This window comes from Scyliorhinus canicula, chromosome 11, assembly GCF_902713615.1.
Source record: "Scyliorhinus canicula chromosome 11, sScyCan1.1, whole genome shotgun sequence".
In the NCBI taxonomy this organism is placed as follows: Eukaryota; Metazoa; Chordata; class Chondrichthyes; order Carcharhiniformes; family Scyliorhinidae; genus Scyliorhinus; species Scyliorhinus canicula.
In genome coordinates, this window is record NC_052156.1 from 116,043,399 (window position 1) to 116,187,577 (window position 144,179).

A 144,179-nucleotide genomic window follows, 5' to 3' on the forward strand; every position below is an offset into this window, starting at 1 on the left:
GAATGAGGACTGCTTGTGCATGTACAGAGATAAGTCATTTAAAACTTTTTGATTAAAGATAGTTAGCATGGCTTTGTGAGGGGCAGGTCATGCCTCACAAGCCTCATTGAATTCTTTGAGGATGTGACGAGACACATCGATGAAGGTCGGGCAGTCGATGTGGAGTATATGGATTTCAGTACGGCTTTTGATAAGGTTCCCCATGGTAGGCTCATTCAGAAAGTTAGGGGGCATGGGATACAGAGAAATTTGGCTGTCTGGATACAGAATTGGCTGGCTGAAAGAAGACAGTGAGTGGTAGTGGATGGAAAGTATTCCGCCTGGAGGTCAGTGACCAGTGGTGTCCCTCAAGGATCTGTTCTGGGACCTCTGCTCTTTGTGGTTTTTATAAATGACTTGGATGAGGAAGTGGAAGGTTGGGTTAGTAGGTTTTCCGATGACACAAAGGTTGGGGTAGTTGTAGATAGTGTTGAGGGTTGTTGCAGGTTACAGCAGGACATTGACAGGATGCAGAGCTGGGCTAAGAAGTGGCAGATGGAGTTCAACCTTGATAAAGGTGAAGTGATTCATTTTGGAAGGTTGAATTTGAATGCTGAATACAGAATTAAAGGCAGGATTCTTAGAAGGAACAGAGGGATCTTGTGGTCCATGTACATAGATCCCTTAAAGTTGCCACCCAGGTTGATAGGGTTGTTAAGAAGGCGTTTGGTGTGTTGGCTTTCATTAACAGGGGGATTGAGTAAAAGAGCCGCGAGGTTTTGCTGCAGCTTTATAAAACTCTATTTAGACCACACTTGGAATATTGTGTCCAGTTCTGGTCGCCTCATTATAGGAAGGATGTGAATGCTCTGGAGAGGGTACAGAGGAGATTTACCAGGATGCTGACTGGACTGGAGGGCATGTCTTATGAAGAAAGGTTGAGGGAGCTTGGGCTTTTCTCACTAGAGCGAAGAAGGCAGAGAGGTGACTTATTAGAGATGTACAAGGTGATGAGAGGCATGGATAGAGTGGATAGCCAGAGACTTTTCCCCAGGGTGGAAATGGCTGTCACGAGGGGACATCATTTTAAGGTGATTGGGGGAAGGTATTGGGGGGTGGGATGTCAGAGGTAGGTTCTTTACACAGAGTGGTGGGTGTGTGGAATGCACTGCCAGCAGAGGTGGTGGAGGCAGAGTCATTACGGACATTTAAGCGACTCTTAGACAGGCACATGGACAGCAGTAAATTGAAGGGGTGTAGGTTAAGGTTAGTTTGATTTTAGATTAGGATGAATGGTTGCCACAACATTGTGGGCTGAAGGGCCTGTATTGTGCTGTACTGTTCTATGTTCTAAAATATGAGTCTTCAGACAGAACAGATTGCCATCAAGAACGTGGCGAGATTCTTGTGATCCCTCTTTTTTTAGCATTCACTTTTAAGATCTAGGCATTGATGAGACCATCAATTCACAAGACACGTGATTGGAAGTGAACAGTGGTTTTAATAGCCTTACAACTGAGCCTGCCTGCGACGGGATGAACTGGCAGCAGGCTCACAACTGCAGATCTTTATACTTCCGGTTAGTGGGAGGAGCCATGGGCAGAACCATGGGCGGAGCCAAGGGTGGAGCCCAGTACAAACTCCTCATCTCCCCCTCTGGGCAAAGCCGCGCAACTGCTCGTTTACCGAGCTTACAAAGACACAACACATATAATATAACAGTGTGAATTACTAGGATTATGATTCACCACAGGCATCATTAGCCAGGCCAGCATTTATTGTCCATCCTTAATTGACCTTGAGAAGGTGGTGCTAAACCACCTTCTTGAACGCTGCCATCTATGTATTTGGAGGTCGTCCCACAGTGCTGTTAGGTGGGGAGTTTCAGGATTTTGACATAGCGAGTATGAATGAACAGCGATAAATATGCCTGTGACTTGGATTGAAGCCTGCACTGAATTGTTGTCCTATGTAGTGGTGGTTGTGGATTTGGAAAGCGACCATCTCTAAACATAATGGCTGAAATGATTGTCAAAGCAGAAGGAATCAGAAAGCATACACCACTGTGAGGAGCTATTGTAGAATCAATTAGAATCCATGCTTGATTAAAATTAGTTCCGTTAAAATTTTTCATCCATTCCTCCTGACAGAAGACCCCCCTACCAATCAATTAAAACATGAAGCTATATATCCCTTCAAAGTTTGAAATAATCCATGAGATGTAAAAAAATTAGCTACTGAGGAATTTTCTACTCAAAGGGACAATGGACTTTAAATTTCCCTGGTGTATGGTGCACGCAACTGGATACAAAATTCCATCTGACTGTCAGCCATATGCATGGAGATATGCTACTTACTGGACATAGCACAGCGGCAAATCAAATGTACAGTGTCAGAGTAAAAGGCACATGATGTGTAAGCCACCACATAACTGAACCATTTTACAGCCATTTTCAGGGAAGAATTTATCCTTGTATACAATGAAACGACTTGCTGTTTCCAGTGAACTTGTATATGGGGGTCAGTTTAGCTAAGTTGGCTGGACCTCTGGTTTGTGCTGAGGTTATTCATGAAGGTTCCCCGCCTTCTCAATCTTTCTCCTTGCCTGAGGTGTGGTGATCCTCAGGTTAAATCACCACCAGTCAGCTCTCCCCCTCAAAGGGGAAAGCAGCCTATGGTCATCTGGGACTATAGCGACTTTACCTTATCTTTATATGACAATTAGAATCATAATTAACAGTCCTTGTCAATGAACTTTTCTCATGGCTCTCTCTTCGATTAATGTGTGCATGTGCTAAAGTATGTTAACTCCAACACATCAAACCAACTGATTGTGCAAAGGAGCAGTATAGCACAACATGATGCCTTTGGTCACATTGTGCTAAACAATAAAAGTTTTATTTATGTTTACCAGAATTTTGATAGGTTGCCAATAGCTCAGTCAGAGAACGTTGGTGAATAGCTCGCTATTCCTCAACTAGGAGGTTGTAAATTAGCCAGAGTGAATAGTTCACACAAGGCATTGTCTGAAATTTTAAATAGAAGACTAGGTTGAAAACTAGTTCAAATTTGCAAACGTAGGTTTTATTGACCTAAGTTAGAGGTGGAATGAAATATCACTAATTCAGACTAACCGAAGGGTTACTCAGAGTGGCAACAGGTTGACTCAACTGACATCAGGAGCAAGAAAGAAATACATGAATAGTGTGGACTGATTTTTCTCCAAATGGGAAATGGCTTTGTGACGGTGTTAGACTACTACGGACCAATTTTTTTGACACAGCTTAAAGTCAATTTAATATAGAAAATTGCGAACCTTTCGCAAGGAGGATTTGATTTCCTGTAAAGTGTCAAACGGATTTACAGCACAGGTTTATTCTGTGATTTTAAAGCCTTTGCCCTGGAAAGGGATCAATGGCTTAAATCTGCCCAACCTGTGTGTGGATCAAAAATGTAATCAATGACCAAAGTGTAATTGTTTCAAGTTATACTCAAATTGAATTAAATTGCTCATCTGCCTTATATAAAATCAATGTTTTGGTTGGATATGTTATAGTTGGTGCGGAGTTGCAGGGAGACAGCCCTCTGTGTGTGAGTCAACATCTTACCGTAAGAGCTTGTGATGGTTTAATATTCATCATGTTGGAAGCTGTGTCTCTGATGTAGACTTGTACTACAGGAAGTTTGGGAATTTATTGTCCTATTGAGGTTTGTGTTTGTGAATAAATTTCTGCTGCTTCTGGAGGAAGATATTGCCTTTGGGAGAGCTTTCCCAACACTAGTTGTTTGGTTATTATTGAACATGCTGATACATTTGCTGTTGGATTTCACAGCCTGGGAAGGATGGATTAATTACATGACCTTCATTTGGATGAAATTAAATGTGAGGTACACAGGAGTTAAGGGACATTTGTTTTGTGTAGACATACAGTAAAACAAAATATATACTGAGTAAAACTGGAGAATGTTGGATGGATGCAGTAAGGTATCTGAACGAGGGGATACTTCAGTTGAAAATTAAACAACATGGAAGTGTGAAAATGTTTAGCACAAATAGACAGAAATAGAAAACGAAGCCAACGCCGTATCCTAGTCTCTAGCTCATCCCTAGTTCTTAAAGCATTGTTACAAAGCAGATTTAATGCTTTTCTTTCATTTTTGAGGGTGTTTGTGGAGAACAGTAAAATTCATTTTCTAGGCCTTTTCGGTTCAGAACCACACTATGTATATTGACAAACATGTTTTTGGATCGATTATTAGAATTTTATTAGATATTGATTCTCTTCCAAACAAATCATTAGAATCTTTGTTAACAAAAGATAGTTCATGAAGTGCAATACTTGGCCAGAATGTAAAGCATAAAGATTTCAGATAATTGTATGTCAACTTATGAAGTTATTTTTAAATCATATATATTGAAATAATAATGTAATTATTTTATTATATATTGAAATAATAATGTAATTATTTTCATGTGCATAAACCTTTTGTATTACAATTGTTGTGTAATTACATGATCCTATATTAATTACACAGTTAAATTATATTATGCACTACACACAAGGTAACATTATAATAAGTAAATCTTAATGTGGGCCTTGGTTTGTGGCTGGTCCTGAGAACTGGTACCCTAACGTTTTGTTTGCACGTATGTGGGTTATGTGAGTTATTTATGGATTCATAGAATTCCTATAATGTAGAAGGAGGCCATTCAGCTCATCAAGTCTGCACTGACCCTCTGCAAGAGCAGAACACCCTGCCGAGGCCCACTCCCACATCCTATCCCTGTAATCCCATCTAACCTTCACATCTTTGGACACTAAGGGCGCGATTCTCCGCAAATGCGGAGAGTCGTAAAGGCTGCCGTGAAACTGGCCGTGTTTCACGGCAACCTCCGCGCCCCCTCCCGGGACCCGATTCTTCCCCCCGGGCGGGGCTAGCAGCACGGCCCCGCGAAGCACAGCATCGCGGGCTTAGCGACTGTCGCTAAGCCCGCGCGCCAAGCGTAACGGCGGCTGACGCGATTGGACGGCTCCAACCCGCACTTGCGCGGATGATGTCATCACGCATATGCGTCAAACCCGCGCATGCGTGGGCCGTCATGCCCCTCAGCCGCCCCGCGGACTGATCCTGCGGGGCGACGGAGGAACAAAGTGTGCGCGGGTATTGGACCCGCTGCCCACGATCGGTGCCCACCAATCACGGGCCCATGCCACCCTTGGCACGGCCGTGGTGCGGCCGTGCCAATCGGTGCCATGGTTGTCCGGAACGGCACTTTGCGGCCGTTTTCACGAACGGTGAGAGCAGGTGTGTTTGCATTCGTGAAAACGGCCGTAAAGGCCTGGGAACTCGGCCCATCGGCCAGGGGAGAATCGCTGTTCGACGTAAAAAACGGCGAGCAGCGATTCGAGTCGTGGGGCGGCCATGGAGGGGGGGGGGGGGGGGAGAGAATAGCGGGAGGTCGGGAAAAATGTCGGGAAGGCCCTCCCGCTATTCTCCGACCCGTCGTGGGCAGCGGAGAATCGCGCCCCAAGGGTCAATTTTTAGCATGACCAATCCACATAACCTGCATATCTTTGGACTGTGGGAGCACCTGGACGAAACCCCATGCAGACACAGAGGGGTGCAAACTTCACGCAGGCAGTCACCCAAGGCCGGAATGGAACCTGGGTCCCTGGCACTGTATGGCAGCAGTGCTAACCACTGTGACACTGTGAGAGCAGAAGACAAGCAGTGGGGTACAGAGTAAATTTCAATGGGTTGGACAGTTAAGTTTCAACAGACCTCTCCTGGTCCAACTCCAGTGGCCAAGCAACGTTGTGGAACTGAGCTATCTTCCATAGTTTCTCAGTCCACATTTATCAGATGGTAAGATATGCATGTCCCATTTGGGGAGGAGAAATGCTTGCTTTATTATCTAATGGCTTCAGTTCGTATGTTTTGTTTTCCTCAGAACAAATTCAAAAGGGAATAATTAAGGCGATAGAGCAGAAAATAACATATTCAGAATTCACATGATTACTCAAATAAGGGAGGCAGATCTTTCACTTTGGAAGGACAAGTATTATCAATTGCATTTTCAGATTGAAAACATTTGTCATTCAATCCTGCTTCTCCTCATATCCTTTCCGTATGCTGCAAAATCCATTTTGAAACGTGAAATTGTTTCCAAGGTGAAGACAGTAGCATGTCTGCTGAAGACTTTCAGAGACAGTAAATCTATGACAGGGATTAGTTTGGGTGATGGCTATAAATTATTTCATTTATATAGGCTGTGCAGTCAGTTACATTTCATTCCCCACTTCTGGAACGATTTAACTATTTTCCTACTCCCGACAGTGGCTGTTTGATGTTGCGACAAATTTACAGAATCATCTTGTTGCTCAATGGTTAAACAGCAGCTCCCAAAAGCAGACCTTGCCTCCTGTGATGAAGAAACTCTAGCTTTTCTGTAATTTGCCAATGCAGAACTGCATATCCCAAGGATTAACAAGATACTCTACTTATTATAATCCGCTTTCTAGCCTGTAGTCTTTTACTACTTGACCAATCTTGCTCTGATGCTGGATAGTAAACGCTAACCAGTTTTTAAAGACTGCAGGGATTATTTTTTAATATAAAATTAGAAATACAAAGCCCAAAGATTCAACGTAATAAACTGAATAATATTGTGGGTTGCTGACAATAAAATTACTAAAGCACTTTCAATTTTGGGTCATGTATTTGATTCTACATAGCAACTGTCTATGTGGATTTTGCACATTCTCCCCATGTCTGCGTGGGTTTCCTCCAGGTACTCCGGTTTCCTCCCGCAGTCCAAAGATGTGCAGGTTTGGTGGATTGGCCACGCTAAATTGCCCCTTGGTATCCAGGGATGTGCAGGTTGTGTTACGGGGATAGGGCGCGTTGGACGGGTGAGTAGGGATGAGTAGAGTGCTTATTTGAAGGGTCGGTGCAGACTCAATGGGCCAAATGGCCTCCTTCTGCGTTGTAGGGATTTGATGATTCTAACTGGCACTGGTTTGAAGGGGCTTTGCCTCAATTTCTGATTACTCTGTCCACTGGAGAACTACTTTGTGTGTTTTCCCTTGGACCTGATGAAATCAACATCTGCCAGTTCTGAATGTATATGACCACTGATGAAGCTCTCTTCCACTAATCCCCCATGTATTAATTACATTGAAATTCATCAAATAAGATTGAAGGTTGTTCCATCTTTTGTGAGGGGCCAACTGTAAGGCAGAGAATTTGTGCAGTCTGATTAGTAATATGGCCATTTACAGATTTTGATTTGAATGATAATTTATAATACACATTAGAGCTTTGGAGGTGGATTTCACTCTACTCTGCCATCAGCACACGGCTAAATCGCTGGCTTTGAAAGCAAACCATGGCAGGCCAGCAGCACGGTTCAATTCCCGTACCAGCCTCCCCGAACAGGCGCCAGAATGTGGCGACTAGGGGCTTTTCACAGTAACTTCATTTGAAGTCTACTTGTGACAATAAGCAGTTTTCATTTCATTCATCTAAAAATGCATGGGATAGCAGTGGAAATGTAAGCTATATTATGCACTCACGTCCACCACACCCATCTCATAGCCTCAGCCTCAATTTGCCCTTCTGGGACACTATTGATTTCTCCTCCCCCGAACCAAAAAATAAAAATGCAGTGGTCGGAGAGGGCTTGTGTTCTCATCTGCCCTGTTACTGGTGCTCCCAAGGTGCATGATCACATTAAGCCAGAGATGATGGCAGGCTTGGCTTCAAATGAAACAAGCTGGGGAAAAGACTCAGGGTAATATGTATTGTCCAGTGGAATTTGCTGGGGTTAATGTTTATTCTCCACTGGTATTTGGTAGTGCCGTATCTCTGGGCAGCTGCCTCTCACTAATAATGCTGCACCAGACACTCTGCCAAAGCGTTTATTTGCTCTATCATTGAATTAACTATGACTGAGTGGGTGAGCTAATTGCCACATAGTAGTCTTAATATCCGCCAGTGTGGAAAACTGCTGCATCTTTCCCTAAAAGCTCATCAATCAGGTATTACCAGGTCCTAGCTGACAACAGCAGATTTTTATTTTGAAAAACAAAATGTGAAGATTTCTCTCTCCTCATTTTTGTGGAAGTGATCAGAAAAAAGTGTAGAAAATGGAAAAATTGAACAGCTCCGTTTTTTTCTCACTTTACTGCCAGTTCATGGCTGCTGCATTAAACAGGAGAAGACAACATGCTTCAGAAGGCAGATTGAAATAAAATACTAAATTGTCTCATTGCTTGCCAGGCAGTAATGAGTGAGTATGTTAAAAAATGTTATGAGCTCAGATCAGACCAAAATGGCCCATGTAATAATACTCTTTTTTTAATGTTAAGTTTTCAGGCTTCAAGCAGTCTTTTATTTTTAAGGCATGGTAGCACAAGTGGATAGCACTGTGGCTTCACAGCGCCAGGGTCGCAAGTTCGATTCCCCGCTGGGTCACTGTCTGTGCGGAGTCTGCACATTCTCCCTGTGTCTGCGTGGGTTTTCTCCGGGTGCTCCGGTTTCCTCCCACAGTCCAAAGATGTGCTGGTTAGGTGGATTGGCTATGATAAATTGCCCTGAGTGACCAAAAAGGTTAGGAGGGGTTATTGGGTTACGGGGATAGGGTGGAAGTGAGGGCGGAAGTGGGTTGGTGCAGACTCGATGGGCCAAATGGCCTCCTTCTGCATTGCATCTTCTATGTTCTATATTCTACCCATCATATAAACTATAACTGTGTGTGCTTCCGGCAAAATAAGCAATCTATGGTAACCTCTAGTAATATATTAAAGAATGGTAAGATAGAAAGTGAACTTGCATTTGTACGGAGCCTTTTCCATTCTCAGGATGTTCCAAAGTACTGCTTGGTTAATGAAATAGTTTTCAAGTGCTATTGCTGTTATTCAGAGAAGCACAGCAGTTGGTTTGTGAATAGCAAGATTCTACCGACAGCATTGAAGAAAGCAAGAAATAATTCTGTTTTTGGAGGTACTGATTGAGGGGCACAACTCCCTTGATCTTCCAATAGTGCATTCAGGGCCTTGCTTTGACAATTCACCTGTACCGCCAACAATGTAGATAGAATCCATAGAATCACTGCACTGCAGAAGGAGACCGTTTGGCCCATCGAGTCTGCCCGACACTCCGAAAGAGAACCCTAACCTAGGCTCACACCCCCTCCCTTATCCTCGTAACCCCACCCAAACTGCACATCCCTGGACACCAAGGGGAAATTTAGTCATAGCCAATCCACCTAACCTGCACAACCTTTGGACTGTGGGAGGAAACCGGAGCACCCAGAGGAAACCCACATAGACACATGGAAAACGTGCAAACTCTACAAAGACAGTCACCCAAGGTTGGAATTGAACCCGGGTCCCTGGCACTGTGAGACAGCATTGCTAACCACTGTGCAACTGCATTGCCCTCACTAATACACTTAAGTGTCAGTCTATGTCTCACAATTGCCTAGAGTGTGACTTGGACTCCCAATCCTCTGGATTAGTGGCAAAAGTGCTATTTCTGAGCCAAGCACTAAAATGGTAAGTCTTATATAAAGGCTAACTCAATATTTCCAGTGGGGAACTCCACTTGTGTATGTAGGAGATAGCCTACATGCTGACATGCACTCCCTGTGAATGCGGCTTCTTGCTGAGGGCACAGGTCTCACTGAAATATTCCAAGAGTGGTTGAGCGGTGGCACAGAGTCCTGGCAGAACAATGCAGTAATACCAATAAGCATTCTGCTTTCATCATGAATTTGCTTTCTCTTTTAAGTTGGACATGCGTTCTGCAAGATTTCCTTTATCAAACAGCAAAAATTTCACTTTTTGAAATAAGGCTTGATTTTTATCATTGATAAGTTTAGGTTGGTCCTGAGCAACCAATTGGTGCACAGCAAGCTCTCTCTCACAAATAGCACTGACCAGATAAGCTGCCTTTTAAAGTAATAATGTCAGTTCAGATAAGCATACAGGTCAAGACGTCGGGAAGAACGCATCTGTTTTTAATCAAAATAAAGCCATGGGATCTTCTCCATTGACCCGAGGTGTAGTTTTCAGTCACTCCTGAAAGTTGGCACTTCCAACAGCACAGCATTCCCTGCAGTGCTGCACTGAAGTGTCATTATACAGCATGTGGTCAAGTGACGCTTCAACACGCACTTTCTAATGCAGAGGCAGGAGTGCAAAGGCGGCAACGCAAAACAGCTGTTTCTGTCAGAAATTCACAAAGAAAGCAAACAGGAATAGTTTGACACCTTCAAGTCACGCTTCAAATGCGCAATTGAATCCAGTTCTAAACACAGGACAAAGTAGTTTTTTAAAACGGGGTGGGGGGGGGGGGGGGCACACAAAGTCTTCGGCTTTGCTTCCTTCACTGCTCTTATGATTTGACAGGATGTTCTCCCCAACCCTCAAACTTTATTTGGTTGTCACTGATCTTGCACAAGTCAATCAATCCCGTGCACGTTTTCCTGAACTCCAGTCCGCATGTTGCGGCCGATCTCCTGTGGGAGGCGCCGCCCTCTGTCAATGGCACAGCCAAAGCTCAGCCGGCAGACGCTCCTCTCCCGACTGGCGGAGTGGCTGGCAGCAAAACCCCCCCTCCGGTTTTTTTCTGCAACCCAAGAAGACAACCCAGTTTTTTTTTTAGATATATCTTGCAGCCTCAGTCTTGTCCCGACCTGGAGTGTTGCAGACCTGCAAGAGGCAAAGGAGTTTCAGCAGATGGGAGCAGCAGCCGGTGTGTGTCTCTGCTTTTTTTTTTGGTTTACCTCCTGCAGTTTTAGGAAGGAAGAGCATTTAAAGGTAGAAATGGGAAAGTTAAAGACGGCGGAAACGGAGTTGGGAGCTGCGTTACACGCAGGATTGGATGTAGCAAATAGGGACTCCTCATTGAGAGTGCCCCTGACAAACAAACCAAACAGACAGGCAGCATTTTCTCCTCGTTTCCTGCAGAGTTGGTGGCATGCAGAGTGGAGCAGATCTCCCTAGCATTCCTCAATATCCCCCTACCCCCCCCCCCTCCCCCAGTTGAACAGGTTTGTGAATATTGACCTGAGCCAGGTGAAGATGGAAAACCCTCTGCGTCCTTCTACCTGCCAGTAATACCGTTAGTTACCATGTCTGCACCAGTCAGCATAGATTGCAATGCATTCCCCCATTGCTTCAAGTACCAACATTGCTCACAGGTACAGCCGCCCTCAGAAGCGTGCAACTTAATAATAAGTGCAGTCTTGGAAGCCTCTCCCCCCGGTCATTCAAAGCAATTGTCAAGATTTTCCTGTTGGATGCTGTGGAATGAAAGTAACTTTCAACCTGTTTTTTTCCCCCCCTCTCTCTTTCCCTTTCTCGCCCTTCTCATCCACTCCCCAATCTCTCTTTTTCCACCCCATCCCTCTCTCTCGCCAGAGGGTCGCTCATCAGCCAGAATGAAACGGTGAATTTGCCTTGGCAAAAGGTTTACTACTTCCTGCTCGTGTTTATTTTTTCCCCCTTTCCTCCACTCGCTGGTAGAATATTGAGCCCGGTCTCCTCTCCTCGACCCTAGCACCATGGCGAAGAGTGCAGAAGTGAAACTGGCCGTCTTCGGGAGAGCTGCTGTTGGCAAGTCAGGTAAGACGAGAGAAAAGAAAAGGGGCTAAAACGACCTGTCACCAAGTGTGATTTTAAAAATATACCCCCCCCCCTCTCTCCCCTCACCATGGTCTCAGCTCGTTTAATATGAGCTTGTGCTGTAAATTGCAAACATACCAGGGGCTGTCAGTGAGTACAAAGCAAAAAATGTGATCCATCCCATTCAAAAGGCTGGGGACGGGTGACTGGTTCGAATTGAAACGTGGAATTGGCAATATTTATCCTAATTCACTGAATGCATGAAAGGTCCATTCAAAGCCAAGTACCGCAAACAGTTCATTATTGGTAGTGGGGGCGGCAGTTGTTTTGATGTTTTGTTGCTGCAGCCTCTCCATTTGCCGGATATTTCCTTTCACAAACAATTCCATGTCTGAAACCGTGTGCTGCTATTATTTCCCCTTGCTGTACAGACTGTGCTCCACATTGCAATGATCAAAGTGCCCAGCTCTGAATGCAGGCCGCCAGCTCAGTCTGTGCCATCTGTGGGCGAATGCCTCCCCCCTTCCCTACTCTCGCGAGTTGGCACCAGTGTTTTAGTTAGTGCTCGCTCCCAAAATGCATTTTCTGAACATGCATAGTCACTGCTGGGATGGGGATCTGTATGTGTGTGTGTGTGTGGAGGGAGGATTGTTGGGGGGGATTCGGTGGAATATGGTTGATGCCATACAGGGTTCATCAACTTGGAAAAAATGAAGACGGCATTATATCCAAGTCAGAGCAAATAATAAACCACAGGGCATTTGATAGTAAAGAGATTAATGTGGAAACTGAAGTTGTGTGGAGAGACCCAGTTAGTTCTTGAAACTGATGTATGGTTCACCAAATAGCCACCTTTTCAGCAGTCTGCACTCTCATTCAGTGAGATCAAGTTTGATTTAAATTAATTGTTTCCATTTGATGAAAGGAGGAACATTCGCTCCCACCTAATTTACCTGATGTCAAGCTGCTGTCATTCAGGATCTCATTGACTCATACCTTTCCGTCAGTGCTTTCGATATTTTAGGCCAGATGACTTGAGGTCAAATTCTTCGAACAATCCACATGCCCTGATGATTGTCTTAATACATGGCGGAAAGATGGGAGCTGCACTTTCAACTTGATTTTTCAATGTATTATTTCCATCCTTTCTGATTTCACCAGCCACGTTCGGGGCTGGTTTAGCACAGCACTGGAATGTGGCGACTAGGGGCTTTTTACAGTAACTTCATTGAAGCCTACTTGTGACAATAAGCGATTATTATTATGTTATCATAGACCCCTTCACAACTGGCCTCACAGTCGGTCTGCAATCTTCCCCCAAGTTACGAGAAAGTGAAACTCATTCTGTGATCTGGTTGACCTGCAAATTACAGATTTGTTACAGTGCAGAAGGAAGCCATTCGGCCCATCACACGTGCACTGGCTCTCCGACTGAACATTATGATTTGTGTCATTCGCCCGTTACCCTGCTCGTTGTTTCTGTTCAAGCAACCATCTAATACCCCCTTGAATGTCTCGATTGAACTTGCCCCCACCACACTTCCAGTGCATTCCAGACCCCAACTCCTCGTGGTGTGAAAAAGTTTTTCATTTTCATCAGCTTGTTCCACTGTCGAGCCCTGGGAAATCCAGCAATACCTGCTGTTAGACTTCAGGGGTAACCCTAGGTTAATAAAAAATAATTATTGTGAATTAAACCACCATTTAAACGACCTGCAGCATCAAATCTTCTGAAACTTTATAAGCATTCATGGCATCATTATTGTCAATGTTAAAAGTGAGGAGATGATTGCAACGGTTAAATGGTATGATTAACGATTGGGACTCTTTCATCAGGTTGGGCATTTCACGCTGATTATTTTCACTATAGTTTCAGCAATCTTAAGCAGAGCCCCAAAATAATTTTGAGGAGGCTTTGGGCTGATACCAGAATAACATCTGCCGCAGATCCTGGTGGCCACCAGCACAGTGTAGAATTGGAGATACTGGCTCAGAAGTCCCTGTAGAGTGTCAGCAGAGTGAGCCAAATGCTCCAGAGAAAATGACAGATGGCGGACAAGCACAATGTTGTCATGTTTTACATGACCGCCTGGGAGCAGCTCTCAAAAGTTAGTTAGCAGGAGTAAGTCTTAGGATTGGAATTTATTTTTCAAGCTGAATATATTGAATTGTTGCCTTTCCTCATTTAAAAAAAAAAGTTCTTTGCCTTCTTCAGAATCGCTCGCCATTCCCTGATAGAAAGGATGGATTGGGGGATTAAGGCCCAGGCATTGATTGTATCTGACTGCGGTGATGTAGTCATGCAACTTCCAATTTTCTTTCCTTTAGACCTATCATATGTCCCACACTGCACAACAGGCGACCATTTCACCTCCCAACTCCTGCAATACCATATAGCCAGAACAATTGTATGGGGGGTTTGCCTATATTTCCCACCTTACACTACCCACTCATGTGTGTCTATTCTTTGGTTTCCTGATAACTTTGCTGCTAATATCACATGCTTGTGCAATTCCATGCTGCTCTCCTTTCTCTGCCCTTTACCAGCAAGGGAAAGCAAAGGATGCATTCGTAAAGAGTGCCAGGGTCCCAGGTTGAATTCTTGGCTTGGGTCACTGTCTGTGCGGCGTCTGCGAGTTCTCCCTGTGTCTGTGTGGGTTTCCTCTGGGTGCTCCGGTTTCCTCCCACAAGTCCCAAAAGACGTGCTGTTAGGTAATTTGACATTCTGAGTTCTCCCTCCGTGTACCCGAACAGGCGCCAGAATATTGCGACTCGGGGCTTTTCACTTCATTGCAATGTTAATGTAAGTCTACTTGTCTCTTATCACTGGTTATTTCCATTTTCTCAGCAGCGTTTCTTTACTTCCTTTTATTGATCTCACATTAGGAGTTGGACCTGTTGAAGAACAGTTCCATAGAATCCCTAGAGTGCAGAAGGAAGGCATTCGGCCCATCGAGTCTGCACCAACCCTCCAAAACAATACTACACCTAGGTCCACTCCCTGTAATCCCATAACCCCACCTAATCTGGATATCTTTGGACACGAAGAGGCAATTTAGCATGGCCAGCCCACCTAACCAGCACATCTTTGGACTTTGTTCATGTGGAAAATGATACAGGAGACTACCTAGAGAATGGAACCAGGTGCATGGATGGATGGAGAGGTGAAGATAATCTGGGACTTAAAAAAGATGAGGATAACACATTTCGGGACGTTGATCTCAGTACCATTGATCAGAATGGAAATAGACAAAAGATTAAAATAGAGAGAGGAATTGTGAAGTTACTTAATAAGTTACTTTGGGCAGAAACTTAACAGAAAAGTAAGAGTCATTGAGGGGGAAAATAAGTATTTTTGCCAGAAAGGAATAAAGGTTTTTGGAGGTAGCTTTAGTTGTGGCGTTCCACTTGAAATCACTGGAGATTGGCCAAGAATCTCAATAAATGAAGCAAGACCAATGATCGAGCCATCAAAGGTAAAAGCTTTTGGTTAACTCGATGGGGAAGGAAGAAACCACACCTTTAAAGGACTGAAAGATGCTAGATTGTTACTGCTCCATGAATGAGTAAGGACAAAATAAAGATGAGTTGATTTAATCATTGGATTCAGAGCGGAGTGTGGGCTTTGAGAACTTTGAAGAAAGCTTATGAACAGTGAAATTATCAGCAAAAGACATTAGTGCGGGATGATGGAGTAAATCATTGACGCAAGGGACAGATTAGGTGTGAGTAGAAAGCACTTGGTTAATGTGTAAAAAGTGTCAGAGGATGAACCATCAACTGCAGCAGCGATTTTTGAGAGGAAGCTAGTCAGGCATGAACGTTTTGGATGGAAGCTACATGCCAGTTGCTTATTCAGATCTTGTGAAAGATTTACCGCAGATTTAGCATCGGCAGGATCCTCCGCTTTGCTGGCAGCGGATTTCCCGACGGCATGCGATGGCCACAACGCAGTAAATCCCATTGGCTGGCGCGCCTTTAGTTTCCTTTAGTGCATTTTTATTTTGTGGGCACATCACTAAAGGAACAAAGGGTAAGGCGATAGTCATTGGCCACTTAGTCAAGACTTTTGGTCCGAAATATATGGTAGATACAACTTTATTTCCCATCTTCCCTATTTTAGGAGCTTGTTATAAGGAGTATTGGAAGTGATCTTGCATCATGTTCCCACTCTTTTTCCTTAAATTTGTCCTGATTACATTATTTTAAAGCACTGAGATTGAACACGCTGACACTATTGCAGGCCAATAATATCACAATTTTGGAATGTAACTCAGTAAACTGTTAAAAGTGAACTTCTTTATGAAAACTTTTAAAATTAAAACAAAACCATCAGTTGAAACAAACAAAGTGAAATTCTAAAAGGAGACCAATAAATTGTGAAAGCTCCCGGCTTTATTTTGATGGTGTCCCTCGTAACGTTGACTTCATAGTCTAATATCAGAGCACTTCTAACAATGGATACCAAGCTATATTGGCAGGATTTACTTCAGTGTTTTACTTTCAGGATGACGAATGATACACAAAGGCAAATTTGACATACCCGCGATCCTGGTGTGGTAGGGAAATTACAGTTGCTCTCCATGATTTTCCATGCATTAATTTTCTGAGGAAATCCAACATCTAATTTGCTGATCCGATCCCCAATGGGAAAAACTGCATGCCAAACATAATTCCTGCCTATTTGTCCCTGCCCTTTCTTTACATCTCCCAATCACTCAAATAAATACCTGTATGACAGAGGGCTTCTACTTCCACACATAGATCTGTGGCCCTAAGAGGAAAAGGGCAAAAAGAAAAGTGCCAATTGAGAGGGCTGAAGCCATGATGGGGAAATATGGCATTGGAGGCAGTTTGGAGAAGGTTCACTGGATTGTTTCCTGGGATGAAGAAGTTGTTTCAGGAGGATATCTTGACTCGTTGCAGTTTCCAAGAATGAAAGGTGGAAAATAAATGATTCTGTGGGGGTTAACAGGGTAGACACTGAGAGGATGCTTCGCCTCACTGGGAATCTAGATCTGAGGGCACTGTATCAAAATAAGATGTCTCTTATTTTAAGTTGACAGCGAGGAGCAATTTCTTTTCTCAAAGGGTCATAAAACGTATGTTCAAGGCTGAATTAGACAGCTTCTTGAACTAGAGGGGCAGCAATGGTATGGACGACAGGTAGGAAAGTGGAACTGAAGCCAAGGCTAGAGCATCCATTATTTTATTGAATGATGTGGCAAGCTCAAGGGGCTGTGTGCCTTACTCCTGCTCCTATTTCTTATGGTCATATGTTAAGTATTGAGTAACCATGGCTGCTGGGTTAAAACGCTTCTGGCAGTTGTACAGCATTGACCTCTGGGATTCTTGCGGGATCCTGACCTTCTCCCTCACTCCATCCCAGCTTTGGAGCATTCAGAACTTAAAACCCAGCCCTACGCTTAAAAAAAAAAAGAATTGTGTTTGCTAAGGAAAATACACCGCTACCACAAAGATTGTCAGAAGAAGCAATTGGAAATTAGAATATAAGGCATTATATGAAGACAGTTAGAACTTATTAAACTAATCACTATAATTGGTGTGATAATCCCCACGGGACGACCTGATTGATTTCCCCACGGGTATCATGGAATATAAGCTTCCCTGTTAAATTGGCCGGCTGGCGAAACGGAGGATCCCGCTGCTGGCGGGGGCGGGGGCGCGCCACCATCAGCAAACGGATGGGGTGGGATAGAAAATCTCGCCCCAAGATTTTCCAGTTTGTACATTTGTACATTAATTCTCCTTCGTAGAAATTCTGCACGATCTATAGATTTTTCTATCAACCACTCACATTTTGTGACTCTTACAAATTAAAACTTGCTAAATTTAGGTAATTGTGATAATTGCAGACAACTGAAATGTCACCGTTGCTTTTAGTTTAACTGTTGAAAGAACGTTTTCTTAAAGCTTTTCCTCTTCCCCCCTCCTATGTTGGCTATTCTCACCTGTATATTTTTATTTGCAAACCAAAGAACTAGAAAGATTCATATCACTTGGCTGTGATACTCTTTGCCTGAGCAATTCAAAGCTAACCCTTCTGCCCTGTTCTCTCCCCATTGCCTCATATCTTTATCACTTTCTAATACATAGTTTTCCTATAAAATGTGCAAAATCTTTTATGTCAGAGCCATCCCTTGAGGTGATATATTCCATATCCCAACAGCGCTCTGTGTAAAGAAAACGCCCTTAACCTTTCCCCTCACTCTCAGCCAGAATTATAAATTGATTACCTTCATCAGAAGAAATAGCCTTTCCCTATTCACTTACATAGAAATGCTTTATAAATTATAAAGAAAACCTCTGTTGTTTTGTCAGCCGTGGCACAATGGTGGCACACTTACCTCTCAGTCAGAAGAAGGTCACGCATTTAAGGCCCACACTAGAGACCTGAGCAAATAATTTACGTTGACACATCAGTACATTGTTCAAGGTTTCATCCATCAGATGATCTGTTAAATGTTGCCCCCTTCAGCCCTCTCCGATGGCCAGAAAATAAATTCTATGACACTCCTTGAGTGAGAGCTTTCACAATGCCCTGACCGACACTTGCTATTCATTCAGCATCACTAAAACAGATTGCCTGATCCTTTATCTTATTGCTGCTTGTGTGACCTATTTCTTTGCAAGTTCGCTGCCATTTCCTTGCCACCTCTATAATCTGAACTGGACTAGCCATATTAATACTGTGGCTACCAGGGCAGGTTAAAGGCTAGGAATCCTATGGCGAGTAACACGCCTCCTGACCCCCCACAAAGCCTGTCCACAATCTACAAGGCACAAGTCAGGAGTGTAATGGAATACTTACCTGGATGAGTGCAGTTCGAACAACACTCGAGAAGCTCAACACCATCCAGGACAAAGCAGCCCGCTTGATTGATTCTCCTTCTACAAACATTCAAACCCTCAATCACCGATGAACAGTGGCAGCCTTGTGTACCATGTACAAGATGCACTGCAGTAACTCACCAAGGTTCCTTAGTCAGCACCTTCCAAACCCACAAACACTACCATCTAGAAGGACAAGAGCCGCAGGTACCTGGGAACCCCGTCCCCTAGAGGTTACCATCCAAGTCACTTACCACCCTGACTTGGAAATATATCACCATTCCTTCGCTGTAGCTGGGACAAAATCCTGGAACTCCCTCCCTAACAGCATAGTGAGTATATCTACACCTCAATGACTACAGTGGTTCAAGAAGGTAACTCATTGCCACCTTCTTAAGGGCAAATAGGTATGGGCAATAAATACTGGCCTAACCAGCGATGCTCACATCCCATAAATGAATTAAAAAAATAAAAATAAAACCCCCTTCCATCCTCTGAGATATGTGCTTCTTCAATTTTCTTGAACATATGCCGTGATACCATTCAGCTGCCAAGATCCTAAGGCCTGGATACTTCCAAGTATCTCAATCCTCTTCTCATAACTATAGTTTCTCATTCCTGGAATCAATAACTTGTGTCTATGCTGTAAACTGTATGGTTTTACTGTCCTTTACTTTCTTATTGACATATGCTTATTGATATACATTTCAATATTATTTGACCTTTTTATATTGCTTTTATGTACCTTTCTAAGAATTATGTGACAAATCTTCTTGTGCTCTCTTCAATGCCTTTCTGTTAAAGCTGTATGGAGTAATACAATTGTATCTGACTTTTGTCTACCCACTCTGTTAACTTGTATGCCTCTTCGGAAGTTGGTTAAAATCCTCTTCAGAGTTTGCCAAACCTACTAATGTCATACTAACATCATTGCATTCAAATTATCAAGCTTCTTGCTGTGAAAAAGGGGAAGTGAAAGCACTTGGCTCCCTTTGATGTGGTGAGGAGTTGTCAATCATAACAAGGTGTTTATGACAGTATGGTTGGCTTCAATTAGTAATTGAGACGCATTCAAGTACTTTTTCCCAGGGTAGAGGTGTCAATTACTAGGGGGGCATAGGTTTACACAGAGGATAGTGGGTGCCTGGAACTCACTGCCGGAGGAGGTGGTGGATGCAGGGACGATAGTGACGTTTAAGGGGCATCTTGACAAATACATGAATGGAGGGATACGGACCCTGGAACTGTAGAATATTTTAGTTTAGACAGGCAGCATGGTGGGGTCCGGGGTGGGTGGGGAGGAGGTGCATCAAACAGATCCTGGTGGCTTGGAGGGCCAAAGGCCTGTTCCTGTGCTGTACTTTTCTTTGTTCTTTGTTCAAGCATGAAGGGAAAGAGCCACCAGGTAGCTGTGTTTGGACCAATAAAATTGTCAATCACTGGTTAATGCAATGTATTGCTGTGTGAAATTGAATGGAAGATTTGAATTTCAATGGCTGTCAGGTGATTTGAAGCCCTTTGAAGTGTACTTGGCTTTCGTGGAAGCCTCAGATACTTGTAACAGCTGCTGCTTTGAACACTTTTGTCTGAAGCAGCAGATGTTAGGGAAGGGTAAGTGAAAATGCAATGGCTTTTCACTCTACTGTCTGGACAGCTCTCAGCTCTCAGGCAGAGGTGACTACTGGGGATCTCTGGGGAGATGTTGCTTTTGGTGGGGGGTCTCTGTTGGGGGTGTCGGTGGGGGATCAGATAGGTGGGGCTGGGTTATCCTCATGCATGCATGCTCTGGGGGGATGACCCATTATTCTCGTGGAGGGGGGAGGATGCCCCTACTTGTCGTAGGGGGCAGGATTTGTGTTTGTCGGGGCTTTCTGATGGACTTTGGTAGAGCACTTCAGTTATGCACTGACCCCCTTGACCCACCTCGGATTCCATCCTGTGATAGTGATGCTTGAGCAAGCCTTCGGGGAAGATTTCCCACTCTGGGGTATGGGGTGGCTGGTGAGGGGGTGCATTTGCTTCAGGCCGATCAATCAAACAGATCCTGGCAGCGTGGGTTAGGTAGTATGCTAAGGCCGCTGGTGGGAGATCGAAGAATGGCAACGGGCACCAAACCCGCTTTCTCTCGATGTTCCATTCTCTACCTGATCGAATATCCCAATTGGAGCGGCGTTGAATGGGGAATCCCGGCCTCTAACGTTTGGGAGGGATTTTCCGGCCTCTCAGCCGCATGTTTCTCAGTAGTTGGAAGCGCCGCACCATTTGCTGGTGGCAGGATTTTGTGCTCCCGCAGCTGTTAATGGGAATTCACTTCATACCGCCAGGAAATCCACGGATGGGAGTGCGTCACCGATGGGACCAGAAAATCCCACCGTCGGAGAACAGCCGTAGATTTCCCTCTTTGGTTTCCAGCCTGTCAACCAATCTTTCTTCGTGCTGTCAATGTTTCCTTTGGCCATATGCATGAATTGAAAAAAAAATCGAATGGTCGCTAATTGTATCTCAAATTATGGGTTGGATTTTATGGGCGCAACAGTCCCTTCCCCTGTGGCTAAAATGTTAGTGGGTGGCCGCCCGGTTGTCAATTAGGTGAGATGGGATTTTCACAACTTCAGGGACAGGAAGTCTTGACCCGCAGAGCTGCTGGCCAATCTGAGGCTGGCACCTCTTCAGTACAGTTACGTTACTGCCAGTGATGCATTCGGGGTTTGAGGAGTTGAGTTTTACTAGGTCCGGGATTGCAGGTAAGTGTGGTGTTCTGCTGAGGCCATGCTGACAGGCCCCAGTGGGGGGATTGTTAGGGCTGAGAGTGGGGGGGTTGGTTTGGCGGGGGCGGGGGGGGGGGGGGGGGGGTGTTGAAAATTGAGGCCAGTGTGAGAGGGGAACCTGGGTAGGGGTAACTCCTTAGTTGCTGGCGGGATGAAGATCCTCTGATGGGCGTGTTCATGACCATGCAATACAGAGAATCCTGTGGGGCTGGGTGCTTGATGTGGGCCTCGTCGCCAGTTAAATCCTGATCAATGGGATGAGGCCTTTTTAGGTGGGTATTAATTGCTGACTTAAGGACCTCAATTGACTCACTGGTGGGCCAGCTGCCAAGCGCCACCCCAGGTGTTGGTAAAATTGCTTTGGGGTCAGGATGAGTGGATCGGTGGCAGGCAGGTTATACGCTGGGTATAACGGATATGAAGCCTACTGCCTTCAAACCCACTAGTGGTGGAATGTTAAATTCAGCCCATTGATTCTGAATGTTTATTCACACTGGTGTTAAACCAACTGGTCAGCAATTAGCCAGTTTATCCAATCACATTGAGCAATGTTCATAGTGGTGCCCCCTCTATCCCAAAGCTTAATTTGTGTATTTCAAAAGAATTGAAAAATGGTGCCCAGATTCTCTAGTCTACTCAAACCAGGGTGCGTACCATCAGGTTGTGGTAACCTTGAGCTCTGCTCGGTTTTTCAGAATCAATTACTTTTTACAGATGGATCTAAACAATTGTTTGACACCCTTCCCCAATGTACTTACATTCTGATCTCCATTTTCATTTGTAAAAAATAGATGCAAAATCCTTCCTCGCCAGTGGGACATTTCAATCCCATCAATGGTGACCCATACGGAGAGTTCCCTGGTGGCAGAGCAGGTGTGGCATGCAAGACCCCATAGCTGGCCAATCACGGCCCGTCTCTGTCACTGGAAAATACACCAGGAGGAGGGGGACGAGGGCATCACTCACATTACTTTTTCACCTCCACTTAGACCTACAACTGCCACAATTTGACTCCCTCCTTCACTTCCTACTGTCCCCTCCCTTTCTTCAGCTATTTCTTTACTTTTTACATGCTTCAAAATACCCTTACGCATTCCTTTAATTCTATCTGCTGCAATTCTTTTTCACCCATTCTCATCTCTGTCTTCATCCCTCTGTTTGAATTTCTATATTCTATATGATTACCTCCCGCATTACTGACCCAACTTTATCATATGCTCCACTTTAAAATGTTACTTTGGTTCAAACTTCTCTATTCATCCATGGCACTCCATTCTTTGATGCATCCCCTTTGTGTCCTACGCGAACATCTTTATTTCTGGGAACATCTTTACTTCCCTGCCCTGCCACCTCATATTTAATGATATACTAATTATTTTTACCAGTTTGTTCAGCCAAATCCTTCGTTATCTCTCTGAATGTTGCCTTTTTTTCTACTCCAGTGCCTTTATCTTTTTCTCTTCATTGTTTTTTCATTTGTTGGAACTAACTAAGCAGAGGTCGCTTTGAACTTTGAATATGTCTTTTTTTATCAGCCACTTTTGTTCATGAAATGAGTAATTGCAGTAAGTATTTATTCAATAAAGATGATGCAAAAATGCCAGGGTGGTAACAAAATAATTAACCTCTGATCAGTCTCTTTGAGAATTATATTGATACAGGTGAGGAACTTATAACCTTGCGTTGGCCTCAGACGTATTTGTTTTATTCTGTGTAGAGAATCATAGTATGGTAGAGTGCTAGGTGGAATCATACAATGTTCCCTGAACATTGAGTTCTGAATTCTTCAAGGAGGGTGCAGAATAAGCTGTGTAGTTTTTATATAAGGAAGGAGGAAAGTCTTCAGAGGCAAAGGGTATACATATCTCTAAAGAGCTGTATTGCGAGCAACAATCTTGTGTGTTTGTGCATGTGTGGAAAAGGGAGGAAACTAATTCTTTAAATATGTGAAAAACTTGCCAAGTGGAGACAGGCAAGGGGTTGGAAATTTAACAAAATAGTATATCAAAATGTACGGAACAAATCCCCAAACTGTGTTACTTGTTTATGATCTTGCTGTGTGTTTCAGAACGGCAGGCCTCTGATTGGATTATGCATTCAGTGCACGGGGTGCAACATTTGTGCTAGATTTTGTCAGCGAGAAGCGCCTTGTTTATTTTAAGTGGTATTTTTGAAAAAGTGATTTTAGCGTGGGCTGCATGAAGGGACTTCCTGGAGTTTGAGTACAGAAGCTTTGCTGGTTCCGAGTGTTGCCCTGAAGGATGCGGTGTGGAAATCAGGAACTGGAGTAGAGGGGAAGCAAAACTTTTTCCAGTCCGGAGTAGGAACCCAGTAAGTGCACATCCGAGGCAGCCTAATTATACCCAACACAAGCTGATAACATGACAAGCCAAGCTTGGTTTGAGTTATGTATTTTACCAATAAATATCTAGATTAGTTATTATTTGTTTATTTACCCAATAAATATCTAGATGTTAAAATGATCCCTAAATTAGTTTTTATCGATTTTTTTTCACTTCTACCTTGACACCGATGTCAACTGGTGAGGTATATGAATCCTACTATTTTGGCAATACTCAAGGCATTTGGATATGTCGGTGAAATTGTTAGGATTCTGAACTTTACCCCTCAGGAGTGTACATTGGGGAATCTCAAGTGTCCTTGCCCCTAATGCGTTTTCATCTACAAATTGTAGAGGAAAGATGTGTGATGAAAGTGTGCACTTTATGAAAATGTATCTTGGTGTATCTATTTCAGAGCAAAACTGGTGTTCGGTATGGTTCATAATATTTGTACTCTCCATTACCCCATCAAGAGCTTTGTTACCTGTAATATTACCCCCACCTTGCTTGCTGTAGCTCCTTATCAGTCCACTTCCCACCTTATTTTCTTGGACTCCCCTCACTTTGCTAGATTTTCCTTTGGTTTCTCTGCTCGCTATTTCCTGACTGAGAAGACCTCTGTCCAATTAAAGGTGTTTATTTTGAATAAGATAAATTTAGAAAACAAATTTATTTGCATAGCCTGCTAAAATGTAAATTTAGAGTCTTGCACACTCCGATTTTTTTTTCACGTACAAAATGGAAAATGTGCCACCATTTTGTTTTGATAAAGCTGTGATTTTCTCCAGTCTGGATTTTGAGCAAACTGGCATTCATTTGAGTATTAATGGTGCAAATGGTCCAAAAGCGTGGTATTGACATCGCTGAAACAGGATAGCAAGAGGCTTAAAAACGGTTTTGAGGATTTGCAAGCTCACAATTTACCAATATTAAAAATGAACAGTTGGAAAAAGGTGCCCTTGGTGAATTATCAGGCCAGCACAGAGCCCAGAATGGATCATGTTTCCTTGTTTTAATGAAGTTCGGCACGATACTGTTGTCAGGAACAAATGCTGTGAAGTCAGTGACCGCGCTGGAATATATATTTCTCTGTTTCTCATGCTAAGTAATTACTTTAGGGAGCTTTTTAACAAAAAAGGAAGTTTTGGCCTTCTCTCAAGTGTGGAGAAAAACAAGAGCTTGTCAAGATTTACCTTTTATGAGACTTGGCTTAGGTTGAGTGCATTCCACTATGAGTCAAATGTTTTGAGTTCATGTCCTATCCAAGAGAATCTAGGCTATAGGCAAACATATGGTGCAGTACCAAGAGAATGCTGCACTGTCTGATGTGCATTCTTCTGTTTGCCAGTAAAGCAGATTATCTGGTAATTGTAACATGTGTACCTTGCTGTGTACAAGTTGGCAGCCGGATTTCATTACAACAGAGTCCTAGAGATGGTTGGAGCACAATAGCAGAGCCTTTGACCAAATAGAAACCAAGCCTGAACTAGCTGATCACCATAATGGAGGGCTCTCTGTCGTCACTAAACCTGTCAAGCAAGGCAGACTTGGAATTGGGGCCACTCACCTGGCCATGTTTATTCCTCCAAAATAAACAGTTACAATGGAAGTCTTGCTCAAAGACATCTCAATCCAGTACAAAAACATAATATGCTCCCAATTATTCTACGTCGGAAGCTGCACGCTGCTAATTGAGTGCTGGATGCCTGTGGCGATTAAACAGTTTCTGCAAGAACCCACAGGACTACAAATGGTTACACCTAGAATGATGTGGTTTTTCTGTATCCTGAATCTGGAACTTGCAATGTCAGTTATAAATTGAGTCACCACTGAGGGAGCACTGCATTGTTGGAAGCTTCACCTTTCGGATGAGATATTAAACCAAGGCTCTGTTGGCCCTCTCGGGTGGGCATTGGGTTTGAGAGCACAGTTATGAAGAAGAATATACTCCATAGAATCCCTACAGTGCATTAGGAGACCATTCAGCCCATCAAGTCTGCACCGACCCTCTGAAAGAGCGCCCTACTTAGGCCCACTCCCATGCTCTATCCCCTTGACCCCACCTAACCTACACATCTTTGGACACTAAGGAACAATTTGGCATGGCCAATCCACCTAACCTGCACATTTTTGGACACTACGGGACAATTTAGCATGGCCAATCCACCTAATCTGCACATCTTTGGACACTATGGGACAATTTGGCATGGCCAATCCACCTAACCTGCACATCTGTGGACGGTGGATAAGAGTAGATGAGCTCTCTCTGGTATCCACGCAGATATCTATCCCAGGACCAACATCACGAAAACAAGTTATCTGTACATTACCACATTGCTGTTTGTGGAAACCTGCTCTGTGCAAATTGGCTGCTGCATTTCCAACATTATAACAATGATTGAGTTTCAAAAGTACTCTATTAGCTGTAAAGCGATAATGTCATGAGGCTGAGAGGCATGCTAATAAATGCAAAGTTTCCTTTTTTCCCCATTCTTTATATCATATTGCTCTACTGTTTGACAACGCTTTTATATGTTCTACATTGATGAAAAGACAGTGTGCTCTCATAGTAAAGGTTTAGGTCCATCACGTGCTCCATCATGCTGGACTTCCTGCCATGCAGCTCTTTCTCCTTGCCCTTGCTCATGTCTTAAGCACTGTATCTCTCTCAAAATAAACAAAGAGGCCGTGATCTACTGGCCTTGTTGTGCCCGACTTGCGTCCGAACGAGGCCGTGCCTCTTGCGGGATTTAACAGCCTCGTTACGTCTTGCGAGATCTAACAAGATCTCGTGAAATGTCGCAATCTGGATCTTGCCCATAATGGGTGAGATCCAGATTTGCATATTCACGTGTGCAGTCAGGCGTATGGAGTTGCCTAAGGCTGGGATCTAACGCCCACGCCTCAGAGACCCCAAGCGAGTGGCGTTTAATACTGGTCTCCACAAACGTGGACTAGGCATGCCGGCACTTGCAGTAGAGGGAGGGTCCATGGCAATTGGGTGCCCCTGGGCAGGGTGGTACCCTGGCATCCCTAGTGCCACCCAGGCATTGTGCACTGTCAGGTTGGCAGAGGCATTGCCAGGGTGCCAGGCTGGCAGTGCCAAAGTGCTCAGGTGGCATCTTGCCCCTGCCAGGGATCAAGCCCGGGACGCCCTGTCCTTATGAGGTGGGGTGCAGGGGCCTCGAGGACACTTTCATTGGTAAATTTGTTGTTGGTGGGTTCAAAGGCCATGGTGGCGGGTTCAGAGATCAGACGACCAGAAATTAAGCAGAGTCCATTTTAACAGTGGAGTCGTTCTCGGCATTGCCAGAGCCGGGAAACACCTGGCTAAATGCTTTCGGCATGGGATTCTGTTTCATTTCCGTTAAATCATGCTGAGAGACCTGGAACGTTCGAGGAGCAGCAATCATGGTTCGATTGCTAATCTTGAACTCTCTCCTGACTCGATTCTGCCAGGCATTTCATGCCGTGTCTTCTGAGTCCAGCTTTTCCAGAGATCGGGAATGTAATAATAATAATCGTATATTGTCACAAATAGGCTTCAATGAAGTTACTTTGAAAAGCCCCTAGTCGCCACATTCCAGCGCCTGTTCGGGGAGGCCAGGAAGGGAATTGAACCCGCGCTGCTGCCTTGTTCTGCATTACAAGTCAGCTGTTTAACCCACTGTGCTAAACCAGACCCTAGTGTACCTTGGAAAACTCCATCGGCTCACAGTAGAAGTAATAAAATTCATAGAATCCCTCCCTGAAGGAGGCCATTCAGCCCATCGAGTCTGCGCCGATCTCTGAAGGAGCACCCTTCTTAGGCCCACATCCCCATCCTATGCCTCTGTAGTGGGCAAGACGGGATGTGCTCCCTTTTCATGGCACCAGCTGCTGTATTGTAAGTTCAAAGGTTCAGTATGAATGTTTGTGAATGGCTGACTGGATGAACGAGTGAATGGAGAAGGTGACAGGATGGGGTAAGTGAGTTGGTTGGATGAGGTAGTTGGTAAGGTGGCAGGTGGATGAGGTAGATGGGTAAGATGGAAGTTGGATGAGTTGGGAAGTTAGGGTGGCAGGTGAGTATGGTGGCACGTGGGTGAATGGGTAGGTGTTTTGGGGGAGGGGTAGCTGGGGTAAGGTGAGGAGGGTAGCTGAACTTGTCAAGTCTGGTTGGGAAGGTAGTCAGATCGGTAAGGCCGGGGTGGTCAGGGGGTTAGTCGTAGGGTTAAGAGGTAGCCTGAGGGGGTCAGGTGGTTCGTTGGATGGTCAGGGGGTAGGTAGTCAGGAAGGGTGGTCATGGATAGTTGGTAGGGGGAGTCAAGGGTTAGTCAGGTGGTAGTGAGGTGTGGTCAGGGAATAGTCCTGAGGTCAGGGGTGGTTGCGGAGGATCAGTGTAAATGAATGGGACTCCGTTCTGTAGTCATCCAGATGTTGGACTAGGTTTTTTATGTCTAAAGTTTCCTGGGTAATTATCCAGGTAACTGAGTAGGAAGTGTCTGAAGTCTCCGACTCTAACTCTGAGTTGGTGACGTCTGCGGAGAATCTCGGGGAGTGAAGAAATGACCTGTCGGAACTTCAAATTTCCTGTTCAACGCCCCATGATGGTCATTGCATCAGGACTCTGCGAGGCCCTCTGGCACATTTTGGCTCATACATCTGGCCTCCGATGATCCAAAAACCAGGAGATCAGGGCCCGAAATCCCCTGTGGCCATGAGCATTCAGATACCTGACAGGACTGTGCGCAAGATCTGAAGTAGAATTGTTATTTGGGAAATTGCCAAGAACAGTGTTAAAGCTCAATAATCAAAACATCTGTCAAGAATTTATTTTATTGGTGTTGAGGATGAGTTTAAGAGTGGATTTCACTGACCTGTTTAAAGTGGCATATTTGATAAATAGTGTTGGTTGCAGGAGACTCACTAATATTATGAATAAATCACATCAGTATCCTGGCAAATCAAATACATTAAAACAATGTCCATGCATGTGTCTTCGGAAATTAAAATTTGCTATAGCTTGTGCCTGACATAGACTTTGCCTAATATTAATCGGGATTAATTTAATATTGAATCTAAGGCAGAGTTGTGCATGTTAGCCAGTCAGATTATAACATCAATCAGCTACTGTGGCATCTTATTGAAATGTGCCTGTTTGATCTGTTTTTGGATTCTCTTATTCAGCGAAACCTGGAAACTTGTGAAATTGTGCAATACGTATTGATATAGAATATGCCTAGGGTACCGAAGTTTCCAATAATTAACTATTGATTATCAATGATAGTGATGGTCATTTCATTTAGCACAGCACTGTGTATTAACCAGGCTGCTAATCCAGTGCTCCTGGGCATGGTCAGTGCTGAAGGAACCCTGAAATGAAAGAGCCCGCTGTTCCCCAGGGGTATGTTTTTGAATATTGCACTTCTGGTGCAGATGGTCAAACAGATTGGATGGTTAGGCACGGAAATTAGCAATCAGAAACATGACTGTCCACATGTCAAGCCCAGAGTCGGTTCCTAACCCTCCATATACTCCAGCTAAAGCTGATCTGGCTCCTGTGGTGCCATTTCCAGGCGATCGGAGGCCATCGTGTGGTACCCTGGTACCCTTGATGCCATCTGGGAACATTGGCATGGCCAGCCTGGCACCCTGGCAGTGCCACCCAGGACCCTTCCATTCGAGAAGGGGTGAGGGGGTGGCTCGAGGATCCCCCGATCGGGGCGTTGGGGGTGGTCCGGAGGCTGTGGTGGGCGGTCGAGAGATCGGGGCGGCATTTAAAAATGTGACTTTGCAGAGGCACGATTTAATGAGAATAAAAACAATGTCAGTACCTGAGCTGGTGGCTGGGAGTATGAGAGCGAGTGACAGCGTTTTCCCCTCTTCCTGTTCTTCCACCGCTGCCCGGCCAGATTGCAATTCGTGTGTATCTGGAAGGAGAGAAGCCCAAAATGAAGATTGTGGTGAGGGGAGGGATAGAAGGGAAGAGGGGCAAACTTGCACCATTTGCACCTTGCAAATTACAGGAAAATGTGGGATTAAAGGGAAGTGGGATGTAGTATTAGCCATGAGGAAACCATCAACCTCGTTAGTTTCTGCGACACCACTGGCCGCTACCTCAATCATTGCTGCTTCCAATGACGGTGGACACTGCCTCCACTTTGGGATTGAGAATGTGCAACCGCACCTGATCCCAACGGTTTGGAACGGCCGTCACTGACGGTGCGCCACTTTGTCCTGCAAATGATATGCAAGTGAGTCAGTGAATATGATGGGTGGGAATTTCCACCCTCTTTGGAGGGGGGGGGGGGGGGGGGGAGGGTGGGGGAGGGAACCAGAAGAGCCTGCCTGCCGGTGGGAATGGCCGCAAACTCCCACACTGTTTTTGTGATGTGCCGGTCATGGTTGAATTACCGGCAGTGCGTGCAGACTGAGGTATGGATGCGAGGCTTGCAGTCCATGCACTGAGAGGTGTATGAATGTTTGGTCAGATGGAGGTTATTGCGAGGTGAGTGTCGGGATGTGGTGCACAGAGGAATGATGTGGAGATGCCGGCGTTGGACTGGGGTTAGCACAGTAAGAAGTCTTACAGCACCAGGTTAAAGTCCAACAGGTTTGTTTCAAACACTAGCTTTCGGAGCACTGCTCCTTCCTCAGGTAAATTCACCTGAGGAAGGAGCAGTGCTCCGAAAGCTAGTGTTTGAAACAAACACAGAGGAATGTGTGAGGCTAGATGGAGGTGGGGCTGTGGTACCTGCTCCGGCCAGAATGCACCTTTAAGAGGTGCAGGCAGGCTTTAAGTAGTCCAGGTTAGCTTTAAGTGGTTTCCCGTCCTGCTGAGGCGTGCAGCCGGTCTGCAGCACGCTTCAAGGTGGCTGCATGCTGAAATCATTGGAATGAACAGGCAGCAGCATGTTTGTATGCTGTCTGCATCGGAAATTAGGGGCACAGTTAATCATGCGTTGCAATCCCCACGACTATTTTCGAACTTTTATCAAGCTTCATGGTCTGTGTATCTGCAGCGCTAACCCACAAAACCTATACAATCGTAATTAAAACCTGACATAGAATTGCCATTGATCAACTACTAATCCTTCCCTCATTGTCACTGAGAACTTAAAATCCGCCACAAAGCCAAATGGAGAGTAAATCTACCTCCATGCAGTTGTATATCTACAAGGCAATGTGTTAAAGTTTATTTGTCCTTGCAACACACAAAAAATAATGAATTCAGTTCTGTAGAAATACATCACAACAGCTCCACAGCTTGTTGGCAACAGATGTGGTGAATATTTCTGCATGATTAATTCCATGTTCACATAAGGCCAGTTCATGAGAGCATAGAGACCTGTAAATTCAATCTGAGAGCATTAGCTAGAGCAAAAAACAGTGACCTCTGTACATTTCCTCGTGTTCAAAACCATGCATGCTTCTCTACCTCGGTAACCTCCTCGAACCCTACAAACCACTCAAAACTCTGGCCCTGTGTGTAAGCCCCATTTCCTTCACCCCCATCATTGGCAGTGGTGTTTTTAGCCATCTAATCCCAAAGCTGTAGAATTCCCTCTCTATAAACCTGTTGGTGTCTCTCTCTCTCTCTCTCTTTAAAACTGCTTGAAAACCCTTGGACTGATAATAGTTTGATTTTAGCTTTCGGCATTAAGTTAAAGGCAAACATCAAACTCTACCAGGCCGATGTCCTTCCCACCCTGCAAAGAAGCCTGGATCTGCGTCCGACGCCACATCAAAGCTCTGGAATGTTTCCAGCAAGGACACCTGAGGTCCATCAAGAGAATTTGATGGCAGAAATAAAATCACTAACATGGAGGTCCTCCATCATGCTGGGCTCATAGCTTGGGGAGGAACCTCCAAAATATTCAACATAGATGTACAGGTTATGGGATGGATTCTCCGGTCGCTGACGCCGAACTCCCGTTCAGCTAACGGCTGGAGAATCTAAATTCCTGACGAAATCGGGGGCGGCGCTGCTTTCACGATGCTCCGCCCCCTCCAAAGAGGACACGTGGTCTCATCTGTCGGGAACTCGGCTTGGGGGCTGCGGACTCAGCCCAGCGCCGCCACAGTCTGGGGAGGGCCGATCTGGGGGCAGGGTGGGACGTATTCGGGGCTGCGGACTTGCGGTGGGGCAGTCCGGGGCGCGCAAGCCGTCCGAAGGGGAGGCCAATTTCATGGGCCGGGACCACGAGTGACCTCCCCCATGAAGCACAGCACTGCTTCTGCAGGCGTGACCACAGACCCGGCAATTCTCCAGGCTGTATCGGCAGTGAGAGCCGGGTGCTCTACGCTGCCTCCCTGCTAGCCCCCAGCAAAATGGAGAATCGGTGGCTGTTTTGCGCCAGTTTTCCTGCCCATTCCCACGCCGGCCCAGTGTGGACATAGCCCTAGAATTGGAGAATCCAGCCCCATGTCTCCCACAAGAATGACCACAAAATCTCCAAGCAGATCTTCGGTGGGGAACAGTTTCATGGCAAACCATATCAAGATGGCCAGTACAAATTATACATGGACATCCTAACAACACGAGCCATACAAACTTCCACTACCATCCGGAAGGACAAGGATGCAGCGGAACACCACCATCTGGAGACTCCCCTCCAATTCACTCACCATCCTGATTTGGAAATATATTGGCTGTTCCTTAACCGTCGCTGGGTCAAAATCCTGGAACTCCCTCCCCAACAGCACTGTGGGTGTAGTTACACCTTAGAGACTGCAGCGGTTCTGGAAGCCAGCACATCACCACCTTCTCGAGGCCAACAAGTGATGGCTGATAAATACCGGCCTAGCCCAAGGTGCCCACATCCCATAAATAAATTTTAAAAATTGTCTTGGGGAAAAGGCTGTAGTTGACCGGTCCATGTAGAAGCGAGTACTGTAGTTTGTTTCAGTATGCCGCGAGGGCTCTCTACGCCAAATTTCCAAAATCTAACTTGGCCAGAGGTGGCACAGGTGCAGAAGCTCCCCCAAGCACCAACTATAGCAACATGAGCTGTGCATTCTGTGGACATTCATATTTGAATAATAAGGATTGTGCGACCCTTCAAGTATCCAATTCTCAGACTAAGCATTTGGGCCCCTGCTGTAATACCTCCTCCTTTGGCATGGCATCAGCATATGTCTAATTGTACAACAGTAAAGTGCCTTGGAATGCTTTAGTACATTATAGGTATCACATAAATTTAAGTTGTTGCTGAGTTCTACCTCCCACATGTTTAAAATCTGCACTGGCTAGTTTAAGAGTTTGAGAAATGTGGGTGCTCCCTTTTATACTGGTGACTATGCGCTAAACCCTTACCATTCAGCACGTGAAGTGTTAAAGCGTATCAATGCCCACGGAGTGGGAGGCCATAGTGGCATCTCACCGTCCGCACTTGGACCTGGCACCAGTGTGTTCAAATGTTTTTCCTCTGGCTGGCACTTTGCCAGGCGTCAAGCTGATTTTACTGAAGTAGAGCGCTTGTGTATTTTCTCTTGACACTGGTTGTCACATGAAGGAATGAAAAGTAATCCAGAAGTAGTCCAAAGTTCAGCTGTTTTCATTGTGCATGCTCCAGACTGATACAGTAAAGTATTAAAAGAAACAGTAGTAATCAAATAAAATTCTGATGATAATTGTTTATGGACGGGGAATAAATCACATCTTCTGCATTCCTGATTATCGGCACTGCGACCCTGGCAGCCATGCCTCCGGTAACCTAGGATCCAAGTTTGGGAATTCACTCCACATAGTTCTCCACATCTGCACCTCATTCCACCTTTAAGTGACTCCAAACCTACCTCTTTGACCAAGCATTTTCTCCCCTGTCCTAGAATCTCCCTTTGTGGTTCAGTGTCAATTTTGTTTGATAAGACTGCTATGAAGCACCTTGTTTTATTGCATGGTAGCTGTTATATAAACCATAGAGCTTTACAGCACAGAGTCCTATAGCTCATCTCCTCTGTGCCGGCCATCAAGCACCTATGTATTTGAATCCCATTTCCAGTATTTGGTCCATAATCTTTTTTAAAAATTAAATTTGAAGTACCCAATTCTTTTTTTTTCAATTAAGGGGCAATTTAGGGTGGCCAATTCACCTGCTCTGCACATCTTTGGGTTGTGGAGGTGAGACCCACGCAGAAACTGGGAGAATGTGCAAACTCCACATGGACAGTGACCCGGGGCCAGGATCAAACCCGGATTCTCAGCGCCATTAGACTTGGTCCATAACCTTGTATGCTGTGGCCTTTCAAGTGCTCATCTAAATGCTTCTTAAATGTTGTGAGGGTTTCCGTATCTCCCACCCTTGCAGGCAGCGAGTTCCAGATTCCCACCACCCTCTGGGTAAAAAAGGTTTTCCTCAAATTCACTCGAAATCTCCCGCCGTTTACTTCATATCTATGCCGCCTGGTTATTGACCCCTCGACTAAGAGGAAATGTTTCTTCCTCTCTACCTGATCTATGTCTCTTATAATTTTGTGCACCTCAGGCCTTCTGTGCTCGAAGGAAAACAACCCCAGCCTAATCAGCCTCTCTTCATAGCTGAAACTCTCCAGCCCAGGCAACATCCTGATGAATCTCCTCTGCACTCTCTCTAGTAGAATCACATCCATGTACATTATTATTGTTCTAGGGTTTTGTCTTCACTGCAACGCCTGATCACTGTCTGCTCTGTCTCTTAGTCTGCTCGCAGCATTGTCCCTTCACCAGTCGGGAGGATAAATTCCAAATCTAACCCTGGTCAGTCTGATTATTGACTCTTTTCTTCCCCTTACCCTGCATGATTGGGATTAGGAATTCCCTCGATGGGAATTGCAGTTGGGAATCTGCGGCTCTCCGCCACGGAGCAGTCTGCTACCCTGTAATCTAAAAAGAAAATGACATTTTGGGCAATTGGACTGAGAACTCTGAGCCTGTTTCTCAAACGCTGACGCAATGTTTAAATGACAAATTTCTAAAGACAGGAGAGAGAGCACGAGGAACCCAAGCAGTAATCATAACAGTTCTCTGCAGGAAAATAACATTTAATTAAAGCAAACCACCAATCTCTCAATCCCAGGTTTTCCTGCTCTTCCCCGCTGTTTAAAAATAAAAATAGAAAATCTCTGTGGCTCATTTAAATATTACTGTGAGGATTTACATGTTTGGTCAATGGGTGTGGGATATTTATAAAATCATGGCAACATGATAACGTTCGCAGTTATTTTAACAGAGGATGCGATTGTTAGTTTTTAAGGAGAGATGCAAACAATTATTGAAACTGAACATTTATTTTCGCTGGGGACAGCATTTCTACTCGGATACTAACTGCCAAATCATTGATGCAGCATAAGGATGAAAGTGGGATGGATTTGTATTCATTTAAGCTTCTTTACTGTGCTGATTGCTGTGTTTTACGAGGTGTGACTTAAAGAATCAAGCATTTTCAGAATTTAATAACATCATCCTACTTACTTTAAGCTGATTTGAACAATAATTGATGGATTTTCATAAACTTGTTCTGTCTGCCATCCAGCACCTGCTGTTGGAATGGTGAGGTTGAGCTGCAGTGGGGATTACAAACCAGGGATGGGGTGCCCTGTTACTGAGGTCAAGTGAGGAATTGGAGTGAATTGCTGCAGTTAAAACTGCAGCTTTACATCGCAATCTCACAGACTAACAAAGTGCAAGAGGGGTCCTACTGCCCATTGAGGCTAAACCGACTGTGAAAAACACCTGACCTATTGACCTAATCCCAATTATCAGCACTTGGCCCAAAGCCTTGAATGTTCTGACGTGCCAAGAGGTCATCCAGGTACCTTTCAAAGGATGTGAGGCAACCCACCTCTACCACTCTCGCAGGTAGTGCATTCCAAGCCATCAGCACCATCTGGGTTAAAAACGTTTATCCTCACATCCCCCCCCCAAACTTCCTGTCCTTCACCTTGAACTTGTGTCCCCTTGTGCCTGATCCTTCAGCTAAGGGAAACAGCTGCTCCCTATCCACCTTGCCCACGCCCCTCATAATCTTGTCTTGTACATCTCGATCAGATTACCACTCGGTCTTTTCTGCTTCAATGAAAACAACCCAAGCCCATCGAACTTCTCTTCTTAACTTAAATTTTCCATGCCAGGCAACATCCTGGTGAATCTCCTCTGTGCCTTCTCCAGTGCAATCACATCCTTCCTATAATGTGGCAATGAGAATTGCACACAGTACTCCAGCTGTGGCCTCACCAAAGGTCTACACAACTCCAACATGACCTCCCTGCTTTTGTAATCTGTGCCTTGATTGATAAAACCAAATGCCCCATATTCCTTTTTCACCATCCTTATAATCTGCCCTCCTACCTTCAAAGAACTATGGACAAGCATGCCAAGATTCCTTTGTTCCTCAGAAGGTCCTAATGTCATGCCATATCTCCAATTCTAAGCCCACCTCCTCCTCCAGCTAGCAGATGCATGTGGAACACCACAACCTCCAAGGTCCCCTCTAAGTCACATACTGTCCCGATTTGGAAATATATTGCTCCAGGACAGTGGGTGTACCTACACCACATGGACTGAAGTGGTTTCTCAAGGGCAATTAGGGATGGGCAATAAATGCTGGCCGAGCCAGCATCGCCCACATCCCATAAAAGAATAAATAAAAAGTATGAGTTGACTTGCATTTTGAAATCTAAATCAAATTCACCAATTCCATACTCTCATTAAGGACCATACTGACTAGGAACTTGGATCCGAGAAATAGCTGCAACACTAATATCAATTCTCCAACCAGTTCAGCAACACACTCCTTTGACAATGAGGGATTGCTGAAAAAAACAGAATGTGTTGAGACTGCGACTGTGCTCTACTTATAGATACTAATAGCATGTTGGTCCTCTGTAGGAATGTAATGCTTCTGATTTTGGTAAGATTACTCCCTGCTAGCCACATGTTATTTTCAATCATGTGCTTAGTAAACAGATCCCACTGCCAAAGAAGAGAAAGTACAATTTTTGGGTCATGGCTTCACCTTGTCCTATCTGCTGAATTTGTATCGTCTCCAGTGAACGATCTGCTTGTCGAACTTAGAACTAAAGTTCACACTTGTTTCCTTGGTTGATTTTCAATTTAACACTGACCGTCCTGCCCAGCCTGACCTGAACCTGTCACTTGATATCTTCTGAACTGACCAAACTCTTTATGCTCCATGCTCGCACCGCTCTCTTCTGCAAACGTGAAACTTAGTTTAACCAAGCTCACTCAACTTATGATCCATGCCTATCTCACTGGAGACCTACAACTGTATTTAGTTTTTGCTTGCCCAGGCTGAGGCCTAGTAGTCTCACATCGCTTTTGTTTGATCTGCCATGGTGCTGAATTCCAGTTAAATCTAGTTTAGGAGGGATTCAGGAGTATACTGGACCTCTGGGGCACTTTTAAACTCTACTCTAGTTCAATTTAAATGTTTCAAGGAGAAATTCTCAGTGTCATGCTCTAAATATTTGCATTTCTCACAGTTGGAACAGAGCTCTGCTTCATCCTGGCTCCTTTGACGTCTCTCAGACATTGGCCATTGTAGGCAGGCTGCAGCCAAGATATGTAAACATGGCTGTGATTGCTTGGAACCCAACCTCCAACTCGCAGCTTCAGTTGAAATGTACTCTTCAAGCAGGGTTAAAGAAAATATTTGTGACCATTTAGTCCATCAAACCTCCTCCTGCGCATAGACAATGTAATTTATTATAATTCTACCCCAGTGATACCCAAGTGAATGAAACTAAACAATCTCCACCAGTCAATCTCTGACTGCTGTCCTCCCCAGATGATCGATCCCACCTCCTCTACTTCTAGCTGTTTTGGGCAACCTTGGAGTATTAGATGGCTGGAATTGTGACAATTCCTTTGTTGCTAATTTATGTTTGTGACTTGGATTCTGAAACTCAATGGAAACTGGGTAAATTCGCAAACGACATGGGCAGGAAATTTATCTGGGCAGGTAGTTTAAACCGAAAATAAAGTTTGTTTTTGTTTTGAATAGTGTCATGGGAAAGTCACTTTAAGAAATGGTGGTCTGCTCAAGTTACTGAAGTGATGTCAGAGTGTAGGTGGAGCTGAGCTCTGACTCTGCTTTTTAGTTTCACTTTGAGAAAAGCTTGGGTGTGTCTTTGTTTTTTTTTGGTTTTGTTTCAGTGTTGGAGCTGCAGTCAGCCACAGGTGTAAGGTTGTTCTCTCTGACATGTAAAGACTATCTCTTGATCATTTGGTGAATTCAGAGTGATAACTGTTCTCAGTAGTGAATTTAAATCTGATGTGCTTCTGTTAAAAGGTTTTTTTTTAAAGCCTTATGGATGTTAAAAGGAAAGCTTAAGGATTGCTTAGTGTTGTATTCTTTGGGGGTTGTATTTGAATTGATGGTTGATAGGATGTTCCCTGTATGTTTTAAAAAGGTTAACTTTAGTTCATAGAATAAACATTGTTTTGCTTTAAAAAATACTTTTCCATTTCTGCTGTACCACACCTGTAGAGTGGGCCGCGTGCTTCCCATACTACAATCTATTAAAAGTTGTGGGTCAGGTGAACTCCATGCTACAGTTTTGGGGTTCTCTAAACCCTGGCCCATAACAAATTGGGGGCTCGAGGGGGATAAAAGTCTTATCTATTGGATTGGCTTAGTGAACTTAAAGACAGTGAGGGGTGCAAATATTGTGGTTGCTTTTCAGATGTGGTATTCCAGGTTAAGTAGGGAGTGTGTTGTGGACAATGGCTCTTTCAGAGGCTCTGAAGTTTTTGGGGGTGGGGACGGTCACACGCAGTACCTTACAGACAGAGACTAAAAGCAGACTGTTAGATTTGGCAAAAACATTGCAGTTAACGTAAAATGCGAAAAGTTGAGGTAAATATGGCAGTGGCTAAGCAGTTACAAATTAAACAAATGGAACATGAGAAAGAAATAAAGCAGCTTGAATATGAAAGAGATAGAGACTAAAAACAAAGAGATTGAGAGTATGCTTAAAAAGGCATAATTGAAGCGGGTTGCAGCCAATGGAGCTCCCCCATAGTGATGGTATCTAAACCAGATGGCACCCAACGGTTGTGTGTGAACTATAGAAAGGTTAATGCAGTTACAAGACGGGACTCTTATCCTATCCCATGTTTGAAGGATTGCATTGAGAAAGTGGGACAATCAGCTTTTATTTCCAAACTGGATTTACTTAAAGGTTACTGGCAGGTACCCTTATCCGAAACAGCGAAGGAGATTTCAGCTTTTGTGACTCCAGATGGTATATACCAATTCAAAGTTATGCCATGAAAAACGCCCCAGCCACATTTCAACGGATAACTAACAAAGTAGATTCAGGATTAGCCAATTGTGTGGTATACATCGACGATCTGGTAATTTTCAGCCAGAAATCCCGGGGGACATCACGGGTAGACACATTCCTACAATATACAGAGACTTAACACCTTTTTTTTGCTGGTTTTTTGGCCAACAGTGTTGGGTTTTTGTGGGAACAATTTGCCCCTGAATTGTACCCAACTCCAATGCAGAAACAATTGATTTGTAAGCAACCTACAATGTTTCACCTTCATGCCAAACCTGAAAAGCACAGAGGAAATTCAGCGGAAGCTCTATTTAGATACACAGCAGGAGAAACAGATTTATTTTTCGTCCATGCACAGTATGGACTTTTTCTGAGTCACCCCTGCTGAACTCGGGGAAAATCAGCTGCATTTTAAAATTGTGTTGCAAAAAACACATCTGCAAAATATGTGAAGGTTGGGGTTTAAGCAAGGCCTTAAAGTTGGAGGAGCCTAGAGATCTGTACCAGGCTCAGACCTGCTACAAATATGCTTTTTGGTCACTCTAATACTTCCTGTTTTACATATCATTAAGAGACAATCTATTCAAACAATTTATTTCAGTCTTAGTACATAGAACATAGAACAGTACAGCACAGAACAGGCCCTTCGGCCCTCGATGTTGTGCCGAGCAATGATCACCCTACTCAAACCCACGTATCCACCCTATACCCGTAACCCAACAACCCCACCCCCCTTAACCTTACTTTTTAGGACACTACGGGCAATTTAGCATGGCCAATCTACCTAACCCGCACATCTTTGGACTGTGGGAGGAAACCGGAGCACCCGGAGGAAACCCACGCACACACGGGGAGGACGTGCAGACTCCACACAGACAGTGACCCAGCCGGGAACTGAACCTGTTACAACTTGTTTTTTTCTGATCGTTCATGGGATGTGGATGTCGCTGGCTAGGCCAGCATTTATTGTCCATCCCTAATTGCCGTTTAAACTGAGTGGCTTGCGAGGCCATTTCAGTGGGCATTTAAGGGTCAGCCACATTGCTATGGATCTGGAGTCACATGTGGGCCAGACCGGGTATGATGCCAGATTTCCTTCACCAAAGGACATTAGTGAACCAGATGGGTTTTTACAACAATCGACAATGGATGATGACCATTTTATTTCCAGAATACTACTGAATTCAAAATTTCACCATGTGCCGCTGTGGTATTTGAACCCGAGTCCCCAGAGCATTACCCTGGGTTTCTTGGTCACTAGTCCAGTGGCAATACCACTATGCCACCGCCTCCCCAGAGTTTACATACCCAAGGCAGTTGGGTGAAAAATCCTGAAGATCCAAGATTTAAGAAAAGCTCAAATTCCAGTGATGTCCCATATTTTCTCTGCAATGTTTTTAAAATCTAATTTGAGTATACATTTGTATTTGGATACTAAGTGGCCGTGAAATTCAGAGACATCACTGTCATAATATACACACAAGTATATGATGGTGCATAGACAGACACTGACTGACATACTGAATGACCAATCAACACACAGAACACGGCAGCCAATCACCAGACAGGACACAGCCATTATAAAGCCAGAGGGCACTAGTTTTCCCGCTCTCTTGGGATACAGCCTCTGAGACAGCCAGAGCCCGTGATCAGCAACACGAACATCTACAATGTACCAGCAGTATAATCTGGTCAGGTTAGCTTCAGGTCTCCAGTCAACTCAACATAGTGTCAACCCACAGTGCAAGTATATTTAACAGCTCATAGTTAAATAAAATAGAGTTGTACTTCTACAAGTGTTGGTAGCCTGTCTATCTCATTGCTCTGGTAAACGCAGTCCTTGCAGACCCAGCATACCCAACACATCAATCACTAGGGTAGAATTCTAGAATATAATCAAAACTGCTGGTTGTGCCGGGAGAAATGGTAGCATCGTGGTAATATTGCTGGACTAGTAATCCAGAGGCCCAGGCTAATGCTCTGGGGACATAAGTTCAATGAGATAGGCAGCTGGTGGAACTTAAATTCCGTTAATATAGCTGTAATATAAAGTTAGTCTCAGTAATGGTGACCAGGAAGCAATTTTCGCAAGAACCCATATTGAACTCACTAATGCCCCTTAAGGAAGGAAATCTGCAGTCCTTACATGGCCTAGCCTACATTTGTCTCCTATGACTTAGAAAGCCAGTCAATTCAAAGGCATTTGGGGATGGACAATAAATGAAGGAGTAAAGTAAAATTTGCGCAGCACACTTAACTTCTTTGATCGAAAATCTGTTTCAGGAGATATGTTTTCATAGCGAAGAACAGCCGTTCCAGTTTCCTGGATATGCAAATAAGAATGTCTCAAAATTCATCAAGTCCCTGCCGTGGATGATAGCATTCCATTTGCCTTTTATTTCAGCTTTCTACCATCTGCACTGTTTCAATTTTCTCATGGAACAGTAAGATGCTGTCCTGAACTTGAGCTGAGGGGGTTAAAGTTGGGCGACTGTGCCTCATGGCAGTTCATGTTGGCGATGTGTCCACAATGGCCCAAAATAATTTGGTGATGCGTGCATTCGGAAAATTAGCCTCGAACGCTCATCGCTCCTGGCAAAGCTGAAGGGCCTTAACTGTTCTGTGGTGACTCACCAAGCTGTCCTTATTTTTTTTAAATATAAATTTAGTGTACCCAATTATTTTTTTTCCGATTAAGGGGCAATTTTAGTGTGGCCAATCCACCTAACATGCACATCTTTGGGTTGTGGGGATTAAACCCACGCAGACATGGGGAGAATGTGGAAACTCCACACGGACAGTGACCCAGGGCCGGGATTCGAACCAGGGTCCTCAGCGCCGCAGTCCCAGTGCTATCCAATGTGCCGCGTGCCGCCCTAGCTGTCCTTATTTTAAACACTGGGAGTCAATTGGCGAAAGAACGTCTTCCACTTGAACAGCAAAAAAAAAGTTCACTGAACAAAAAATGAGGAGAAAAATTCACAGATAATCCAAATCTTGAACCAAAAGCTGCATACTGTGTACCTGGCAACTCGAATAAGATCCAACTGCATTTTACATGAATAAAGCAGTGACTCATCTTCCCTTTGCTGAACCAGGTTAACAATGAGCAATCTGTCTGAGAAGAAACTCCACGACGTGGAATATGTTTATATTTAAAGGTTAACAAGCTTTTGCCTCCTACAAGTGGACACGCTGCTGCTTTGTTGCATTGTGGCTGAGTGAAGAATGCTAAACTGACTGAAGACATCAATCTTTTGAGAGGTTCCTGTTTTGGCTGCCACAAGCTATCTTCTCTTTTTGAAGAAAAAACCGTCTTTATATAGATTTTGTGACTCGGGGGTATTGATGGTTGCAGTGCTCCGCACCGTGACGTGCGAGATGAGCACGTTTTTGTGCCTGAGAGCAGCGGTCTCTGTTCCAATGATGCAAAATAAGGTATCAAAATGTCACTTCTCCTGTGACGTATTAGGAATGCTGTGCTTATCTCCAGCTTCATTAAGCTCCTGCTGAGAATGCTACAGTTCCAATTGTCTTTAATTAAGCAGCTCCTTTGTGAGTTAAAGTAAACAGCGATCAATATGATGAGCCAAATGGATGAATGAGTGGCCGAAAGTCAATAATTTGATGGTTTCAACATCCTGGCTATCATTTGGTTGCTGTTGGTTGTTACAAATCTACATGCTTCCCCAGTAATTGCATGTGGCTGTACATGAGCGTTAATGAATGTAATCAGGATCCACAATTATTGTAATGAAACTAATTACAAAGGAAGACAGTCATTGCAGAAAATGGGTGATTAATTATATTTTAACAAGAGACAAAGAGTCCAACTAAACCGCTGTCTTGGCGTTTCTGACTCACATCAATATCATTGTTGTCACTTATATTGTGTCCTTTGTTCCCTCCACGGTATATAGCAGTAGCAGATAGAGGTTGCAAACAGTTCTTAGTTGAAGCTTGTATCCTTTTAAAAGTGTGCCACTCTACTTCATAACCTTGCGCTTTTGTAAATTGCTGTGCTTTAGTTCTGTTGTAGGAATCTTTTTGGCAGTCTTCCTTTGGGTAACATACAATCAACAATTTAATGGCTAATCTTTCCTGTGCTGTGCTGCAGTAGAGTAGCTTTTGCATGTTCCTTGTTTGCTACATTAATGATAATCTCTTGCGGTCGTCCTTTGATAAATTAAAGGTAACCCTAATAAATGTTAACTATCTTCTTCTATTGAAGGTTCGTTCCAAGTAACAAATGAGGCTGTACCTTTTGGCTCTATTGAAAGATAACAGCCGTATATTTCACCAGCTCTTGCTGATTTGTAGTCCAGTCCCAGATTAGGTTCTTCATCCCTGAGCATATGTGACTCGGGTTTGGAACTCATCCTTCAGTAAAGAACCATCATCCCAGTGATGCTGAAATGATCTATGCCAGTTGAACTTTATACAGTCACAGCGACCCCTATTTTATACTGATGCTAATGGATATTCCAGTGTGAGCCTTTTCTTGATAACACCCCTAATTGTATTCTTTTTCCCTTTTTCTCACCATTTTTTACCTTACCTTCTCTTTTTTTAAATTCATTTACGGGATATAGGCATCACTGGCTAGATCAGCATTTATTGCCCATCCCTAGTTGTCCTTCAGATGGTGGTGGTGGTGAGTTGCCTTCTTGAACCACTGCAGTCCCTGAGGTGTTAGGTACACCCAAGGTGCTGTTAAGGAGGGAGTTCCAGGATGTTGACCCAGCAACAATGAAGGAACGACAATATCTTTCCAAGTCAGGATGGTGAGTCAATTGGAGGGCAACCTCCAGGTGGTGGGGTTTCCAGGTATCTGCTGCTCTTGTCCTTCTAGATGATAGTGGTGGTGGGTTTGGAAGCTGCTGTCAAAGGAATCTTGGTGAATTACTGCAGTGCATCTTGTAGATGGTACACACGGCTGCCACTGTTTGATGTTGGCGGAGGATTTTAATGTTTGTGGAAGGAGGAATAATCAAGTGGGCTGTTTTGTCCTGGATGGTGTTGAGTTTCTTGTGTTATTGGAGCTGCACTCATCCAGGCAAGTGGAGAGTATTCTATTACACTCCTGACTTGTGCCGTTGGGGGCAGGCTTTGGGGGGTCAGGAGGTGAGCTGTTCACCATAGGATGTCTAGCCTTTGATCTGCCCTGGTAGCCACAGTATTAATGTGGCTAGTTCAGATCAGTTCCTGATCAATCGTAACCTCCAGGATGTTGATTGTGGGGGATTCAACGACGGCAATGCCATTGAATGTCAAGGGGCGGTGGTTAGATTCTCTCTTGTAGGAGATGGTCATTGCCATGTACTTGTATGTCATGAATGTAACTTGCATTTGTCATCTCAAGCCTGGATATTGTCCAGGTCTTGCTGCATTTGGACATGGACTGCTTCGTTACCTGAGACGTCATTTGTGCAGTCATCCACAAACATCCACAATTCATAAAGCACTGACTGTTTGTTGGGGAACAGTTCTGTGGGAATGAAACTTTTGTGGTACCTTGCCGAAGTGTTAATATTCATGATTAAGTCTTCAGATTGAATAAGACCTAAAGATGTAGGAACAGAAATAGCAGCTCATCGAGTCTGCTCCACCATTCAATGAGATCATGACAATCTGATATGATAATCCTCAACTCTACTTTCCCACCTTATCCCCATAACCCTCGATTCCCTTACTGATTCAAAATCTATCTATCTCAGCCTTGAACACACTTAATGACCCAGCCTCTACAACTCTCTGGTAAAGAATTCCACAAATTCACTACTTTCTGAAAGAAGAAATTCCTCCTCGTCTCTGTCTGAACTATTTGACAGTAGTGGAGCCTAAACCTCACCTGGCTGCACCATTGTATTCTCACATCCAGGAAATGCTGCTGGTTAGAGGATTGGAAGAAACCGGGACATTTTTAAGCTCCGCATTTGAGGTTGATTGAAACGCTCCTGCTGCTTTCTTTGTAAAAATCAATGCAACTTGGCGACTGAACCTGGGACAGAACTGACCTCTAATGGCTGTGCTATTCACAGGTTGGAAAATTGGAAGAGCCCTTAGTCTAGGCCGTTGACTTTCAGCTCTGTTATCTAAAACTCTTCAGAGTGGCAGGTTGGTGACTTGCTACAAGGAGTTAATCATGAGACTCAAAATAGGGGCAGGAAACCATCTGGCACCTTGCATGGCATTTGTCATCGGACGATCTGAGTCTTGTCCTGTCGAGGGTGATTGGCTGATCTATTCCTCCGGGTGAAGAGTAGCCACCCATCTTGAGATCCTGTGGGATTACAGCCTGTGGTTTTCCGACCAGTTAAAATTTAATGGGGGAAAAGCTATGCATCGAGCACCTGTGACTTCTGAGGTGCACTCAGTGTGAATGCTGCTCCTTGTTTACAGGGCCAGATTGTGGAATTATCCTTTCCAGATAGTGAGAATGTTGCATCTCTTCAGAATTGCGGTCAGCCTTTTGAGCGAGGTGAGGATTTTTCGTACTGTGATGAGCCAGCCACATTGTCAAAAACACCTGTAGAATAAATTTTGGAATTCCTGATACATTAGTTGGTATTTCAGATGTATATCTGCAGCCTGTTTCAGTTTGTCTGGCCAAATGTACAGCATGGCTTCCTCCTAAATGAACATTTTGATGACTTGAATCTTTTATCTGGCAAAACAGTTTCACGAAGCATTTGAAAAGTGCAGCATGTGTTGGATTACATAGCCAGTGTGCAAAGAAGCTACAGTGAAGCTTTATAACACCATGCCGCTGGCCCATGGTTGCTTATCACAGTTCAAAAGGAGTATCTATGAGTTAGAGGGGATGTGGGTAAAGCAACAAGAATTACCCCATTTGTAAAAGGGATAAGATCTAAGGAAAGATTGTTGAAGCTTCAGCTCTTCAGTCTTGAAAGAATGCTAAGGTGTGTGTGTGTGGAGGGGAGGAGAATCATTGCTGTGAGGTAAGTGCTAAATGGGATAGGCAAGTGAGCCCAAAATGTTACTTAAAAATAAATCAGGTCAGTGGCAGTTGAGGATCTAAAGATTAGTGAGCGAAAAGTAAGTTGCTCGAAAGGTGATCTGCCTTTATGGTAATAGTTTTAAAGGCAATAGGCACAATAATAATGCTGTTAGATGCAAGGATTGCTTGAGCTAGAACAGACTTTGATAAGCTGAATTACCTTTTTAAGCCTTAAATTTAGACAATTAGAATAGTCAGAAGATGAAGAGCACCGTTTGAGCAATTAACATGGTCATATTCCATTTATTCATATAATTATTCATGTTCGATTACATTTTCTTTCTTCCTGCCGATTGTCTCGGATCTATGCTTTCTTTTCCATATTTGCATTGCAAGGATTTTCGCAGTCACGTTGGCAGAGACAGCTTGATTTTTCTTGTGGGACAGTCATTTTGCATTGAAGTCAGATCACTTGCTGTCCATGTTGCTAACCCATGCACCAGTAAGTGAAGGGACATCTCGAGTTACTTGAGGCCAAAAACGCTGGAGTCAGTCTGGTTTTGAACAATGATCTTGATGACTGCAACCATAAATCTTTTATCATGGTCCTTTATTTTTAAGAAGTTATGCTTCCAGTAAGAATCCCCCGCAGACCAAGAAAATATTCAGAATATCGGTCCGCATTTATATGGCAAGAGCCTCACTTTAATGGCAGATCTGTGTTTATGTGGACATACAGGAGATATAAGCCAAATATTTCCTTATGTTGGCAGTTGGTCAGACAGCTATGTAACAAAACAAAAACGTCTATCAAAATCTCTGGTTATGTCGCATTTGGAACTGACAGTAGTTACTGAAAGATGATAAATATGATGAAACTATCATATTTTCCTTAGTATTTTCCAAATATTATGTTCTGGAAATCTGTCCAACTTGATGCCAAAAACTCCAGAGTATATTCTTAGAATCTTGCAGCTTCAGAATCAGAAGTTCTTTGTTTATTTTGACTTATTCTTGAAAGCGTTGACCGTCCCTCGCTCGCGATGATGATGATCTTCTATGATTCGGGATATGCAGAGTTTATGGCATGTAGCATATTTTTTGTCATGTGGTATGTCTGGCCATATGTTATTAGTTCAGGACATATTGTGTTCTGTTTTGCCCCATTTGCTTTTTCTCTTCATTTGTCGTTTTTGGGTCTCAAAATGCCTCCGACAGACCCTGCCACCAGCTGGTTCAACCCAAGGTGGTAGTCTCCCAGGAGCTGATGTCTTACATAGAATTTATAGTTTTACATAGAATTTACAGTGCAGAAGGAGTCCATTCGGCCCATCGAGTCTGCACCAGCTCTTGGAAAGAGCACCCTACCCCCTACCCAAGGTCAACACCTCCATCCTATCCCCATAACTCAGTAACCCACCCAACACTAAGGGTAAATTTTTTTGGACACTAAGGGCAATTTATCATGGCCAATCCACCTAACCCGCACATCTTTGGACTGTTGGAGGAAACCGGAGCACCCGGAGGAAACCCATTCAGACACGGGGAGGATGTGCAGACTCCGCACAGACAGTGACCCAAGCCGGAATCGAATCTGGGACCATGGAGCTGTGAAGCGATTGTGCTATCCACAATGCTACCGTGCATGTCAGTGTTGCATTTCTTCATGTTGGCTTTCAGCACACCCTTGAGGCATTTTTCTTATGTTCTCCTTTGGAGTCCTGACTGAGGTGGGAGGAGACAACCTACTTTAGGACCCTGGCATCTGACATCTGAACTATATGACCGACCCACCAAAGCTGATGGTCGTCGATCATAGCCTCCCGGCTTATGGGTCCTGTTTGTGAGAGGACACTGATGTTGGTGCCTCTCCCTCCCACTTAATATGTAAAATATTTCACAGGCCGTTTCTAGATAGAAACTGCCTGTGAAGTTTCTTGTAGTTGGAGAGCTGTCTCTCGACTCTATGCGACACGAATAACAAGCATATTAAAATATTGATATGCATTTCCTTTTCTGATATTGTATGAAGGTATTGTAAATGGTTAGTGCCATCATGAGATGGAAAGGTTTCATATGAATATGTTGACAATCCGTGCTGATCTTAAACAGAGGAGATAAGAAAGGAAAAGGAAATATATTTTTTAATTTGCCAGCGTATATCATAAGAAATGAGCCTGCTCCGCCATTTAATAAGATCATGGCCGATATTCCACCTCCGCTCCAGTTTCCAGCTGCTCCCCATATCCCTTGTTTCCCTTAGCTCTAAAAATAAATAGATCTCAGCCTTGAATCTACTCTAGGAATGAGCATCCACAGCCTTCTGGGGCAGAAAATTCCAAAGGTTCACACATTCTTCGAATGAATAAATTCCCCCTTATCCCAGTCTAATATAGCCACTCCTTCTCACAAGATTATGCCACCTAGCTCCAAAATGTCCAGCCAGGGGAAACAGCCTCCCAGCAGCTCACGGGGGCACTGCTTTAGGTGAATTGGAGGGCACATTGAAGCTTTAATGACAGGGATGTTGAATTTGTGTGATAGAAAATGTATTATACTGGCCACACAGATTTACTTTCACCCAATCAACAAGGCACATTGAGCACAGCGGTAAATAAGCGAATTGTGTGCTTTTACACAGGACATTGCAGTGTAAGATACCATGGGGAGAGAGACCCCCAGATATGATCAATTATATGAGACAGAGGATACTCCAACCTGTGTCACTCGGGGATCTTAATCATTTCTAACCTACGAGGTACAAACTGAAGTTCTTTAATCAAATCAGAGAGTTTATTAAGTATCACCAAGAAACACAAGGTTAATATTAGGGAGGAGCTGCGCTCCGAAAGCTCGTGTTTGAAACAAACCTGTTGGACTTTAACCTGGTGTTGTAAGACTTCTTACAATATTAACGATGGCAATAGATATACAGCAAGACTCTGCTCCAACGATTCCTGCTTCTGAGGTCTCTGGGACATAGTCTTCTCTTCTTCTTTCCTTCCTGTGCTATGTTGACCATAGTCTGTCTTCTCCTAATTATGTGCCAACGATATTCTGTAGCCTTATTTCATCCCTATTGAGAGACCCTTACCATGCCTTCTTTGGCAATAGTTTGTTCTGACCAATATGATTGGATCAAGTTGATGGCATTGACACTCCCTGTGCCCCAACATTTGGGCACTTACAGGTACTTCCTATTTTCCCAAAGGTTCTAAGATTCACATTTCTGTTAATAGCTCAAATTCTGCATTCCTGCAGTTTCACATTCATCGCAACTTGCCTTTCTGATGAGCTCTCCATCTTATCTCTCCCCTTGTTATTACTTGAATGTTTTAAAACCCAACCCAACATTAATTCTACTGCCTTGCCTTTTTCTAATAGCCTTGTATCTTACTTTGTTTCAAGTCAAATATCGATCGGGGGTGGGCTTTGCCCCGGCACCGACAGGGCGGCGCCTAAACATGTCGGCAAGCCCGGCTTGACAGAGATCAGGGCACCCTGAACTCTAAGTGACAGTCAAGGCCCTCCTCCCCCCCCCCCCCCCCCCCCCCCCAATAGCGCAGACATTGGGTCTTCAGGGTCCCTCCACCATTCTCACCGGCATCAACCCCCTCTTCTTCACCCCCCTCCACTCGCTGGCATCAGGACCCCTCCAATCGGTCTCCCTTCAGTCCTCCCCCCTTCTCACCAGGATCACCCTTTTCCCCCCACAATCGCTCGAGAGGCTGTTTAGCACAGGGCTAAATCGCTGGCTTTGAAAGCAGACCAAGGCAGGCCAGCAGCACGGTTCAATTCCCGTAACAGCCTCCCTGAACAGGCGCCGGAATGTGGCGACTAGGGGCTTTTCACAGTAACTTCATTTGAAGCCTACTTGTGACAATAAGCGATTTTCAGTTTTTCAGTTCAGTTTGTACCAGAGCCCTTCCTCCAGGTGAGTGACGCCCTGCTGTGGGGCCGCCCCTTGGCTTGAATGCGGTTTCAACCACCTGAATTTGCACCTTTTTGAGGAATTATGTTCACTGGCTGCATTGACTAACCTTTGGAAACGTTGAAATATAGTTACACACAGGCCTATAGGTTTATGCTTGAAAGTGACCAGTGTTAGTTACACGGGCCTACAGTACTCTGAATCAAGGAAGATAACTGAGAAATCTTTGATTGTAGTTATTAAAACCAGCTCACTGTGTCATGGTTTATGCAATGCCAATAATAGTGATTTATTTACCAAATAGATAAATTTAATTGTTGGATTGGGAAGATTGAAACTCAGTTGAGACAGGTTACATGTAGTCATTTTTTTAATGGAACTTACTAACTTACTAGCTTACACTAGAGCACACAAAATGTATCAACAAGTGTCTTCTCCAAGCAAAATTTGCACAGTAGTTTGCTCGTTTCCTTGAATTGTTGATACCAAGTAAAGCCATACAATAATTTGCGCCAAAAATGTTTCAAATCTGTTCTAAAGTTGTCACCAAGTGCTAGCTTTATTGACAATACCATGGTTAAAAAAAACAACTCTGTGGAATCACATCGGGCTTGTGAACCAGCTGTTAAAACACCAAAACTGGTTGACAGATGCCACCTTGTATAGACAATCAGTTGCAAAGAAATTTTTAACTTAAAGCCATGGTTCAAAACTTGGTGTCTTCTAACTGTTGTGCTCCCAGGCTTCATCTGGAACGCTGTGTTTGGTTTAGTCTTTGTGACAAAGATCAACTAACTGAAGAGCTGGTATTTGAGGACAGACTGTTTATCCTGGGACTTTGCTGCCGTGAGACGAAAATCATCGAGAGATTAAACCCAGGAAAGTTCTCCTTTCTCGCATGGGATGCAAGGAATAAGCAAAAGCGCTTTAAAGTTGAGAACTAAACAAAAAAGGAATGTCAGCAACCCATTTTTAGTACACGGTCTAGAAATGTGCAGCGGATTATTAGCAGGAGAGGTGGATTAGAAAAGCATAACTGAGATTTAAGCAAAACTAATTGTTTCCACCCCAAGGTATTAAAACAAAATGTATGAAGAAATTGCTGATGCATTAGTCATAAATTTTCAAAGCTCCCTAAATTCAGGAATTGTGCCTTTGGCTTGGAAAATTACAAATATTACTTGTTAATTAAGAAGGAACAGAGAGAGAGAAATCAGATAGCGACAGACCTGTCACTTTAACATCAATATGGGCATGTTACTGGAATCTATGATTAGAGACCCACAGTGACTGAGGACATAGACATGTATGGACTGAACAAAAAGAGTTAGCATGGATTTGTGAAGGGTACCAAATCAAAATTTTTGAGGGGATAATGGAGAGTCAATTTATCTTGTCCACACGGACTTTCAGTTGACATTTGAGGAGGTTCTGGCACTGGCAGGTGGTAAGAAAAGGTGAGGTTCCTGGTCAGCCCTGTGGCGGAAAGAAATTGGAGCCTCTACCATCAATATTCATAGCTCTAGATGATAATGTGTATGTAAAAGTCTGTGTTGCCCCAGCAAGTCCTTGGGGTCCATTTGGCTCAGTTGGTTGGTGTGGATTAGAGTGATGCCAACAGTTCCTCGTTCTGGCTGGGGTGGACGTGGGACCTGCTTCCTTACCCTACATTAGAGATTATAAGCTAAAACAAGAGTATGCTGAATTGGAAGTAAACTTGCGGTGAATTAGCCACCTTCCCTGGATCTTCTGTAATGGACGCGATTCTCTGATCGCGGGACAATGTCCGCGCCATTGTGAACACCATCGCATTTCACGATGGCGCAAAACGGGCGAGGGCACTAGCGATTCTAGCACCCACATGGGCCAGCACAGCGCTGGAGCGGTTCACGCCGCTCCAGCCTCACTTCCTGGTGCGCACTGAGGACGGTGCCAACCCGCGCATGCACGGTGGCTTTATGGAACGCGCCAGCCCCGACGCAACATGGCGCGGGGGTTCTGGGTCCTGATACGCAATAAAGTAGGCCGGTGGGGGGGGGAATGAGGCCAGCCCGCCGATCGGTGGGCCCCGATCGTGGGTCAGACCCCGTCGGAGACCCCCTTCCTGCAACAGGCTGCCCCACGACCCTTTGCGCAGAGTTCCCGCCGGCAGCGACCAGGTGTGGATGGCACCGGCGGGACTCTGCTTTTTCCGCGCGACTGCTCAGCCCTTCCGGGCCAGAGAATCGGCGGCCCGGCCTCGTACAGCGGCCCATGACCGGCGCCGCACCAAACGCACCGGTGCAAATGGCGCCAATTCTCCGCACGTTGGAGAATCGCGCATCGGCGTCAGGACAACGTGGCGCGGTTGCGGCAATTCTCCATCCCGGCGCGGGGCTGGGAGAATTGCGCTTATTGTTTCTGGTTCAGGCCTTTTAATAAGGACGTGGGGAGTAAAATAAGAAATAAAGTTTTATTTACGCAAACGATAGATCTCCACTGGGTTCTCTTCTGAGGTTGGTGCCTTCCTGGCCAAGCATGTATACATGTGTTAATTGAGATAGCCCACCCCTAGCCGGGAGCTTGTATTCCCCAAGGAGCAGGGGGAAGCCAAGTATTCCTACCCTGTACAACCATCTTCTATAATGTTTGATTCGTTACATGCTGGGCACCCTCTCTATTCCTGCTGATTAACCTATCTCTGCCTTACGCATCTCTGCTGCTCTGTAGTGACGTGAACTGTGAAGGATAAAGGAGTAGAGATTTATATGTCTAAATTTGCAGAAGCCACTAAGTGAGGAGGCACAGTGAGTTGAGTGGATGAGAGCAGAAATTTACCATGGGGCATGGATTGACAAAATGAGTCACTGAGACTAATACAGACAGGTTCAATGCGGGGGCAGTCTGAGATCATCCACTTTAGGATCTGAAAAAAACATGCAGGAATATTTTCTTAACGGTGATAGCTTTGAAGCAGCAATTATACAAAAATGAATTGAAAAGATGATAAATTATAGTTGTTTTTGCATCCCTGCATCAGAGCCAGAAGCTCTGGATTCATGTCCCACTCCAGGACTCGATGGCCAAGGAAGGTGCGTTGATAATGTGGCCAAACAGATTGAGGGTTAACTTGTAAATCTTTCTCACCCACTCCACTGGCAGGTGGTAAGAGGGGGTGAGATTCTTGGTCTGCCATGTGACGGGAAGTATATTGGAGCCTCTAGACTCACTATTTGTAGCTCCAGACTTCAACATGCAAGTAAAGGTGTGTGTAAAATCGGAACTCCATCCCTGAGAGCCTAGTTGGCTCAGTTTCTGGTGTGGATCAGGTCGGTGCCAACAAATCCTCGTTCTGGCTGGGGTGGACTGGGCTACTGCACTCTTGCCCTACCCATGGTGGATATTGCAGTGCTGTGGGATTGGACCTGCCTTTGAGCAGGGAACTGAAGAAGAAAAGGAAAGATATGTGAGACTTTATCTGTAGGTAGTTGGATTCACAAATGAAAAGGTGATGCATCAGCCAGACAGAGTCTTCGCCAGGAATGCCCTGGATAAATTTGTTCAAATATGGGCGCTAAACTTCAGGAAAAGAATACCTGTGAGGGAGCCAGCACTATGCCAGGGTTACAGTGTTAAATTGTGAGGTCTTGGTTTGCATTTTGTCAGTATTGATGTGCAATCCAATCAAAGTATTTAAAATAATAAAGAGATTCAATGGGCGGCATTCTCCGTCTGACCCCCCCCGGTCGGAGAATTGCCAGGGGCCGGCGTCAATCCCGCCCGGCCGGGACCGGAGATTCGGCGGGGGTGGGAATCGCTCCGTGCCGGTCGGCGTGCCCTCCCCCCCCCCCCTCCCTCCTCCCTCCCCCCCCCCCTCCCTCCCTCCCCCCTCCCCCCCTCCCCCCTCCCCCCCTCCCTCCCCCCCCCCCCTCCCCCCCCCCCTCCCTCCCCCCCATTCTAATACAAGCTATCTGCAAATAAACAATGTACCAATGAGTACTCTATCAGCACACATGCCCCCTCTCTAGGAACCTTGGATGGCGGGGCTGGAAAATGCCTGCATTTCTCAGTAAAGGATGACCCGCTAATGAAATGGCAGCATTGGAATTACCTGCTGTAAATCTGCATACCCCTGCAATCATTGGTAGTTGGTCATTGATAAAGAGATAAGCAGACACTTGTTATTTTAAAGGATAAATTTCATTCTCAGTAACCCATAATTGAGGTTGTGTGCATTGGCATTCTGCCACTGAGAACCTGCAAATCTAAATAAGATCCAGCATGCTGGGGTTTTATTTTTGTTGTTTTTTTGCTACTCCACTGAGGCAAGTAATTTCATTCCGGCAGGTATGAGATGACCAAAATTGTGTATTTCTGTCTCAATCCCATTTCCCAGCCTGTTGAGGGTCTGTGATAGATTCAATCTGTCACTGAAGCTGATTTACAGGGAGGAGGCCTGGTTAGTGGTGTAAGTGAGAAGTACTTCACCCTAAATATGAAGTCTTCACAGAAAGCGTAATCAATACATGAAATGAATATACATTTAGGATAGTGGAGCGTAAACTCTGTAATTATTTAAAGGGCAATTGGAAGTTGTGTTGTGGAGACTGTAGGTCATGCGAGTCTAATTCATTCACATTTATTTTGTGATTGTGTGAATGGTTGCACTATTTCCAATTTGTAACATTATCTGCGTTTAATAGGTATTAATTAATCTCTTTTGCTTTATAGCTATCGTAGTCCGGTTTCTGACCAAGAGGTTCATCTGGGAATATGACCCAACACTGGGTGAGTGACAACTCTGTTAATAGTAATGTTCTGTCCACACCAACAGATAGTCACCTGGCTAAGTTGACTGAAGTGACTGCAGGCAAAACATGTGCTGAAATGTTTCGGATAGATTTGGGGCCGATTCTCCGTCCTGCCAGACCCATTTTCTGGCGCGGCCGCCCCCCCTGCCAGCAGCGGGATCCTCCATCCCGGCAGCCGGACAATGGGGTTTCCCATTGTGGCCACCCTCGCACTGTCAGGAAATTTGCGGGGGTGAGTGCGATGCCGACAAAACTGAGGATCCCGCTGATGGAGAATCCCGTCCATGCAGTTTTACACAGGAGAGAATGACCCTGATATTAGTGGGGCACTGCAGCAACTAGGAAATCTGAAAAAGCGGCTAACCTGGACGCCTTGCCAAATTTAATGGCAGTTGCATATTTCAAACGTCCGTTTCCGTTTCCCTGTCACAGACAGCCAAACTGACAGGTAAGGATGGCACCACAAGGCCTTCGAACGGGAGCAGATAAAAGGGAACGAGGAAGTGATATTGGGTCTTCAAAAGGACATAGACAAGTTGATGGAGTGGGCAGATAGGTTGCAGATGAAGTTCAATGTGGAGAAGTGTGAGACAATGCCGACTTGGTAGGAAGAACATAGGGATACAATATAAAATAAGTGGTAACATTCTTAAAGGAGCAGAGGGACCTAGGTGTGTATCTAAAAATATCATTTGAAAGTCAGAGGACAGGTGTGGAGAGTAGTTATTAAAGCGTATTATTCTGGGCTTTATTAATAGGATCATAGAATCCAAGAGGAGGTTATTTTGAACTTACACAAGACACTAGTTCGACCTCAGCTAGTGCTTCGGGTCTAGTGATGGGGGTGAAAGAGGCGATGTTGTCGAAGTATACTCGCTCTTCCTCGCCCACAAGTAGTGCTGGAAAGGTGCATACCTACAAGATCTGTCTTTTCATGCCACCCATTGCCTGCTGGATTTCCTGAGCTCTGGGAATCCTAGTCTGAAATTTTTATATCAGAAATTTGAGACCTGCTGGTCATGAACATATTTAAATACTTGCCTCTTATGTGCAGGTTAGTCACCCCACCCCAAATTCACTCCTTTAAAACTGGTTTTGGTCCTTCTGTGGGGGTTTGGGGTTGAGTTTCAGAAGTTTGAAGTTATAATCTCCGCTCCTCTCCCCCCCCCCCGGTGAAATTTTAGTTTGGAATTGAGGAGATATTTAATCTTGCGGAAAGGTATTTAACTGAGCAGGAGGGTTATAGCTGGGGACCCTGGTCACTTCCTACCTTTGCCTGATTAAGTCCAAGTTGGGAAGTCTTATGTAGGGCATTTAAGTTGAGGCATCATTGGTATTCAACTAGCAATGAATCTGGCAATTACCACATGGGAAGCCTAGAAAGCCAACCCTGTTTAGTTTGCTTGCAAGCTTCCATAGATTTCCCTGGTTCAAACTCAGTGCCTGAATGAGGGATCCGGTGTTGGGAAGGAGAATGCCTGTTGAAAGCTATCATTCTGTTCTATCTTTAGACCCCCTCCTGCCAGCGACCCCCTCTCTATGATCCTCAGCCCACCCTCACTCGCCTGTGGCCTGGGTCCCTCATCGATCCTAGGTCTTTGATGGATGCATTCCTGTCAGCAGCCACCGTTCCTGGGGGCACAGATGGGCAATAAGGAGCATCCAGCATCTAATTGGCCGGCAGCTTTCGGGGGCAAGACCTCTGCTCCCGGGATCCTAAATCCCGGAGGAGACTGGGATTGGCCAGATAAGGGCACGATGGGCACTTAATTCTGGAAGGGCTTCCCCCAACTGAGGCGATGCGGGGCTTCCACCAGTTCTCCAGTCGGCAGCTAAGACTACCTACCGTCTCCGAAACTAAATTCCACTCAACATGTAGTTTTGAAGTTCCCCCCTCAGTGCTTTGGTCAGGGAATCATGCTGGCAGCCTTGAAAATATCTGACTTGATATGTTCTATCATCTTTGGAATTAGAGTTCCTTGCCTTTAATGAATAGAATACAACCAAATCTCTCCCCTTACACCATAAAGAGTGTGGGTGGGATTGTCTGTTCCTTCATGCTGGTGGGATTTTCTGTTCCATTATGCCGGCAGGATTCTCCGTTCCCTCATGCTGACGGGATTCTCCGTTCCTTTATGCCGGCGGGACTCTGTGATCCCGGTGCACTGAATGGAGATTTGGCTGAGCGTAATATTCTCAGTTCTCACAGGCAATGGCAGCGAGGTGGATTTGCAATGAAGAATCCCTATTTAGAATGATTGGACAGGGTTAACCCACTCCTAAGAAGGCACAGGACAGAATTCCTTATCCTTTGTTGCTAGTTGTGAGCAGTGCTTTTTTCATTACAAACATTCTGTTTTCTCATTATAAGGTCTATGAGAGTCATTTGTTTGTGAAATTAAATGTTACACAACATGTGCTATCATGATTTTGAAGTGCAAGCAGGTTGTTTTGGTTTTCTCCTCAGGATTTGAGATGTTTGATACGTACACACCCACTCCAACGAGCAAAGAAAGGACATACATTTATGCAGGAGAGGAGAGCAAAGGACAGACTAACTTGAGGGAAGAAGTAAATGGTCAGGGAATAAATAGAGTTATAGAACAGGAGTGTAAAAATAAAGTGCGAGGAACCATTATGGAAAATGAATTAACCTATCTGTACAGTAGTGCACACAATGTCCATAACAAAATGGGGGTACTGGATAGTATATCAGGATGAACTAGATGCATATAGCAGAGATTACTGAGACACAACTTTGGGGGTAAAAATGAAGAATGGGAATTTATCAATGCAGCATGCAATATATTTAGTAAGTGCAGAGAGGGAAAATGTGGAGTCAGAGTAGCTGTACTTATTAAAAGTAACATAATGGCAGTAGAAAGACTTGTCATAGCCATCAGTAAGACAGAAATAGAATCCATGTGGGTAGTGATAAGAGATAATAAAGGATCAGCCAGACTAATAGCAGTGGTCGATAGAAAAGTAAAGGAAAAAATAGCCAAATTAGAGAAATTAATAAAAATCAGAGAATAATAATCCTCTGGGTTTTCAATTATAACAAAGTTGAGTGGCCAGAAGAAGTAGATGAGGGAATGGTATTCCGACCATCAGTAGAGGACTACATTCTAACCCAATATGTAAGAGAACGAATGAGGGTAGATGAAAGAAGTAAATGTGGGTAATACTTAGGCAATAGTGACCATAATACAATACACTTTAAAATAGTAGTTCAGAAGGACAGCACGGTAGCAGAGTGGTTAGCACAGTTGCTTCACAGCTCCAGTGTCCCAGGATCGATTCTTGGCTTGGGTCACTGTGTGGAGTTTGCACGTTCTCCCCATGTCTGCGTGGGTTTCCTCCCACAGTCCAAAGATGTGCAGGTTAGGTGGATTGGCCATGCTAAATTTCCCTTAGTGTCCAAAAAGGTTGTCTGGGGTTACTGGGTTATGGGGATAGGGTGGAGTTGTGGGCTTAAGTGGGGTGCTGTTTCCAAGGGCCGTTGCAGACTTGATGGGCTGAATGGCCTCCTACTGTGACATGACTTCTATGACATGAGCATGATGAAAACCAGGGAAATAGATTAGAGAAAATATGTTTTTGAGGGTTTGAGACTGAAACTTGTAACAATAAAATGGATTGATATTTTGGCAACCATGATGTAGAACAGCAATAGGAAACTTTTGAAAAGATGTTCAACCGAATGTAGGAAAAATATTTTCCACTTAAACACAAATGAAACACTGATGCAATACCAAGGATATATAAAGACTTAAGGGAATAATTGAGGGAAAGTAATAAGGCATAATCTAAGTCAAATGGACAACAGATTAAAGCATGAGAAGGGAGAATATGAAGAAACCAGGGGAGATGTTGAGAAAAACAATCAGGAGCTATGAAACTAAATTATTAAGGGACATAAAGCAAAATAGTAAAATATTCGACTGGCACATCAATAATAAAAACAAGAGTTGGGATGAGAAACAAGGCAACTAGGGATGGATAGGATAAAATCATGGGCAGCAATAATGAAATGGCAGAAATATAAAATAATGCTTCATTATTTACTCGGAGTCAGATCAGGTGGACATAACTTCAGAAGGTTGAATGAAAAAAGATGCAAACATACTTGAAATAAAAAGAATTAAAAAATGAAATAAACTTGTCAAGCCCAAAGAGAACACAACACAAAAGCACAAGAATATAAGAGTTAGGAGTGGGAGTAGGCCATTCAGCCCCTCCAGCCTGCTTCACCATTCGATAAGATCATGGCTGATCTGATTGTTGCTTCAGCTCTACTTTCCTGGTGTCCCATCACCCTTGATAACGTTGTCGATCCGAGAGGGTAAAACTCCTAGTCCAGAAAGATTCCATCTGCATATCTTAAACTAATCTAAAGACGAGATAGCTGAGACATTGTTGCACATATAATGTAATTTGTTAGAAAAAAGTGTGTTACTAGTGAATAGCTAACGCAATGGCCAGAATTTGATGGCCTTGGTACTCTCCTTTCCCGCTGGTTTCCCAGCGGCATGGCGTGACTTCAATGGAAAATCCCATTGACAAGCAGCAAGAAGAGAGAATCCGCCTACCGAGAAACACACGGCTGGGGGACCGGAGAATCCCGTTCAGTGCCTGCGCTTAAGAAGATGTGGGTTGATTAGCCCAGTTGGTTTGATGGCTGGATCGTGAAGCAGAATTACATTAACAGCGTAGGATCTATCCCCATACTGGCTGTGGTAATTAAGGAAGCCTTGCTTCCTCACCTTGCACCACTACTTATGTCCCTCTGATGGAGAGTGATACCTATGGTCCTTTGGGATGATGGCTCGATGAATAGTGAATGAAAATCTAAGAAGGGAGGCAGAACGTGCCCGGGGAGCAATAGGCCAGTCAGCTTAACATTGGTGAGAGGAAAAATAATCAAATCCCTGATAAAAGAGAAAATAGAGAAACATCTAGAAACTGAATACTAGTAACGAGTAGTGGGATTGTATTTCAAGGGGAAAGTCTTGCTTGACCAACTTTATTGAATTCTTTGAAACTAGCAGAGAGAAAAGTCAAAGCTGAATTAAATGCAATTTATCTAGGTTTCAATAAGACGGCACATATAGATTAATGATTAAGGTGAAAACATGTCGGATCAGAGAACATGTAGCAGAATGGACAGTTAATTGGCTACAAACAGAACACACAGATTAAAGGTACAGGGTAGCTACTCAGTGACAGAAGATAGAAACTGGGATTCCAGAAGGATCAGTTCGCAATTTATATTAATGATTTAGACGTTCGAATCAAAACCAACATTTCGATGTTCTCAAATATAATCAAATTGGTGAAGGGTGGGGAGTCAATCCTAAGGATAACTGCAGCAAGTTGCCAGAAGGCAAAAAAAAACTTTCAGAATGGACATATAATTAGCAATTGAATTTCAACGCAGACAAGTGCAAGATATTGCGTTTTGATGAGAAAAATAAGGAGGCCACATATAACTTGGAAGATACGAATCTAAATGGGATCGAGAAATCTTGCAGTACAAATACACAAATCACTAAAAGTAATGATGCAGGTCAAGTAGGCCAAACAAAAGGCAAACCAAACATTTGACTTTATTTCGAGAGGGATAGAATTGAGAAGTAAAAAAAGTCATGTTGAACTTGTGTCGAACCATGGTTAGACCACACTTGGAGTACTTTGTGCTGTTTGGCTCACTTTGTTATAAAAAGTATATAGAGGCACTGGAGAGGGTGCAAAACAGATTTCAAAGGATGGTGCCAGAATTGCAATGAGGAGCTTGCAATACTACGGGGAATGGTTGTGGCAAATGGTATTGACGCACTTCAACTTGAGGGAAACTAAATAAGCGTAAGAGGCAGAAGGGACCAGAGAGTTCTGCTGGCAGGGTCAGAGAGGGAAGAACGAATGGAGACTCGGGTGACATGGTCCAAATAACACCAATAGTTTGTTTCACTTTAATTCTATGCAATGTGGTGCCATATCAACCTCATTACTACCTTCATCCAAACATGGAGAAAAGAGCTCAATTTTGGGTGGCAGGGTGGCACAGTGGTTAGCACTGCTGCCTCACAGCGCCAGGGACCCGGGTTGAATTCTGGCCTTGGGTGACTGTGTGGCGTTTGCACTTTCTCCCTGTGCAATCCTGGGTTTCCTCCGCATACTCCGGTTTCCTTCCACAGTCCAAAGATGTGCAGGTTAGGTGGTTTTAACGTGCTAAATTGCCCCTTGGTATCCAAGGATGGGCCGGGGAGTGGGCCTAGGTAGGGTGCACCTTCAGAGGGTCGGTGCAGACTTGACGGGCCGAATGGACCCTTCTGCGCTGTAGGAATTCTGTGGTTAAAGAGGTGAGGTGAGAGCGATTGGTATGATATTAGAGCAGCCTTCGATTGAGTGTGGCATCAAGGGGCCCTAGCAAAACTGGAATTGAAGGGAATCGGGGCAAAAACTCAGTAGTATGGAATCGCTAGTACTGGTGGTATACCTGTGCCAGATGGACTTCAGCAATTTAAGAAGATGGCTCATTACCACGTTCTCAAGACCATATTTGGCCTTGTCATTGATGCATACATCCCAGCAAAGAATAAATAAAAATAAAAAATTCCCAGTGAGGAGACTTTCAGCCCATTAAATCACTGCGAGAGATGTGAATGGAAAATGTTTGATTCAGTTTTGGCTTAAATGCAGTTATCATTAGCATCTGTCAATGGGTGAATCATTTCAGTGAATACCATGATACCTGAAACTAATTTTATATTTAAACATTGGAAGATTGAGGCAAGAGAGGAAGAATATTATTAAATTTGTTTACACTGGGTTTGTCTTGCTGATACGTTAATTATTTGTTGGCTTATGAAGCATGTGAACATCTATATCGTAATGTTATTAAAGTTTATAAGAATGAGAGGAGGTTGAATCTAGGCTCAATTATAATTAGTGGAGCATGGTTATCTCAGAGCACGATTGTCACAGAGGGTTGTGGGGCTGAGGGAGATTGCAGGGATATGGAGGGGCAAGGCCATGGAGTGGCTAAAAAAAAAACAAGGCTGAGAATTTTAAGATCAAAGGTTTGGTTATTTAGGAGGCAATGTCGATCGGCAAGGATCGGTTGGATGAATGGGACTTGCACGAGTTAGAAAGCGAGAGGCAAACCTTTGGATGACCTCCAGCCTATGGAGGGTAAAATGTGGGAGGCCAAACGAGTGCATTGAATAGTCAAGCCCAGAGGTAAAAAAGGCATGAAGGAGGGTTTCAGCAGCAGATGAGCAGATGCAGGGCTGGATTGAGGCGATTGTTACGGATGTGGCAGTAGATGTTCTTAGTAAGATGCAGAAATGTGATTGGAAGCACATTCTGGGTTCAGATATGATACCGACGTTACTAACTGTTTGTTTTGGCTTCAAGTAGTTGCCATGACGAGGGATGGAGTCAGTGGCTAGGGAGTGGAATTTGTAGTGAGGCAAATAGCTTTGGCCTTCCCAATGTTTAATTGGAGAAACTTTGTGCTCATTTGGTGGTGGATGTTGATGGTGAGGCATTCAACAATGGTAATGCTGTTGAATGCCAAGGGGAGTTGCTACGATTCTCACGCTGGAACTGGTCATTGCCTGGCACTTGTATGACATAAATGTTATTTGTCACTTACAAGTCCATGCGTGAATATGATGCAGGTCTTGCTGCTTACAGGCACAAGCTACTTCATCAAAGTGGAGTTGCAAAAGGTACTGAGCACTTTAACATCATCAGTGAGCATCCCCACCTCTGACCTTATGTGCAGGGAAGGTCATTGATGAAGGGGTTGAAGATGGTTAGGCCTAGAATGTTCCCCTGAGGACCCTTGAGTAATATTCTGGTGAAGAAATGATTGACCTCCACCAAATGCAACCATGTTCCTTTGTGTTAGGTATGACCCCAACCAGTGGAGAGTTTCCCCCTTGATTCCAAATAAGTTCAACTTTACTAGGGTTCCTTGATGGCACAATCTGTTGAATGCTGTTTTGATGTCAAGGGCAGTGTCACTCTCCCCTCATCTCTGGAATTCAGCTCTTTTGACCATGTGTGGACTAAGGGTGTAATGAAGTTTGGAGCTGTGCCCCTGACAGAACCCTGACTGAGCATTGGTGAGCAGGTTAATGGAGAGTAGGTGCTATTAAAAAAATCTTCAGGTTGGCAGGCTATGACAAGTGGGGTACCGCAAGGATCAGTGCTTGGACCAAAGCTATTAACAAACTATACTAATAATTTGGATGTGGGGATTCAATGTCATACTCGGAGGCTTTCAGACAACACAAAATGAGGTGGAAGTGTGAGTTGTGAGGAGGATGCAAAGGTGCCTCAAGGGGATTTGGAGAAAAATGGCAGATGGAATGCAATGTGGCGAAGTTTGACGTTATCCAGCTTGGTAGGAAACAGAAATACAAGGTGTATGTGTCTTAAATAGTGAGAGGCTGGTAAGTGTTAAACTTCAAAGGGATTTGGGTGACTTGTTCATGCATCACTGAAAGCTAACATACAAATAAGAAGGCAGATGGTATATTGGCATTTATTACAAGAGATTTGCATTTAGTAGTAAAAATGTCTTGCTGCTATTACATAGAGCCTTGGTAAGACCACACTTGGAGTATTGTGGGCACTTTTGGTCACCTTACATAAGGAAAGATATACTTGGAGAGTGCAACTTAAATCCTGGGATGGAGGGATTGTCCTATGAGGAAGGATTATATAGACTGGGTCTCTAATATTTGGAGTTTAGAAGAATGAGAATTGACCTTATTCAAACATACAAAATTCTTACAGGACTCAACCGATGCAGGAAGTATGCTTCCCTTGGCTGGGTAGGCTAGAACCAGGGGACACTGTCTCAGAATAAGGGATAGGCCATTTAGAAATTGAGATGAAGAGGGACTTCTTTACTGCGAGGGTGGTGAATCTTTGGATTTCTCTGTCCCAGAGGGCTGTGGAGGCTCGGTCATTCAGTATGTTCAGTTCTGCGATTGATAGATTTCTGCATAGTAGAAACAATAAGGGATATGAGAATAGTGCAGGAAAATGGTGTTAAAGTAGAAGATCAGCCTTGACTTCATTGAATGACGGAGTGTGTTCGATGGACTAAATGGCCCACTCCTGCTCCTATGTACTTCCATCAGTTTGCTGATCGTTGTCAGTAAATTGATGGAATGTTAATTAGTCAAATGGAATTTGTCCTGATTTTTGTGGATCGCACATTTTGTCAGGCAGAAGCCAATGTTGCAGCGATTCTAGAAGGGCTTGGTCAAGAGTGTGGCTAGTTCAGAATCACAAGCAATCCAGTCAAGATATTTGTCAGACCTACAGCCTTCGTCATATCCAGTCCGCTCAGCTGTGCCTTGTTGTCACATGGAGTGAATCGAATTGGCTGAAGACTGGCTTCTGTGATGGTAGGGACCTCAAGCAGAGGCCTGATGCATCAGGCACTCAGCACTTTGAACTGAAGATGGTTGCAAATGCCTTGACCTTGTTTTTTGTGCTCACTGGGTGGGATATCTCTTATTAACTTGACACTATTAAACCGCCCTAAAGGTGGTTTTATCCTATAGATAAGTGGAGATGAAAAGCTGACACCAGCATATTCTTGATTGTCATTTCTATGATTCTGTAGTGTAAGGATGAAGCTGCATGTTTATGATCCTAGAAAAAAGCTATGTGAACTGGGCACCAAGGTTGGTGACCCCTGAAGTATTTTTGATCAATTAAAATTGATGGACGAGGATCCCAGTGGAGTCTGCTGACCTCTGTGCCTCACTTTTTGGATATGTGTCCCCAGCACTAATCTATGTGCCAAGAGTATGAATTTATTCAGTTCACCCTTTATGAGAAAATGTTTCTCAGACATCATACATTTATCTTTGCACATACTTCAGCGTGCGTCAATTTGGGAATGAAGGCAGATTGGACCCCGGCCAGGTTTTCTACATTACTTTTGTGCTGTTTTGTGAACCTGTTTTAATAGCTGAGGACAAACATGGAGCACACCCAATAATAAACAGAACTTACAGATGATGGTGATGGTTCCTGTTGTAAGTTGATGGTCATAGTTCAGTATTATTAAAGTATTTGTTGTCTTGGGTAGTTAGGTAATTTGGACCTTCTGAATTCTCCCTCCAGGTACCCGAACAGGCGCCGGAATCTGGTAACTAGGGGATTTTAACAGTAACTTTATTGCAGTGTTAATGTAAGCCTACATGTGACAAAAATTATAATATTAACTGCTAGAAACTGTATACACAAGTACAGTAAAGGTCCAGGTTAAGTGCTGTCTTCCTGCTTGCTTCTACACATGGCTCTATTCAACACTAGGCTGACCCTTAGATGTGAGTGACGTGTTCTCTTACATTATTGTGTGGATGGTACTGTACTCAGTCCTCTGTTAGACCTTTATGTGACAGTCCCTTTTATACTATAGTTTCCGCTGAAGTTTTGACATGTTATTCATGGACAGACAAATCCTGGTTGTTGTACAATTATGTTTGGAGCCTATTCTCAGGAAGTCCACCTCTAAATTTCCTCCCCCTCCAGTACTTTCTCCTTCAAAAATGTCCCAAGTTTTTCAGTTCACCACCCCCCCCCCCCCAATCATTTTAATCTTTCTTTTCAGAGTTCAGTTCTGTTTTCCATAGATTTATTTGTGATGTGTATCGGTGTTTTTAAGTATTAAAGGCATTATGCAAATGCGAGTTGCAAATATTGATAAGAACTAAAGCATAACCTCTCTAAACAATGTTACTACTTTTGCAAGACCAATTTTGTGGAAACATATAAGCGAGATATTTTTCTTTGAGTTGGCATTGAACCTGGTTATGTTTTGCCAACTTGAAAGCAAGTTGAAGTTGTGCCATAAATTCTCTTAAAGTACTGTTGTGTAGCAAAAGTTACTGTTGTGTGGTAAAAGTTATTTTACTTTCTGGTGTACACCTCCCTTGAGATACAGCCTCATTGATTGGTATTTTAGGGCACTGTCTTCTAGATGACGGGATGTTCGGTGCTACCAACAGCACACCCCACCCGTGGGTTTCATGGTGGCAGGGTGCTGGATTCAATGGGGATTTCTATTGACAGTGGTGGGATCGTAAGCTCCCGCTGCCGGCCAATGGCGGGCGGCCTCTCGCCGCCGAGAAACGGGGGGAGGCCAGAGAATCTCGTTCTTATTTTAGTACCTGTTGATTTTCACCAATTATTTGCTGGAGAAATTAAGAAAATGAGCCTGAAATGAATTTAAACGCAACATAACACAAACATTCAAACTTTAGCGGCTGATTACTTCCACACTTACTACTAAATATGCAGCGACGAGGCCAATCAAAGGATACCCTTGTCCCTGTGACTTGTAAAGGGAAATAGTTAAAGAAACTTTGTGGGGAAGTGTTATTAGCCTTGACACGGGTCGCAGTAATTAAGTGATCATCAGAAAGAGCAGCATAAAATGTTGTCCTCGGAGAGAATCTAAATCCTTCACACTGATGCACCGAATAGGTTCTGGAACATTGTAGTGCTGGATTTATAAAGCAGCCATTGGGAACCTCTGAAAGTTACTGCTTATCATTCAGTTATAAGGTCAGAAGGGTGAACTCATTGAGACAGTTCTCCCCGATGTGGAGCCTCACTCGATGGGAATGCAGATTGAAGAGGGGGCGAGGAGTCAATGCAGCATGTTTGTTGAGGGTTTTCCAGCAATTGAAATCCACTGACCTCCCTGCCTCCTGCTCTTGAGTTTCTACACTACACGAGTGCAGCCTCGCTGAACTCCCAATCCAGAGAAAGAAAATCTAACTAAACTACAACCAGCTGAGCTAACGGATGGAAAGGACAAGGCATCAATAAGGGCAATCGGTATGAAAAAATAGCGTTTTCAGAAAAGTGAAGTTCTGTCACCATTATAACTGGTTGTGAAGGGAAGCAAGCTGGGTTATTGTCTTTCAGCCTAATGATTCCTTCAGTCATACCATATAGACCAGGGGTGGGCAAACTTTTCCGTGCAAGGGCCACATTCAGAAATTCTCAATTCACAAGGGGCCGCATAGTATATTAAGTAAAATAATTACTTCACCCGGTTATGCTTCTGGGCGCCTCATATAGAACATAGAACAGTACAGCACAGAACAGGCCCTTCGGCCCTCGACGTTGTGCCGAGCAATGATCACCCTACTCAAGTCAACGTAACCCAACAGCCCCCCCCCCCCAGTAACCTTAAAAAAAATTAAAAAAAAAAAAAAATTTTTTTTAAAAATTTTTTTTTTTTTTTTTAATGACTTGGTGGGCCGCAGAAATACCTTTGGCGGGCCGCATGCGGCCCGCGGGCCGTAGTTTGCCCACCCCTGATATAGACAGACCAGTGAGAACACTCCATATGAAGCAAAGTGCGAGAGAAGCTGGAAGGATTCTGAATACAGTGAAACAGTCCTGGATTATCCAAAAACAAGGAAGGAAATATCTCTAGAAACAATGTCCTAATTGTACCAATATTCTGTTCAGTAACATAAGCATATGGCACCATGTGGCTAGGGCCAAACGCACATTGTCCAGATGACAGCTTTGTGAGTGAGTGGAAAGAGTGTCACACCGGCTGGACTTCAGCAGGGATTATACATCTGCATAGACTTCAGTTTTTAATGTGTGTGTCAGCACTGATTCCATATTGATGGCAATTCAGGGAAACTTGCTGGATGGGCGTAATGCTGGGTTTTGCACCCCATCCAATTTACTCTGCATTAAAGTCACTGGTGTTCTACCTCAGTCTGTAAGTTTCTTGCAGGGTAAATTGGGTTATAATTACAGTTAAGTGTCTCTCTGGCTTATTTGAGTAACTCACACTGGTGTTCAGTGCAGAGTTGAAGAGGGCACAATAGACAAAATATCCTTTTGTGAGACACAAATCCTGTACGCTCTTAATTCCTGTGATTTAATCATAAAAAAAGTAGTTTTGTTTTCATAAATAGCACTTTTGGCGCCAAGCTAAATGAGGGTTTCAGAATTCCTTTTGCAATTAAATTTTAAAGCTTTCTGCGGCTTGAACACGACTTTATAAGCAAAGGTTGTCAAAACTGTGTGTTTGGGGAACTTGGGCAATCTCTGAAGTGTTTCGTATTGGGGCAGTGCCTCATTAAGAGGTCAAGGGTTTGTTCTCTTACTTTCCTAAATTTCTCATGCAATGTATGTACTGTTGTTAAATTTAAAATTCACCAGAACTGTCGACATCAACACTAATTAAAGACTTCTTTTTGATATAAACCATCAGAGTCAACCTATCGCCACCAAGCAACTATTGATGATGAAGCAGTTTCTATGGAAATCTTAGACACAGCTGGCCAGGTAAGTTAGTAACACAGACCCTCTCTGATGTCTTCATTAGACTTGTTACTGTACCCTATTTATTTACTTCCTTGACGATTTTCTCTTTTAATCTATTTTCTGCATGCACGCTTGAAAACTCGTCAGAAGAAGGTATGGGATACTATCATGCATAGCTGCTAGTTATACTCCGAGGCCCATGTATGTGCACATGCATAGGTATTTACACATGCATGTACACTAGTATGCAGTCAGGTACACACAAAGCAGAGCAGGTCTGTATAAATAGGGATGGGATTTGAAGTATGCACCCAGGTTCAAAGATGTGGCCCTTTTAGGATGCGGAGAACTACCCGACCAAATTCACTCATCTGAAGAATTCATCAGCTTCAGTCTCTTCAGGGTCTCCCTGCGTGCTGGCTCCATGGTATTGGGTGCAAAGTTACGTGCTTGCAAATAGTGTTTGTAGCCATATTTGAGGGGCGGGATTCTCCGAAATGGAGGCAGTGTCCGTACCGTTGTGAACGGCGTCGTGTTTCACGACGGCGGGAAACGGGCGTGGGCACTACCGATTTGGCGCTGGAGCGGTTCATGCCACTCCAGCCTCCCTTCCTGGCATCAACTGGGCGCCACGCCAACGCGCCGGCCCCGAAGCAACATTGCATAGGGGTTCAGAGGCTGGTCGCGTAACCAAATAGGGACGGGGCTGGAGAGGCCGGCCCGCCGATCGGTGGGCCCCGATCATGGGCCAGACCCCCCCGCCTCCCGGTGTCGGAGCCCCCCCCCCCCACAGGCTCGGTGCGGGGCTCGGAGAATCCCGCCCGAGATGTCTACTGCACTGCAACAACAACTTGTTTTTATGTAGAGCTTATATCATAGGAAAATGGTCCAGACGCACTTCACAATTCGATATCAGACAACAGTGATAGCCAATGAAGGTCATTTTCGGAGATTGATTTAAAACAAAGTAGTCAAAGAGGCTGAGTCAGAACGGTTTGGGGAGGGTGTCCCAGAGCTCAAGATTTGCAAGGACGCCCCTGGCGGTGCCCAGTGGTGGAGAACGAGTAAGAGGTCAGAATTGGAGGAATGTAGTCTTCTCAGTGGGTTGTAGGGCTGGAGAAGGCTACAGATATGGAAATGTGGAAGCCAGGCAGGGATTCAAACATCAGGATAAGAATGTTAAATTTAAGACATCAATGGGCCAGGAACCAAAGTGCTTCAGTGAGTGCAGAGACGATGGAGATAGGAAAACTGGACTTGTCGTGAGATATGGGCAAAAGGTTTTGCATTAGCTCAAGACTGGAATTAGAAGAGTCTAACAAAAGCAAGGATGAGGTGGTCAGTATTATGGAGCTGGAAGTAAGTGGGCTTTGTGACGCCTGCTAGTGCAGAGTTTGATCTGCATGTTCCATAAGAGAAATATTCCTTTTAGGAAGTACAGTGAGGCTCAAGAGATGCATTTTCTTCATTATTCATGAGAACGTTGGGTTAATGGGGATTATATGCATCTTGTTTAATTATCTAATCTCTCTCTTTCTCTCTCTCACATCAAAACAAATCACCAGAATTCATTATTGTCCTGCATGAAGACTGATGAGTTTCCCATAAAGAATGGGAACTTTAACAGTCCTTATCAAGTACACATTATTTATTTACTGCAATATACTGTAATCCTGACGCACAAACCCAGTCACATTTTTGCACTCAATTACTTCAAGGCCATTTTAAATCATGCGGAGATGTTTCTTTCAGTTTAAGAGTCTGAAATTTATCTTCCTTAACGTTAAGAGTGTCCTCGAAGGAGTGTCATTTTGTGTGGGTGGATAGCATGGAGCATGCACAACCGAAAGATAAGGACTGCAGAGCAGCTCGGCATTCACTGAAATATTCTCTCATAAATGCTGTTAAATTAATGCAACCATTCTCAAGTGGTTTACCGGATGTAAAAACAACCGTTGTCATAGGTTTTAAATTATTGTGTGTTACACTTCATTTAAATCTGGAACCTGGTTGCCTTAAATCACTTCAGGAGAGATTACTTGCTTTGATACATGAGAAATGTTTACAGGTCTGTCACAATGGAATATCACATCCAAGGTATTCTTAGAGATTCTTGTTTGGTTTGGACTCAAACGTAAGTGATTTTCATTTCAATTAAGTCAATCATGGAGTTTTACAGCACAGAAAAAGGCCCTTCAGCCCATCTTGCCTGTTCTGGCCATCAAGCACCTATCTATTCTAATCCCATTTTCCAACACTTGGTCCGTAGCCTTGTATACAATGACATTTTAAGTGCTCATCTAAATGCTTCTTAAATGTTGTGAGGGTTCCCACCTTTATCACCCTTTCAGACAATGAGTTCCAGATTCCTACCACTGTTTGTGTGAAAAGGTTTTCCCCAAATCCCCTCTACATCTCCTGCTCCTTGCCTTAAATTTATTTCCCCTGGTTATTAACCCTCGACGAAGGGAAAGGTTCCTTCCTCTCTACTCTATCTATGTCCCTCATAGTTTTATACACATCGATTAAGTGCCCCCTCAGCCTTCTCTGCTCAATGGAAAACAACCCCAACCTAACCAGCCTCACTTCGTAGCTAAAAACCCTCCAGGCCAGGCCAGGCAACACCCTGGAGAATCTCCTCTGCACCCTCTCTAGTACAATCACTTCCTTCCATTAACATGGAAAGAATGATTTTTCCTCTTCCGCAATTCCGAAGGTGGTGGCACAGTGGTTAGCACTCTGCTTCACAGAACCAGGGACCTGTGTTTGATCCCGACCTTGGGTGACTGTGTGGAGTTTGCACTTTCTTCCCGTGTCTGTGTGGGTTTCCTCCATGTGCTCTGGTTTCCTCCCACAGTCCAAAAATAGTTGGATTAGCCATGCTAAAATGCCCCTCAGTGTCCAAAGGTGTGCAGGTTAGATTACAGGAATGGGCCGGGGGAGTGGGCCTGAGATCCACTCAGGCCCACACCCCCGGCCCATTCCTGTAATCTAACCTGCACACCTTTTGGGCCAAACAGCCTCCTGTAGGGATTCTATGATTCTATGACTCCCGCTGGGCAAGGATCAATGGCCCTGGTACCTTGCCCAAGAAGCCACATTTCACTCCCGAGCTAGTGCAGTCTAAACTAAGCAAGTACACACTGGCTGTATGGAACCTTGTGTCCTACCAGTTTGTATTATGAAGTAGTAGGCATACTGCTTGCCAGGATCTGTTCATTGGAATCAATTTTCGGCTTCATCACCAGGGGCACCCTATTACCCTGCTGCTCAGTAGATTATTTGATTTTTTAAAAATGTATTCCTCCATGAGATGTGGAGCAGCATTTATTGCCCATCCCGGGGGGCATTTGAGAATCAACCACATTGCTGTGGATCTGGAGTTACATATAGGTCAGACCAGGTAAAGATGACAGATTTCCTTTTCTAAAGGACAATGACCAGATGTTTTTTTTATGACAATGGTTTCATGGTCAGCCTTAGACTTTTTTAATTCCAAAGTTTTTATTGAATTCAAGTTCCACCATCTGCCCTGGTGGGATTCGAACCCAAGAGCATTACCCTGGGTATCTGGATTACTAGTTCAGTGACAATATCACTACCCCACTGCCTTCCCTAGGAGTACCATCACAGCTACAATTGTCTCTGTCCTCACCCACTGTCACTCGGCGTTTAGGCAAACAGAGCAGCCATTTTGTACCCAGCAAATCAAATGTGCTCTTGGCAGTGTTGTTTAAGGGAGGAATGTTAACCAGGCATTTGGAAGAACTCCCTATTCTTTGAACGGTGACTCAAGATCTTTTGCATCCACCTGCCAGCAGGTAGACAGGGTCTTGTCTGCCAACTCAGCACAGCCTCAGTGCTGCACTTTAGAGTCAGCTGAGAATTTCTGTTCAAATCCTTGGGTTGATATGGGTAGCTTTCTCGCCGGGGGGGGGGGGGGGGGGGGGGGGGGGGAGCAAGCACAGAGTCGTGCAAAAATCTCTGAAGCGATGTTAACCATGTTGATTTCACATGCAGGACGTGCTTGAACCATTTTCAGCCGTATACTATAGCAATTGCATTTTAATGAGATAACCATGCTGCATTTAATTAGTCTCAACACCAATTGCAGGAGAGGTCTCGGTTTACTGGGAAAGGCATCTACATTTAGATCAGTGGCTGCATGTGCGCGTGATCTGTGCCATATTGTGCGAATTACTGCATCCTAGAAAATGTAAAATGCAGCTGTCTATTTAATTTCCTTTGCATCTTTCGAAATTCATGAAGCTTGCGCCACCTTAAAACTGTAAAAAAACACACACACACACTGTGGACTAGTGCTTTGATGAATGGAACAGAATGCCTTAATCTTGCTATGATTTGTGTTTTTGGTTGAAAAATAATAATTGCACATTCTTCAAACCCTCATGCACTGAGAGACTTTCAGCTTGGAAAATATTCAAATTCTGTCTTGATACAGCATAAATATAATTTTTAATGATTGTTCTAAAAGGGTAACTAGCGAAAAAGATGGGTTAAAGAGGATTCTTCTCCAATAACAAATGCCTGACACGCCACAGGAACGCAACCAATCTTTGCTATCGCTTTGTTCCTTCATACTGGTGCCATTGGCCCACACCCAATGTGACCTGTACAGTAGATTTCCCTGAGTATTGGGAAGGTTTTCTAAGCTCCCACGGTCACTTTTGTTTGGATGCCAGAGATGGATGCTACAGTTTTGTGGTGAATTTCAGGAGCGATTTTCTTTTCAAGTGTGGGGTAATTATTTTCCGTTTTTTCGTTTATTCCAACTTTGTGAGATGTGTTTGTCCCTTGAAATGGGAAAGAAAGACTTGCACTTACAGACCACCTTTCAAATCCTTTAAGACACTCGAAAATGCTTGGCAGTCGATTAAGTCGTTGTAATCGAGGCGGCCAGTTTGCTCATAGCAATGTCCGACAAAGAGTAATGAGATAACATCGAGATAATCTGTTCATCGATGTTGTTGAAGGTTAACTATTGGCCAGGACCCTGGGAAGAATTCTCCTGTTCTTATTGCTGTGATTGTAGGACATGAGGCTTTATGATTAATCCAACAACATTGTCTGTTTTTGAGTGTGAAATCCACCCGTCTCCAAATCTCTGTTAGAATAATATTCCTTTGTTAAGCAGGCCTGGTCTACAGTACAATAAGATACTGGGGACTCTTGAGGTGGACTAGTCAGTTGTCTTCTGGCACTTGTGCCATCTTCACAATGTAGTTCTTCTTAAAGGAGGGTTGGAAGCAGTTCTCCCGCCCACATCGCCAAATTATGTACAGGGCAGCATGGTGGCACAGTGGTTAGCACTGCTGCCTCACCGCTCCAGGGACCCGGGTTCAATTCAGGCCTCGGGTGACCTTGTGCAGTTTGCACTTTCTCCCCATGACTGCGTGGGTTTCCTCCGGGTGCTCCGGTTTCCTTCCACAGTCCAAAAATGTGAAGGTTGGGTGGGTTGGCCATGATAAATTGCCCCTTAGTGTCCAAAATGTGAGGTAGAGTTACTGGGTTACGGGGATAGGGTGGAGGTATGTGCTTAAGTAGGGTGCTCTTTCCAAGGGCCGGTGAAGACACGATGGGCCGAATGGTCTCCTTCTGCACTGTAGGGATTATATGATAGTTTGATCTGGTCTAAATCACAGCTCTCTTGAGTACATGGTAGAACCCAGATAGGTAAACTGAAAATTACAGCTTCATTTGGGACTGAAATCGGAGAAATGCAGAGTAGAAATCTGGAACCTGCTGTGTCAGAACATCTACAATGCTGGGCCAGACTGCTCCACAACCTCGGTATTACATCTGACCCTGAGATAAGCTTCTAGCCAGATATCAGCACCATCAGAAAACTGACAATTTCCATTTCTGTAATGTCACCTGACTGCACCCTTGTCTGCTGCTGCTGAAACCTTCATTCATGCCTTTGTACCTCTAGCCTTGACTAGTCCAAATCTCTCCTGGCTGGTCTCCCACTTCCTATGCTCCGAAAATTTGAGTTAGTCTGAATTACTGCGGACCTCACTCAAGCCAGGTCCCATTCACCTATCGCCCACTGACCTAAGCTGGCTCCCAGTCAAGCAGCATCTTGATCTTAACATTCTGATCTTTGTTTCCAAATCCCTCCATGGCCTTGTCCCCTCCCTATCTCGGTAATCACCTCCAGCCGCACAGCCCTCCGATCTCTGTAGTCATCTAATTCTCACCTCTTGACCATCCCTGTTTTTTATCAAAAACAGAAAATACTGGACAATTTCAGTAGGTCTGATAGCATTTGTGGAGAGAGAAGGGAGCTAACATTCGAGTCTGAATGATTCTTTGTCAAAGCTTTGACAAAATGTCATCCAAATTGGAAACGTTAGATCCCTTCTCTCTCCACAGATGTTATCAGACCTGCTGCGATTGTCCAGTGTTTTCTCTTTTTGTTTCAGATTCCAGCATCCACATGAATTTGCTTTTATCACATTGTTTTTAATCAGTTGCTTAGTTCCTGAGCTCTGAAATTCCCTCCCTACATTGCTCTGCCTGTCCGTTTCACCACCACCTTTTACGATACTCCACGGGACCTATCTCTTTGACCAGACTTTTGGTTACCCAAACTAATATCTCTGTGTGACCTGTCTCTTATTGTGTCTCTCTGAAGTACTGAGGGGCGTTTTATTATGTTAAAGGCGCTACATAAAAATCCGTTGTCAATTTCCAAGACTGAGATCGGACAATTTTTGTTCGGTAGGAAGGGTTATGGGAGAAAGGCAACTGAATTGAGCTGAGATGGGATCAAGTAGAATGGCTCTCAGCCTTCAATCACATTCCTTATAATTGAGTGAGGTTTGTAGGTTGCAGTATTCACAAAGGTTTGAGCTTTATGGAAATATGAGTTATTGTATGTACACCTGGAAATAAGTTTTCTGATAATTCAATAAAGCAGTCTGGAATAACTTGGCCAGCAAGAGTATATTGTTGTTACCAATTAATGTTCCAGAGATCAGGGGTGCAATCTACTGGCCACTTTCCGCCCGAATGGTAATGCAGCCGGTAAATGCTGGGAGATTCCTCTTTGGGGATCTATCCAGCTTGCCATACCTCCCGAGATCTAACCTAATCCCGTGAGACGTCGCAATCTAAATCCCGCCCATTGTGGATGGAATCACAATTTTACAAATTTGCATATTAGAGTGAGACCGCTAGTCTCACTATAATAAGCTCTCCCACGATCTCCATGTGGGGTTGGGATCTATCCCCTTCGCCTCACAGACTGGTCAGGCACGTTTGTTGCTGCTCTCCACAAATGGAACGCCAATCGTGGGAGTCGCCCACTGGATTGGAGAACCCCAGGTGCGTGCGCTCTGGGCAGGGTGACAACCTATCACTGCTGGTGCCACCTCTATACCTTGGCACAGCCAGCCTGGTGCCCAGACAATGCCACCTGGGTGCCAGCCTGGCACTGCCAAGGTGTCCAGATGGCACTGCCAGGCTGGAAAGGGCACTGTCAGGGTGTCATGGTGGCGTTGCCAGGCCGGGATCGGGTCCAGGATCCCCTGCATTGGTTCAGGGGAGGGGGAACCTGATGAGTGCATGGAAACACCCGGCTAGACGCGCATGTTCTGGGACACTGTTCCCACTCTGTTGGGTCGCATCCCAGGTTAATGGCATTTTGTTCTACCACTGGGTCTCTTAGTCAGGTTTCCATTGAATGCATCTGTTGTTTAACGAAGGTTTACTAGACCTGGTTTGACTTGGGTCAACAGCAAGATTGGGGGGAGGGGGCAGTGGCGGCTGTATCTCCGCTCCCATTTTGCGCTGGTGAGGTTCGGTGTGTGTGTGTAGGGAGAGCGGTTTCCCTTGAGGGGGTGGGGTGTGTGTGACTGTGGGGGGTCTTCTGTTGGGGAGGTTCGGGGTGGGAGAGGGTGTTCTCTGGGACGGCGGGTCCTGTAGCCATGGGTTGGGGGCAGAGGGATGGGCGGAGGTGCATTTGAACATTTTTTACAGAACTTTTAAAAATGGCGCCTCAATCTACCATGGGGCCGAGGTTGCTTGCAGGTCAAGCTCACCAGCATGACATCGTGGATCCCACCCCTTCCATTACTTTTCTCTATGTGTTTGAAAATTTTTGTAGGAAAAGCTGGCACGGCAGCTAAAGAATTAACTGGCAAAATGCATTTTATATTCTTTAGGTTGTGATTAACTGTGTGTATTCCTGTAAGTAAATTTGCAATCTTGTAGATGTCCTCACTTGCAATATTGTTTTTCAGGAGGATGCCATTCAGAGGGAAAGTCACATGCGTTGGGCAGAGGGTTTTGTCTTAGTTTATGACATTACTGACAGGATTAGCTTTGAGGAAGTGATTTCACTGAAGAACTTCCTGGACGAAATCAAAAAGCCAAAAAACGTGACCCTGATTCTTGTGGGTAACAAGGCCGATCTGGACCACTCCAGGCAAGTCACCACGGAAGAAGGCGAGAAGGTGGCTACTGAAATGGCCTGTGCTTTTTACGAGTGTTCAGCTTGCACTGGAGAAGGCAACATAAATGAAGCGTTCTATGAACTGTGCAGGGAGGTGAGGCGGCGTAAGATGATCCAAGGCAAGACAAGACGGAGAAGCTCGACGACCCATGTCAAGCAGGCCATCAACAAAATGTTGACCAAAATAAGTAGCTAAATATGTGGAGAGGAAAAGATTTTTCAAAACTCAAATAAAAAGTAGTATTACATTACTGTTGAATCCGCGGTAAGCAAAACGCATAGACGATAGTAGAAATTAACGAACAAGATTTATTACAATACTTTTCCAATACTTCTCCACTCCCCTAAGGGACTCTTCCCCGACCTACACCCAGGCCAGGGTTTTTTGTACAGCTGGGGCTCTCCTTGTTAAGGGGAAGTCCCGCCCCCTTAAAGGAGATGTTCATATTCTGGGGAGGCCATGGGAAACCTTATGGTCCTCTTCCCGGGACCTCCATTGGGGTTATAACAATTGCACAAAATAGGAAGTAAGCAGCTAAGGGTGATAGCTTTCCAACTTCAAATAGCTTCAAATCAGTCAAATGGACAAAACCCAGCAGTCTTCTGATCAATATGAATGGTGTACTGTAGCATTACGTACCACACTTCAGTGTGCACATCTGGCTGATAACTCTCACTTGCATAAAGGTCAACAGGACTTATTATTAATTCCCTTCCACACCCAAAATTCAAAACTAATTTGAAGCTGAAATAGTTTAAAAGTGTGAGGAAAAAATAAAATGACTTCAGGTTTTTAACTCTTCTGACGGGTATACTCCTTTTTATGTTTAATAAAAGGACCAGTTCCATTTTGAAGTGTTTGAGCAGGTTGAAAACACAAGATATTGGTCTGCAGATAATGACCTGACTTATCAACAGACTAAGATCTTCAGACTTTTACTATAGTGGCTCAGCTGGTTGAGGTGGTGAATACCCCGGGGATGACATTGATCCCAGAATGCTTTGTGCTGAGTTAGTTGATCTCAGCCCATGTGACAGTAGGATTGCTGTAGTTGTCCTCAGCACCCCCCAAGGTTGGGGTGGAGAAAAAATAAAGTTTAATTCCCACTCCCAATTGCTATCCAGGATCCTTGCTGGAAGTGCATATGATGAGGACGGGCTTGGGTTTGCCTGTGAAACGCCTGCCCCCCCCTGCTCCCCCATGGTCAAAATGGCTTCCAATGTTCTGGATACTGCCAGTTGGCAAAGCACTGGAGGAATACATCTCCAATGGATCAATACCTTCCTTCCCCCTTGCCAGAGATTTAAAAAAAAACAAAACATTTATAGTGTTCAATTCATTTTTTCCAATTTAAGGGGCAATTTTGCAGGGTCAATCCACCTACCCTGCACATCTTTGGGTTATGAGCGCGAAACCCACGCAAACACGGGGAGAATGTGCAAATTCTACACGGACAGTGACCTAGAGCCGGGATAGAACCTGGGACCTCAGCGCCGTGAGGCAGCAATGCTAACCACTACACCACCGTGCTGCCCCACACCCTGCACCGAGATAACACAGTAAGAACAGGGGGAAAAAGTGAAATAAAATGTCAATATACATAGTTATAGCATCGCTATATGTTCGAAGTGATGATGTAGTTCTGAATTGTAAATATATATACATATATATATATATATGCTGTTTTAAATTATCCAAATAAAATTGGATCTATTTGAATACTATGCAATTTAATTGGATCCCATTGTACTGCTGACCATTTATCATAGAGATTGCCGATAAATGCAATCAATGCTTTGCTTGGAAAAGCTGTCGGTCCCTTTTATTTAGGCTGTGTTTCTAATATTAAATCCAAGGTTGGCCGTCTCCTGTTGGTTGTTTACACAGCACCTTGTGCAATCTGCAGCAGCTTGTCATTCCTGGGACTGTAAATTGTTAATTGATGTTGTGGTTTGTCAAGCTATTAATTAAATTAATTAGATCTGTCAATCAGTTATTAAAGTATCAAACAGCCTTTAAAAATTTAGAACCGTTTCCATATTCTGTACAAGCTTCCCATTTTTGTTTTTTTTTCCTCTCCTGGGAAGTAAATATGTTGCTTTTTTAAAAATAGATGCTCTTACAGTTTCTCTTCTAAGTTGTTTAAAAAAAGGTCCAACTAAATGTAGCAGTAGGATAATTCACTTGTTAGATGCTACAATTTGAAAAATCAATACATTATAAATTAGTGATATTTGTGTTATACCCTGAAATGTTTGAGATATTTTGTTATGAGATTGATTTATCTTCCTGTAGGTCACTCCTTAAACTGTACAACTACCCAGTCACTCCATAGTCTGCTAAGTGTTGAAAAACTGAGCAAAAGTACTAAAGAGGTCTCCTCATATAATTGCTGTCACTTTGCTGTTGTAACTTGCTTTTCCATGTAAAAATAAATCCTGAAATATTTGTTATTCTTTGAAATGTTTGATTAACTGCACCCTTGTACACACATTTCTGCATCCTGATCTGCCCCAACTTGACAAGTATGTGCTGGAGCTGGTAGGAGAGGCGGCGTTGGCATTTTGCAAGGTTGCAATGCATAGAGCAAGCTGAGGGCATACATTTATACTTTTCACATCTCTACCTACGACACATCACAGCCATGCTAATTGTTTAGGCTGTGGATGAGCCTTTTGATGCATCAGGTCGGAAATATTGATAGCTGCGTTTCGCCCCCTGCTACCAATGAAGCTAGTTTCTGTCCACAACCCACCAGGTATTTGGCATCAATGTGCAGGCGAAGCAGATGTGTTGATTTGAACATTCTCATTTCTGTAGGCAGATTACTTTTTTCTACTGAAAGGTATTTCATCCTTAAGATTGCACATTTGTCAGAAATAGTCCTGGGTCTTGGCAATAAATCCCTCATTATGTTTTCACTTAGTTTCTTGGGAAATCTGGTGCATACTTACTTTGCAATGTAAAGTTTTATATCCTCTTAAAATAAAGTACAACTTAATGGAAATTTTAGTGACGTGATCAACTTCAGGATAGTGTGCAATGCAGACTCTGCTGTAACTTATAGAGTGGAACTTTTAGTAGGTGTGTCGGGTCAAATTTGCCATACATTTACAACTTGATCTCAGTCCAGTCTCTGCACTCTGTTTCATACCACAGAATTCACTTGCTAACTGCCAAAACTACCACTGACCTACAATAAAACTGTTTCGATACTGCCTACGAATGAGGTTGTCGATGTCAGGATAAGATCTTCATTAATAACTGGAAGTGAGATGGGACATTTTTTAAAAACACAGGCTGCTGTTATGATCAGAAACGCACTGCCTGAAAGGATGGTAGAAGTAGATTCAATGGTCCTTTTCAAAAGGAAAGGGTGAAATTCTTTGAAGGGGGAAACGTCAGGATTATGGGGAAGGTGCTAGGGAATGGAACTGATTGGAAAGCACTTACAAAGAGCTGTCAAAGGAAGGATGGGCCAAGTGGCCAATGTCTGTAGTTTAAAAAAAAAGTCACAAAATGGATAATAGTCTTTATTAGTGTCACAAGTAGGTTTAACATTAACATCGCAATGAAATTACTGTGAGCAGTATCCATTATTACGTGGGAGAAGGCGAGGGAATAGGGATGAGAAACATACCAGCCACGATTAAATGGCAGAGCAGACTCGCTAGGCCGAATAGCCTAATTCTGTTCCTATATCTTATGGTCTTACTATTAGGACATCACAGTGATACGAGCTCCCCACAAGATATAACCAGGTATTGCTGAATTATGAACTTGGTGATGTAGTGGGTTAGTAGCCTACCGTAGAGTTTTGATTGAAATTTCACTCTAGGTAGTGAGTCACTTCCTGTCGGGTGTTTGTGAATATGTTTGTGGGGTTTCTTTGCTTGTGCTCCAACTATTCTTGGTTTTCAAGTTTCAGACTACTTTCAAAGGAGATTCTTGGTTCTCCATGTCTCAGTGAATGTTTTTGCTTGCCCAGATATCCGGACAAATTGGTATAATTCCCAGAGTCAACAAGTGATCCCAATTGAGTATTCAGTGACAGCTTTGATCACATGGGCCGGGATTCTCCGACCCCGCACCGGGTCGGCGAATTGCCGGGAGGGGTGAGCAAGAGAATCGGGCCACGTCGCCCTGATGCTAGCTCGCCAATTCTCCACCGCCGATTTTCGGAAGCCTGCGGGATCGTTGAGGGCTGTTGAAAGCGGCCCCCGCCGATTCTCTGGGCCTCGACGGGCCGAGGGCCTGCCGGGTTCGGCCGAGTCCCGCCGGCGTGGGTTACGTATGGTCCCACCGGGCGGGACCTCGGAGTTCTGTCTGCGGGGGCCGTCCTGGTGCAGGGCGGGGGATCCAACCCCAGACGGGGCCTCCACAGTGGCAGGCCTGCGATCGGGGCCTACTGATAGGCGGGCGGGATAATTCCATGGGGGCCTATGTTCTTCCGCACCGGGCCCCTGTGGGGCACTACCATATTGCCCGGGAGCTGGTGCGGAGACGGGAACCCATGCGCATGCGTGACCCCATGCCGGCTGTGGCGCACCGGCTTTCGGGTGCCGGAGCTGCGGAGACCAGTCCAGCGCTGTACTAGCCCCTACAAAGGGTGGATAGCTACCAGGTGAGGCCCGTTGATGCCGGAGTGGCTCGCGCCACTTTTCACGCCGATGTCGGAAATTGTCGCAGGATTGGAGAATCCGGCCATGATCTTCTTTTTGCCTTCTCTAGGGAGCAGGGTAACACTAGTTATCACAGGTAGACCGAGTGTGGTTTGGGCACATTTGGGAGTTTAGTGAGTGTGGAGTTTGGTGAAGAGGGGGATGAGACTAACTAGAAAAGAATAAGGTCCATAAAACACCAGGGACAGGATTCTCCGATTGCTGATGCCGAAATCGTGTTCGGCTGGAGAATCCATGTTTACACTAGAATCCGGAGCGGCGCCGTTTCTGTAATGCTCTGCCCTTCAAAAACGGTGTACTCTCCGAGGACGTCACCTGAGGTCCCTCCCCCGTTGCTCCGACCCTGATGGGCCGAGTCTCCGATGGCATTGCTCCCGTGTGCTCACACCATTCGGGGACCTCGCGTAGCGGCTGCGGACTGTGTCAATAATAATCTTTATTGTCATAATTAGGCTTACATTAACACTGCAATGAAGTTACTGTGAAAAGTCACTAGTTTCCACATTCCGGCGCCCTTGGGTACACAGAGGGAGAATTCAGAATGTCCAAATTACCTAACAACACATCTTTTGCGATTTGTGGGAGGAAACTGGAGCACCTTGAGGAAACCCATGCAGACGCAGGGAGAACATGAAGACTCTGCACAGACAGTGATCCAAGACGGGAATCAAACCTGGGATCCTGGCGCTGTGAAGCAAAAATGCTAACCACTGTGCTACCGTTTTGGCATCTCAGGGAATCAGAGGATATTGGGGAAGAGGCAGAGGGCTAGCAGGAAAGCAGAGTTCAACTGAAGGTCAGCCATGATTGCATTGAATCGAGGAGCAGGCTCAACAGCCCGTATGGCCTGCCCCTGCTCTTATTTCTTGTGTTCATGTATTCTCAAAGGCTTTAATTGTCCCTGCCCCGTTTTCTGCCTTCCTCATAGTCCCCATTTGCTCCATTTTAAAATCTTAGTTTGATGTTTTTTCCTTCAATCCAATTTTTCAACAGGTTTCTTAAGAAAATAAGACTGTAAAACGTAGCCAAGCCCCCAGCATCCATTTTGCAAGTTAACGACTTTCATAAACTGTGGCTACCATTTGCTGAAAACTAACTTCTTTAGATTGTTTCTTTTTGTTGCAGCCAATCAAAAGCAAGAGTAGAAAAGTGTTATGGTAGTGTCTCTTTAAGAAATGTTTTGTCTTCTCAAATGGCTGTAGTGATGTCATTGTGTGGGTGGAGCTGGGCTGTGGCTCTGGTTTTTACTTTCGTTTTGAGCTGGGAGCGGCTGTGGCTCTGAGTATTACTTTCGGGTTACACTGTTGGAAGGTGGATGCAGACAAAGAAGGTTTCTTTGGTCTCTCTCTGCATGTTAAAAGGTGTCCAGATCACTTGATAATTTAAAAGTGATAACTGTTTTCTGGAAATAACTCAATTCTACTGTTTTGGGTAAAAGGGGTTTCCTGGTTTAGTGGATGATGTTATCAAATTGAAACAGTTGAAAGGGCAGTCATTAAGGGATATATATATATATGAGTATTGTAGCTGTGTGGGGTATTTATGTTTGTAGTTGATAAAATGCTTACTGTATGTGTTTATAAAATGTTAACTGAATTCGTAGAATAAACTTTGTTTTTGATTAAAAGTGCTTAAGGCCTCTGTTGAATAACACCTGAAAAGTAAGCCCTTGTGCTCCTCGTAACCAAAGCTAATAAACAGTTGTAGGTCAGGCAGACTCCACGATATACTTTGGTATTCTCTAAACCCTGGCCCATAACAAAAGCAACATACCTGATCTTAGACTCCTTCTGTGCTGCGAGAGGTCAGCTTTTCTCGGAGAATTACAGAAAAATATAAGTATGGTACAGAGAAACATACCGAGAAAATAAATCAGAAGGAGGCCATTTGGTCCTTCGCCCTCTTCCGCCATTCATTATGATCACGACTGAGCATCAAGTTCAATACCCTGATCCCGCCTTCCCCCCCATATCCCTTGATCCATTTAGTCTGTTAATCTATAGCAAATTAATTATTGAATGTTTTCGCCTCAACTACTTCCTGTGGTAGTGAATTCCTCAGATTGCCCACTCTGTGGGTGAAGAGATTTCTCGTCACCTCAGTCCTAAAAGGTTCAACAATTAACATCAAACTTTAACCCTTGTTCTAGACTCCCCCTCCATCAGGAAAATTCTTTCTGAATCTACCCGGTTTAATCCTGTTAGAATTTTATACGTTTCTATGAGATCCCCCCCTCACTCTTCTAAACTCCAATGAATATAATCCTAACCGATTTAGTCTCTCCTCATATGACAGTCCCGCCATCCAAGGAATCAGCCTGGTAAATTTTTGCTGCACTCCCTCCATGTCAAGATGATAGAAAATAATGAGTCGATCAGGTGATATTCTTTGATGTCATTATGTGTGACTCAACAGCAGGTGCCAGTTTTGGAAATGGTGTAAGCAACTTTGAATTGAATTGTCGTAATTCGCCTTCATTCAATTCAGAAAAAATCTTTGCTTACTGTAGGCAAGGAATTTGTATTCTACTATTTTAATTTTTACTTACATTTGCGTGAAAACTAAGGATATTCCACTGCACGTTTACGATTGATATTGATCAACATGGCACATCTTAAGATAGTAAAAATCAGGTTGATTAGATCACTATACAGAATGCCATTGTCTGCTTTGGAACGTCCAGCTAAACTGGGAACACTCAGATCCAGCTAAACCACAACCCTCCCCACTTTCCTGTCCCTCTGCCCCCATTACTTCTTCTAATCCCAGCCCTTCCCTTATCCACACAGTAAAATAAAAGCAAAATACTGCAGATACTGGAAATCTGAAATAATAATGGAAAATGCTGGAAAAGCTCAGCAAGTGTGGCAGCACCCGTGAAGAGAAAAAACACAAGAGAGTTCATGATTCCAGTCTGTATGACTACTCTTCAGACCATTTTGATAGGTGGTGACGGTAAAATCAGACAAAACTGTAAATCCTCAGTAATTCTTATGACTGAAAGTAGACACAAAACAAAAATGGGGGGGGAAATCAGAATTAAGTTGGATTTTAGATCATCTCTGCTAAAAACAAAAATCTAATAATCTGTGACAAAAATGTTGTCTTAAAGGAGTAGTGCTTCCTTGAAGCCTACTTGTGACAATAAGCGATTATTATTATTGTAAAAAAGTTACTTTATTGCTCAGCCTCTTAGATGTTTTAAGGCATTGTAATTTGTGGTTCTGAGCTCTATTGCAATCAAGTCACAAATTAATTGATGTGGGCCTGGTGGGAATACAGACTGATGAGTCACAGTTAGCATTAAACCTGTTTTAAGTGTATTATCATTTCAATCTCCTGATTTGCTCCAAGAAATAAGTAATCAAGCCCAAAGAATTGTAACACTCAGACAAATATATTCCGGCTAACAGATGGAGCTGCCATAATGAAGATTGCAGCAAAATTTATCTACGTGACTAGGCTGCCATTTTATAAGCTTATTCAAAATAAGACAATAAAATGAAATTATTGGTCACTATATATTTTGTTTGAATCAATTTTATAATATTTAGCAATATGAATATTGTTACTGTTACTAGAGTGTAAGTTTCTGTGGCATACCTTGCTAATGAGATGAACATTTCTTTTAAGAGAAATTGGGTGAACATTTCAAAAGGAAAAATGTGAAAAGGCATTGAAAAAGAGCTTGGAAATTGGGATTTAAATTGACAACACTTGATTAAAGAGAATAGTTGACAGAATGATTGACTGCACCCCCTCCCTCCCTCCCCCACTATAGATTAGAACAGATTAACTCTGTAGTGAATGAGATTGGGGGGATCTTAGCCCCAAAGAACTGCTGAGTGGGCTGAAACTAAAACTTTTATAATTCTAAAACCTGGTCCCAACCAGCCTCCAACACACCTAATTCTAGTTTTAACAGAGGTGGGTGCATGAGTCAGATCTATTAAATAGGCGGCATGTCTCCATTATACTTAGAACTTTAATTTTAACCCTTAGAGCTCAGGAATTCCACCAGACAATTGTATGGGAGAAGGGCTAGATCTATGAGTTGAATGCATTTACACTACTGCTTGTGGGCCTGGAGTAGCAGGAGAGATTTCCTCATGGCTCACAAATGAATCTAGAACCCATTTACACTTGCTGTGATTGGACTTTGTGATGTCTGATGAGCCCCACCTACACATGACTCCTATTCCCTCTGCAAAATCCAAAACAAGAGACACAGGGACACATGGTAGGATAGGAATAAACTAAGGTTTATTTCGGTATGCACAATAACTACAAAGCAAACAACTCCTCTCCCCGAAGGTGAAGGGGAAACCCGGCCCCCAATAATGTGAGGATTCATACTCTGCGGTAAAGGCGGGAATCGTAATGAGCATAGTACGTGTCCCCCGAGGGGGTCTTAACACTCTCCTTCCCCACAATCTCTGAGTGGTCACTACCAACCCCCCCCCCCCCCCAATCTAAATACAGCAAGCCGGGTAAGGCATGTAATAATATTGCGTTTCAAAATCCAAGTTACCTCCTATATTTGGTTCCGACTCCATCTACAAGTTTGCTGACGATACAATTATAGTGGGCCGGATCTCGAATAATGATGAGTCAGAATACAAGAGGAAGATAGAGAACCTAGTGGAGTGGTGTAGCGACAATAATCTATCCCTCAATGCCTGCAAAACTAAAGAGCTGGTCATTGACTTCCGGAAGCAAAGTACTGTACACACCCCTGTCAGCATCAATGGGGCCGAGGTGGAGATGGATAGCAGTTTCAAATTCCTAGGGGTACACATCTCCAAAAATCTGTCCTGGTCCACCCACATCGGTGCTATCACAAGACAGCACAACAGCGCCTATACTTAGAACATAGAACATAGAACAGTACAGCACAGAACAGGCCCTTCGGCCCTCGACGTTGTGCCGAGCAATGATCACCCTACTCAAGTCAACGGATCCACCCTATACCAGTAAGTAACCCAACAGCCCCCCCCATTTTTTTTTTTTAATGACTTGGTGGGCCGCATAAAGACCTTTGGCGGGCCGTAGTTTGCCCACCCCTGTTCTAGAAAGAATGCATTTTCACCACTATAAATTAACCATTTCCACAAGGGAGAATTCGGCATAATATTTCAGCCACTAATACTTGTTTTCGCCACACAGATATCTTGCACACACAAGTTACTTTGATACCATTAAAGTTGCTACTTGTATTTTGAGACTGGCTAATCACAATATAACACAATAATCAGACTGTTTTGAAAACATATTTCCTCAGGGGGCAAAAACGTCACAGATAAGTATTAAAAAAAAGAATTTGACCTATTTAAGTACACGAAACAGGTCATTGTAACCTATTTGAAACAAGTTTTCAATTATTGACATTTTAAACATTAACTTCCTTCAGAAACTAAGGAAATTCAGCATGGCCACATTAACTATTATCAACGTTTACAGATGCAGCATAGAAAGAATCCTATCTGGCTGCATCTCAGCCTGGTATGGCAACTGCTCGGCCCAAGACCGCAAGAAACTTCAGAGAGTCGTGAACACAGCCCATTCCAGCACACGAACCGCTTCCCATCCATTGACTCCATCTACACCTCCCGCTGCCTGGGAAAAGCGGGCAGCATAACCAAAGATCCCGCCCACCCAGCTTACTCACTCTTCCAACTTCTTCCATCGGGCAGGAGATACAAAAGTCTGAGAACATGCACAAACAGACTCAAAAACGGCTTCTTCCCCACTGTCACCAGACTCCTAAATGACCCTCTTATGCACTGACCTCATTAATACTACACCCCTGTATGCTTCACCCATTGCCGGTGTTTATGTGGTTACATTTTGTACCTTGTGTTGCCCTATTATGTATTTTCTTTTATTCTCTTTTCTTTTCATGTACTTAATGATCTGTTGAGCTGCTCTCAGAAAAATACTTTTCGCTGTACCTCGGTACACGTAACAATAAAAAAAATCCAATCCAAATACCACAACTGTTCTCATGAATGAACAAAGTGCTTTTTTAAAGGTCTTGCCATTGTTTTAGATTTTCAATGGTGCCAAAGAAAGCGTGTCTTCTTATTTGGAAAGGCAAGAATGAATTCTATTATCGAAGGTCATGTGAAGCTCTAGTAATAGGGCAAGTAGATTGAAGACATGGATAGTGGTCAGTTCTATGGGTTTTCTCAACTTCAGATAGCTATCATTGGATTGCATTGTGAACAGTTTAATTGTGTGGTTGAGGAGATAAACTCCGCATGAGGTTGGATACGAAGCAGGACGCCATAAAACAACAGTCCAAAACGTTTAGATAGTACTGCAAATTATTTTTGTTTTGTGCTGTCCGATGATAAATTTTTTTCACTGTATTTTTTTAAGTAAAATTAATCACCAAGTGAGTCGATAAAAGAGGAATATTAATAGGATGCATTGCAGAGCTTGGAGCAGAAAAAAATTTATTGATGGAAAGTTGAGCCCAGAGATGTTTGAAGGCTATCTGAGAGGTGATTTGTTGGTGCTGCTTCGTTGCCACTGCTGTATTTTCCTCCTCTGCTTGAATTTCTCTGGCACATCTAGGGCACTCTTTACCCGCTGCATTCCACCAGAATTAAGACAGGATGCGGCTGGTAAATCCTGCAAGAGCCCCTTGAGATTCCCTATGGTTGTTTCGCCCAGCGAGACCTAATGAGATCTCACGAGACGTCGCGATCTGAATCCTGCCCACAATGGACAGAATCCAGATTTGCATAGATGTGTGCGGTTAAGCTCACTTAACTATTTCTATGCTGGATTTAAACAGCCCGTGGGATCTATCAGCCTTGCCGAGGAGCTCCCATCCATGCACCATTTAGCACTGGTCTCCACAATTGGGGACCAGGCAAAATGACACTGGGAAGGGTCTCCCAGGCAATCGGAGACCTCCAGGTGGTTGGCCTCTGGGCAAGATGGTACCCTGGCACTGCTGATGCCACCTGGGAACCTTGGCAGTGCCAGCCTGACAACATGGTGGTACTACCTGGACACTTAGGCAGTGCCAGGTTGCCCAGGTAGTGTTTTGCCCATGCTGGCGATAGGGCCTGGGGTGCCCTGCCGATATGAGGTGGGATGCAGGGAGGTTCAAGGAACCCTAACAGGTGAGTTGGGTCATTGCAGGGATCTGGGTGTCACTTCAGGGGGGGGATGCGAGAAATGTTTCCCTGGTCTCCCCCCTGCACTGGCGAGCTGAATACCTCAGTGCAGGAAATGGGATTGAGTGCAACCTCGGCGATTCCTTGCGGAGGCCCGAAACATAACTGAGTCCTGTTTGATAGCAGGATCACCGGGGTCGCTAATCGCCAGGAAACACCAAACTAAACCCACCCAAAACAGGATTCCTTTTTTTGTTAAATCAGACCTGTAATGTTTACGGTTTAAAAACATTTAAAACTGGGGAGAAGGCCTCAGAAAGGTTACGTTCCTTGTTGAGATCCACGCACGCATGAGTGTGGCCTCAACAGGGATCTTGGATTCAAGTTGCATTACATCCACCCCCCACCATCTGGCCTGGACTTGCAAAATCCTACCAACTGTTCTGGCTTGAGACAATTCACACCCCTTTAACCTGTGATTATCCCTCTCCCTGGATCTGTAATGATTTGATTACCTGCGAATGCTCGCATTCCAAGCATTGTCCAGCATCTCTGACTTTGTCTATATAAATGTTTCTGGAACATACCTCTCCATTCACCTGAGGAAGGAGCTGCGCTCCGAAAGCTTGTGTTTGAAACAAACCTGTTGGACTTTAACCTGGTGTTGTAAGACTTCTTACTAAAATAAACTCAGTATGCATTTCTCTCTCTGAATGCAGATTGAAGTCAGTAAATTCTGAAGATTTACATTTCGAATGACTGGTGTAAACCATAGCATATCATGCATGTGAATATGAATTGTTGAAACAAATTAAAGGCAGCCATACACAAAATATCCACAGATAGTTGTTTAACAAATGAACAGAGTTATCCAGTGATAGGCCTGGGATCTGTGATTCCTAGGTTTTGGATGGGAGCGGGATCAAAGGTGCAAGACTGCTTGACAGAAAAAAAAGAGGAGGAAAAGAGAACCTGTGATACTGTGGAAAGCCTTTATTATTATCAAGGGGCAGCTGGGGGCAGCTGTGTGGGAGGCAAAAGTGTTGCAGAATTGTTTTATGAGGAATGGCATGATGGCTCAGGCAACCTAAAAATGTGGCCATTGCGTTAAAAAGTAAAATGACCCTCAAGAAAGCAATAAAGTATAAATGCACAGACAGGAATTTAACCGAAAATGTGTCAGTTGTGTGAGACAGTATTAAAAGTTAAATCCAGGTTGCAATACCTAAATTGTAGGTGTATAAACGAAAGTGGGCATAATTGGTACAGCAGCACATTTTACCATCTGACAAGGAGACATTTTAACTGCTGGTTTATGACCTGAAAAGTTTCATGAATGAAATGTTTTGTCCACACTTCTAATAAAGGAAGTGGGCAAATGAATGTGTACATATATAGAACATAGAACATAGAACAGTACAGCACAGAACAGGCCCTTCGGCCCTCGATGTTGTGCCGAGCAATGATCACCCTACTCAAACCCACGTATCCACCCTATACCCGTAACCCAACAACCCCCCTTAACCATACTTAACCCCTCCTTAACCTTAATATGTTAAAGACTTGTCGCTTAGAGTTGACACAAGGCCATGCTGAATCTGACTTAGTTAAATGAAAGAAGACCTGAGCTTCCCAGTTGGGTACTTGAGCTTCTGACTTTGTGGCGTGTCGGGTGTCTTCTGTCGAGCATGAGGAGCCACATAACGGCCTTGGTTTTCCAATTGCAACACTATTTGCAAATCACTTAAAATAAATGTGGTTACCATCGGAATTACAATTATAGGGCAATACGGTGGTGCATTGGTTAGCACTACTACCTCACAGCGCTGAGGACCCGGGTTCAATCCCGGCCCTGGGTCACTGTCCGTATGGAGTTTGCGCATTCTCCCCATGTCTGCGTGGGTCTCACCCCCACAACCCAAAAAGATGTCCAAGGTATGTGGACTGGTCACGCTAAATTGTCCCTTAATTGTCTCCAGCGCAGATGCTCATGAATCGCACTCCGAGGACCATGGTTCCAGCCATCCATGTTCCAGACCTTGACAACCTCATGGTCATACAAAAGATGCAGCAGTCATGGGCCCAACAGAAATCAGCTTACGACGCTCATGCCACGGATCTCCCCGAGCTGGTCCCAACCGATCATGTTCGTGTACAGTTGCCTGAAAGTGGCTGATCAGCCACAGCTGTGGTGGTCAAGCAAGTGGCCCCGAGATCGTTCCTCGTCCACATGGCTGATGGCTCCTTCCTACGATGCAACAGACGGGCGCTGGGCACAGTTCCACGCCCGCCACCTGACCGTGATGTCCCACCTCACACAATACTTCCTCCGGACGTGCCATACTGCGAGGCCACCGATCTACCAGCAATCCTGCCGACCCCTGCGACCACCGCACTGGCGGCGGTCCCACCTATCCAAGCGCAGGCGGCCCCTGATCCACCCTTGAGGCGGTCAACCAGAATTCGTCGCCCACCACAGAGACTACACTTATAGACTGAACTTTTGCACAATTTTGTTACCTCATCGTTTTGACCTCGTAAATATCGTATTTACCGTTTCATCTGCCCTATATCTGCACTAGCGACACCTGCCTATGTATATAAGTTCATTTTAGCACTTTCTGTATATAGTCGCGCACATATACACACCCACACACACACGCACGTTAATATTTTTTATCTAAAAAACAAAAGGGGGGGAGATGTCATAATATACATCTATGTATATAATGGAGTGCAGACAGGCAGTGATTGACACACAGGATGACCAGTAAGCACACAGAACAGAGCAGCCAATCACCAGACAGGACACTACCACTATAAAGCCAGAGGGCACCAGGTTTCCCGCTCTCTCTGGACCCAGCCACTGAGGCAGTCAGAGTTCGTGAGCTGGCCAGTGCAAACACCATGTGGTAGCTAGTAAGTCTGGTCAGGCTAGTACTAGGTCTCCAGTCAAGTCAGTATAGTATCAACCCACAATTGAAAATGTATAATAGTTAAGACGTTAAATAAAATCGTGTTGCATCTTATCAAGTGTTGGAGGTCTGTCTCTCGCTACACTGCATCAAGTGCAGTCCACATCGACCCAGCCTGCCCAACACATCACAAAGCATTGCACCGCCGTTCCGCCCTACAATTGTAATTCCAATGGTAACCACATTTATTTTAAGTGATTTGCAAGTAGTGTTGCAATTGGAAAACCAAGGCTGATATTTGTCTCCTCATGAAGTTCCATTGAACATGAATATATCTGAATTTTTCCTCAAAGATAGTTTGGGGAAAATAATATGTTGCCTTCTGAGGATTGTGCCTTAAAGAAAAGTGTACACCCAGTTGTTCTAATAGTCAGGTGAAGTGTGAGGAACATAGTGGTGAACCATTCCTTGTTTATGTTGTTTCTAATGACTTGTGGACAACAATGCTATCACTAAACCAAGACTATTATCTTTTACTTACTTTAACAAAGCGAGGGGAGTCCAACGTGTTTTATAAAATACATTTATTTAGCAATATCTACACGAGGCCTGGTTACACCTCACCGGGTCCTCTATCCTTTCTAGTTGTCTCTTCAGTGCCCGACCATTTATACACGTGGTGGGTAAGCCACACCACCCACAGAAAGAGAGCTCACAGTTCCAGTGTGCACAGGGAAAAAAATCATCCCTTGCTGGATGAGCCCTGTGCAGGTTATTACGCTTACCCATACAGTTGAACAGTTAGGAATTTTTATGTTTATGGTGACTGACTGGCATATGGAGAATGTAGCATAACCATTATTTCATACTTTTACATGAAGCCAAGTTGTCCCAATTGGATTTAGTGAATCCAATCATACCTGCTGCTTTGTATGTCCACTTGTTTTGAAGTAAAATAGCTGAATGATTTGTATCTGGCCTCATCTTATCAAGTGTCATGTCAGGCAAGCTTGAATAATAATTGGAAAAAGCATACAAGGTTATGCACAAAAGTCACAACTCCCTGGTTCAAAGCATAAAGGGTGTAGGATTGTTATTCTATTGTATCAATGGATTTCAGCAGTGCAGGTGCATTTTTCAAAATTAGACCCTCAGACCACTCAGTAGAATGGCTGGCACTGTGGCATCAAACCAAACTCTAAACTTACAAGTGATCAATGTAGGTGCTCTGATTTAGAATTTATGAGCAATGAGGTAAAGGTGTCCTTTTCAAACCTTTGGCCTACAAACCTTGAGCAAGACCACTTGACAATAGGAAACATTGGGTTATCTGGACTGTGAGGGGTACTGTTTGGAGGCCCCTGCAACAGAGAGTGGTGGAGAGAGGAAGTGTATGGCATTCACACAGAGCGGGTAGGAAGAGGTTAATAAGTTGTGGGAATCAATGAGTTGATACGCATTTTTCAGACTGACTTAGGAGAGGCCACTGAGCCTGCAGGTTCTTCGTAAGTAGCGGTTAAAGAAGCACTGGGGTGATAATTAGCCATGCTGTGTGACATTTAGCGCCACAGCATGAAGTCACATTAAGAAAGCCGTTGCAAGGGATGAAGGCTGAAAGGACTCCCTCAAATGGAAATGACAGCATGTTTCTCAGTCTGTCCCCTGCTCAGTCACAGTTTCAGAGCTTTCACTCATTTATGAAAATTGTCTGCAGCCATGCAATCTCCTCAGGATACCTGCAAGCAAAGGACTTTGACCCACTGCTGTAAGAGCCTTTTGCAGAAACACAGTTTATTTTAAACACTGACCAAGTGAGAAGGGCTATCATTAATTCCTCTGTATATATTATATTGTAATCCTCAACATTAAACCTGATGAATCACGCTCATTGGAATGAAAGCTGCAAAGGCAAAAAATGCATTTTCGTTAATGCACAAAAGCTGTACAGATTATAATTGTAAACTTTTCTACAGTGATTAGATTTCCTTCAGTTGCTTTTGCCTTCTTTGAGAATATGATTGGAATTAAATATTTGCCAGATTTGATGCAACGCTTAATGCAATAAAGTTTTAAATGTATGCAATGAATAAAAATGTGTTTATTTTCAAATCGATAAGAAGTTAAGAAATTAATACAGGGCCCAGATACCATTTAGGGTACGTGAGTGCATTATTTCTTATATTTGCTCATAGGATTTCGGCAATGCTGCAAAAAACAGCATTTATCACCCATCCATAATTGGGAAGGCGGTGGTAATCTGCCTTCTTTAAACTGTTGTAGCCCTCAGGGTGTAGGCATGCTCACAGGAGAAAATTCCAGGACTTGCACCCAGCGATGATAAAGAATGGCGATTATAGTTCCAGTGACAATAGTATGTGACTTGGAGGGGAACTTGCATGTGGTGCTGTTTCCTTGTTCCTCCAATTGCTAGAGGTCTATGGCCACTGAACGCCGATACTAGTGAGGGTGAATATTTAACATGGTGGATTGTGTGCCAAGCAAGCAGGTTGCTCAGTCTTGGATGGAGTTGAGCCGCTCGAGTTTTTAAAAAAAATCCTTTTTAATGGGATGTGGGTGTCGCTGGTTAGGCCAGCGTTTATTGCCTATCCCAAGTTGCCCTTCAGAAGGTGGTGGTGAGCTGCCTTCTTGAACCGCTGCAGTTCCTGACGTGTAGGTACACCCACAATGCTGTTAGGGAGGGAATTTCAGGATTATGACCCAGCGACAGTGAAGGAACGGCAAAATATTTCCAAGATGGGGCGGTGAGTGACTTGGAGGGGAACCTCCAGGTGGTGGGGTTTCCAGATATCTGCTGCTCTTGTCCTTCTAGATCAGGGGTGGGCAAACTTTTCCGTGCAAGGGCCACATTCAGAAATTCACAATTCACAAAGGGCCGCATAGTATATTAAGTAAAATAATTACTTCACCCGGTTATGATTCTGGGCGCCTCATATAGAACATAGAACAGTACAGCACAGAACAGGCCCTTCGGCACTCGACGTTGTGCCGTGCAATGATCACCCTACTCAAGTCAACGTATCCACCCTATACCAGTAAGTAACCCAACAGCCCGCCCCCATTAACCTTAAAAAAAAATTTAAAAAAAAAAAAAAATTTTTAAAAAAAATTTTTTTTTTTTTTTTTAATGACTTGGTGGGCCGCAGAAATACCTTTGGCGGGCCGCATGCGGCCCGCGGGCCGTAGTTTGCCCACCCCTGTTCTAGATGATAGTGGTCCTGGGTTTGGAAGGTACTGTCCAAGGGACCTGGGCTAATGGACCTACACCCATTTAGACAAGTGGAGATTATTCCAACACACTTGCGCCTTGTAGATGATGTATTGTTTAAAGATAAGTTGTTTCCTTTCCTGACCAAAGTGCCAGTTTTCTCTCACAAGATTATGCTCTAAATGTGCTATAAATGTGCTATAATGATGTCCCCGATGTTGAACATCAGTGTCATAACCCTCACGACACCCGCAGGGATGACCCAATTGATCTCCCCATGGAGCACGTGGAGTACCTGCTTCGCAGGTGATGGGCGGAAGCGCATCAGCTGGGGCTCGTAGAATAAACCCTTATAAAACGGCCAGGATTGGGACCGGCATGATTGGTAATCCCAGTTGGGATCTATGTGCTGTATGCCGTGTTGTGACCTTTTCTTTTGGCTGAAAATAATCCACCATTTTGATTCACCATTTCGGGTCTCCTGAGCTTCTATACTTGGGGATCCAAACGTGATTTGGATCTCGCAGGATTTCCTGTTCCCGAGGTTGATCCCACAGGCAGAAAACGGGAGCAGAAAATTCACGCCCCTGTCTTGTCACTGCTGATATCACCAATCATTACTTGTCTGATTCCCATTGCAATTACCTGGCCAACATTCCATCCTTTGCTGGAATGGCCATTACATTTATCTGGTACCCTTCAGAACCTCAGGATGTCCTGAAGCACTTCACAGTCAATGGAATACTTTGAATATATATTCACTACTGCAACGTCCGGAACGATAGCTTCCAATTTGCACACAAGCAGGGCTCACAAATAGAAATGAGTTAATCAGATAATCTGGACGGGTATCTCCGTCCAGCGATACCGGAATCGCAAAGCACAATTGGGCGGAGAATCGCATGTCAGCCGAAAATCGAGGCCGTACGAGGCTGGGTGCCGTACGGAATGCCATGCTCCAGTCCCTCAACAGTCGCGTGAGTGCGTTCCATACTGCATGTTGGTGTGGGCATGCAAATTGTACAGTAAATGCTGTTGGTGTATCATTAACAGGCCGATGCAAGCATTCCCTGTACCTCCAGTGCAAGTCAGGACCACCGTGTAGCCCGGTGGACCTGGTTGGGCATGGGGGTAACTATCATATAAATATGTCTGCCTTTCACCCCGTACAGTAAATGGATTTCGGTATACAACCAGGAGTGGTAAGCGTCTGCCTGGTTGCCGCAACCCTAGTGGACACCATGAGGCTGTATGAGCAGGAGCTGCTCAGGGAAGAACCTATTGAACAGGCGCCTGCTCCAGAGGAGCAGGGGCCAGCCAGTGAGGATGGAAAACCGGCCGTCCAACAGGCCAAGCAGGAGGTGGGAAGGCAGCACAGCATCAAGCTTTGTGCGCCTGTCATTTGAGGACCTACCGAACCAAACTTATTGGCAAAGATTCCGGCTGAGCATGGAGACCATGTGACATCTCTGCCGCATCATGGAGCATCTGGAACCACAGGGGCATGGAGGAGGACACCCGATCTTAGTGGCTGTCAGGGTGACAGGCCCCCTAAACCTCTATGTGACAGAGTCCTTCTAAGGGCCGGGTGCGGACCTGTCTTGGATTGACCTTCATGTGCAGGTGCATCCGCGTCATTACCAAATGTTGAATACATAAACCTTCATGCCCAGGAACCGAATATGGACCGAGCACACCAGGTTGCCCGGGCAGTGGGATTCGCTGCCAGCACTGGGATTCCCAAGGTCCAGGGGGTGATCGCTACGAGCACCAGTGCATAAGGGGGTGTCCTTCAAAAACCGAAAGAGGTTGCACTCAATAAACGTGCAGTTGGTGTGTGACCAGCTGCTCATCATGCACATCTGTGCCCAATACCCAGACAGCCTTCACAATGCCTTCATCCTGGCATGCTCGATGGTGCCTGACACATGTGAAGGGCACCCCCTGGTGAGGCGTTGGTTCCTGGGCAACAGGGGTTATCCTCTGCGGTCGTGGCTGATGACGCCTATCCGGGGGGGGGGGGGGGGGGGGGGGGGAGGCGGGACCGGGTAATGGAACGGTGTGCAGTGGTTAGCCTGGGGACCCTAACCCGTGCCCATCTCCAACACCCATTAGAGATATTGTGCCCTTGCCCCTATAACTAACCCCATGTGCTGCATCCATGCCAACTTAACTGGTGTCTAATTTCCTCACCTTATGGGCCCTAATGCTCCATCTAGGTCGTTCCCCAGGCGATACATCAGGAGTGCAGGTGGCCTGCTGTGATTCGCACCCTGTGACCTGTGTCTCCTTTGGCAGCCTCTGAGCCACAGGCACAGCAGAATTCATCGGGAGCTAACTTGATTCCCTGATGCCGACCTCCGCCTCGGCGACTGCTCGCTCTCCAGGCCTACTGATCAGGACCAACGTCCTCTGCTCTGCAGTGGTGAGGGGCCGCATATTCGGCGGGCCCCTCTGGTCTTCTCTTTCTCCCTGTGGTTGTGGGCTGCCTTCTCCTGGGGGCCGGGACAGACAATGCATAGTGTGAAACATTCAGACTTGGGCAGCAAAGGGAGTCTGCCGGTAGTGGCCTGTGTCTGCAGGGCATCCAACCATGGCAGGCAGGATGGGTGTCAGCATGTGGTACACGATGGGGTGCACACAAACTTCTGGTGGGTGGAGGTCAGTCGTCCTCCAAGAAGTGGGGGGGGGGGGGGGGGCGGGAGCACTACTGGTGTGTGGGTTGGGAGTCGGTGCCAGGGGCAGGGTGGTGGAGGTGGCTCACCTGGCTGGCCTGGGGGTATAACATACTATCTCCCAGAGCTGCCTGCCGGTCCGACTGGTGGGAGCTACGTGAAGAGGGTGGGGGACAGGGTTATGGGTTTGGGTGTATGTGGGATGGGGTGGTGCCAAGGACACGGAGATGGTGACTCACCTGTGCTGCCCTGAGAAGATTGTGCAGCTTCTTCCCGCACGTCTGCCCAGTCCTGGCGATGGTGCCCCTGGCACGCATAGCCACTGCCACCTGCGCCCTCCCCGGTTTACGTCCATGGGTGGCAGCCTCCTTGCCACCCTGGGGAACAAGTGTCCTGCCTCTCCTCAACATAATCTGGGGGCAGCACGGTGGCGCAGTGGTTAGCACTGCTGCCTCACACCGCTGAAGTCCCTGGTCCGATCCCGGCACTGGGTCACTGTCCGTGTAGAGTTTGCACATTCTCCCCGTGTTTGTGTGGGTTTCGCCCCCACAACCCAAATATGCACTGAAGGTGGATTGGCCATGCTAAATTGCCCCTTAATTGGAAAAAAATGAATTGGGTACTCTAAATTTAAAAAGAAACATAATCAAGCGATGTCTTCAGCTGTGCATCTGCAAATCTTGGGACCGTTTTTCGGGGTGGCAACGTCATGACTGGAATGATGGTGTGTGGGGAATGTGACGCTTATATGCGGCTGCAGCCTATCAGGCTCTCCAGTGTCAATCCCGACACCGACCAATCAGACGCTGGTGTTCCTTGGAATTGCATTAGTTCCACCTGGCACCGAGGTTAGCCCATTAACGTGTCCTGAATCACTCCAGGATAGGCACCGCTTTTGTCAACATAGAACTCTTGTGATCCAGTCCTGGCATCAGTACTTAAAGGCCGGGATTCTCTGATCCTGCGCCGGATCGGAGAATCGGCGGTGGGGGGGGGGGCCTCGAGAATCGCGACATGCCGGGCTGACGCCGGTCCGCCGATTTTCCGGTCGCCGGAGAATCGGCAACAATCGTGCCGGGGGGGGGGGGTCACCGCCGCACCGGTCGGGGGCCGTTAAAAATGCCCCCCCCCTCCCAGCAATTCTCCATGCCTCGACGGGCCGAGTGCCCACCGAATTCAACCGAGGCCCACCGGCATGGGTTCCGTACAGTCTGTATGGGGGGATCCGACTCCGGTGGGGGCCTCCACGGTGGCCAGGCCCGCGATCGGGGCCTACCATTGGCGGGCAGGCTAATTCCGTGGGAGGCCTATGTTCCTCCGTGCTGGTCCCCTGTAGGGCTCCGCCATATTGCCCAGGGATCGGCGTGGTGTCATGTGAGAGTACCTTTAAGAAATTTGTGTTTACTACTGCAGTGATGTCAGAGAGTGGGTGGAGCTGGGCTGTCTGTCCGCATTTTAGTTTTGTTTCTCAGCAGCCTGCAGGGTGTGTTTTATTTTTGTTTTCAGTGTTGGAGCTGAAGCCAGACCAAGCAGGTGAACTGCCGGCCTCTCTGCCATCAAAAGACTATCTCTTGACCATTTGGTGAATTCAGAATTATAAATGTTCTCAGTAGTGAATGTAAACCTAATGTGCTTCTGTTGAAAGGTGTTTTCAGTCTTATGGATGTTAAAAGGAAAGCTTAAAGGTTTACTTAGTGTTGTAGTCTTTGGGGGTTGTATTTGAATTAATGGTTGTTAAGATATTGTAAAACTATGTTTTAAAAGGGTTAACTTGAGTTCATAGAATAAACGTTGTTTTGCTTTAAAAAAATACATTTCCATTTCTGCTTTACCACACCTGTAGAGTGGGCCGTGTGCTTCCCATACCACAATCTAGTAAATATTGTGGGTGAGATGAACTCCATGATCCACTTTGGGGTTATCTAAACCCTGACCCATAACAGCGGAGACAGCAACCCACGCACATGCGCGGACCCGCGCCAGCCATGGTGCACATGCGCAGACCTGCGCCGGCTGTGGCGCGTCGGCTTTCGAGCCACGGAGCAGCGGACACCATTCCAATGCCATACTAGCCCCCTAGGAAGGGCTGAATGCCTGGGCCTGGAGGCCCTTTGATGCTGGAGTCATTCACACCACTTTTGACGCCGGCGTCAGAATTTGGCCGCGGGATTGGAGAATCCCGGCCAAAGTCTCTCAAATGGAGAATGCTGGCCTCTGTTTTTACTGCTGTTGTCTGAGGGATAAATGCTAACCCGGACATGAGGGAGAACTCATTGAAAAGCAGAATACTGCAGAAGATAGAAATCTGAAATAAAAACAGGAAGTGCTGGAAATTCTCAGCCAGTCTGGCAGTTTCAGGACGATGTCCTTCCATCAGAAACAAAGCGTTAACTTTGGATGTTTCCAATGCGTTAGCACTAACCAAATTGCAACAGAGTCCCATGACGAGCGTGTTTAGCCACTATCTATCAGGACTTTGTTGCAATTTGAGGCTTCAGCGGGGAGCGCCCCGTCATGTCTTAGTTCCGTTTCCTGCACGGAGGAGCTCCGCTCATCGGAATTCCTCAGTGCAGGAAATGGCATTCCGATCTTGCGACATCCCGACACGACGCCCAAACCCCCGCAAAGCCCCAACTCACCTATGTGGAAGTCCTCGGCCCCCTGCACACGACCACATACCCCAGGCCCGAAATTCAACACAGGAGAATATGCCGGCCTGGCACCCTAGCAGTGCCCTGCCAGCTGGCAGTGCCACCTGGACACTTTGGCAGTGCCAGGGTGCCAGGCTGGTAGTATCAGGGTACCCAGGTTGCACCAGCACTTCCAGAGTGCCACCCGACCCAGAGGGCAACCATCTGGTTGTCTCCAATCCCCCCAAGTGCCGTCCCTTCTGGTCCCTATTTATGGGGATCAGCACTGAACAGCATTCGCCCGAGGCAAAGGGGTTTGATCCACAGGGCCTTGGTAGACCAGGCGAGCACATACTAGAGTGAGACTAGCTGTCTCGCTTTAATATTGGATTGGATTTAGATTTGTTTATTGTTACGTGTACCAACACACAGTGAAAAGTATTTTTCTGCGAGCAGCTCAACAGATCATTAAGTACATGGGAAGGAAAGGGAATTAAAAGATAATACATAATAGGACAACACAAGGTATACAATGTAACTGAATAATCACCGGCATTGGATGAAGCATACAGGGGTGTAGTGTTAATGAGGTTAGTCCATAAGAGGGTCATTTAGGAGTCTGGTGACAGTGGGGAAGAAGCTGTTTTTGAGTCTGTTCGTGCGTGTTCTCAGACTTCTGTATCTCCTGCCCGATGGAAGAAGATGGAAGAGTGAGTAAGCCAGGTGGGAGGGATCCTTGATTATGCTGCCTGCTTTCCCCAGGCAGCGGGAGGTGTAGATGGAGTCAATGGATGGGAGGCAGGTTCGTGTGATGGACTGGGCGGTATTCACGACTCTCTGAAGTTTCTTGCAGTCCTGGGCCAAGCAGTTGCCATACCAGACTGATGCAGCCAGATAGGATGCTTTCCATGGTGCATCTGTAAAAGTTGGTAAGAGTTAATGTGGACATGCCAAATTTTCTTAGTTTCCTGAGGAAGTATAGGCGCTGTATATGGACCAGGACAGATTTTTGGAGATGTGTACCCCTAGGAATTTGAAACTGCTATCCATCTCCACCTCGGCCCCGTTGATGCTGACAGGGGTGTGTACAGTACTTTGCTTCTGGAAGTCAATGACCAGCTCTTTAGTTTTGCTGGCATTGAGGGAGAGATTGTTGTCGCTGCACCACTCCACTAGGTTCTCTATCTCCCTCCTGTATTCTGATTTGTCGTTATTCGAGATCCGGCCCACTATGGTCGTATTGTCAGCAAACTTATGCAGATTTCCCAGATAGTGATCCGCCCACAATGAGCAGGATTCAGATCTCAACGTCTCGTGAGATCGCATTAGATCTCACAAGGCATGGCGAGGTGGGTAAATCCCGGAAGAGGGGTAGTCTGGTATCTACCCACGCACCACCATTTGGGTGCAACACGACCGGTAGATCGGCCCTCTGATTTTATCTCCACAAATGCTGCTCGACCTGTTGAGTATTTTGTTGTATGAGGGAGAATTTCCTTGCTTTTCTTTGAATGGCACTATGGGACCTTGCATGTTCAACTGAAAGAACAGACAGTGTCAGGATGATGTGCTCAAATCGCTGGAATGCAGCTTAAACCCCTTGGCGCAGAGGTAAGAGCCAAAGCTGACATCTTAAAAAACATATTAACTAATCATTCATGTCATGCAAGTTGGATTCCAATTTGACTCCATATCAATGATTACACTTTGAAAGTAATTCATTGGTGGTGAATGTCTTTGGATCTTCATCTTTGAGGATGTGATCAGAATTGATATGAATCAGGGCAGCACGGTGGCACAGTGGTTAGCATTGCTGCCTACGGTGCTGAGGACCTGGGTTCGAATCCCGGCCCTGGGTCACTGTCTGTGTGGAGTTTGAACATTCTACCCGTGTCTGCGTGGGTTTCACCCCCACAACCAAAGATGTGCAGGGTAGGTGGATTGGCCATGCTAAATTGTCCCTTAATTGGAAAAAATAATTGGGTACTCTAAATTTATTTAAAAAAAAGAATTGATATGAATGAATGTTCATTTGTGATAAACACAGCATTTACCGATAATCATATTTCCCTATCAAACTGCTTTCTGTGAGACTGTATCAGCTAATTTACACAAAGGCTGTGAAACAGTGCCTAATCCTACATCTTTAGACACAGTACTGTGACCAAAGATGTGTTGGGCACGAACTACCGGCTTTTCAAGCCAGCAGGATATTCCGGTCGCATGCTTGCACACGGGTTTCCTGGTGACAAGGGGTGCAGTCACCGGGAAATCCCGTTGACAACGGCGGGATGGGTAACTCCCGGCCATTATCTTGTCACTGTTTGTGGGACCTTGATGTGAATAAATTGTTAATTCTTTCATGGGGTGTGGGCGTTGCTGGCAAGACCAGTCATCTGTGCCCAACACTAATTGGCCTCGAGAAGGTGGTGAGCCATCTTCTTGTAATCCATCTTGTATAGGTACACCCACAGTGCTGTCAGGAAGGGAGTTGCAGGATTTTGATCCAGCGACAGTGAAGTAATTGTGATATAGTTCAGAATGGTGCGGGGTTTGGAGGGAATTTGCAGTTGGTAGTCTTTCCGTGTGTTTGCTGCCTTTGCCTTTCGAAGTGGTCGAGGTCGTGTGTTTGGAAGGTGCAGTTGGAGAAGCTTCGGTGAGTTGCTGTACAAGCTGTGAATCTTATAAATGGTGCACACTGCTGCTACTGTACATTGGTGGCAGACGGATTGAATGTTTAAGTTGGTGAATGAGGTGCCGACCCAGCTTTTCCTGGATGGCATCAAAATTCTTGACTGTTGTTGGAACTGCAAGTTGAGAGTATTCCTTCACAGACTTTCTTTTTTCTTGTTTTTTGTGGAAAGTCAATGGGGTGGAATGGGCCTAGGACACTACCCAGAGGAACTCATGCAGTGGATGTTCTTTTTTTAAAATTCAGAGTAGCCAATTATTTTTCTTTTCCAATTAAGGGGCAATTTTTAGCGTGGGCAATCCACCAGCACACCTTTGGGTTGTGGGGGTGAAACCCACGTAGACATGGGGAGAATGTGAAAACTCCACACGGACAGTGACCCAGGGCCGGGATTCGAACCTAGGTCCTCAGCGCCGCAGTCCCAGTGCTAACCACTGTGCCACATGCTGCTCCTATACAATGGATGTTCTGATGAGGTAATAATTCTCCAATGACCACAACCATCTTCCCTTGTTCTTGGTATGATTACAACCAGTGGAGAGTGTTTCTCCTGATTCCCATTGACTTGAATTTTCCTGCGGCTCCTTGATGCCACACTTGGTCAAAAGTTGTCTTGATGGGGCAGCACGGTAGCGCAGTGGTTAGCATTGCTGCCTCACGGCGCTGAGTCCCAGGTTCAATCCCGGCTCTGGGTCACTGTCCACGTGGAGTTTGCACATTCTCCCCGTGTTTGCGTGGGTTTTGGCCCCACAACCCAAAAAGATGTGCAGGTTAGGTGGATTGTCCATGCTAAATTGCCCCTTTATTGGAAAAAATGAATTGTGTACTCTAAATTTTTTTTATTTAAAGTTATCTTGATGTCAAGGGCAATTACTCACCTCCTCTCTTGAGTTCAGCTATTTTGTCTATGTTTGAACCAAGACTTTCAGAAGGTCAGGAGCCAGGTGGCCCTGGCAGAACCCAAACTGAGTATCAGTGAACAGGTTATTACTGAGTACATGCTGCTTTATAACTCTTGGCATTACGGCAATGGTAGTGTGAGGGATAGATAGATAGATAGATAGATAGAGAAATACAGCACAGAACAGGCCCTTCGGCCCACGATGTTGCGCCGAACTTTTGTCCTAGGTTAATCATAGAATTTTGGACAATTTGTCATGGCCAATCCACCCAACCTGCACATCTTTGGACTGTGGGAGGAAACCGGAGTACCCGGAGGAAACCCACGCAGTCACGGGGAGGATGTGCAGACTCCACACAGACAGTGACCCAAGTCGAAATCGAACTTGGGACCCTGGAGCTGTGAAGCAATTGTGCTATCCACAATGCTACCGTGCTGCCCTTAAGAAGTTAACCTACACTCCCTTATTCTACCCTAATCCAAGTACCTATCCAATAGCCGCTTGAAGGTCCATAAATTTTCCGACTCAACTACTACCACAGGCAGTGCATTCCATGCCCCCACTACTCTCTGGGTAAAGAACCTACCTCTGACATCCCCTCTATATCTTCCACCATTTATCTTAAATTTATGTCCCCTTGTAATGGTGTGTTCCACCCGGGGAAAAAGTCTCTGACTGTCTACTCTATCTATTCCCCTGATCATCTTATAAACCTCTATCAAGTCGCCCCTCATCCTTCTCCGTTCTAATGAGAAAAGGCCTAGCACCCTCAACCTTTCCTCATATGACCTACTCTCCATTCCAGGCAACATCCTGGTAAATCTCCTTTGCACCTTTTCCAAAGCTTCCACATCCTTCCTAAAATGAGGTGACCAGAACTGCACACAGTACTCCAAATGTGGCCTGACCAAGGTTTTGTACAGCTGCATCATCACCTCACGGCTCTTAAATTCAATCCCTCTGCTAATGAACGCTAGCACACCATAGGCCTTCTTCACAGCTCTATCCACTTGAGTGGCAACTTTCAAAGAACAATGAACATAGACCCCAAGATCTCTCTGCTCCTCCACATTGCCAAGAACCCTACCATTAACCCTGTATTCCGCATTCAGATTTGTCCTTCCAAAATGGACAACCTCACACTTGTCAGGGTTAAACTCCATCTGCCACTTCTCAGCCCAGCTCTGCATTCTATCTATGTCTCTTTGAAGCCGACAACAGCCCTCCTCACTATCCACAACTCCACCAATCTTCGTATCATCTGCAAATTTACTGACCCACCCTTCAACTCCCTCATCCAAGTCGTTAATGAAAATCACAAACAGCAGAGGACCCAGAACTGATCCCTGCGGTACGCCACTGATAACTGGGCTCCAGGCTGAATATTTGCCATCCACCACAACTCTCTGTCTTCTATCGGTTAGCCAGTTTGTTATCCAACTGGATATGCTGAACTATTAAGTTACAGATTGTGGTTGAATACAGAACTACTGCTATGGCCCCTAAATATGGCTCCTGGGTGCCATATTATAAGCTGTTGAATCTGTTTTGAATGTATCCCATTTATCATAATGGTGGTGCTACACAACATGATGGAGGGCACCCTGAGTGTGAAGACGGGTCTTGATCTTCACAAGGACTGCAAACTATACCGTCATGTACAGATGCATCATGGACGGGTAAATTTGTAATTTTTCACCCATCTACCATAGATCTAGTTTGGCAGATATATCCTTCAGGACTCAGCTAGCTGGGTCAATAGTTGTACCAAGGTAGTGGTATGTCACTCTTGTTGATGGGCATTGACGTCCTCTCCCAGAGTGCATTCCATTCTCTTTCCACTCTCAGCGCTTCCTCCAAATGGCGTTCAACAGCCATGTTGTTGGGCCCATTCCTCCATGCGTACTGATTAATCAGCTGAGGCGTGGTAGGTGGCAATCAGTCGGAAATTCCTTTGCCCAAGTTTGACCTGATGCCATGTGACGTCATGGAGTCCGGAGTTGATGTTGAGGACTCTCAGGATAACTCCCACCTGACTATGCACCACAGTGCTGCCGCCGCCTTTGGTGGGTCTGCCCAGTCACTGGGACAGGACACACCCAGACATGGTGGCGGCTGGAACATTGTCTGTAAGGTATAATTCCGTGAGTACGGCTATCTTAGGCTGTTGCTTGACTAGTCTGTGAGACAGTTCTCCCAATTTTGGCACAAGCGCCTAGGTGTTAGTAAGGGGGAGTTTGCAGAGATAGATGAGCTCTTTCTATTTCTGGTGCCTAAGCAGATGCCATGTCCTCCTTCCAGCAGTATTCCTTTTTGACTATTTGGTTATCTTTGTTTTGTTTTGCTATAACGTAAGTGATAGCACATCAGGAGTGCTAAATTGCTTTGAAATCCTAAGGTTCTGAAAGATGCTACATAAAATGTGAGCTCTTTCATACTGCATCGATTCCCTCGAAACCACTGCTGTTCCTTTTCAAACTGAGCACTGTCTTCCTCTCTCAGGCCAACTAGTCACTGTTACTGCTTTGCACCATGATGTCAAAGCAGAGACAGATAAATCACTTTCTTTCCTTACCAGGGTGTGTTCCTTTTCATTGGGAGTTGCCTGTTCCATCTACGAGGCTGTAACTTCTGCTGTTGTGGTCGACCTGCCTTCCATTTAGAAGCTTGCCTGAAGGTAAGGGTAATTCTCATTGTCTCTGCACTTCTCCAGGTCGGTGGGACTTATCATTGGCAATGCTACCTCCAATTAATTTTTCATGTCGGCAAAGAAATTGGCGTCATGAACCTCAAAGTCAACTGTGAGCAGTTTTAATGCTTAACATTTCTCTGTTCTGACATGTTTTATTTGCCTGAACGTTTATCTCAAAGGGCCACTCACTTTTCCATCTAAAGTCTATTCTTGCCAGGACACGCACGAGATGGCTCTCTGCCATGTGTTACAATATATTTACACAGTCTGTGCTCAGATTATACTTACAGTGTCATTAGAACCCTTTGATCACATAACCGCCTTATAGCTCCTTCCTACCTTCTCTTATTTAGCCAGCTCATTGTTGAACTGGGCACATAGCCTTTTTGCAATTATAATGTTTTTCTTTGACTGTAAATTGTGCTGCACACAGCTGCCATCTTGATGCAGAGGACCATTTTATGTTTCCATTGGAGTGTTGGGAACTAATGGGTGTGGTTTTGGCAAGGGTACCCATATAAAGGAGCATTTCATTGTCAAGGGAAACAGAACCTGTGTCAAGCCTTCAACATTTCTTCTGCTGGTGTCATGCCAGCCCGGCTTACAATCGATGCAATTAGATTGGTCCGATGGGGCTTAATACTAAATCAGGTGGCGGTGTATCGATAGAAAATATGGCTGGCTTTTCAATGTTTTTCCTTCACTCCTGTGTCCAGATAGTGGAGAATTCACAGATAACAAATGGAACTAATATAGGCACTGTGAAAAAGTAACTAGAATCTTCCAACAGGAGGATTTCATACGGTTGTTCCTTCTGAATGATATTATCAGAGTAATGATTCACATTTCATTTATGTATATATATAACACATCCAACTTGTTATGAGCTCTGTGGGGACTGTTAAAAAGAAATTCGAACTTCCAAGTGATAGCTGAACAGGTGGCCCTGATTTTCCGTCCCCATTCATGTCCGGCAGGATTTGACAGCGAGAGCGGAAAATATTGCGAGAAGACCAAAGTTGCATTTCACATCAATGTCAAAACAGGAAGTGATTGTCCCCTCCTACCCGTCTGAGACGTTGAACGTGGAAACTTCATTGTAATAAATTAGCATGTTCTTATCAGGCTCATATGCCGGGATTATACCCCCACATCAAATAATGTGTCCACAGCAGCGTGAACTTTTCAATCCATTCATGAGCTCCCACCCAAATTATTGCATGGTGAACCACAGAGACTTTCGGCCTCTCGCTTCTCCCTCACTCCTGGACCCTGACAGACTGCCTGTGTCTGTGAGTTTACAGGAATAACTTAGAAAGCCTTTCACTCTCAGCTCCCAGCTCCATGGCAATGTGAATGACATGGGCCTTGTATCCAGGTAGAAATGTTGATTAGCTATTCTGGAGGCCCCAATTCTCTTTGATCTTGGAAGTAAGTGGACAGTTTAAAGTATGGCTATTTGCAATCCTACATTCTCAATATGTTTCTAGGACTTTGGAGAGCAGCAGTCAAACCACTTGAAACACAAATACGGCTGCCATTGTCTCTCAAGTGTGGACACCTTGCACCTTCTTTCCAGGAAACAACCCAGGCCTCCTTTTAATCTTTAATAGCTAAGTCATCCAGGACTGTTTTTCGACAGATTTCAGAACAAATCACATGGTCCCTTTAATTTTAAATTAAAGACACAGTTGTAAATCACAACAACCTCATATTTATAGCAAACTGTTGTAAAGAGTGCCATAGAGTGGTAAGAGGCAGAGCTACAGCTTTTGGTTTAAACTATTCCTTTTGAAGGCGTACAGTCGAGCCTAATTGCTTGTTTTGAAGAGGGAATGGATTGGAGGGCGACAAATTAGAGGGTAAATCAAAAGCCAGTTATTTGAAGTGTATAGCAGCTCTTCTTGTGATCTTCTTGTGGCTAAAGCCAGCTTCACATCCACTGACCAACACCCCAGCTTCTCGCTATAAATTGATGAAATGGAGACGTGGCATGCTGCTGTAACAGCAGTGATTAAGGTATTTGGTTGTGAACACATTGGTTTATGCTGAGGACATGGTGAAGCATTTAATGTGGCTCTGGCTTTTTTCATGAGATGGACTGTTATAAAAACACATTTGCTTTCACAGAATTCAATCACAGAATTGCTACGGCACAGTAAGAGGCCATTTGGCCCATCGTGTCTGCACCACTTCTCAAAATGAGCAACTCCCCTCGTGCCATTGCCCCCCATAACCCTGCTCATTCTTAATTTTCAGATAGCAGTATATTTCCCTTTTGAATGCTTCAACTGAACGTGCCTCCACACTTTGAGGCAGTGCATTCCAAACTCTGCCATTCACTGTGTGAAAAAGTTTTTTCCTCAGATCCCTTTTGCCCCTTATACTAATTACTTTAAATCTGTATCCTCTCGCTCTCAATCCGTTCACGAGTGGAGACAATTTCTCTCTATCTACTCTCACCAGACCCCTCATGATTTTTAATACTTTTATGGAAAACTGTCCTAACTTCTCCAATTTACCTATGTAACTAAAGTTTCTCTGGGACCATTCTTGTGAATCTTTTCTGCAGCCTCTTTAATGCCTTCACATCATTCCTAAAGTACAACATCTAGAACTAGAGTACTCCAGCTGAGGTAAAACTAGTGACTTATCGGGGCAGCACGGTGGCCGAGTGGTTAGCAATGCTGCCTCACAGCACTGAGGTCCCAGGTTCGATGCCAGCTCTGGGTCACTGTCCGTGTGGAGTTTGCACATTCTCCCCGTGTCTGCATGGGTTTCGCCCCCACAACCCAAAAATGTGCAGAGTAGGTGGATTGGCCACACTAAATTGCCCCTTAATTGGAAAAAATAATCGGGTAATCTAAATTTAAAAAATAACTAGTGACTATTATAAATTCAACATAACTTCCTTGCAACTTGAATGATTCGCTCTTCACATCAGAAGACACATTCACTATAAATTACTACATGCATACACCTGCTCTTGCACTCTATGCCCCTGGCCTGAGGTGTCATGACCCTCAGGTTAAATCACCACCAGTCAGCTCTCTCTCAAAGGGATGAGTACCCTATGGTTCTCAGGGACTGGCGACAATTACATTTAGACTAGTCTAATTACTGGGAAACAAGGCACGGTGTCATAGTGCCAGGGACCCAGGTTCGATTACGACTTTGGGTGACTGGCTGTGTAGAGTTTGCCCATTCTCCCCATGTCTGCGTGGGTTTCCTCCGGGTGCACCAGTTTCCTTCCACTGTCCAAAGATGTGCAGGTTAGGTGGATTGGCCATGCTAAAATTGCCTCTTAGTGCCCAAGGTTGTGCAGGTTAGATGGGGATACGGGATAGGACCTGGGAGTGAGCCTAGGTAGGATGCTCTTTCAGAGGGTTGTTGCAGACACAATGGGCTAAATGGCCTCCTTCTGCATTGTCAGGATTCAAGGATTCTAATTGTTGTAATAAAGAGCCACAAGAATGGCCTGATTTATCAGGAAAAGTTGGAAAAACATGGATTCTTCAGCCTTCTAAGGAGGCTAAAAAAAGTCATGTGAGAGTGCCTCTAAGAATTGGATGTTTAAGAAATGTACCTTTAAGAAATTCAGCTGATCATATTACTGAAGTGATGTCACGGGGGGGGGGGGGGGGGGGGGGGGTGGAGCTGAGCCCGCTTCTGCTTTTTTTTGGGAGTTTTAGTTTCAGTTTGAAGAAAACTTGGGTGTGGCTGTGAGCTGCATTGCTGGTGATCTCTGCCATGAAGGACTATCTCTTAATCCTTTGGTGAAATTGGAATTGTAAAAAGGTCTCAGTATTGAATATAAATCTAATGTGCTTCTGTTTGAAGGATTTGTGAAGTCTTTTGGATGTGTAAAGGAACAGTTTGCAGGATTGGGTAGTGTTGTATTATTTTCGGGGTTATCGTTGAAGTAAGGGGTGTTAAGAGATTAAATAAGAGTTTATTTAAAAGGTTAATTTGAGTTCATGGAATAAACATTGTTTTGTATTAAAAACCACGTGTTCATAATTGTAATAATACACCTGGGGAACAAGCCGTGTGCTTCAAAAGCAACAATTCTGTTGGGGATTGGTTGAACTCCATGATACATTTTGTGGTTCTGAAAACGACTCTCCCATAACAAAAGAAAACTTCAGAGAGACAGATGAAAAGCGGAGTGAAAAGGATTAGTCCTGTGTGTGACGTCTAGCTACAATCGTATGGGGCTGGTTTAGCACAGTGGGCTAAATAGCTGGCTTGTAATGCAGGAACAACGCCAGCAGCGCGTGTTCAATTCCCATATCAGCCTCCCCGAACAGGCGCCGGAATGTGGCGACTAGGGGCTTTTCAGAGTAACTTCATTGAAGCCTACTTATGACCATAAGCGATTATTGTTATATTATTATTATTAATTGTAGGCCAAGTGGCTTCAAAATGGAAAAAGGCAAGATTCAGAACCAACACTCGCAAAGCATTTCTCCATTATGAAGAATTCCTAATACCTAAGGGAATGAACATACAAGAAGATGATCGGGCATCAACTCTGGAGTCATTCAATAATCAGTTAGATTTACATCGGAGGAAGCATGCATTTCCTAATATCATGTGCTCGATGAGCCAAATGATCCATCGTCAATATTTTCTATAGCGGAGAAACAAATGAAGTATTTTCAAAGATTAAACGATAAATGGGGCTAGATTGTCCGGTTGCCGAAGGCGAAATCGGATTCGATGAACGGCCAGAGAATCCAAGTTTCTGACCAAATCAGGGGAGGCGCCGTTTTCGCAATGCTCCGCCCCCTCAAAAGTGGCATACGCTAGGATTGCGACGTATCGATGGCCTCAGGACATTGCCTGAGGCCTGCCCCCTGATGTACCGCCCCAGCTGGCTGAGTTCCCGACGCCATGGGTCTCTCATGGTCTCATCCATCGGGAACTCAGTCCAGTGGCGCTATAGTCGGAGGAGGGCCAATCCATGGGCAGGGGGGACATAGGGACTGGGGGCACTGTGGGGGGTTGGTCTGGGGCACGTTATCTAGGTGTTCCAGGGGTGAGTGCAGAGCCAGGGAGATGGTGTCTGCTCTGGACCTATTGCTGCGGTAGGCGAACTGTAGTGGATCAAGGCAATCCTTGATCCTTATTGCTGAGTAAGTGCTGCCTGACACCACCGTTGCTGACCCCTTCCGTCACTTTGCTGATGATCGAGAGTAGACTCATGTGCGGTAATTTGCTGTATTGGATTAGTCCTGTTTTTTGTGTACAGGACATACCGGAGCAAATTTCCACAGTGTCGGAGAGATGCCAGTGTTGTAGCTGTACTAGAACAACCTGGCTAAGAGTGTGGCATGTTCTGGAGCACAAGTCTTCAGAACTATTGCTGGAATATTGTCAGGTTCCATAGACCTTGCAGTATGCAGTACTTTCAGCTTGATATTACGTGGAGTGAATCATATTGGCTGAAGACTGACATATGTGATGCTGGGGTCCTCTGGAGGAGAGCAAGATGGATTAGCCTTATCTTTTGTACAGGTGAGTTGGGCTCCTCAACCATTGAGGATGGAGATATTTGTGGAGCCTCCTCCTCCAGTGAGTTGTTTAATTGTCCACCTGGATGTGACAGAACTGCAGAGCTTAGATCTGACCTGTTTGTTGTGGAATTGTTTAACTCTGTCCATTACTTGTTGCTTATGTTGTTTGGCACTCAAGTAGTCTTGTGTTGTAGCTTCACCAGATTGATGCCTCATTTTTCAGTATGCCTGATGCTGCTCCTGGCATTTCCTCCTGCACCCTTTGTTGAACCAGGTTTGATCTCCTGGCTTGGTGGCAATGCGAGAGTGGTAAATATACCAGGCCATGAGATTACAGATTGTGGCTAAGTACAATTCTGCTACTGGTGGCCCACAGCACATCATGGAAGCCCTGTGTTGAGTTGCTAGATCTGTTCGAAGCCTATCCTATTTAGCACGGTGGCAGTGCCACACAACACGTGGAGTTCCCACACAGAGTACATTCTGCACGCTTGCCACCCTCAGTGCTTCCTCCAAGTGGTGTGTAATATGGAGCAGTACTGATTCATCAGCTGAGGAGGGGTGGTATGTGGTAATCAGCAGGAGATTTCCCTGCCTATGTTTGAATTGGTGCCGTGAGACATCGTGTCACGTCAATATTGAGGACTCCCAGGGCAATTCCTTCCCGAATATATGCTACTGTGCCACCACCTCTGCTGGATTTGTCTTGCTGGTGGGAAAGAACATGCCCAGGGATGGTGATGTCTAGGACGGTATATGTAAGGTATGATTCTGTGAGTATGACTATGTCTGGCTGTTGCTTGACCAGTCTGTGAGACAGCTCTCCCAATTTTGGCACAAGCCCCCAGGTGGTAGTTTGGAGGACTTTGCAGGGTCGACAGGGCTGGGTTTGCTGTTGTAATTTCCAGTGCCTGGGTCGCTACCGGGTTGTCCCCCTGGTTTAATTTCTTGGTGTGTTCTTTGCAGCGTTTGAGCAAGTATCCAGGATGTAGAGCAGCATGTGAACAGCAGCCAGTGGTGCCTGCAGTATGTGTGTGTAGAATTGCAGCGGTGCGGCCCTCATGATTGATAAATGCTGAATCAATAAAGTAAATCTGTTTGCTGAGCCCCCGCCTGCACTTATCTTCAAATAAACCACACCTACGCCTAGTTTACCTGTCCTGTCTGTGAGATTGGTAAGTTTGAGTAAAGCAAACAAAGAAACACAATGCAATGTCATAGGCTGAAACGAGGGCCAGGAAGATAAGGAGAGATAAGCCGGTCCACCATCTATAAGGTACAAATCAGGAATGTGATGAAATACTCTGCACTTGCCAGGGTGCGTGCAGCTCCAACAACACTCGAGAAGCTCCAGTACAGTTCAACAGCCTGCTTGGCCTGCAACCCATTCACCCACTTAAACATTTCCTCCCTCCACCATCAGTGTAGAGTGGCAGCAGTGTGCAGCCGCTGCACGATGCGCTGCAACCCAGCTCACCCAGACTCCTTCAATAGCATCTTCCAAACCTGTAACCCACTCACCTAGACGATCAAAGCCTGGATTCTCCATTGCGAGTTTGCCTCGCTACCACTTCTAGTGAGGATGGAGAATTTGGAGCGCCGTTCGCCAGTGGCAGGATTTTGTACGCTCGCCGCTTGTCAATGGGATTTCTCATTGAAACTATCCCACGCCGGTAGGAAACCCATGGGCGGGGTGCACTGCTGGTGGGATCAGAGAATCGTGCCATCAGCGAATGGCTGAAGGATTCATCCCGAAGGGTGGCAGATGCATAGGAATACCAACTCCAGGTTTTATTCCAACTCGCAAACCATCCTGTTTTATTATATAATCTCTACAGTGCAGAAGGAGGCCATTTGGCTCAGCAAGTCTGCACTGGCCCTTGGAAAGAGCACCTCACCTAGGCCCCCACACCCATTCTACATCCGTAACCCTGTAATCCTCTAACCTTTTGTCACTAAAGGGCAATTTAGCATGACCAATCCACCCTACCCGCACATCTTTAGACTGGAGGAGGAAACTGAAGCACCTGGAGAAAACCCATGCAGTCACAGGGAGAATGTGCAGACTCCGCAGTCACCTGAGACCGGAATTGAACCGGAAGTGAGGCAGCAGTGTTAACCATTGTGCCACTGCGCCTACAGTACTACAGTTGACGAGGCCATTCGGCCCATGAGTCTGCACCAACCGTCTGAAAGAGCACCAATACTTAGACCCACGTACCTGCCCTCTCTCCGTAACTGCACCCAATCTTTTGGACACTAACCTGCACATCTTTGGACTGTGGGAGGAAACCAGAGCACCTGCAGGAAATCCACACAGACACAAGGAGAATGTACAAACTCCAAACAGACAGTCACCCGAGGTGGGAATCGAACCCAGGTCTCCGGCACTGTGAGGCACCATTGCTAACCACTGTCCCACCTTGCCCCACTGTGTCACCAAACTGTACACAGTATTCTCAATGCAGTCACTCCAATGCCCCGCACAGTTGTAGCAAGAGAACTGTGGGCAACACAGTAACACACTGCGGGTGGCACTGTGGCACAGTGGTTAGCACTGTTGTTTCACATCACCAGGGACACGGGTTCGATTCCCGGCTTGGGTCATTGTCTGTGCCGAATCTGAACGTTCCTCCTGTGTCTATGTCGGTTTCCTCCGGGTGCTCCCGAAAGACGTGTTTGTTAGGTGAATTGGACATTCTGAATTCTCCCTCAGTGTATCCGGACAGGGATGTGGCGACTAGGGGCTTTTCACAGTAACTTCATTTCAGTGTTAATGTAAGCCTACTTGTGACACTAATAAAGATTATACTTCTCTACCTTCATAAAATGAGAGCATTTACGAGTCAACCACTAGCTTGTTGTGAGTCTGGAATTACATATAGGCCAATCCAGGTAAGAGTTCAATCCCTAAAGGACATTACTGAACCAGGTGGGTATTTACAACATTTCATCGGCATCATTAGACATTTAATTCCAGATTTTTATTGAATTCAAATTTCAGTGGCCAGATTTGAACTTGGTTTCCACGGAGCATTACCCTGGATCTTAATCGCAACTACTTTGAAGAAGAAAAAGAGGTTGGGGTGGTGACAAAGGTTATTCGTACATTCATTGTTTTGAAGAGGTTATAATGAACCTAATGGTCATGCATTGCTTAATGGCTCTGCCAGCGGGGGAGGGGGGGGGGGGAGGGGGGGGGGAGATCTCACCGGTGGAAAGAGATGGAAAATCCCACCCATTGCTGCCCAGATCCATGTCAATAACTTAACTTTGTATGCAACCTGGTCTCCCAAACATCACAGACATCAACATGATAAGTTTGAGGGATAAGTATTACCCAGGAAGATTGACACATTTGGTGGCTCCCACTCAAGGTTGGTTTTTTCGGCCCTTCCCCAGTGGTATAGGCGTTTTTTTTTTTTAGGGCAAAAATGAGTGAGTGCCCAGGGAAGGTAAAACCCCTCTGGTGAATCTGGTATATGGATCAGAGGATGAGAAGTGCCATGAGAAAGAGAGAGCTGCATGAGCAAGAAAGTTTTCGTGGTGCGCCACAGGTGAAGATGGTGGAGGGGAAGGGGGCCAGTGCTGTCCGCCTAGTGGGTCGATGGAACAGCTGGGGGAGTTTTTGTACGGCAAATTCCAACAGCAGAGGAAAGAGGCTTTGGAGGATTTGGCTAAGTTGGTGCTACTGCTCAGAGCTGCGATTGAGCGTGTGGAGCAGAGGCAGGAGGTTCAGGGCTTGATGATCCAGGAGGTGGTGGGGGAGCATAAGGAGCGGATGGCCTCGCTGGAGACAGAGTTGGGGATAGTGCTACACAGCCAGAAGAGGTTACGAGAGAAATTGGAGGACATAGAACATAGAACAGTACAGCACAGAACAGGCCCTTTGGCCCTCAATGTTGTGCCGAGCCATGATCACCCTACTCAAACCCACGTATCCACCCTATACCCGTAACCCAACAACCCCCCCTTAACCTTACTTTTATTAGGACACTACGGGCAATTTAGCATGGCCAATCCACCTCACCCGCACATCTTTGGACTGTGGGAGGAAACCGGAGCACCCGGAGGAAACCCACGCACACAGGGGGAGGACGTGCTGACTCCACACAGACAGTGACCCAGCCGGGAATCGAACCTGGGACCCTGGAGCTGTGAAGCATTTATGCTAACCACCATGCTACCCTGCTGACCCAAAGGCCTGCTGCCTCAAGGACCTTGAGAACCACTCCAGGAGACAGAAAAGGAGAATCTTCGGGATGCCTGAGGGCAGTGAGGGAGCCCATCAGCTGAGGAAGCAAGCAGTAGTGAGGGAGACAGGTCATGTGAGAGACAAGAGAGGCAATCTGGTGACAGACCCGGAGGGGGTGAATGGGGCTTTTGAGGCCTTGCATAGCAGTCTGTACGAGTTGGAACCCCAGACAGGTGAGGAGGAGATGCGGCGGTTTCTAGATGGGTTGGAGTTTCCCAAGGTGGAGGAGAGGTGGCTCAGGGGCTGGGAGCCCCAACTGGATTGAAGGAGGTGATGAATGGCATGGGGGTGATGCAGTCAGGTAAGGCTCCGGGGCAGGATGGGTTCCCAGTAGAGTTTTATGATAAGTCTGGAGTGGAGCTGGGGCCACTGCTGGTGAGGACGTCAAATGAGGCCACTGCCGAAGGCTTCCATCTCCCTGATTTTAAAGAAGAATAAGGACCCGGAGCAGTGTGGATCGTACCGTCCGATATCGCTGCTGAATGTTGATGCGCTTGCATCACAAATTGAGTGTGCCGGAGGTGATAGGGGAGGACCAGGCAGGTGTTGTGAAGGGAAGGCAGTTGTCAGCGAATATGCGGAGGTTACTTAATGTGATTATATGATATCGTCGGTGGGGCAGGAGTTGGAGGTAGCGGTGGCGATGGAAGCGGAGAAATCTTTTGGTCGATGGAGTGGGTGCATATGTTTGAAGTTCTGGGGCGGTTTGGGTTCAGGCAGGGTTTTGTGAATTGGGTCTGGCTGTTGTACAAGGAGTCAGTGGCGAGTGTGCAGATGAAACAGGTATGTTTAGGCGACATTGGCCTACACTATCAGACGAGACAGGGGTGCCTCTCTCCCTGTTACTTTTCACCTTGCAGATCAGGCCATTGGCAATGGTGCTTAGGGGGTCGAGGCCTTGGAGAGGGATTGAGGGTGGGGGAGGGTTGCCGAGCATATGGTTTTACTACATACAAATTATTTTTTATTATATATTTCAGACCCAATGGGCAGCATTGGAGGAATTATGGATATTTTAGGGGAATTTTGTGGGTTTCAGGATATAAATTGAACATGGGAAAGAGTGAGGTGTTCCCAGTCAATGCCAGAGGGCAAGAATGGAAATTTAGGGGGGTTGCCGTTTAGGGTGGAGGGGAGGAGCTTTAGGTACTTAGGCATCCAGATGGCACAGAGGTGGGCCCAGTTGCATAGATTAAACATGATTCGATTGGTGAAGGGAAGCAAGGAGAATTTTAAAAGATGGGATGTGTTGCCGCTGTCACTGGCTGGGTGTGTGTAAACAGTGAAAATGATGATGCAGCCCAGTGATGTGTTAGGCAGGCTGGGTCGATGTGGACTGCACTTGATGCAGTGTAACGAGAGACAGACCTCCAACACTTGATAAGATGCAACACGGTTTTCTTTAACGTCTTAACTACTATACACGTTCAACTGTACTGACTTGACTGGAGACCAAGTACTAGCCTGACCAGACTTACTAGCTACCACATGGTGTTTGCACTGGCCAGCTCACAAACTCTGACTGTCTCAGTGGCTGGGTCCCAAGAGAGCAGGAAACCTAGTGCCCTCTGGCTGTATAGTGGGAGTGTCTTGTCTGGTGATTGGCTGCCCTGTTCTATGTGCTTACTGGTCATCCTGTGTGTCAATCATTGCCTGTCTGCACCTCATTATATACATAGATGTATATTATGAAACCTAGGTTTTTGTTTGTGTTCCAGAACCTCCCGATCTTTATGCCCAAGTCTTTTTTAGGAATGTTAATGGTCTGATCTTGGGGTTTGTGTGGGCTGGGAAGGCCCCACGAGTACGGAGAACATTTTTAGAATGGAGGCGTGGGGAGAGGGGTTGGTGTTGCCGAATTTGATAAATTATTATTGGGTGGTGAATACTGTGATGGTGAAGAAATGGGCTGTGGAGGGAGGTCGGTCTGGGGGGGGGGGGGGGGCGAGTGGAATCGGCGTCATGCAGGTGAACAGGTTTGAGGGCTTTGTTGTTGTTGCCTCTGTCATTCTTGCCAGCCAGATACTCTGTGAGCCCAGTGGTGGTGTGTCGGCTTAAAAGGTGTGGGGACAGTGTAGGCAGTATTTTGGGTTGGGGGGTATGTTGTTGAGGGCACAATCTGCGCCAACCATAAGTTTGTGCCGGCGGGGCTGGACGCGAGGATTTGGGGGTGACAGCAGGTGGGGATTGAGTATTTCAGGGACTTGCATACAGGGAGAAAATTCGCGGGGCTGGAGGAATTGTATGAGTTGCCCAAGGGGAATGGTTTTAGGTACCTGCAGGTGGGGAGAGAGGTGCTGACCTTCCCGACGTTGCCGCCTCTGGTGCTGCAGGGCATGTTGCTATCGGAGGATGAAATATGGGAGGGGAAGGTGTCGCACATTTATAAGGAATTGATGGAGACGGAGGGTGCTCAGGTGGAGGATATTAAGCACAAGTGGGAGGAGGAGCTGGGTGGGGAGGTGCTGCCTGGGATGGGGGCAGCGGTCTTGTGGAGAGTGAACGCGTCCTCATCAACTGCGAGGTTAAGCCTCATTCAGTTTAAAGTGGTGCATCGGGTCCACATGATTGGGGCGAGGATGAGCAGGATCTTTGTGGGGGTGGGGGATAGGTGTGGGCGGTGCATGAGAGGACTCGTGAATCACATGTTCTGGGCATGTCCAAGGCAGAGGGGGCACTGACAAGGATTCTCAGACATGATGTCTGAGGTGTTAAGTGTGGGGATAGTTCCGAGTCCGGAGGTGGCAATATTTGGTGTGTCAGAAGAACTGGAGGTCTGGGGGGCAGTGGGGTGGGGGGGGGGGGGGGGGGGGGGGGAGGCCGATGTATTGGCCTTTGCCTCTCTAATGGCCCGGGCACGGGTTTTGTTGGGCTGGCGGGACAGAGCCGCCGAACGCAGAGGTATGGGTGAGCGACCTGGCAGACTTCCTGAGCTTAGGGAAGGTCATGTTCGCTCCAAGGGAGTCGGTAGAAGGGTTTGTCTGGAGGTGGAAACTGTTCATTGATTTCTTCAGGGAAAATTGAGGGGTCAGCAAAGTTGGAGGGGTGGGGGTGCAAGGGGATTAAAATGGGTAAAGCAGGACATGGTGGGGGAGTTGGTGTCGGGGTATTGGGGTTCAGTGGTTGTTTGTTGGGTTATTCTTCTGATATTTTGTATTCTGTGTTTAATATGTTCAGTGCCTTGAATAAAAATATTTTAAAAAAATATAGAGTCATAGGCTAAGCAGTTGAGACTTATAAATTGCAATTTGAGTTTTTATGAGATATTGTATTGATTAATAACAGAATGGTGCAGCTACCACTAAATTTACCCACACTTCCTGAGTGCAGTATATGTTATATATAATTACACATACACACACTATGTTATATTTCACAACAATGAACAGTGTCCTTAATTACTACTATTAGCACAGATGTTAGCATTTAACTGAGAAGAAGACAATCAGAATACCAAAATTACTGGTCATCATTCAAGGAAAGTCTGGTCTGTTACACTTGTCTTTACTTTTACTTGCAATGTCTCTGTAATCATTTTGCATTCCCCGTTCAGTCATCATGTAAGACTTGAGGTGGTTCCTTAATCTTCCTTTTAAGAAGAGGCAGTGGAGGAATGATGAGAATTAATGCAGCATCTGTTTTGACACACATTGCTTAGATCTTCGTGCCTGCCTCATTCTTCATTCCCGCTTTGTTTTCTTTTGCCTCGCGGCTCATTCAAAGAATGTTACAGTTGAATGTTGTTGTTTATTGTGAGGAGAATTGATTACAAAAGCATCGGAGTTATGGTTCAGTTGTACGGGGTGCTGGCGAACCCACATCTGGAGTACTGCATACAGCATTGGTCTCCTTCTTTGAGTGAAGATGAAATTCATGGAAGGCACGTTGGCACAGTGGTTAGCACTTCTGCCTCACAGTGCCAGGGACCCGGGTTTAATTCTGGCCTTGGCTGATTGTCCGTGTGGAGTTTGCACCTTCCCCCGTGTTTGCATGGGTTTCCTCCGGTTGCTACGGTTTCCTCCCACAGTCCAAAAATATGCAGGTTAGGTGGGGTTATGAGGATAGGGTGGGGGAGTGGGACTCGGGAGGGTGCTCTTTTAGGGGGCTGGTGCAGACTCAATGGGCCAAATGGCCTCCTTCTGCACTGTCGGGATTCTATGGTTCATTAGAAGCACTTCAGAGAAGGTTTACTTGACTAATACCAGGAATGGGTGGATTGGCTTATGAGGAAATGTTGGCGAGGTTATATTTGTATCCAGTAGTTTTGAAGAATAAGAGGGGGCTTGATCGAAATCTTTAAGAACATGAGGGATATAGATAGGGTGGATGTAGAGAATATGTTTCCTCTTGAGGGAGAATCTGGAACTAGGTATCAGTGTTTAAAAATAAGGGGTCACCCATTTAAGACGGAGATGAGAGTTTTCTTGTCCTCTGAGGGCCGGGAGTCTCTGGAACTCTCTTCCTCTGAAGGCAGTGGAAGCAGAATCTTTGAATATTTATAAGGCAGAGCTGGATAGATTCTTGATCAACAAGAGGGTGAAAGGTTATCGGGGGTTGGCAGGAATATGGGGTTGAAGTTACAATCTGATCAGCCATGATTTTATTGAATGGTGGAGCAGGGTTGAGGGGCCGAGTGGCCTACTCCTGCTCCTAATTTGTACATTATGTAACTATTCCCATCAAGATGAGGGAATGTGTGAATATGCCTGCCAAAGGAATGTAAAAAAGTTCCTGAATAAGTGTAGTTGGGTAATATTTTGTCGGATGTCAGGACTGGGAATTGTTCCTTAGCACTCGTCTGTCAGAATAAAGCATGTGTCGGTTAGATAGAACATGGATCAGATGCAGCTTAAAGTTCCCTCTGCCCCGACAACTGCGCCAATTCTCATCTCTAAGGCCAGAACTTATTTCTCCAGCCTTAAACTGTCCATATCCCATGCTGGATACCTGAGCTGATTGTTAATTCTAGCTGTTATGGAAAGACTTGCGTTTGATCCTTGCGACCATTCCATCATATTTTACTGATTGCAAGGAGATACAGACATTTATCCCATTAGTCTGGCCTTCATTCGAGCAATAGATAATATTAGACAGCCGCTTTGATTTTTAATGTGAAAAATAAAATTACCCATGAAGTGGATAATTGATTCATAATGACTTCATAGTGCGGTGCGATAATTGGAATAATGTTTGTGATGCACGGCATGCTGGGAGAGCATCATTAAGTTGCTGGATTTTGGGGTGAAACCCATCTGCCTTAATAGAATAATTTAAGTGATGTGATGACTTTCCACTTTGTGGTAGGGAATGTTCCAACTTCTAAGGAAGGCTGCAATTGGTTTTGCTACACCATGATTTCCAGTGTCTGTCGTGGGGAGTGAGCAGTGCAGATGTTAGGCACGGGGAGGTTTTCATCCTGTGGTGCAGTGGTAAGCCTGTGGAAGCGTTAATCCAGTGGTCTTTACAACTGTATTACAACACCATTTTTACCCAGAGGAGTAATTTGAAAATCTACCCCTTCGCCTCTCGCCCAAAAATGAAAACCAAGACACAAATCTGAGTCCGAGAGAAAGTGCTGGAATGCACAGGCCCCCAACTCTTGTTTAAATACCCCAAACTACTTCTCTTCACTCAACCAAACTTCTATTTCTTATCTTTATGTTGCCCCTTGGATGCTCCTGCAACACGCGTTTGAAAATCTATTCCATTGCCAAGCCTGTCTACTTCCACCTCCATAATATAGTCCACCTCTGTTCCTGCCTCTTCTCATTTGTTGCTAAAACCCATATCCATGCCTTTGTGTGGAGTTGCCGGCGTTGGACTGGGGTGAGCACAGTAAGAAGTCTTACAACACCAGGTTAAAGTCCAACAGGTTTGTTTCAGACACGAGCTTTCGGAGCACTGCTCCTTCCTCAGGTGGATGGATTGGATTGGATTGGATTTGTTTATTGTCACGTGTACCGAGGTACAGTGAAAAGTATTTTTCTGCAAGCAGCTCAACAGATCATTAGAAAAGGGAATTAAACAAAATTCAAGAAAATACATGAGAATACATAATAGGGGAACACAAGATATACGATGTAACTACATAAGCATTGGCATCAGTTGAAGCATACAGGGTGTAGTGTTAATGAGGTCAGTAAATAAGAGGGTCATTTAGGAGTCTGGTGACAGTGGGGAAGAAGCTGTTTTTGAGTCTGTTCGTGCGTGTTCTCAGACTTCTGAATCTCCTGCCCGATGGAAGAAGTTGGAAGAGTGAGTAAGCCGGGTGGGAGGAATCCTTGATTATGCTGCCCGCTTTCCCCCGGCAGCAGGAGGTGTAGATGGAATCAATGGATGGGAGGCAGGTTCGTGTGATGGACTGGGCAGTATTCACGACTCTCTGAAGTTCCTTGCGATCCTGGGCCGAGCAGTTGCCATACCAGGCTGTGATGCAGCCCGATAGGATGCTTTCTATAGTGCATCTGTAAAAGTTGGTAAGGGTTAATGTGCACATGCCGAATTTCCTTAGTTTCCTGAGGAAGTATAGGCGCTGTTGTGCTTTCTTGGTGATAGCGTCAACGTGAGTGGACCAGGATAGATTTTTGGTGATGTGCACCCCTAGGAATTTGAAACTGCTAACCATCTCCACCTCGGCCCCGTTGATGCTGACAGGGGTGTGTACAGTACTTTGCTTCCTGAAGTCAATGACTAGCTCTTTAGTTTTGCTGGCATTGAGGGAGAGATTGTTGTCGTTACACCACTCCACTAGGTTCTCTATCTCCCTCCTGTATTTGGACTCGTCGTTATTCGAGATCCGGCCCACTATGGTCGTATCGTCAGCAAACTTGTAGATGGAGTTGGAACCAAGTTTTGCCACGCAGTCGTGTGTGTACAGGGAGTAGAGAAGGGGGCTAAGTACGCACCCTTGCGGGGCACCGGTATTGAGGACTATTGTGGAGGAGGTGTTGGTGTTCATTCTTACTGACTGTGGTCTGTTGGTCAGGAAGTCAAGGATCCAGTTTCAGAGTGGAGAGCCAAGTCCTAGGTTTTGGAGCTTTGATATGAGCTTGGCTGGGATTATGGTGTTGAAGGCGGAGCTGTAGTCAATAAATAGGAGTCTGATGTAGGAGTCCTTGTTTTCGAGATGCTCTAGGGATGAGTGTAGGGCCAGGGAAATGGCATCTGATGTGGACCGGTTGCGACGGTATGCGAATTGAAGTGGGTCAAGGCGTTCCGGGAGTATGGAGGTGATGCGCTTCATGATCAGCCTCTCGAAGCACTTCATTACAACTGACGTCAGGGCCACCGGGCGGTAGTCATTGAGGCATGTTGCCTGGTTCTTCTTTGGTACCGGTATGATGGTGGTCTTCTTGAAGCAGGTGGGGACCTCGGAGTGGGGTAGGGATAGGTTAAAGATGTCTGTGAATACCTCTGCCAGCTGGTATGTGCAGGCTCTGAGTGCACGACCAGGGATCCCATCCGGGCCCATCGCCTTCCGTGGGTTCACTTTCAGGAAGGCCGATCTGACTTCGGAAACTGTGATGGTGGGTATGGGTGAATTATGGGCTGCTGGGGCACTCGACAGCGGATTGTTGGTTACCTGCTCAAACCGAGCATAGAATGCACTAAGTTCATCGGGGAGGGGTGCGCTGCTGCCAGATACTGCTCGGCTTCGCTTTGTAGCCCGTTATGTTGTTTAGTCCTTGCCACAACTGCCGAGAGTCTGTCTGTGACTCTAGCTTAGTTTGATATTCTCTCTTGGCATCTCGGATGGCTTTGCGGAGGTCGTACCTGGATTTCTTGTATAGGACAGGGTCGTCTGCCTTGAACGCCTCAGATCTGTCCTTCAGTAGGGAGTCAATCTCGCGGTTGAGCCATGGTTTCCGGTTGGGGAACGTACGTACTGCTTTCTTTGGCGCGCAGTCGTCTACACATTTGCTGATGAAGTCTGTGACAGTGGTGGCATACTCATTTAAGTTAGTCGCTGAGTTCTTAAATATGAACCAATCTACTGTCTCTAAGCAGTCACGTAAGAGCTCTTCTGTCTCCTCGGACCAGCACTGCACAACCTTCTTAGCTGGATTCTCCCGCTTGAGTTTCTGCTTGTAAGCCAGGAGAAGGAGCACAGTCTTGTGGTCTGATTTCCCAAAGTGCGGTCGGGGGCTGGAACGGTAGGCGCCCTTGATTTTTGAGTAGCAGTGGTCAAGAGTGTTGTCACCCCTGGTGGGACAGGAGATGTGCTGGTGGAATTTTGGCAGTACACTCTTGAGGTTGGCTTTGTTGAAGTCTCCGGCCACAATGAACAAGGCCTCCGGGTTTTCTGTTTCGTAGTTGTTTATGACTGTGTACAGTTCATCCAGCGCCTTCCTCACTTCTGCCTGGGGTGTGATGTAGACCGCTGTGATAATGGCTGAAGTGAACTCACGTGGAAGATAGTATGGGCGGCACTTTACGGTCAAGTATTCCAGGTCTGGGGAGCAGTAGGTCGCCAGAGTCACCACATCCAAGCACCAGGAGGAGTTGATGAGGAGGCAAACCCCTCCACCCTTCGCTTTGCCTGAAGATGCTGTGCGGTTCGCCCGGTGAATAGAGAAACCTTCAGGTTGTATGGCACAGTCCGGTGAGGCGGGGGTGAGCCATGTCTCTGTGAAACAGAGCACACAGCAGTCTCTTACTTCCCTCTGAGAGGTAAGTCTGGCGTTAAGTTCATCCAGCTTGTTTTCAATCGCTTGGACATTTGCCAGGAGTATGCTGGGGAGAGGGGTCTTGAAACCGCGTTGCTTCAGTCTAACCTGCAGACCGCTGCGTTTCCCTCGCTTTCTCGGTCGGCGACTGCTGCTGGATGATCCTGGGATCCGATGGGAGACGTCAGCCCTTGTGGAAGGTAGGTGGTTGCGTCTGGCGGGGTCCAGGGCACTAGCGAGGTCCAGGGCGCTGTTTACATTTCCAGGATCGCGTCTGGCAGGGTCCCGGGCGTTGGTTGAGGTAGCGGGGTTGCTGGGGGGGTGGGTTTGCGATCCGGATGGGTCCCGGCGTTCTGCGGGTGCGGGAATACCTTGCAGCATGTTCGGGTCCTTGCGCGTGGTCTCCGTTGTTTCTGGGGTCCTGGGTCGTGGGCAGGGGCTTCCTGGGGCAGGTTGGGCTAGGTCCCATGGTCTGTTCCCTCCCTGGGCGCTCCTGGGGTTGGATCTTGAAGTTGGCACGGTGGGGCCTCCATGTGGATTTTTCTTTCTTCCATCACCAGGTAGGTCGGGTTGCTGGGCGGGCCTCTCTGGGTTGGGTCGCTGGGCGGGTCCCTCGGGGTCGCGTTGGGCCGGGTCTTGCCGTCGGGGGTCGGGTCGGGAGCTCCGGGGACTAGGCCGGGTGATCCGGGGGCTTGCGTCGGTGGTTAGGCCGGGTTTGGAGCTCCGAGGCCCGGGTCGGCTCCAAATCGAGGTCTGGGCTTCACTTCCGGTTTGGGCCCAATCTTCTTCCAGATCATGGAGGTCAGGTCGGGTCGGGTCAAAAGGTCTCCAAGGGCCTCGGAGGATCTTCAAGCCTGCAAGAGAAGATAAAAGAGAGAGGTTAGTAATAATATTAGCTTTAGAATTAATTTTTAAAAGGTTAGAACGAGTATAAGTTAATTTAAAAGTGGATCTGTTGGGGAGAGCTTGCAGAGAGTCGCCTCGCTCCGGCGCCATCTTGAGCAACAATGGAGAGGTATGTTCAACATACCTCTCCATTCACCTGAGGAAGGAGCAGTGCTCCGAAAGCTCGTGTTTGAAACAGACCTGTTGGACTTTAACCTGGTGTTGTAAGACTCCTTACTATGCCTTTGTTATCTCCAACCATTATTATTTCAATGCTCCACGCGCAGGCTGGAGATATCCTCCTGTCTTCCAACTTCCATAAATCTGAGGTAATCTAAAACTAGGAGCGTGTATCCTAACTCTTGCTCACCCTTTACTTCTGTGACCACTGACCCGCATCGGCTCCTGTTCTGACAACATCTCAATTTAAAATTCTCACCCTGACTTTCACATCTCCCTTAGCCTCACCCTCCCAATCTCTATATTGGCTCCTCCAGCCCTACGGCACTGTGAAATTTCTCACTACTTTAATTATGACTTTGAGCACATCCTCAATTTTAATCACTTCACCATTGACGGCCATACTTTCAGCTGCCTGGACCCACAGGTCCGAGAATTTTCTCTGTAAGCCACTCCATCTCTCTCCTTTAAGACACTGCTTAAAATCTATTCATTTGACCAGGTTTTTGGTCACCTCTCCTAATATCTCATTTTTATAGTTTGGTGTCAATGTTTGTTTGATAGTCTCCTATGAATCACCTTGGGGCATTTTTTTTACATTCCAAGTGCTATTTCAATGCAAATTACTGTTGATGGTGAGTCAAATGTGCTGCAGAGTGAGGCAACTGGGAGGAAAGTCTCTCCTAACAAGGTGGCCGGACTTGATCTCTGGCAGAAAGTGACATGCAGTTCAAATATTGCTTGTATTTAGATCCAACTGGGAATGCATGTGGCATAATGTAAGGAAACTGGCAAGGTAAGACTACCCAACATTTAAAAAGAGATACAAATTTGCCAGTGACTGTTGTAAAGAACTGCACAACAACATCTCAAAGTTTAAGACTTTTACTGTAACAAACAAACTAAAATAACCATTGACTAAACGCTACTTAGTCGTCAACCAATAAACTAAACTAAAAGAAAGGCACTCCCATTAACTTCTTAACATAACTGAAAAGTGGACAACACATTTATACATTATGCCACATTCTCAGTAGAGATGCAGAGTGGGATTTTGACCAACGTATTTTTGGCTGCTCTCCAAACTTTTCAGTCCCACCCGCACCGATTCCTGTTTGTAAAGTCCTAAGTTCCTCCCTTCAGCAGAATCTCTTCTCCCTGCTCCACCAGGGTGACTCTTCCCATGTCCTTTAAAAATCAAGTCCCTTCATGCAATCATCTAAGCGTTATTGAAAAGGAACTCTGGTGACTTCTTGGTCTTTAGCCCTTCATAAGCTTTGTCTCTATGAACAGGGAATTGACCCGCACCAACACTTTGTTTCTACTTGGCATAGTAGCACCTGTTTATGGTCTTTGCCCCAATTATCTCTCTCTGAATGACCTGCAGAGTCTGGGCATAGTTACAGCAGCTGCCTCCTTCTTTGGTGTCCAGTATTTTAAACTTGCACTTTACCTCTAATAAGCAATAGGTTTTAACCTGAGTTCCTGTCCCCATGAAAGCCAGGTCACATGGGCTTCTCTGTAGGCAGATTTCATCACTGAACACCCCTCTCTGGAGCACTCTACATTATCTTGAATTAAAGGATACAGTTTAAAAACAAAGCTGTCTTATGAAGTCCAGCATTTGTAACAAGCTACAATATCAACATCTATCCAAAGTGCACACTGAAATTTGAAACCATAATAAATGTAGAATGAATCTTACAAATTTATGATCCAGAAGGAGACTATTCATCTCATTGTGCCCATACTGGTTGAAAGAGCTATTCAGCCACATCCCACTTTCCCGATCGTACTCCATAACTTTGTAGATTATTGCACTAGTGCATATCCAAGCTTTTAAAAAAAATGTCGAATGTTTCTACTTTGAGCACTCTTTCAGACGGTGAGTTCAGCACCTTACTAATCACTGGATGAAAGCATTTCTCCTCAACTCTCCATTAAATCCTGCTGCAAATTACTTTAAATCGATGCCCCCAGATTATTGCCCTTTCTACTTCGGGGCAATGTGGGCAACAAACTATACTGATGTACACAAAGGTATGTTCTTGGTGTTAGAATGCCACTGGTACTACACCTGTAGGTGGTGCTGACAGCCTATACTTGGTGTGACAATTTGAAAACAACGTGCCGCCTCCTATACATGGCAGCCCAAACAACATTAGTTGAGCCCTTGATCTGAAGCAAACAAAATCCATTAGAAAGAAAGCGGAAACCTTGGGCCTCCTCCACCCTACGATCCCAGCTGGAGCCTTTTCCTGACAACTTCCCTTGGTGCTAGTGAATGTTCACCGTAGTTCCTGGCAGCTGTTGCTCCATTTTAATGGAGGAGAGCAACAACTTCCAGGCTGGAATATTTGCTGGTGAGTTCACCTGTGGCATGTTAATGAGGCCTGGCTCTTAAGATTAGCTATACGAGTAATTTAAAATTGACACCTCTATTGCAACTTCGTATTAATAGGATACATGTGAATAGCATCTGAGCCTTTCAGGAACTCATTTTCATTGTAATTACCTTGTTAGAAAGTGGAATTGTCTTGAGGATAAATTACAATTCAGTAATTTTCCTGTTGATTGTCGAGAATGTTCCATCGGATTAATTTCCTCCAAAAGGTTTTCTGAGCAGGAGGTTTGCATGTTTCTAATAAGCCCTAGCTAATTATGGCAAAACTACAGTTAAAGGAATAATCTTATTTGAGGAAGACAATTGTCTTTCTGCTATCAAAGTAAGACTCATAGGTTGAGAAGGTGGATGATACTGCACCTGTTTTATAAATCTGAAATAGGTGCCAAAGCATCTGTTGTGGCAGGGGTTATACATGCACAATTTCTGAGGTTAAAAAAAAAGTCATTCATGGATTGTGGCATTTCTGGCTTGGCCAGTTTTTATTGCCCAGCCCTAATTGCCCTTGAGAAAGTGACGGTGAGCCGCTTTCTTGAACTCTGATCCATGTAGTGAAGGTACATCCATGGTGCTGATCGGTTAGGTAGGGAGTTCCAGGATTTTGAAGGGCTGGCAATATAGTTCCAAGCCAGTATGGTTTGTAACTTGGAGGGGAACCTGAGGGTGGAAATGTTCCCATGCTTCTGCTGCCTTTGTCTTCCTTGGTGGTAGAGCTCACAGGGTTTGGAAGGTGCTATTGAAAGAGTGGTGCCACTTGGTGTACTGATATGTCCACCAGCAAGATGTCCAGGTCTCGTGTCTCAAACAGGTGTTGGGCCTTTACATATGCAACTAAGGAGCCTGAGACCTGTTTGATGCCTTCTTTACCAAATTGATTTCTCCTGACAGTAGCCACCAGCAGGTCAGTTGAGTTTCAGCAAAACTAGGTCGATATGTGGACTACCTAATGATCCTTAAAAGGATCACTGCAGGTCCCCACCGTTATAAGAGGATTAAAGTATTCAGATCCTTCAGCCTGTTCTGCCATTCAATGCGTTCATGGCTAATCTATGATCGAGCTCCACATACCTGCCATTGCTCCATATCCCTTTATACCTTTCAATTGCAAAAATGTATCAATCCCAGATTTGAAATTAATCATTGATCTTGCATCAATTGTCATTAGCTGAAGAGAGTTCCAAATTTTAACCACCATTTGTATGTGGAAGTGTTTGCTCAAGTCACTCCAGCTGGCTTTCTCCCAAGCCCAAGTCTTCCCAATATGCGGGCATAATTTTTCTCTCTTCCTAACCTGTTCCCCTTAATACCTTGAAAAGGTTGATCAAATCAAAGATCAAAGAAGTGTAGCCACCTGGGGTGGCCACGTCCCAATTCCAAAATGGATACTCGCAAAGAGTGCAGGGAAAAATGGACAGCACTAGAGAAAACAAGCAGGTGCAAGGTTTCCTGTGTATTAGGACTTGCAGAACCCAGACAGAACTGAAACTACAAGCCATTAGCATAGTAATGAGCTATCTCCAGGGACAAAAAGAAACATTGAAACAATCGGTGCCAGGACAGACTTCCCGGCGCCAGTGGAAGCTAAAACAAAGGCAGGCCAACGGTCAGGGACAAACCCCGTAATTGGAGAAAATCAATACGAACGATTGGGACATGGTCCAATTAATTGGGACCAAGTCCGGGGTCTAGCCAGAAGGACACGAAACCCCTGGGGGCTATAAAACAGAGTCCCCAAGATCAGTTTGCTCTCTTGGAAGACCTCTTACTCCTCTTCATTACCTTCAATTTGGCATTTGGTTCTCAGCGATGAGAGGCCACCAAGCACCAGCCAAGTAAGTCTAAGATCAATGCACGCTATGAGATAGGCGCTCCTAGCTACTATTCTATACCAGTTCGAAGCCAGCAGTATCAGAACCGGACAACGGCCATTGTTCCTCTGACTGAGTGGGCCATTCGAAGCTAAGTATAGGCTTTTAGTAGTAATTGTAGTTTAGTGAGTATAGTTTGTGTATGAGTAATAATTGACTGTGTGTGTAAATAAATGTGTATTGATTTCAAACTTACTAACTGGTGTATCGAGTCATTGATCAGCATTCGGCTTTGAACCCTGTGGTGGTATCAGAAAGATACCTGGTGACTCTTGAGCAAAGGTAATTAAAACAGAGCAAATTAATGGGAAAGCATAATGAGCAACATAAGAAAAAATCTGTACAGCACAGGAACAGGCCCTTCGGCCCTCCAAGCCTGCGCCGATCATGATGCCTATCTAAACGAAAGCCTTCTGCACTTCTGGCATCCGTATCCCTTTATTCCCATCCTATTCATGTATTTATCAAGGTACCTCTTAAATGTCACTATCGTATCTGCTTCGAACCCCCCCCCCCCCCTCCACCCCACCAACCCACGGTGTGTTCCAGTCACTCACCACCTCCTGTGTAAAAACCTTGCCTCGCACACCTCCTCCAAACTTTTCCACTTGCACCTTAAACCTTCGTCCCCTGGTAATTGGGGTGGGCGCTGTGGCTCAGATGGTTAAAGCACCTCTCTTGTAAACAGAAGATGCTGAGTTCAAATCTCAGCGCTTGTCCTCTTTAAACCTTTCGGGCACCATGATAGTACAGTGGTTAGCACTGTGGCTTCACAGCACCAGGGTCCCAGGTTCGATTCCCGGCTTCGGTCACTGTCTGTGTGGAGTCTGCACATTCTTCCTGTGTCTGCATGGGTTTTCCCCGGGTGCTCCGGTTTCCTCCCACTAGTCCCGAAAGACGTGCTGTTAGGTAATTTGGACGCTCTGAATTCTTCCTCAGTGTACCCGAACAGGTGTGGGTGTGTGGCGACTAGGGGCTTTTCACAGTCACTTCATTGCAGCGTTAACGTAAGCCTATTTGTGACAATAATGATTATTATTATTATTATTAATTGACTTTTCCACCACTGGGGTATGCGCCTGACTATCCACTCTGTCCATACCCCTCAAACTCTGTCATTCCAGTGAAAACAATCTGAGTTTATTCAAACTCGTCTCATAACTAATACCAGGTCAGGCAACATCCATTAATACAAAATAATACAAATCACCCATTAACTTTCTAAATTCCAAGGGCAGCACTGTGGTGCAGTGGATAGCACTGCTGCCTCACGGCGCCAAGGTCCCAGGTTCAATCCCGGCTCTGGGCCACTGTCCGTGTGGCGTTTACACATTCTCCCCATGTTTGCGTGTGTTTCGTCCCCACAACCCAAAAAGGATGTGTCGGGTAGGTGGATTGGCCACGCTAAATTGACCCTTAATTGGAAAAAATGAATTGGGCACTATAAATTTATTTTTAAAAACGTTCTAAATTCCGGGGCAGCGCGGTCGTGCAGTGGTTAGCACTGCTGCCTCATGGCGCTGAGAACCTGGTTTTGATCCCAGTTCCGGGCACTGTCCGTGTGGAGTTTGCACATGCTCCCTGTGTTTGTGTTTGTCTCACCCCCACAACCCAAAGACGTGCATTGGCTAGGTGGATTGGCCATGCAAATTGCCGCTTAATTGGGAAAAAAAATTGGGTACTCTAGATTTATAAATGAAAACTTTCTAAATTCCATAGAAAACATCCCTAGGTTGTGTAATTGTACCTCATAAATTAACCATTGGGGTTCAGGACTCATTCTGGTCCATCTATGCTGGATCCTTTCCAAAGCAAATATATCTTTCCTCATGTCTGGTGCCGAGAACTGTTCATAACGATGTTATTAAAAAGGTAAACAAAAAAGAACTTACCAATGTGTAAAAGTGCTTCTCTCAAACCCATATTACAAACATGGGCTAGGGCTGGGAACCTTCATTCTCCCTCCTCCTCACCCCCTTCCCAGGTCTACCTGAGTGTTGCTGCGAGCACTATACTGGCCTGCATTTCAAATATTTCTAATGGTTGAACTTGGAGGCCAAACATCAATGTGTGTCAGGCTTCCTCCTCTGCCACAGGGAATGCGTTTGTTGCATTGGCAGGCTGGAATGGACCAAACACTCTGCCTTGATGAAAGCGAACTGGCAACATGCTTTGAAAGAGCAGTTGAGAGTTTTGTGTGTATGTAATGATATAAAGGCGCCAATTGCTCATAAGGGATTGTGCAAATACATTGTTTATTGAGACTGGGCACATGGGGATGTTTACACAGAGACATAGAGCTTGAAGACACCGAAAATGCAGAGCTCTGTGTACGTGCTTAGCTGAAAACAAAGGCGAAACTAAAACTGAATGGCATGACACAATTCCTTTCCAGTGACATGTGTTATGGGCCAGGGTTTAGAGAACCACAAAGTATATCATGGAGTTCACCTGACCCACAATTTTTAATAGATTGTGGTATGGGGTGCACACGGCCCACTCTACAGGTGTGGTACAGCAGAAATGGAAAAGTCTTTCTTTTTAAAAGCAAAACAATGTTTATTCTATGACCTCAAGTTAACCTTTTAAAAACATACAGTGAACATCTTAGCACCATCACATCAAATACTACCCCCAAAGGCTACAACACTAAGTAATCCTTTAAGCTTTCCTTTTAACATCTAAAACCTTTAACAGAAGCACATCAGGTTAAAGTCACTACTGAAAACATTTATAATTCTGAATTCACCAAATAATCAAGAGATAGTCTTTTGATGGCAGAGAGAACAGCAGTACACCTGTTTAGTCTGGCTTCAGCTCCAACACTGAAAACAAAACTAAAACACACCCTGCCACTGAGAGACAGCCCAGCTCCACCTACACTCTGACATCACTGCAGTAATATGAGCAGCCAAACATTTCTTAAAGCGTCATTCTCCTGACACCTCCCCCCCCCAAAAAAATCATCAACTTCAAGATGGTTTCATTTTTCATCTTTTCACTGTCCTTTAAGAAATGCACACAGTAAATATACTTTTTCGTTTCAAAAATCACACACAAACAGGTATAATAATATGGGCCTTTTTTTGTTCTTCCTCCATCTGAAATCCTTCTCGATTGACAGTCTCTTAGAACAAGAAGGTCCTTGTACGAACCGTCCATTTCTCTACGCCTCGGCATTTCTACTTAAAGTCAGATACTTTAGTTTAATCTGATCACAGAGTCCCTTGCAATTCTCCAACACAGGAGCATTGGTTATCACAGCTTTCAGGCCATCAAATTATGTTGAAACTCCACTGTCCATTGAAATTTTTGACGTTTCTTCAGCAAGTCCACCAGTGGAGCAATCACGCTACAAAACCTTTGCACAAATGTTCGATCAAATCCACTCATGCCAAGAAATCGCATTATTTCCCTTCATCTTGAGCGTATTGAAAACTCCTCAGTAACTGTTGGTTTCACATCCCGTGTGACCATTCGATCCTGTCCAATTGTATGGCCAAGGAAAGTGACTTGGGCCTTTCCAAATTCACTTTTGGCTAGGTTTATCACCAAATCCGCCTCCTGAAGTCGATTGAATAACTCCATCAGATGTTTTAAATGTCCTTTCCATGTCTGGCTGAAAATGACCAGATCGTTGATGTATACCGCACAATTGGGTAATCCTGAAACGACTTTGTTAGTTAACTGTTGAAATGTGGCTGGGGCGTTTTTCATGCCAAATGGCATAACTTTGAATTGGTATATACCATCTGGAGTCACAAAAGCTGAAATCTCCTTCGCCCTTTCGGATAAAGGTTCCTGCCAGTAACCTTTAAGTAAATCCAGTTTGGAAATAAAAGCTGATTGTCCCGCTTTTTCAATGCAATCCTTCAAACGCGGGAAAAGATAAGTCCACACACAACCCTTGGGTACCGTCTGGTTTTGGTAACATCACTATGGGTGAGCTCCATTGGCCGCAAGCCACTCAAATTATGCCATTTTAAAGCATACTCCCAATCTCTTTGTTAACCTGTGCCAATTTTAAAGGGTTATGTCTGTATGGATGTTGTTTGATTGGAACAGCAATTCCCACATCTACATCATGTCTAGCCATTTTAGTACTTCCCAATTTATCTCCACAAACTTGCTCATGTGATATCAATAACTCTTTCAGATCAGTTTGTTTTGCCTCTGGAAGGAAACTCAACAATTTATCCCAATTTTTAAAAGCATCCTCGTTTTCCAATTTAATTTGAGGTATGTCAAATTCGAAGTCATCTAGATTTGGTTCATAACTTTGAGTTAGAATCGTCAAAACCTCCTCCTTTTTCTCTCCTTCCCTTTCAAAGAACCTTTTAAGCATATTCACATGACACACTCGGTGAGTCTTCCTTCTATCTGGTGTTTTTACCACATAATTCACCTCACTTAATTTCCTTTCAGTGTGATAAGGTCCATAAAACCTTGCTTTTAAAGGTTCACCTACCACTGGTAACAGCACTAAAACGGTATCTCCACTGGCAAAACTATGAACTTTGGATTTCTTGTCCGCTACCCGTTTCATCACATTTTGTGCAACTTTTAACTGTTGTCTCGCCAATTCACATGCTCTATTCAATCATTCCCTAAAATTTGACATGTAATCCAATAATTTAATTTCTGATTTCTCACTCACCACGTTTTCCTTAATCAATTTAAGTGGTTGACTCATTTGGTGCATCCCTAATTGCAAACAGTACGAATGGAATTCCTTTATCCCAATCCTCTGGATAATCTTGACAATAAGCCCTCAACATTGTCTTTAATGTCTGCTGCCACCTTTCTAATGCTCCCTGCGATTCTGGATGGTACACAGTTGATTTAAACTGTTTTATTCCTAAACTATCGATAACTTCTTTGAATAACCTTGGGGTAAAATTTGATCCTTTATCCGATTGTATTTCTGTGGGTAGTCCATATCTAGTAAAGAATTTAAGTAACTCCACAATCTTTTTAGCTGTAATATTGGCCGCTGGAAACCTAGTAGGCACATCTATTATCATCAAAAGATATTGATTCCCACTTTTTGTTTTCAGAAGAGGTACTACGTAATCAATTAGGACCCTTGTAAAAGGTTCCTCAAATGCTGGAATGGGTACTAAGGGCGCTGGTTTTTATCACTGCTTGATGTTTCCCTATCACTTGACATGTGTGACAAAATGATTGACAAAATGTAACTACATCTTTCTGTAGTCCAGCCCAATAAAAATGTTTTTGTATTTTAGCTTGAGTTTTCCGTATTCCCAAATAACCTTCCACTGGTACCTCATGTGCAACTCGCAACACCTCCTTTCTATACCCTACCGGCAATACTACTTGATGAATTTCTGCCCACTTTTCATCCGCCTGCATATGTAAAGATCTCCATTTTCTCATCAAGACATCACTTTTACGAAAATCACACTCTGGTATACACTCAGATTCCTCTCCCGTGTATGCTTTCGTTTTATTTCTACATCTTTCTGTTGTAACTCCGCTAATTTTCCTGAACTAAAAATATCTGCCTCATCCTCCACCTGTTCTTGTTCTTTTTCAACCATCTAATCAAAAATCGTTTCTGATAATTGATCTTCAACTTCATCTTCGCTCTTTGATTTCTCCTCTTGTCTTAACCTGTGACTTTGCGACCTTTTTATTACACAATCCTGAAAAATACCAGGATATTCGTCCTTCAACACTTCAGTTGTCTGATTTTGCACTGGCTTGTCAACCACAGTAGGCATCACTCCCACCTACGATCTAGCTATATCATTATCCAAGATAAACTATATTCCTGGACAAGATAGTTTCTCTATTGCTCCTGCTACCACTTCACCACTCTTCACTGGACTTTCCAACCTTACCTTATATAATGAAACACTACTCCTCTCACCCTGAATTTCTTCCCAAACTATATAACTCCTCATCTCTTACCATTAAAGATTGACTAGCTCCCATATCTCTTAAAATTGAGACTTCTTTACCTGCTCCTCCTGATACACATGAGTAAACTTTACCAACACAAGTAAATTCTTTAAAGAGATCTGGCACCTTCTTATCAATCATCTCTTGATTAGGCTGTACAATCGTTTGCACCTCCTTCGCATCATTTGGGCTTTCCATTCCCACTTTAACAAACCCCACAGTCTTATCCACTTTTACCACATCAGTCTTCCCAGTGCTTTTCTTCAACCACCAACACTGTGACTTTACATGGCTTAGTTTATTACAGTGAAAACATTTGAAACTTTTTCTTTCTTTTCCACCCTCCTGGATTTCTTTTTTAATCTGAGGTACACTCTCCTTATTATCTCCCATCAGATCACCTTTACCTTTATCACTTGAGTATTTCTCATATCCCTAGTTTCTATTCCTCACAGGCTGAAATTGATGTTGGAAACCAAGCTTTGATTTATAAACTAATTCATCTGCCATTTCTGTGCTAATCTCACAGTTTTAACCCTCTGATCTTCCACATGAGTTCTCACTATATCAGGAATTGAAGTTTTGAATTCCTCCAAAAGTATAATTTTTCTGAGAGCTTCATATATTTGGTCTATTTTCAAAGCCCTTATCCACCTATCAAAATTACTCTGTTTGAGCCTTTCAAACTCCATGTATGTTTGACCAAATTCTTTCCTTAAATTTCTAAACCTTTGTCTGTGGGCTTCAGGCACTAGTGCATATGCACCTAAGATGGATTTTTTCACCTCCTCATATGTCCCAGATACCTCCTCTGGTAGTGATGCAAATACTTGAAATGAAATGAAAATCGCTTATTGTCACAAGTAGGCTTCAAATGAAGTTACTGTGAAAAGCCCCTAGTCGCCACAGTCCGGCGCCTGTTCGGGGAGGCTGGTATGGGAATTGAACCCATGCTGCTGGCCTGCCTTGGTCTGCTTTAAAAGCCAGCTATTTAGCCCTGTGCTAAACCAGCCCCCTCTCACTAGCTTTCTTTGAATCAGTAACACCCACATGACCTGTGGCCATTTCATTTGTTTAGCCACCTTCTCAAATGAAATGAAAAAGGCGTCTACCTCCTTTTCGTCAAACCTTGGCAATGCTTGGACATATTTAAATAGATTCCCACCAAGCCTTCGACTTTGACGCTCTTTTTCACTATCCTTATCACTATCATCCAACTGTATGTTTCCCTTTATGTCTGCCAAATTTAACTGACTGTCATGTTTCATGGCCATTTTCTGAAGTTCAAACTCTCTCTCTTTATCCTTTTCCCTGATCTGCATCTCCCTTTCTTTTTCTTTATGTTCTGCTCAGGCAGGTCTCTCTCCTTTTCTTTTTCCTCTCTCTCTCGCTTTCTTTTTCCTCTCTATATCTTTCTCTTTCTTTTGCTGCTCTCTCTCTTTCTTTTCCCTCTCTTTTGTATTCAAGATGCTTTAATTCTTTCTCATGTTCCATTTGTTTAATTTGTAACTGAATCTTTGCTATTTCCAATGAGTCAAACTGTATCTGAGGCAACTTTAAATGCTTAGCCACCGCCATAATTTCCTCATCTTTTCGCATTTTGTCAGGTAATGTTAATTGCAATGTTTTTGCCAAATCTAACAGTCTGCTTTTAGTCTCTGCCTGTAAGGTACTGCGTGTGACCATCTCCACCCCCAAAAACTTCAGAGCCTCTGAAAGAGCCATTGTCCACAACACACTCCCTACTTAAACTAAAACACCACACCTGAAAAGCAACCACAATATGCTCACCCCTCACTGTCTTTAAGTTCACTAAGCCAATCCAATAGATAGACTTTATCCCCCTCGAGCCCCTAATTTGTTATGGGCCAGGGTTTAGAGAACCCCAAAGTGTATCATGGAGTTCACCTGACCCAAAAATTTTATTAGGCTGTGGTATGGCAAACACACGGCCCACTCTACAGGTGTGGTATAGCAGAAATGGAAAAGTATTTTTTAAAGCAAAAAATGTTTATTCTATGAACTCAGGTTAACCTTTTTAAAACATACAGTGAACATCTTAGCAACCATCAATTCAAATACAACCCCCAAAAAATACAACACTAAGTAATCCTTGAGCTTTCCTTTTAACATCCATACAACTTAAACACAAAACCTTTAACAGAAGCAGTTCAGGTTAAAGTCACTACTTTTTTTTTTTAAATTTAGAATATCCAATTCATTTTTTCCAATTAAGGGGCAATTTAACGTGGCCAATCCACCTAACCTGCACATCTTTGGGTTGTGGGGGTGAAACCCACGCAGACACAGGGAGAATGTGCAAACTCCTTGCAGACAGTGACCCAGGGCTGGGATTCGAACCCGGGTCCTCAGCGCCGCAGGCAGCAATGCTAATCACTGTGCCACCGTGCCGCCCCGTTAAAGTCACTACTGAAAAGATTTATAATTCTGAATTCACCAAATGATCAAGAGATAGTCTTTTGATGGCAGAGAGAACATCAGTACATCTGCTTGGTCTGGCTTCAGCTCCAACACTGAAAACAAAACTAAAACACACTCTGCAGCAAACAGCCTAAAACAAAAGTAAAAAGCTGACAGACAGCCGACCTCCACCCATACTTTGACATCACTGCAGTAATATGAGCAGCCAAACATTTCTTAAAGCGACATTCTCATGACACGTGATACTGCAATCCCTTAAGAAATAATACAGTAGAAAGTTGTACCATACTGACACAATAAAAATCTAGCAGCTGATTCCCACTGGGCAAATTGAATAGGAACAGGAACGAATAAACTAATTTTGAAAACAATCTGGATTCTGAGATGTTAATGTTCCCTAAGATAGTGAGCAATAGCTTGTAACCAATTTGTTATTGAAATAGTGAGTCATATTTTCATGATCACGGGAGGTATACAAAATTACAGCAAATTAATTTGTAACATAACAAATGCAAAGATTTACTGACTAAAATTGCTGCTGTATTATTAAAATTGTATTACAGTATGCGCAACTAGATTAAATGGCCAATTCTTGTGAAGAAAAGTCAAATTCTATCTGACCTCTTGAAGAACGCTCAAACCATGAGATGATTTTTCATTTCTTCGGGATGGCCCACTTTTGGAACCAGACTCTGAATCACATACTTTTATTGTTTGGCTTGACTTGAAGAATAAATGTTGTTAAGTGAAATAAAGTAGTTTAATGAGGATCTTGGCAACATGCTATCTCTAACAGAAACAATATGTGCATTCAACACTTCCCACTTGGCCCACAGAATTCTCCAGAGAAAATTAGAATGTTTATATCATTTTCATGTGTAAAATATGTTTTATATAACGGCCCGTGACTATGTTTACAGACTCGGATGCTGCTAGTCACGGAGTGTGAGAAGCAACAAAATACATTCCTTAACAGAAACAAACCTCTTGCAGTATAGACGGACATGAAGAACTCAGCACTGAGCTGATGGTCCTGGCACATTGACTGCATAATCTCTGTTTTAATCTGAGTTTGTTAAAAGGAAAATGTACATTTCTATAGCTCCCGTCATGACCTCAGATTGTCACCAAGCACTTTACAACTAATGAAATACTTTTGGTGCTCGTCACCAATGTAATTTAGGAAGTCCAGCAGCCAGCTTCAATGCATAGCAAGGTTCCACAAAAAAACAATGTGATAATGGGCAGATTGTCTGCAACGTTGGCTTGGATACCGTGGATCATCTTCAAAATAATGTCATGAGATCCTTTAAGTTCAGCGGCGAGAGCAGATGGGGCTCCAGCTTAACATTACACCATTAAGATGGCACTGCCAATAGCGCAGCCCCTTAGTACTGCACCGAAGTGCAGTCTACAATCTGTACTCAAGTTGCTGGAATAAGGCTGGACCATGCACACTTCAGACCAAGAGGTGCTACCACTCAGCCATTGATGGTCACTGCGGCAATTGTGAGCCTTTTGCTATTATTACTTCTGATCAAATTATTTGGCATCCTGCATATATTTCAACCTGTTTTATTTATTTACAAATTTTTTTATTTGAAGGGAGATTTAGTTATTATGAGAGCAATTCGGATGGTGTTGGTTAAGAAAGTTCAGGAAGACCATTATTCAACGGGATTAATACTGCACGATTAGACCTCGAATTGTAGCCATATACCTTCCAGTCGCTTAAAGGTAACCTCAAGCAGATGGATAAGATTTGCCACAAAGGTTTCAACATCTGGTTCTTACTCTTTAAGGTGAAAAATATGTGTGGCATATTTAAAATAAGATCACAAATTATACCAAGAAATTAATTTTTTCTCATGGGCCAAGATGTGACAAAACCTTTGGTGTGACTTTGCATTTGTTTTTCGCTTTTTTAAAGTTGGTTTAAAAGTACACTCAAACAAGTGCGGAACTTCCAATTTAAAAGTCAGCATGTTTGCTCCACGGTGCAATGTCTATAATTAGAAAAATGACATTGACCTTGTTAGTAATTTGATTGTAAGGTCACTCTGGCCAGACAATTCTGACTACTGTTACATATCAGTTGAATTTGCTTGACAGCAGCATGTTATTACGTTGGGCTGTTTTGGAGATGACATGTTTGTCTTGTAACATGGTCAGGATGACCTGCTGAGAATGACCTCAAAGGAGATTACCATCATCTGCTGCCTTTCTCAGGAAACCTCAGAAATGGCGAAAAAGCGAATGATGAAACATACTTTACGATGGGAGTCAATTAGGTGTGGCCATCCTAAAATTTGTATTAGGGATCAGAGGTAATAAAAACTGTGGTTGGGATGTTCTGGCCGCGGAGGCAACCCATCAATAGTCGTGGGGGGGTTTCCCTGGCGAAGTGGCCGGCCAGCCTTGGAAGACGCCATTGTCTTCAGTAGGACTGGAAGATCCCACTGCCGGCCAATGACGGGCTATCTCCACCACTGGAAAATGTGTTGCAGGGGTCTGGAACATCCTGGCCTTTTTCTTTATAGATATATATATATATTTTTTTAATTGAAGATTTTCCATTTTTACAAATAACGCAACAAAATCCTCAAGAATGGTACGGTACAGTATAAATGCTTCAACGTACATAAATACAGAAAAAGACAGGAGAACACGAACAAAGTTAATTCAGCTTAATCATCAAACTTGGTGTCTCCATTCATACCAGGAAAAATGGAGGAGAAGAGAATAAAGCCATGAAAACATGGTAAGGTGGAGCACAGCTTCACGTGTATGAGGCCCCGCCAATTCCAGAAAGATTAAACCACTCCCCATCAAGAAACCCCACTGACAGGGAGAAGAAGAGTTGTCAAGGCAACCATCAACAGAATACAAGAACAGAAAATACTGGACAATTGCAGCAGGTCTGACAGCATCTGTGGAGAGAGAAGGGATCTAACGCTTCGAGTCTGGATGACTCTATGTCAAAGCACCAACAGCATATCTGAAGTGAATTATAGCAGAGGCACCAATGGTACATTATAACGTCTTTTTCTCAGATATCAAACCTGCCTGTACCTTTGCAGGAGCCAGTTAAGGAAATTTTAACCTCAAAATAAAGTACAGAAAAACAGAAAAAAATCATGAAGTCATTAGTTCTAAAGATATTTTACGTACAACCACAAGATGCAACAAAACACCAAAACCTAGTGTAGTAGAATCATCATTATTCCACATATTCATAGAGAGAAGACCAGCAAATATTCACACAATTGATTCAGATTGTAATCATTGTGTTCGGCATCTCCCTTCACACAGACAATGACAGGATTGGAAGGTACCTATAAGAGCAGGGGATCTGAGAATAACAGGATACCAGATGAAGTTATGAGCACATGTCTGTAAGTTGCACATCTCCTTCCATAAGACAAAACTACTCATTCAAAACCTAACTCAGCCTCCCAAAGCCTCCAGGAAATGAAAGGGTGCCTCAACCAAAGAGGAACAACAGGATACTGCTCTCAATACAAGACATGGCTTGGCGGTGCACACTCTCGTATGCAGGAGCCAGTAAACCAAGGACACCCACACCTTGCCAAGACCCGCTACACAACAGACCGCACTCTTCTCCAGCCAATCAGAGGCACAACTCCACCAAGAAAACCCCACTGACAAGGGGAAGAGTTGGCAAGACACCCATCAACTGAGTACCTCAGGATGGGATAGGGCTCTTTCCACCCCCACACCCCCGGCAACATAATAAGGGAAACCCTCTAAAACTAAATGTAACAACTCCGAGCCTGAATCAGCACCTCACCTACCCGGATAAAGAAAGGAAATCCCAGAGAGAAACACCAGGATTAACCACTAAACGTCAAACAAGGTCCAACAACATACACCTTCGCAGAAAGGTACCAAAGACAGAACAGAATAGCCTCATAGGAAAAAGGACATGGCCTTCCCAGGGGAGCCCAAGCTTCAAGAAGGAGGACAGCCTGGAAGTCCCTACACACTTGGAGGAGGAGGTGCCCTTCTCCTCCTCCCAACCTGATCCCGAACAGAAGAGAAACTCTAAGACCAAACCAGGAAAGGCTAGATACCTGAAGAACAACCCACCATGCCCGGGCTGTAGCCAGTACATATTTCACCTGACTTCAACAACACCAGAGGCGCCAACCACACAAAAGAAAAAAATAGGAAAGCAGCATTCTCGAAGATACATATTCTTGTTGTATTTTATATATTCCCCGCGTCTTGACTGTGATAGAGAAATTCAAACAGCATTCATTAGGTGAGCAAAACTGAACTTTATTCACTAATTAGAACTGCTAGCAGAAATTGGCTGATACTTGGAAAGTCGGAAGGCAGTCAATTACAAACTGCGGAGTCCGTCCCAAGTCTGCGATAGTACAGAAAAGAAGGTGATTCTTATACATTATAGGATCAAGATAACATGAATACAGCTTGGTCAGGAATTTGATTGAAAGTAAAACATAAGTAATAATCGTTACAATGGCGTCACCTTGCGGACCGTTAGGGGACTTGAGTTTCATATCATTATCTTGTCTTTGTTTTAAGAACTGGACAAACTTGTTTACATACAGGCAGAGACAGTTTTTTAGCTTATCGTATATATTTAGACTCCTCTGGTCTCATGACGAACGCGTCTTATCTGGTTGACCTCGGCTGTTTGTATCTGTGCCTTAGGTTTAAATTCAATTGTACCAAGAAGACTTGACTAGTTTTCCCATCATGCCATTATTTGCTTCACACAATACCGCATTCTGACTGTACCTTCATGGGAGACAAGCAAGGATTCAACAATCCCCAAATAACAAAAGTACAGAAGAATAACACAACACTAATAGTTCTAATGGAGGGGCTTTCATCACCCACAATGAGGACTTCCAAGGCCATACCAACCAGTTCTACACCAAAACCGTCATCCTGCTGTGGCACTGTTCATCTTCTCTGTAAATAAAATGAAGGGTGCCTAAAAAAAAGTGTACTCCCTCATTATAAAAGCAAGATTATAGCACATATAGAAAAACAAAACTTTTTAAAAATACATTTTTTTTCCCCAATTAAGATGCACTTTAGCGTGGTCAATTCACCTACCAGACACATCTTTGGATAGAGGGGTGGGGCATGGGCTGAATGTACAAACTCCACGCAGACAGTGAGCCAGGAGCGGGATTGAATCAGGGTCCTCGGCGTCGTGAGGCAGCAGTGCTAACCACTGGAAGACAAAACTAAGTAAATACTGTACAATCCTCAGAATAATATCACCACCCATGGAGTTTGGAAAGGCCAAAGCCATGAACGGATCGTGAAGCAGCAACCAGGAAGTCTGAGTTTCACTGAAACCCCTGTACCTCCGGCATGTCGTCATCCCAAAGCCCTGGTAAAAAGACACCAAGACCCTGGCGGGTGGCAAAGACCCATCGCACCCGGCCTCCAGGAACCCTTCTCAATGAGAACTGAGGATAAGACAATGTAAGACCAGTGGTTGGCGTCTCCAACCGGCCCCAGGCTCGGAAGACCCCCAGATATGGTGTGGTCCATCGAACTTGAAACACCCAACCTTCAAATCGAGATTGTGAAAGCACGGCAGCCAGTTCGCACATTTGGCTGGGAATTCAGCCCCAGCTCCCCTCAGGAGACCGGGCACATGGACACTCCTTCTCCCGCTTCATCTCCCCGAATCAACCAGAATGTTTGACATACCATGCAGCAGGATTATCAAGGACTGAAGGTGAGCTCCCACTGAGGAAACTGCCCTATTAACTGACAGGATTCTCTTCTCTGCTTCATCCATTCTCTTTAGGGTATCTCGCTATTTATCAATGTGAACACCAATAATCTGTGCCGGGGTGCTGAGACCATTATCCACAACTTCACTCACAATCAAAACTATCATCTCAATGGCAACTGCGTTGCCTAAGTGTTGCCCGCTAACCAGCAAAACTGTCACTGCAAACTGGGCCCCACCCTAGCCGTCTCCGATCACCTCAATCAACCAAGGATTTTCTTGACTTAACTCAGCTCCCCATTGCTGAAATTTAACCAGGATCTTCGAGGAACATCATCTAGATCACAGATACCAGGATCAAATAATAATGGGTTGTGCATAAGGATTAAAGAAAAGGATTA

The 144,179-nt window shown here is 44.8% G+C and overlaps 1 protein-coding gene across 7 annotated transcripts; it reads left to right on the forward strand.

Moving 5' to 3' along the window:
• Positions 1-3,434: 3,434 nt before the first annotated feature.
• Positions 3,435-77,663, forward strand: rerg (RAS-like, estrogen-regulated, growth inhibitor). 7 transcript variants are annotated; one of them, XM_038811156.1, is made up of 6 exons: positions 3,435-3,588; positions 11,409-11,612; positions 54,447-54,503; positions 67,812-67,885; positions 68,012-68,017; positions 76,132-77,663. In XM_038811156.1, the coding sequence occupies exons 2-6, from the start codon at positions 11,552-11,554 to the stop codon at positions 76,537-76,539; spliced, it is 606 nt and encodes a 201-aa protein (XP_038667084.1). In that variant the 5' UTR covers positions 3,435-3,588; positions 11,409-11,551; the 3' UTR covers positions 76,540-77,663. The 7 variants fall into 7 exon arrangements, with proteins under 7 accessions (XP_038667084.1, XP_038667091.1, XP_038667086.1 ...); XM_038811158.1 differs by having other exon boundaries at positions 3,448-3,570; XM_038811161.1 differs by having other exon boundaries at positions 3,531-3,588; positions 11,428-11,612.
• The last annotated feature ends 66,516 nt before the right edge of the window (positions 77,664-144,179 follow it).

What these genes read in the sequence shown, in the direction of transcription:
- rerg (XM_038811156.1), top strand. Translation starts at nt 11,552, where the DNA reads ATGGCGAAGAGTGCAGAAGTGAAACTGGCCGTCTTCGGGAGAGCTGCT. An exon ending in AGCTGCTGTTGGCAAGTCAG is followed by an intron (nt 11,613 to 54,446) that starts GTAAGACGAGAG and finishes TTTGCTTTATAG; the next exon opens with CTATCGTAGTCCGGTTTCTG. An exon ending in GGAATATGACCCAACACTGG is followed by an intron (nt 54,504 to 67,811) that starts GTGAGTGACAAC and finishes ATAAACCATCAG; the next exon opens with AGTCAACCTATCGCCACCAA.